Source organism: Hemitrygon akajei, chromosome 8 (genome assembly GCF_048418815.1).
Source record: "Hemitrygon akajei chromosome 8, sHemAka1.3, whole genome shotgun sequence".
Classification (NCBI taxonomy): Eukaryota; Metazoa; Chordata; class Chondrichthyes; order Myliobatiformes; family Dasyatidae; genus Hemitrygon; species Hemitrygon akajei.
In genome coordinates, this window is record NC_133131.1 from 61,948,321 (window position 1) to 62,092,499 (window position 144,179).

General features: G+C 43.1%; 1 protein-coding gene and 1 pseudogene across 7 annotated transcripts; one reads left to right on the forward strand and one right to left on the reverse strand.

Annotated features, from left to right (window-relative positions):
- Positions 1 to 16,799: 16,799 nt before the first annotated feature.
- Positions 16,800 to 109,196, forward strand: LOC140731926 (NACHT, LRR and PYD domains-containing protein 3-like). 7 transcript variants are annotated; one of them, XM_073053910.1, is made up of 14 exons: positions 16,800 to 16,925; positions 29,563 to 29,713; positions 41,064 to 41,157; positions 46,431 to 46,597; positions 84,426 to 84,588; positions 84,683 to 84,748; positions 88,826 to 90,557; positions 93,119 to 93,205; positions 93,394 to 93,564; positions 93,668 to 93,826; positions 105,959 to 106,129; positions 106,898 to 107,068; positions 107,173 to 107,340; positions 107,875 to 109,196. In XM_073053910.1, the coding sequence occupies exons 3-14, from the start codon at positions 41,106 to 41,108 to the stop codon at positions 107,960 to 107,962; spliced, it is 3,195 nt and encodes a 1,064-aa protein (XP_072910011.1). In that variant the 5' UTR covers positions 16,800 to 16,925; positions 29,563 to 29,713; positions 41,064 to 41,105; the 3' UTR covers positions 107,963 to 109,196. The 7 variants fall into 7 exon arrangements, with proteins under 7 accessions (XP_072910011.1, XP_072910014.1, XP_072910016.1 ...); XM_073053913.1 differs by having other exon boundaries at positions 93,668 to 93,799; XM_073053911.1 differs by having other exon boundaries at positions 16,801 to 16,925; positions 29,566 to 29,713.
- On the reverse strand, positions 95,478 to 97,860 carry LOC140731501 (AP-1 complex subunit beta-1-like; annotated as a pseudogene).
- Positions 109,197 to 144,179: the final 34,983 nt, after the last annotated feature.

Consider the following 144,179-nt stretch of genomic DNA (forward strand, 5'->3'; position numbering starts at 1 on the left):
GTAAGTTAATACCAATCATAAAAATAATGCTTGCTAAGCAATTTTCTTCATAAGAAATGAAATTCGTAAAGTGAAACACTTTGTAGTTATAGCAGAGACTGAGACACATGAGAGCAGGTTGAAAAAACAAAGGCAACGAAAGCTGTGGGAGCACGCGCGCTTGCGTTCACAACTGATCTGGCCTGCATGAAGTCGCATTTTGCCCAATCCAGCCCGTGTGACCTAAAATGAGTTTGACACCTGCTTCATGAGGAACGGTCACTTTTACCCCATAATCTCTCATTCTAGTCTCACCCAACACCAGTCGTAAAAGCCTGCTTCCATTTAACCTATCTATACCCCTCACAATGTTGTACGCCTCTATTAAATATTCCCTCATTTTCCTAAACTATTGGGAATAAAGCCCTAACCCTAATCTATACCACCTTTTGCTATAACTCAGTTCTTCAATTCCCCAGATTCACCAGCCTCTGGCTAAAGAACTTCCTCCTCATCTCAGTTCTAAAAGGACGTCCCTCTATGCTGAGGTTATATCCTCTGGTCCTGGACTCCCCACTATAGGAAACATCTTCACCACATCAACTCTGTTGATGCCTTTCAACATCTGTTAGGTTTTAATAACATCATCCCTCATTCTTCGAAATTCCAGCGAGTCCAGGCCCACTCTTCATATAAGCCTTCCAATCCCGGAATCATTTTCCTGAACTTCCTTTGAAACCACTCCGATGTCAGCACAGCTTTTCTCAGTTAAGGGGCCCAAAACTGCTCACAATACTCCAAGTGAGGTCTCAGCAATGCCTTATAAAGCCTCAGCACTGCATCCTTGATTTTATATTCTAGTCCTCTCGAGATGAACGTAAATATTGCATTTGCCTTTCTTGCCACCAACTCAATCTTTAGGAAATGTTGCATGAGGACTGGCAAGTCCCTTTGCACCTCAGATTTTTAAAAAAATTTCTCCCTGTTTAGAAAATAGTCGACTATTTTATTCCTTCTACCAAAGTGCATGATTATACTCTTCACCTAATTTCTCTGTCCTTCTGCAGCCTTCCTGCTTCCTCAACATTATTTGCCCCTCCACCTATCTTTGTATCGTCCTCAAACTTGGCCTCAAAACCATTAATTTGTCATCCAAATTTATGACGTACAACGTAAAGAGAAACAGTGCCAACACTGACCGCTGTGGAACACCACTATTCACTCACAGCCCAACCAGAAAAGGCTCCCTTTATTCCAACTCTTTGTCTCTTGATCACCAGCCAATGCTCTATCCATGCTAGTATCTTTCCTGTAAAGCCATGGGCTCTTCTCTTGCAAAACAACCTCATGTGAGCACCTTGTCAAAAGCCTTTAGACTGAGCAACAGTCATCTATCCGGGTGATACAATATCATGTAAGGGGGCAGAACTCCTGAACGACATAGCAGGCCAGCGCCAGAATATATGAGCAAGAAAATTGCATAACTGAAGGATGTTATTCGAGTGATGACATAATCAAACGGTAAGCTGCAGTTCTTTTATTGGGTAATCTTTATATGAATCATGTTGCAGAATGTATGTGAGTGACATCCCATGTGTACGTGTGGAGCCACTAGGACTGACACAGTACTGGACTGAATCACGAACTATATGTCTGTGATGTCTGTGTTTGAGTGGCAGACTTGTGAGACATGTCCTCTCCATGCGCAAGACAGGATTGCACAGCAAATCATGTGTGCTGTTTGAACAGTGGACAATCAGAGATCGGGAGTGAGAGGAGGTCAGTGCCTGTCCATTAAAAAGCAGCGATTCACGGGAGTTTAAGCATTTGATCAACGCCCAGATCTCAGGAGCTGGAGAAGCAATGGCTCACTCAGGTCGGCGAGATTGCTTGAGAAACAGTGCTTCGCGGAAGTTCCGTCGTTTGAACAGCGGCCAATCAGGGATCGGGATTCATTAGCAAGTACAAATTAAAATAAGGCAGGGACAAGCAAAGCGACCTTTGCTCGAATTGACAGTGCTAGAGGGGGATTTTGAGACGAGCCAGAGAAGGCGAAAAGCTGTAGCTAGAATTTTTAAGGCTATTTATTGTGTCCTTCTTTATAATTGCAGTTAGTGCAGTTGGAATGTCAGACAGGATAGTTAAATGCTCCACTTGAGAGATATGGGAAAGCAAGATCTCCAGTGTCCCTGACGACTTCACCTGTAAAAAGTTTATCCAGCTGCAGTTTCTAACACTCTGCTTTCAGGAGTTGGAGCTGGAACTGGACAAACTTCGGATCATTTGGAAGGCCGAAGGGCTGATAGACAGGACATTTAGAGAGGTAGTCACACAAAAGTGCAGGACACAGGAAACTGGGTGACTGTCAGGAGGGAGAATGGGGTTAAACAGCCAGTGCAGGGTACCCCTATGCCATCCCTCTCAACAACAGGTGTACCATTTTGGATATTTTTGGGGGGTGGGGTTTTGATGTCCCAGCAGAGGAAAGCCACAGCAGTCAGATCTCTAGAACTGACTCTGGCTCTGTGGCTCAGAAGGGCGGGGGCAGGGGGGGAGGGGGGAAAGAGAGGTGAGCTGTAGTGATAGAGATTCGATACTTAGGAAAACAGAAAAGCGATTCTGTGGACGAGAGCGAGATTCCCAGATGGCATGTTGCCTCACAGTCCGGGAAATCTCTGATCGAGTCCTTATCATGCTTAAGGGGGAGCGAGCAGCTATAGGTTGTGGTCTACATGCTGTAGAAATCGTTGGCAGTTAGGAAGAGGGACGAATTTCTGCAAACTGAGTTCAGGGAGTTAGGTGCTAAGTTAAAGAAAAGAACCTCAAGGGTTGTGAGCTTAGCATTGCTACCCATGCCATGTGCCAGTGAGGCCAGACACAGTTCAACACGTGAGCTGGTGCAGGAGGGAGGACTTCAGATTTTTGGAACATTTGGTTCTATTACAGGAAAAATGGGACTTGTACAGAGGCAACAATTTACACGTGAACTAGAGGGGGAGGGGCTAATATCCCAGCATAGAGATCTGCTAGTATTACAAGCGGGGAAGGGGGGGGGGGTAAAGTAAAATTGCAGGGGGGTGGGAGCCAGAGTGCCAGAAAAGAGAATAGAGTAGTTGTGGAGACAAATGTTGTTAAGAGCTCAGATAAAGTCAGGAAGCAAAAGGTTTGAAAATGGTGGGATTAATTATCTCAGATGTGCATATTTCAATGAAAGATCAGATGAGCTCAGGCCATGGATCAAAAGATGGAATCATGCTATTGTAGCCATTACTGAGACTTGGTTGCAGAAGGGGCAGGGCTGGTGGGGCAATATTCCAGGATTCCGTTTTCTTTTAGATGGGATTAAAGGGAGAGGGGTGGAAATACTGGTCAGGAAAAGTGTCACAGCAGTCCTCAGTCAGGACAGACTGGAGAACTGGTCTGGTGAGACGTTATGGGTGGCACTGAGGAATAAGAAAGATACGTCCACGTTAATGGGACTGTATTATAGACCATCCTACAGTTCTTGGGGTTTAGAGAAACAAATTTGTAGAGAATTTGTAGACTGTTGCAAGAAACATAAGTTTGTGATACCAGGCAATTTTAACTCTCCACCTATTGACTGGGATTCCCATACTGTAAAAGCACTAGATGGGATAAAGTTTGCCATACAAGTCCCAACAAGGGAGTGTGCAGTACCTGATCTCCAATTTAAGAATGAGTCAGATCAGGTGACAGAAGTTAGTGTTGGCAGACACTTTGATCTAATTATAGAAAGTGATAGGTCTGGTCCTCTGGCTCAAATTCCAAATTGGAGAAAGTCCAACTTTTGATGGATTTGCAAATGTAGATTGGGACAGGATGTTTTCTGACAAAGGTTTACTTGGCAGACTATGAGGCCTTGACTAAGTGTGAGGCCTTCAAAAGTAGAATTTTGAGAGAACAAAGCTTATATGTGCTTGCCAGAATAAAAGGCAAGTATAAAAGGATTAGGGAACCTCATTTTTCTAGAGATATCGAGGCCCTGGTTAAGAAAAAAAAAGGAAGTACAATACATAGCAGGTACAGGCAAGTAGAAACAAATTAGGTACTTATGGGGTATATGAAATGCAAGAGAACTGTTATGAAATAAATCAGGAGGGCTAAAAGAAGGCATAAATTTGCTCTAGCAGACAAGGTGAAGGAGAATCCTAAGAGCTTGTACAGATATGTTAAGAGCAAAAAGATTGCAAGGGACAAAATTGGCCCTCTGGAAGATCTATGTGTGGATCCAAAAGAGGGGGGAGATCTTGAAATGATTTTTTGCAGCTGTATTTACTTGGGAGATGGACACAAAGTGTATAAAAGTGAGGCAAAGCAGCAGCGAGGTCATGGACCCCGATACAGATCATGAAGGAGATGTCTGCTGTCTTTAGGCATATTAGGATGGACAAAACTCCAGGGCCTGCCGAGGTGTTCCCTCGAACCCTGTGGGAGGCAAGTACAGAAATTGCAGTGGCTCTACCAGAGATATTTACATTATCCTTAGTGACAGCTGAGGTCCCTGAAGATTGGAGGACGGCTAATATTGTCCTTTTTTTAAGAAAGGCACAAAGAATAATCCAGAAAATTATAGTCCAGAAAGCCTGACATAGTAGTGGGAAAGGTATTGGCAGGTATTCTAAGGGACCAGGTTTATGAGTGTTTCGATAGGCAGGTGTACTGCATATGTTAATCAAAATGGCTTCTTTCTTTGTTAAAAGTAAAACTGCTTCTTTGTTATGCTAACTGGTAAGAGAGTGTTGTCTTGCAGAGCATTCTCGAAGCATCTCACAGCCTGTTCAGGTTTAGAATTGCTGATAACAGGGATTGTATTCATTTGTTAACCGATGGGGTTGGAATGTTATTTTTTTCTTGTGGGTCTGGGCGCTGGGATTTCTCTGTCTTTTTGGAGAGTTGGGAAGAAGACGCCGAAGAAGGTGGATGTGTGCCGCACTACTCGGTCGATCACTTCGGATGGTCCCAGGTGTGAGGTCGTGGAGGTCGGAGGAGAGCGAAGAGGGGTTGAAGATGGTTGAGCTCCAAAGATGTGCACTAAATTGACTGAACTCTGGTAAGTTTTGGTGCCTTTTTCTTTATTTTCTTTTCCTTCGTATATACTGAATTGTTAGTAATCACTTAGTTCTAGTAAAATCCTTAAAGTATATTCTATAACTGTATCTGGTGTGAGCTTGATATTGTGTGTGCCACGCTGTGTTAACTTGTTTTGCACAGCATCTGCGTATACGGGAGGGGAGGTTTGTGAGTGGCTGGACTTTCCCCCCTAGACGTATACCAGCCTGTCATGTAAGCGTTACACAGGGATTGATTAGCATGGCTTTTGTGCATGGTAGGTTGTGTCTAACCAATTTTGGCTTTGCAGGAGAATCCAGAGAGTGGTAGTAGATGGTTGCCTCTCTGATTGGAGACCTATGACTAGTGGACAGCTGCAGGGATCAGTGCTGGGTCCATTGTAGTTTGTCTTCTATATCAATGATGCGGATGATAATATAGTTAATTGGTTCAGTAAATTTTCAGATGATACCAAGATTGGGAGTGTAGTTGACAGCAAGGAAAACCATCAAAGCTTGCAGTGGGATCTGGACGCACAGGAAAATAGGCTGAAAATTGGTAGATGGAATTTAATCCAGATGTGTGTGTTGTTGCATATGGAGGGACCAACCAGGATAGGTCCTGGTCACTCACTTACATAGTGAGTGGTAAGGCACTGAGGAATGCAGATTGGCTTTCACAGATCAAGCTACTGAGTGCAGGAGTTGGGTTGGTATATTGAAGTTCTATAAGACATTGATGAAGTCTACTTTGGAGTATCATGCGCAGTTTTGGTCAACTACCTATAGGAAAGATGTAAATAACATTGAAAGAGTCCAGAGAAAATTTACAAGGATGTTGTCAGAACTGGAGTACCTGAGATATAAGAACACGGATAGGTTAGAACTTTATTCTGTCAAACGTAGAAGGTTGAGGGGAGATTTGATACAGGTAAACAAAATTATTAAGGATGTTCGGGCATATTCTGGAACTATAAAATATAGCATATATTAATTTCAACATCACCCAGTATTCAGATTTGAATGTGGATTGCAGATTGAATTTAAAATGCAACTTAGAACAATGGTCTTCTTGGAGCAGCAGACTGGGGTCCATTGCAAACCATGAAACGCCTCATGGACTTCAGATGTCTGCATATGCATGAACATGGCTAAAACACAGTGGTAATTAACATTCAGTCTAGGGTGTCTATAGTTAGTGTGCAGATCTTGGTGTTTGAAAATTATATGTAACTCAAAAGAACCGTTGTCAACCCAAAGTATTGAAATACTGTAAATGATGTCATTTTACCTGCATTGTGCTGCCAACTGATCTTGCCAAGTGTACAAAAATATGGTGTATCTGAGTGTATGGGCCTCTACCAAGAGTGTCTCCAATTATGCCTGCTTTCTGTGCTGAACAAAGACTTCTATATCACCAACTTCAGTGTCTCTCCAGTGACTTTGTACAGTCACAACATTTGAGGGCTCATCTGGAAGGCGTTTGTGACCCATTGTGTGGCCAGCATTCTCAGCAGTCCAAGTGGGTGAGTATATTTTAAGATTAGTACTCATACAGATCTGTTTAGATCAGTGACTATGAAGTATCACAAACAGGACAGAGGGTTGAACTGGAAAGCTGAATTGAAAAGTAGTGTGGTGTGTATGTGTGTGTATGTAAGAGACTTGACATTCTTGTACAATTTGATGAGACAGGAGCACCAGTGTGGGGTGGGTACTGTCACTTAGGGAACTGTATAGCAGCAGGCTTGACTGCGAGTGCATTTCTGTGATTTACGAATGAGTCTATAACCTTGGCATAATTATTTTAAATGTAAAGGAATGTAACAGGCATTATAAATTCAGATGCAGTTAAGTGGCAAATTGCAGATTGCATATTCTGTGGTTTCAAGTATGTACTGTTTAATTTGTATCAATCATTTATATTTTATGCAATGTGGGATTAGTGAGGATATACTTGAGAAGAGGTTATACCCAGACATATCTGAATTGATGGCTCCTATTGAGGTCAGGCAATGTCAGGTTAAAAAACCCTGACAACCTGAGCCAGCCCTTGACCTTGATTAAAGCCATCCATAAGCCCTTCATCCCCAGGGAGAAGCAGCACACTTTGTTAGAGCTGCCCTCACTTAAAGTCGCTTGCTGAATGCAGAATTCTGGCACAGCTCAAGGAAATGATTGAAATTCACCAGAGGCACCTGTTACGAATGAGGAGCAACTCTGATGGGCAGAATCGCCAATGCCCACCCCCCCCCCCCCTTTGAGAATCGCAAGATCGCTATTATTTCGGGTCTGATACCCAGGAAATGAGAGAGATACACAGCATGTCAGTAATGAGAGAGAGACAACGCCAGAATACACAAGGTGGAATGTCTCCTATTGACAAAGAGAGAGATTACTGCTATTGTCTCTTGAAGGAGGAATTGTGTATTGAGTACTGTACTATTCATTGAAACCCCTCAGGGGGCAAACAGAGTGGTCTGGTTGAGGGATTGCATCATCCCAACCTGATTGACACCTGAGACCCCGTGAGTAAGGATAAAAGTAGGAACACCCCTCAGACGCATCAGGAGAGACGCTACGAGACCGGTGGGGGCTTGTGTGTGTGTCCACCCTTGCCTAGGTGACGAGTCCTCCACGGAACGGTCTAGCTAAAGGACGGATACGGATCAAGATCGAAAAAGGAAAGTCGGCAAGTTTTTCTCTCTCTCTCTCTCCAACAATTGCAACACAGTGATCAACGACTGCAGCCTGTATGAACTGAACTGAACTTTATATTTCCATCGGACAATTCATTATCCCCTAGACAACGATAGAGCTTATTTCTTATTGGTTATTATGATACCCGCACTTTTAGGTTTCGTATTGATGACGTATGTTATCGGTATATTTGCATTGATATTATTTTTGTGAATTTTTACTAATAAAAACGGTTAAAAATAGTATCATCAGACTTCAATGGCTACTCCTATCTTTGCTGGTAAGACACCCAGTTACAGGGTTCGTAACACACCCCAAAGGTATACAGTATGTGCTGGTAAAAGCAAAGTGCCCAAGGAATAAATAGGACAGCATGGCCCAGGGAGTACAACGGAGAGATACATCGCTTCTTTAGGGGGGAAATGAGGGGAGGGGAGAGTAACTGGGGACCATAATGTCAGTGGTTCAGAAAGTTGATGAGCTTGCCATGAATTAAGAAAATGTAAATATCAAGCATATGTAGAGCGTTCAGGGTTGGATAATTCAGGGACGGATGACCCTGTCTTCCTGAAAATGCTGAACAAGGCCTGAGTTCAGCCCACCAGGGAGTTTTTTGATTTCGGAACAGTGATTGATCTACTCCACAATATTATCATGGGCCAGGAAGATAGACCAGAGGAGGGGGAAAAGTATTGTAAAGTGGCTGTAGTGGATGTAGCTGCTGTGATGTCACAGAGGATTTGCTTTGTGTACCAACAACCATGGCACCTAGCAAGGAACTGCTGGAATAGATGCGGAAGGGTAAAAGAGATGATTTGTTACAGTTGTGCCTTTCAGGCCATGGTTGGAGGCAGTGTACTAAAAAGAGAGGAAGGTTTGAGAATCACTCACTGTGGTGAACTACATATACCTGTCTGGACACGCCCCCCCTGCTGACTGCTCCTGTGTCTCCTCCCACAGACCCCTGTATAAAGGCGATTGGAGGCACTGCTCCTCCCTCAGTCTCCAGGATGCTGTGTGGTGGTCTCTTGCTGCTGACGGTGCTTTCTTCCAGCTAATAAAAGCCTATCTTGACTCACGTTTCCGAGAGTTATTGATGGTGCATCACGCACCAAAGCAGGCAGAATCCACAGCAGCACCCTCTCTTTCTGATTTGACTGCTGATGAGATTATAGAGCTGGTGAGGTCAGAGGAACAGCTGTCAGTCTCTATTGCCAGTGGTAGTCAGCCATGGATTTTATTAGCCAGGAGGTTTATTAGCGGGCCAGTAAAGTGAAATGTTAGTGGATACTGGGTCGTCAGTATTGATAACTATTCTACCCTTGCCCACAATTCGAGAGGCAATTTACACTACCATTGCAGTAGGTGAAACAATGAGGGCGGAGAGGTCAGCTCCAATACTTGAGAATGAGGGAGTGTAGCTTCCTGTAGATCTCTAGGTGTGCCCAAACAACGAAGGTACTATCCTGGGGACAGACACACTGAATAAGGTTGATGTGACCATAGACTCAGGAAAAGGGGAAATAACATTGGCAAGACAGGGACAACGAACATGTGTGATCCACAAAGCAGCTAACATAGCCCACAGAATGACAGCAGCCCCAAGCAGGGAGGAGAGACAGGCAATGTGTGGGAATCATGTTAGGAGTCCCTAGGGGAGGGGCCAAGCACAGTCAGGAGCTGGTAGAATTAGTGCAGATGCCTGAGGAGGTAGCAGTGATTGAAGTAAAGGCTCACCAGAAAGGGGATAATAAGGAATACAAAGGGAACGAGTGGCCAGACACCGGTGTGATGAGGGCAGCAGAAGAACAAGAACCATTGTAACCATGGTAACACATTGAAGGATCAAGCAAAACAGCAGAATAATATCAACTCATTGCTGATCAGAGAGAGCCAGAGGGAAAGAAGATAGTCCTCTCACAGTCCAGTGATCAAATCATGGTAAGCGAGCTGCCTGAAAAGACCTGCAACAAATGCAAATACAGAAGACATTGATAGCCACCACTGAGTTTTAGCTATAAAAGAATAAAGGGGTGAAGATAAAGAATGTAACTAAACTGCAATTGGCCAGCAGAGAAGGAGGCAAATGATATACAAATGATAAAGCTGCATTTTAAAGATGGTTGATCAAATTTCTGGAACAATCTCTGCATAGAGTCTTGTAGGTGGTCATTGGGACAATAGCGTAGATGTAGATGCATATCGGGAGATGATAGGTAATTGGGGAAGGTGGTTCGAAAGTACGGGGCATTTTTGCTGCCCTGCTTGATTAGATCCTCAGAGTTTGGCCTTTCCTTGATCACATTTATTTTTGTCCAGGAGGGCAAAGAGGAGGGACCATCAAGGCATATTCTGGAGCTGTGGAATGTAGCAAATATTCTGTGCAAATAGATTCTGTGCAATTGATCCAGTCTATCTTCCCAATTTAACCAGCCACTTCTGATTTTCATTATTTCTTTCTTTATGATTATTACCACAGTATTTATGAACCAACAAATTATCCATTTTTTGTCTTTTTCTTATTGACCATTTCTCTCCTCTTGCAAAGAAAGTTTGCTGCACGTCTGCTTTAAAGTCAACTGTCTTGCCACGCTTCAACAGGCAGATAGTTACGTCTCGGGTTAGTTTTAAAACTCACTCATCACCACTGTTATGTTCTCATAACCCCAGAAACTAATTGAAAGAAAAACACAGGAGAGACAGGGATAAATGTGTGTACTTCTTAGTTTGAGCTACACACAAGACATGGTGGCATGGCGACTTATGCCATTCATGTAGTTTTACATATAGCCCATAATGAAGTGTTTAAACTGACAAAGAATGCTTCATCAAACAATATTACTCAAAAATTACTTAAGTATTCAATACACAGCACCACCTGGCTACCTTGTAACTCTATCCAGGTTTCATCCTAGCATCCTAAAGCCGTAAGACCATAAAACCATAAGACACAGGAGCAGAATTATGCCATTCAGCCCATCGAGTCTACTCTGCCATTCCACCATGGCTGATCCTGCATCCCACTCAATCCCATACACCTGCCATACCCTTTGATGACCTGAACAATCAGGAAACTATCAACTTCCACCTTAAGTACACCCACAGACTTGCCTCCACCACAGTCTGTGGCACAGCATTCCACAGATACACTACTCTCTGGCTAAAAAACAAAATTCTTCCTTACCTCTGTTCTAAAAGGTCGTTTCTCAGTTTTGAGGCTGTGCTTTCTAGTTTTGGATATCCCACCATAAGGAACATCCTCTTCATATCAACCCTATCTAATCCTTTCAACATTTGGTAGGTTTCAATGAAATCCTCACTTATTTTAAATTCCAGTAAGTACAGGCCCAAAGCAGCCAAACACTCCTCATATGTTAACCCCCTTCATTCCCAGAATATCGTCGTGAACCTCCTCTGGGACTCTCTCCCATGACAACACTTCCTTTCTGAGATATGGGGCCCAAAACTGTTGACAATGCCCAAAGTGCAGCTCAGCATTATCTCCTTGCTTTTATACTTTATTCCTCTTGAAATAAATGCCAACATTCCATTTGCCTTCTTAACCATAGACTCAACCTGTGAATTAACCTTCTGTGAGTCTAGCACGAGGAGGCCTAGGTCCCTCTGTACATCTGATGTTTGAATTTTCTCCCCATTTAGATAATAGTCTGCACTATTGTTCCTTTCACCAAAATGCATTATCATACATTTCTCAATGCTGTATTCCATCTGCCACTTTTCTGCCCATTTTCCAATTTGTATAAGTCCTGCTGAAACCCTATGTATACATCTTTCTTCCATTTGCTAAGTTAGAAACATAGAAATGCTACAGCACAATACAGGACCTTCAGCCCACAAAGCTGTGCCAAACATGTCCTTATCTTAGAACTTACCAAGGCTTACCCATAACCCTCTATTTTTCTAAGTTCCATGTACCTATCCAGGAGTCTCTTAAAAGGCCCTATTGTTTCTGCCTCTTTGACTGTTGACAGCAGCCCATTCCACGCACTGACCACTCTCTGAGTAAAAAAAAATTATCCCTGATATCTCCTCTGTACCTACTTCCAAACACCTTAAAACTGTGCCCTCTCATACTAGCTATTTCAGCCCTGGGAAAAAGCCTCTGACTATCCACACAATCAATGTGTCTCATCATCTTATACACCTCTATCAGGTCATCTCTCATCATCTGTCGCTCCAAGGAGAAAAGGCCGAGTTCACTCAACCTATTCTCATAAGGCATGCTCCCCGATCCAGGCAACATCTTTGTAAATCTCCTCTGCACCCTTTCTATAGTTTCCACATCCTTCCTGTCGTGAGGCAACCAGAACTGAGCACAGTCTCCAAGTGGGGTCTGATCAGGGTCCTATATAGCTGCAACATAACCTCTCGGCTCCTAAATTCAATCCCACAATTGACGAAGGCCTTCTTAACCACAGAGTCAACCTGCGTAGTAGCTTTGATGGTCCTGTGGATTCTGACCCCAAGATCCCTCTGATCCTCCACACTACCTAGAGTCCTACCATTAATACTATATTCTGCCATCATATTTGACCTACCAAAATGAACCACCTCACACCTATCTGCGTTGAACTCCATCTGCCACTTCTCAGCCCAGTTTTGCATCCTATCGATGTCCCACTGTAACCTCTAACAACCTTCACACTATCTACAACACCCCCAACTTTTGTGTCATCAGCAAATTTACTAACTCATCCCTCCACTTCCTCATCCAGGTCATTTATAAAATTCCTGAACAGTAGGGATCCCAAAACAGATCCTTGAGGCACACCACTGGTCACCGACTCCCAAGCAAAATATGACCCTGACCCGTCTACAACCACTCATTGCTTTCTGTGGGCAAGCCAGTACTGGATCCACAAAGCAATGTCCCCTTGTATCCCATGCCTTCTTACTTTCTCAATAAGCCTTGCATGGGTACCTTATCAAATGCCTTGCTGAAATCCATATACACTACATCTACTGCTTTACCTTCATCAATGTGTTTAGTCACATTCTCAAAAAAACTCAATCAGGCTCATAAGGCATAAGCTGCCATTGACAAAGGCATGCTGACTATTCCCGATCATATCATGCCTTTCCAAATGTTCATAAATCCTGCCTCTCAAGATCTTTTCCATCAACTACTGAAGTAAGACTCACTGGTCTATAATTTCCTGGGCTTTCTCTACTCCCTTTCTTGCATAAAGAAGTAACATCCACAACCCTCCAATCCTCCGGAACCTCTCCCGGAAACATTGATGATGCAAAGATCATTGCCAGAGGCTCAGCAATCTCCTCCCTCGCCTCCCACAGTAGTCTGCATTACATCTCGTCCAGTCCTAGTTACTTATCCAACTTGATGCAATCTAAAAGCTCCAACACATCCTTTTTCTTAATGTCTATATGCTCAAGCTTTTCAGTCTGCTATAAGTCAGCCCTACAATTGCCAAGATCCTTTTCCGTAGTGAATACATAAGCAAAGTATCTGCCCTCTCCTCCGGTTCCATACACACTTTTCTACTGTCACACTTGATTGATCCTATTCTTTCATGTCTTATCTTCTTGCTCTTCACATACTTGTAGAATGCCTTGGGGTTTTCCTTTATCCTGTTTGCCAAGGCCTTCTCATGGCCTCTTCTGGCTCTCCTAATTTCATTCTTAAACTCCTTCCTGCAAGCCTTATAATCTTCTAGATCTCTATCATTACCCAGTTTTTTGAACCTTTCGTAAGCTCTTTTCTTCTGAACTCAATTTACAACAGCCTTTGTACACCACAGTTCCTTTACCCTACCATCCTTTCCCTGTCTCATTGGAACGTACCTACGTAGACTCCACGCAAGTATCCCCTGAACATTTGCCACATTTCTTCCGTACATTTCTCTGAGAACACCTGTTCCCAATTTATGCTTCCTACTTCCTGCCTGATTGCCTCAAATTTCCCCTTACACCAATTAAATGCTTTCCTAACTGTTGTTCCACATATCTTGGTGATTTCACTCTGCCATCCTTTCCTTGCCTCAATGGGACAAACCTATCTAGAACTCCATGCAAGTACTCCCGAAACAATCTCCACATTTCCATTGTGCATTTCCCTCAGGACATCTGTTCCCAATGTACATTGGCAGGTTCCTGCCCAGTAGCATAATTTAACCTCCCCCTCTCAGTTAAACATTTTCTCATACTATCTGCACCTTTGCCTGCCTAAGGGTATGGTAAAGGTTCGGGAGTTGTGGAAGGTAATGGTCTCCAAAACAGTCACCCATGGAGACAACCTGTCAACTCCAGCTCCTTAAGTTTCTCTGCTAACAAGCAACTTGCTGATGGGGTAGACCTGCATCTAGTGTCTCGCAGGATCCTGCAGTCATAAGAACTATGTTTGAAAAGAACAGTAGCACCCTTTGTCAAACTCGTAGAAGCCACTGCAGTCGAAGTTACTGCCATCCGTAATCACTCACTCATTATACGGTCTCCTCCAGTCACAAATAGCTGGATATTCTCCACAGGGATGGGCTGCCATTTAGTGCTGGGGTTAAGGTAGTCCATCATCCCAACTTTGAAAGAGTTCTCCTCCTCTCCGTTACCACATCCCACAGCATCTCCCTCCAGGCAGCTGTCTCCACCTTCCAACATGCCCACCTCACTCCTCAGAGTGGCCTCACCACTGGCACTACCACATCCCCAGTATCAGTCACAAAGCAAAGTCCCACCACTCCTGGATCCATTATACTTCCCAGTGCCAGGTATTTGGGGGGGGGGGCAGGGCAGATCCCCCACTCAGTCTGACCGCCGAGTATGACTGCCATCCCACCATCTTAGAGCTGCAGCCTGTCATGATGCCCCACTTCAGTGCCTTCAGCCTGCTGCGAAGCGAAGGCATGTCCCAGGCCAGTCTAGTGTTCCTCCGCCTAAACTGAAGTCCAAAATGTTAGCTTCACCCAGTTGGCCTCTACACAGGAGGGGTCAACCGATGTTACCACATGGAATAAACCTGTCCTCACTCATGGAAGCTAAAGGAACAACCCTTGGCAATCCACCAACTGGAGAAACTCTCAGGAACTGCTACAGGCCACTGCCAAAGATGAGACTGCCCACTCCCAAAACCTTCTGGCAGTCTCTAAACCTGATCTTTGGAAAGTTCCCAGCAGACTTATTATCAAAGTAGGTATACATTATGCAACATTCATATTTATTAACATAGAAAACCTACAGCACAATACAGGCCCTTCGGCCCACAAAGCTGTGCTGAACATGTCCTTACCTGAGAAATTACCAAGGCCCTCTGTTTTTCTATGCTCCATATACCTATCCAGGAGTCTCTTAAAAAACCCAATCATATCCACCTCCACCACCGTCGCCGACAGCCCGTTCCACGCACTCACTACTCTGAGTAAAAAACTTACCCCTGACATCTCCTCTGTACGTACTTCCCAGCACCTTAAACCTGTGTCCTCTTGTGGCAACCATTTCAGCCCTGGGAAAATCCCTCTGACTATCCACATGATCAATGCCTCTCATCATCTTATACACATCTATCAGGTCACCTCTGTCACTCCAAGGAGAAAAGGCCGAGTTCACTCAACCTATTCTCATAAGGCATGCTCCCCAATCCAGGCAACATCCATGTAAATCTCCTCTGTACCCTTTCTATGGTTTCCTGTAGTGAGGTGACCAGAACTGAGTACAGTACTCCAAGTGGGGTCTGACCAGGGTTCTATATAGTTGCAACATTACCTCTCGGCTCCTAAACTCAATCCTACGATTGATGAAGGCCAATGTACTGTATGCCTTCTTAACCACAGAGTCAACCTGCACAGCAGCTTTGAGTGTCCATTGTCTCCTTACAGGCAGCCACAAAACAAAGAATCTCAAAAGAACCCATAAAAACAAAACCGTCGAACATCCAATCTGCAGAGAGAAAATAAAACAAATTGTACAAACAATAGAAGTAAGCAAACAGCATTCACAGTGAATGTGATTCCACAGCACGGAAGCCTGCAACAGCCAGAGCAGGTCAGACTCTCAGCTCAGCGCAGAGCCAAGTAAACCTCATGGAACAGCGAGCAGAACCTGTCCTCCCCTCCCCTCAGGTCCCAACAAGGTTTTTTTCCAATATATCTGGTCCAGCATTTAAATCGTCCAAACAACGGGTCGCCCCTCACTCTAGGACCTGGACAATGTTGCATCGATATGCACTGGGCCTGCACCCCACCCCATGTTTCAGCCTATATCCGACCTTTCCAAATCAGCCTGACTCTTAGATCAATTAAACCTCGCTCTTGGTTTAGGTGGACACGCCCCAAAACTGCCTCTCCTCAGCTCTGACTTTGCTCTGTTTGTCCTAACTTTGCCTCGCACCGGCATGCATAGACCTTTGACACAGCCTCACCTTTACTAGCCCCTCCATTCTTTGCAGTGATTGTTTACTACAACTTTTACAGAAAAAAATAATTTCAAACACTTTAGAGACTGCGGATGCTGGGAAACATGAGCAAGACATGTACTGAGCATCAGAGAATACTTAAGATACTTAGCAGGTCTGGCACCATCTGTGGAATTCATTGCACAGATGACTGGAGGCCATGTCAGTGGGTGCATTTCGCACAAATTTTGCTTTCAGGGACAATCACCAGACGTTTTTGGAGGAAAAATGTTATTGGAGTGTTTGTATTCATACTCCTAATTCGACGTTTCCAGCCAAAGCCCTTCATCAGGTCTGGAAAGGAAAGGGAAATAGAATGGAATTCTTCCGCAATACCAATGTTACAAGAAAGCCCTTATAGAGCGTGTGCCTCTCTCAGTTTCGCCCCTTCAACAGCTGACAGCTCCTATACTTCCTTCGCTCAGAGAGGCGGAACACCCAATCAATCTGCTCCACTGCCTTGCACTCCGGAGATTGAACGGCGACACGTGACCATATCGGGTGTCAGATGACTGGGTTGTCATGTGACTCTCACCTTATTCAATTCAACACAAGGCGTCCGATTGGTTACCATGAATATCAATCATTATCGTTTAGCCAGTGGCAAGTAGCAGTTGCGGGCGGTGGGTAGGTAATAAATTTCTTTGGAAGCGGAAGGAGGGTGGTTGACGTATTATTTGGGTGTGGGCTCGAGCCCGGGCCTAATGGCTCGGGACTCGGGACTGGAGAGTCGCTCAATGCCCGTCAATCGTGTGGTGAGTGTTGAATTGTAGTCTGTTCGTGGGCTCTGTGGGCATTGATCGAGAATGGTGGCTAGTGGTTTAGGTCAATGACCGCTTGCGTACTTCCTCTGCACCAATACAGCAACATAACAAGTTAGATCCCGATAATTTGTACAATAATGTTGCCATAGTTTGAAATAATATTTGTATTAGTTTACAAAGTTTTGATTTCATTAGGTTGAAAAGTAAATTCTGACCTTGTAAACATGTTCCTCTTAGTGGAAGATGGCTGTACGTTGTCATGGTGAGACCTAAAAATAAGCATTTTAGGAGCCAGATTATCAGCATCTTTTTCAATTTGTAATCTTCATGTACAAGGGAACAAAGTAGTGTGAGGAACGTGTAATTCTGTAGCAAAGGGTATGGTGGTTATTACCTACCACAGTTTAATCTGTGGAATTCATTTCCATTAAAGGCTTAATGACCATAAGACACAGGAGCAGAATTAACCTTTGGCCCATTCAGTCTGCTCCGCCATTCAATCATAGCTGATCCCTTTTATTCCCTCCTCTGCCCAACTCCCCAGCCTTCTACCTGTAATGTTTACCATGGCCAATCAAGAACGTATTAAGCTCTGTCTTAAATACACCCAACGACCTCCCCAGTAGCCTGTGGTCACAAATTCACCACCCTGGTTAAAGAAATTTCTTTGCATCTGTTTTAAATGGAGATCCTGAGATTGTGCCCTCTTGTCCTTGACCACTCTCCAGTACCTGAAACACCCTTTCCACATCTACTCTATCTAGGGCTTTCAACATTCAAAAGGTTTCAATGAGATCTCTCTTCCCTCCCCCACCCCATCCTTCTGAACTCCAGCGAGTTCAGACCCAGAGCCGTCAAACGTTCCTCATATGATAAGCCTGTCATTCCCAGAATCATCCTTGTGGAGGTCCCCTGAATCCTCTTTAATGCCAGCACATCTTTCCTTAGATAAGCAGCCAAAACTCTTAACAATACCTAAGGTGAGGCCTCAACATCACAACCCTGCACTTTTTTGAAGACCTCTTGAAATGATTGCTAAGGTTGCGTATGCCGTCCTCGCCAGTGACTCAACCTGTAAGTTAATCTTTAAGGTTTACTGCACAAGGACTCCCAAGTCCATTTGCATCTCAGATTTTTGGATTTTCTCCCCAGTTAGAAAATAGTCTGCACATTTATTTCTACTACCAAAGTGCATGACCGTGTATTTTCCAACATGGTATTTCATTTGCCAGTTTCTTGCCCATTCTCCTAATCTGTCTAAGTCCTTCTGCAGCCTATGTTTCTACCTGCCCTTCCACCAATCTTCATGTCATTTGTAAACTTATCAACAGAGCCATCTATTCATCATCGAAATCATTTATATCCAACATACAAAGAAGCAGTCCCAACACCGATCCCTGTGGAACACCATTCGTCACTGGCAGCCAACCAAACAAGGATCCTTTTATTCCTACTTGCTGCCTCCTATCAATCATCCAATACTCTTAACGATGCTAGAAACTGTCCTGTAATACCATGGGCTCTTAACTTGGTAAGAAGCCTTGTGTGGCACCTTGTTGAAGGCCTTCTGAAAGTCAAAATATACAACATCCACTGCATACCCTTTATCTATCTTACTTGTAATCTCTCAGAATTCCAACAGGTTCATCAGGAAACCATGCTGACTTTGTCCAATCTTGTCCTGTGTCAACAAGTACTCCATAACCTCAGCCTTAACTATTGACACCAACGTCTTCCCAACCACTGAAGTCCGCCTAACTTCTCAATAATTTCCTTTCTCAGTTTATCTCGTAAATAGGCCTTTAATTGAAAATAACAGAAAAGGGTGTTATTTGATACTTTATATTTATTTTTTAATTGATCAAACAACATCAATACACCTCCTTCAAAACAGTCACCTATATCTTTAATCCCCTTTTGAAACCAGTTATGTAAAAGTTTATTATCCATTGTAAAAGGAATAAGCCTATTTTGAATTAAGGTTCTTCTTGCTAATAAAGATTTCTTTATCTCATCGTCCATATTTACCTTATTCCATAAATCAATCAAATGTCTTAATATAAGAGATTCTTTCTTTTCCCATATCCATTTGGATTCCCATTTATATATAAAATCTTCTGGTATATTTTCTCCTATCTTATCTAGTTCTATTCTAATCCATGCCTGTTTTTCTTCATCAAAAAAAGATGCAATAAATCTAAGTTGATTTGCTTTATAATAGTTCTTAAAATTTGGAAGTTGTAACCCTCCTAATTCAAATTTACATGTCAATTTTTCCAATGATATTCTTGACGCCTTTCCTTTCCAAAGAAACTTCCTCATATGTATTCAATTCTTGAAAAAATTTCTGAGGCAGTTGTATTGGTAAAGTTTGGAATAAATATTGCAATCTAGGAAATATATTCATTTTTACAGCATTAACTCTACCTATTAATGTTATTGGTAACATCATCCATTTATCAAGATCTTTTTTTTTAGTAATGGCAAATAGTTTTGTTTATATAAATTCTTTACATCATTATCGACTCTTATACCTAAATATTTTATCCCATTTATTGGCCATCGAAATTGAGTTACTAATCGACATTGACTATAATCTCCTTTGGTAAGGGGTAAAATTTCACTTTTATCCCAGTTTACTTTATACCCCGATATTTTCCTATATTCTTCCAATCTGAAAGATAGTTTTTGCAGCGATTGCAATGGGTTTGTTAAATAAATCAGAACATCATCAGCAAATAAATTAATCTTATATTCTTCTTGGTTAATTCTAAAGCCCATAATATCTGAATCTGTTCTAATTATTTCAGCTAATGGTTCTATCGCCAATACAAATAGGGCAGGTGATAATGGGCAACCTTGTCTAGTTGACCTTGTTAAGTGGAATGGTGTTGAAATCTGACCATTTGTAACTACTTTAGCTTGAGGATTAATATTTAAGGATTTAATCCATTTTATAAAAGATTTTCCTAACTCATATTTTTCCAATACCTTAAATAAAAAATCCCATTCCAATCTATCAAATGCTTTTTCTGCATCCAAGGCAACTGTCACACTCATTTCCTCTCTTTTTTGTGCTAAATGAATTATGCTAAGTAACCGAGTTATATTGTCCGTTGATTGTCTGTTTTTAATAAAGCCTGTTTGATCCATATGTATTAATTTTGGTAGATATTTAGATATTCTATTAGATAAAATTTTTGCTATTATATAATCTGTATTCAACAAGGAGATAGGCCTATTTGATTTTGGTTTTAAAGGATCTCTATCTTTTTTTGGCAATACAGTTATGATTGCTGTCGAAAAAGATTGTAGGAGTTTGTGCATTCTTTCCACTTGATATATTAATTCCATAAAAGGAGGGATTAATAAATCTTTAAATTTTTTATAAAATTCAGGCAGAAAACCGTCTTCTGGGGATTTATTACTCTGAAGTGATCCTAAAACTTCTTCAACCTCTTTTAATGTAAAGGGCATATCTAATCCTTTCTGTTCTTCCAAATTTAATTTTGGAAGAGTTATTTGTGATAAAAATTTATCTATCTCAGCAATCTTATTTTGTGATTCTGATTGATATAATTCAGTAGAAATTTTTTTTAAAGTTTCATTAATTTCTAAAGGTTTATAAGTAATCTTATTTGCACTCGTTCTAATTGCATTTATTGTTTTCAACTGCCAAGCAAGAATTTTGTGTGATCTTTCACCTAATTCATAATATCTCTGTTTAGTTCTCATAATTACCTTTTCTGTTCGATATGTCTGGAGTGTATTATATTGTAATTTTTTATTAACAAGTTGTCTTCGTTTTTCTTCTGTCATATATCTTTGGGATTCTTTTTCTAATTTTGTAATATCTTTTTCTAATTGGTATATTTCTGCCATATATTCCTTCTTAATTTTAGATGTATAACTTATTATCTGACCTCTCAAGTATGCTTTCATCGCTTCCCATAATACAAATTTATCCTCAACTGAATGTGAATTTGTATCCAAAAAAAATTGAATCTTTTTTCATAAAATCACAAAAGTCTTGACGTTTTAATGAAATTGAATTAAATCTCCATCTATAAATCGATTCCTCCTTATTCATCATTATCATTGTCATTATTCAAGGGGGAATGATCTGACAATATTCTTGCTTTATATTCCACACTTTTCACTCTATCCTGAATATTTTTTGATAATAGGAAAAAATCAATCCTTGAATAAGTTTTGTCTATTTGAATAAAATGAATAATCTCTTTCTCTTGGATTAATTTTTCTCCATATATCAATCAGATTTAAATCTTTCATTAATGATAAAGTTAACTTTATTACTTTTGATTTTGTAACAACTTTAGTTGACCTATCTAAAACTGGGTCTAAACAAAAATTAAAATCTCCACCTATTAATATTTTATCATGTGCATCAGCCAAGTTCAAGAAAACTTCTTGTGTGAATTTTGCATCATTTTCATTTGGCGCATAAATGTTCATAAGAGTCCATAATTCCAAAAAGATCTGGCAATGTATAATCACATATCTCCCTACAGAGTCAATTACTACATTTTGTATTTTAATTGGTAAGGTTTTATTGACCAAAATTGCAACTCCCCTTGATTTTGAATTAAGTGAGGCTGCAATAACACTTCCAACCCAATCTCTCTTTAATTTCTTATGTTCTATCTCTGTTAAATGTGTTTCCTGCAGAAAAGCTATATCTCCTTTCATTTTCTTAATATATGTTAAAATTCTTTTTCTTTTCACAGGTCCATTAAGTCCATTGACATTAAAGCTTAAAAAATTAAGTAAATTAATCATTCATAATACCTTGGGGAATGTTAATGTCAATGTTAATGCAAAACCTAATGAAATAGAAATATTAATTCAAAAAGGAAAAATTAAAAAATTTACATCTTGTATGTATAATTTGATTCAAAAGCAGGCAATTAAACCAGGAATTCATAAATCAAGACAAAAATCGGAATCTGATTTGAATATTAAAATTGATGGAAAAAATTGGTCAAGATACAATAAATGTCTGACTTGGATTAGTACAATATAATTTTTTACATCAATTATATATAACACCACAGAAAATAAATAGATTTAATTCAAATCTATCTGTCCAATGTTTTCGATGTAATCAAGAAATTGGTACTTTTTTACATTCTACTTGGTCTTGTTTTAAAATTCAACCATTTTGGATAAATTTAAGACTTTTATTGGAACAAATTACTGGAGTACAACTCCCACATAGCCCAATATTATTTTTACTAGGTGACATTGAAGGGACAATACCGAAACTTAAATTGAGTAAGTATCAGAAAAAATTTATAAAAATTGCATTGGCAGTAGCCAAAAAAGTTATTGCAGTTACTTGGAAATCAAACTTATATTTAACTATGGATCATTGGAATAATGAAATATATAGCTGCATTCCACTTGAAAAAATTACTTATAATCTAAGAAATGAATATGATATATTTTTGAAAATTTGGCACCCATATCTACAAAGGATTAAATATACAGGTCCTTTGAAGGTAAAATTACAAAGTAATGGGAAAATAAAAATAAAAATTAAAATTAGTTTGAACTCCATGGAGCATGTGGGGATCCTCTGATATTCAGGCAATCTTTCTTTCTTTCTTTCCTTTTTTTTCTTTTTTTTAGATAGGGGTTAAGGGGGGAGGGTTAAGGGGAGGGGGGAGGGTCAATATTAATTTTTTTTACTATTCTATATTCCACTCATTCTATGTAATTCTCTTAAAAATTTAATAAATTAATTTAAAAAATAATTTCCTTTCTGCAGCCTCCCTCCTTTCTTAAAGATGAGAGACATTTGCAATTTTCCAGTTTGTGGGATCATGCCAGAATCCAATGATTTTTGAAAGATCATTACTAAAGCCTTCACAATATCTACCGCTACCTCCTTCAGAACCCTTGGGTGCAGTTCATCTGGTCTGGCTGATTTAAGTACCTTTAAGTCTTTCAACTTTTTGAGCACCTTCTCCCTTGCAATAGTAACTGCACTCACTTCTCTTCCCTCACACCCTTCAACACCTGGCACATTGCTAGTGTCTTCCACAGTGAAGACTGATGCAAAATACCCATTTAATTTGTCTGCCATCTCCTTGTTCTGTTATTATTTCTCCAGATTCATTTCTAGCAGTCCTATATTCAATATCATTTTTATATGAAAAAGCCTTTTCTCTCCATCTTAAGTCTTTGCTAGCTTGCTTTCACATTTCATCTTTTCACTCCTAATGATTCTTTTAGTTGCTTTTTAAAAGCTTCTCAATTGTGTCTTCCTGCTAAATTTTGCTCTGTTTGCCCTCTCTTTTGCTTTGACATTAGCTTTGACTTCCCTCATCAGCCATGGTGGTAATATATTTTACCATTTGACTATCTTTTTCTGCAATACATCTTTCCTGCACTTCCCTCATTTTTCCTAGAAACATTGCTGCTCTGCTGTCATCTGTGCCAGCATCTCCTTCCAAGTTAGTTTAGTCAACTCCTCTCTCATACCACTGTAGTTTTCTTTACTCCACTGAAATTTTACTTTCTCCCTATCAAATTTCAAGTTGAACTCGGTCATATTGTCATTATTGCCTCCTCAGGGTTCATAGAAAAAAACAGAGGTATAGAAAACCTTCAGCACAATACAGGCCCTTCAGCCCACAAAGTAGTGCCGAACATGGCCCTACCTTAGAAATTACTAGGCTTACCTATAGCCCTCTATTTTTCTAAGCTCCATTACCTATCCAAAAGTCACTTAAAAAACCCTACCGTTTCCACCTCCACCATTGTTGCTGGCAGCCCATTCCACGCACTCACCACTCTCTGAATGAAAAGCTTACCCCTGATATCTCCTCTGTACCTACTCCCCAGCACCTCAAACCTGACCAGGTTCATTTCCCAATACCAAATCAAGTGCAGCCTCTCCTCTTGTAGGCTTATCTGCATACTGTGTCAAGAAACTTTCCTGAACACACCTAACAAACTCCACTCCATCTAAACCCATTGCTCTCCGGAGATGCCAATCCTTGATATTAAATTTCCGAATCTCCTCTGGTTCATTACATAACACCCAATCCAGTATAGCTGACCTCCTCGTAGGCTCAACAATAAACAATAAACAAAAAGCCATCTTGTAGGTATTCAATAAACTCACTCTCTTGAGATCCATTACCAACCTGAGGAGCATTTGATGGTTCTGGGCCTTACTCACTGGTGTTTAGAGGAATGATGGGGGGAGGGGTGGGGGATCTTATTGAACCCGATCAAATATTCAAAGGCCCAGATTGAGTGGTGGTGGAAAGGATTTTTCATAACCAGGGGCATCTAGGACCAATGGCACAGTCTCAGGATAGAAGAGTATCTCTTTAGAACAGAAGTGAGGAGAAATTTCTTTACCAAAAGATCATGAATCTGTGGAATTCATTGCCATGGATGGCTGTGGAGGCCATCAGTGGGTGTATTTCAAGTGCGGGTTAGATTCTGATTAGTAAAGGTGTCAAAGGTTACTGGTAAACAACAGGAAAATGGGGTTGAGAGGGAAGGTAAACCAACCACGATTGAATGGTGGAGCAAACTTCATGGCCTAATTCTGCTCCTATGTCTTATGGGCTAATGCAGTTTGAACAGGAGGTGAAATATTATTACTGCTTCTAATTAAATTAAACACATGCTTAACTTGTATTAAGAAAAGGTGTTATCTTGAACACTATACAATTTGGTTATGCCAAAGAACCAGCCTGTTATCCTCACTCTGAGTTAGTACTGGATTTGAAAATAGTTTCTCACAAATTTTGCTTTCAGGGACAATCACTAGTCATTTCTGGAGGAATGAAATGCAGTTGGTGTGTTTGTATTCATACTGTGAATCTAAGTCGCATCTTAATAGACTGTAATTTGTACAGGTTCCTCTGCTCACAGATCATCAGTACAGATGCACCTCAGGGTGGTGAGTTTATTGCCTTGCTCTGCTCTCTGCAGCAATGCCATCTATAATTTACCCACCACGTTGCTGTTGTTAGCCAAATCATGGTTGATGAGTCACTGTACAGGAGAGAGAACTATTGGTTGAGTCGTTTCGCAATAAGAAAATCAACAAATATTTTGTGTTGTGTTTGAGTTGTATGTACTGTGTTGTGCACTGTGGTTGTTTGGCACTGTGCATGAATGTGGCACATGAATGACAATAAACTGGAACAAAGCCGAAGAGTTGTAGTTAACTTTAGAAAAGGGAGGTTTGGAAGTCACGTGGCAGCTGGGTCAGAGGTGGAGATAGTAAGCAGCTTCAATTTCCTGGATAGTAACATCCCTGAAGACCTGTCCTGGGGCCAGTACATTGATGCAAATCTTCTAAGTTCTTAGAAGCATAGAGAGAATTAGTATACTGTGTATTCCAATTAATAGGGCCACATTAAGCGTAAACGCCAATTAAGCATTTGCCCCAAATAGCTGGTTTCCAAGAATCATTAAAAGGTATAAAAATGACAGACTAATATCCTTGCGGGAAGGTTTGCTGGTGCTGCTGTGGTGGTGTGGGGGGGGGGGGGTGAGTTAAACTAGATTTGCAGGGGGAGGGGAACCAGAGTGTTAGAGCAGGTAGTGAGGTAGAGGAGGATACAGGTCAAGAGAGAACTGTAAGTATAGTGCATGGAGTAAAGCCAGATCTAACATATAAAGAGGCTTTGAGGAAAGAGAAGCAGAATAAAGGGTGTAAAGGTAGTAAGGTAGAAGGGCTAAAGTGCATGTATTTCAATGCAAGAAGCATCAGGGACAAAGATGATGACTGAGAGCTTGGATACATACATGGAATTATGATGTGGTAGCCATTACAGAGACTTGGCTGGCACCAGGGCTGGAATGGATTCTCAATATTCCTGGATTTCAGTGTTTTAAGAGGGATAGAGTGAGGGGAAGGGGAGGAGGGTGACATTACCGCTCAGAGATGCTATTACAGCTACAGAAAGGGTGGGTAGTGTAGCAGGATCCTATTTTGAGTCAGTATGGGTGGAAGTCAGGAACAGGAAGGGAGCAGTTACTCTATTGAGAGTATTCTATAGGTCCCCTGGTAGCAGCAGAGATACCAAGGAGCAGATTGGGAGGCAGATTTTGGAAAGGTACAAAAATAACAGTGTTGTTATCATGGGTGAGTTTAACTTCCCTAATATTGATTGGCTTCTGATTAGTTCCAATGGTTTAGACGGGGCAGAGTTTGTCAAGTGCGTCCAGGACGGATTCCTGTCACAGTATGTTACAGGCCGACTAGGGGGAATGCCATACTAGATCTAGTATTAGGTAATGAACCGGGTCAGGTCACAGATCTCAGTGGGTGAGCATCTGGGGTAACAGTGGCCACTGCTCCCTGGCCTTTAACATTAGCATGGAAAAGGATAGAATCAGAGTGGACAGGAAAATTTTTAATTGGGGAAGAGCAAATTATGAGGCTATAAGGCTAGATCTTGTGGGTGTGAATTGGGATGATGTTTTTGCAGGGAAATGTACGATGGACATGCGGTCAATGTTTAGGGATCTCTTGCAAGATGTTAGGGTAAAATTTGTCCCGGTGAGGAAGATAAAGAATAAAGGGTGAGGAACCATGGGTGACAAGTGAGTTGGAAAATCTACTCAGGTGGAAGAAGGCAGCATACGTGAGGTTTAGGAAGCAAGGATCAGATGGGGCTATTGAGGAATATAGGGTAGCAAGAAAGGAGCTTAAGAAGGGGCTGAGGAGAGCAAGAAGGGGGCATGAGAAGGCCTTGGCGAGTAGGGTAAAGGAAAACCCAAGGCATTCTTCAATTATGTGAAGAACAAAATGTTGACAGGAGTGAAGATAAGACTGATTAGAGATAAAGGTGGGAAGATTAGGTGCCTGGAGGCTGTGGAAGTGAGCGAGTTCCTCAATGAATACTTCTCTTCTGTTTTCACCAATGAGAGGGAACTTGATGACGGTGAGGACAATATGAATGAGGTTGATGTTCTGGAGTATGTTGATATTAAGGTAGAGGAGGTGTTGGAGTTGTTAAAATACATTCGGACAGATAAGTCCCCAGGGCCTGATGGAATATTTCCCAGACTGCTCCACGAGGCGAGGGAAGAGATTGCTGAGCCTTTGGCTAGGATCTTTATGTCGTCATTGTCCATGGGAATGGATTGGAGGGAGGCGAATGTTGTCCCCTTGTTCAAAAAAGGTAGTATGGATAGTCCAGGTAATTATAGACCAGTGAGCCTTATGTCCATGCTAGGAATGCTGTTGTAAAAGATTCTTAGAGGTAGGATCTGTGGGCATTTAGAGAATCATGGTCTGATGAGGGACAGTCAGCATGGCTTTGTGAAGGGCAGATCATGTCTAACAAGCCTGATAGAGTTCTTTGAAGTGACCAGCCATATAGATGAGGGTAGTGCAGTGGATGTGATCTACATGGATTTTAGAAAGGCATTTGACAAGGATCCACAAGGTCAACTGATTCAGAAAGACAGAAGGCATGGGATCCAGGGAAGTTTGACCAGGTGGATTCAGAATTGGCTTGCCTGCAGAAAGCAGAGGGTTGTGGTGGAGGGAGTACATTCAGATTGGAGGGTTGTGACTTGTGGTGTCCCACAAGGATTGATTCTGGGACCCCTACTTTTCGTGATTTTTATTAACAACCTGGATGTGGAGGTTGAAGGGTGTGTTGGCAAGTTTGCAGACGACACAAAGGTTGTTGGTGTTGTGGATAGTGTAGAGGATTGTCAAAGATTGCAGGGAGACATTGATAGAATGCAGGAGTGGGCTGAGAAGTGGCAGATGGAGTTCAACCCGGAGAAGGACAAACTCCAAGGCAGAGTACAAAGTAAATGGCAGGATACTTGGTAGTGTGGAGGAGCAGAGGGATCGGGGGGTACTTGTCCACAGATCCCTGAAAGTTGCCTCACAGGTAGATAGGGTGGTTAAGAAAGCTTATGTTAGCTTTCATAAGTCGAGGGATAGAGTTTAAGAGTTGCAAGGTAATGATTCAGCTCTACAAAACTCTGGTTAGGCCACACTTGGAGTACCGTGGCCAGTTCTGGTCACCTCACTATAGGAAAGATGTGGAAGCACTGGAAAGGGTACAAAGGAGATTTACCAGGATGCTGCCTGGTTTAGAGAGTATGCATTATGATCAGAGATTAAGGGAGCTAGGGCTTTACTGTCTGGAGAAAAGCAGGATGAGAGGAGACATGGTTGAGGTATACAAGATATTAAGAGGAATAGACAGAGTGGACAGCCAGCGCCTCTTCCCCAGGGCACCTCTGCTCAGTACAAGAGGACATGGCTTTAAGGTAAGGGAAGGGAAGTTCAAGGGGGATATTAGAGGAAGGTTTTTTACTCAGAGAGTGGTTGGTGCGTGGAATGCACTGCCTGAGTCAGTGGTGGAGGCAGATACACTAGTGAAATTTAAGAGGCTACTAGACAGGTATATGGAGGAATTTAAGGTGGGGGGATATATGGGAGGCAGGGTTTAACATTGTGGGCCGAAGGGGCTGTAATGTGCTGTACTATTCTATGTTCTATGTTTAACCGAGTAACAAATTATGTATTTAACTGAACCTCAGAACAAATTAGAACACTACAGTGCTATAAAACTGAGCATGAGTTCCTTAAGTTTATCGATGGAGGAGTTCATCCATTGGATGCTGCCAGCTCTTTTCTCAAGTAATTTTTGTTCTTTAAGAGTTGACACAAATAAGTGGATGTCCTGATTAACCAGTGACCCAATTATCCAGAATCCTCTGCATTACCCAGCAACTCACTGAATTAACCCTAGCCTAATCATGGAACAATCTACGATAACCAATTAACCTACTAACCCGAATGCCTTTGGACTGTGGCAGGAAACAGGAGCATCCTGAGAAAACCCATATGCACACAAGAAGGAACGTACAAGCTTGCTTACAGGGGATGCTGGAACTGAGCTCTGATGTCCTGAGCTACAATAGCATCGCGGTTACCGCACCCCAAACTGGCAACATGCGTTGACACAAGGGGCTGGAAGCTGGAGCAAGAAAGAATCAAACTGCTGCATTTATTCACCCTTGTTTTTTAAGACTAAACAAGAAAATAAGGACACATACCATCTGTTCCTGAAATGAGATTGTCCTGGACGCATAAAGCAGTGGCTTTTGTTTTTTGAAAGGAAATCTAAACTTAAAACAGAAGTGTGATAATGATGCTGTTCAGTAAAACAATGTAACTTTTTTCCCTTTCCTTTTCTTCCATTCCCTACTCTGGCCTCTTAGCTTCTCCTTAACTCCCTATCATCTCTCCCTTGTGCCGCTCCTCCTTCTCCATTTCCTTTGGTTCACTCTTTCCTCCTATCAGATACCTTCTTCTCCAGCCCTTTCCCACTCACCTGTATTCACCTGTCACCTTTTCGCTTGTCCTCCTTCCCCTGCCCCATCTTTTTATTCTGGATTCTTCCCCCTACCTTTCCAGCTCTAATGAAGGGTGTCACCTGATACAGCGATCGTTTATTCTTCCCCATAGATGCTGCCTGACCTGAGTTCCTCCGGCATTTGTGTTGCTCAAGATTTCTAGCATCTGAGCCTGAATTACCATAAGTTGAATGAAACTTATTACATTTTGCTTTGCTCTGAAGATGATTGTTGTTTCTTGCAGCAGCAACTATTGATGGTTGTGGAGTGACCAAGCAGTCCATAGTGGGCAATCGGCAGAGACTGCTGACTGGAATAAGTGGTGCTGAAGGAAGGGTTGTGTGAGCACTACGTAAGAAGAATCTTACAAAAACAGCTTTTTGAAGGCAAAGAAGGTAGGCCAATTGTATTACACTGATAAGGGAAAAAGAAACACCCTTGAAGTGTTAAGACAGGAAATGCTGAATCAGGCTGGGGGTGTTCATGCATTGCAACACTTTTAAAGCAAAGTAGAACGATTGCCTTATAGTGCTGAGAAAAAGCAATGTTGAGCGTTTAACATGTCATGTCCAACTGCTGTGAGAGATCTGCATGAGCTTGCCCAGAAAAGACAGCAGGTATGCAGTAGTGTCACAAAGTCTGCATTGTCACTGTTAATGAAATTAATAAAGCTACTTTAGTTCTTAATTCTAAGTTCTTATCTGGATTCTTGGACTCCATGTATCCCGTACATTTGCAGCAAAATGCTTTACTCTTAAACTCAGTTCCTCTCACAATGAAGGCCAAGATTCCACTTGTGACACCTGAAAACTACCTTTAGCAGTTCATATTCTGAAGTCACTCTTTCCCAGTCAGTCCTGATGAAGAAGCTGCAGTGCGAAGAAAAACTGTTCTCAAGGATGCTGACATAATGAGCTCTTTCTGTCTTCATTACAGCCATTGTCGTGGTTACTTGAAATGACTTGGAGACACAGACAATTCTTCAAGAAAATTAAGCCTCAAACAAAGGCTGAGGCAATCAATGAACTTGTCACCGAAAGCCCACCGAGCTCCGGTGTACAGCATTCTTTATAGTAATTTCTTATCTCAGTTACATTTCGGTTTCATCGCCATACCCAATCAAGTTTTAATTGCATATCATCTATATATGAATTAATTAATCGCTCTTGCCTAGCCCGCGGTACGTCACCATTGTTTTTCACCCGTTTGCATTGGGGCCTTATTCGTGGCCAAGATTATGTTTCTCAGACAACCTCCCTCACAGTACATTCCTGCTCGCAGCATCCTGTCCGCCACCGTTATCTCGTACTAAACAAAGGCTGAGTGTAATACATGGTGTAATACATCGCAGCTAATACATGGTGTAATACATCGCAGCTAATAGTGTTGCAAAACAAACAGGTGTACTGTAAGTGCCATAATATGCAGCTAAGAGAGTACAAAGTATCTAGTGAAAACAACACATAACAAAATGTGCCTAGTAAAATAATACATATTAATATTCGGTACCTAGCAGTGATTACATAGCTAATACATAGTGATTATAGTTCAGGTATATATAATGATTATATCAGGTATATTTCTCAATACCATCCAGCATTTCTCATTTTTATAACTCAATGAAACAGGTCACGCATTTCAGGTTGGAATAGAGAATAGTATTTATACCCTAATCTATATTTCCTCTATGCCCCACAGTTTTTGCTCCCAGAGCTGGAATAGACAGTGCGACCCTGTTTTCATTTAGCTTATCCTCCCCACAGTCTTTGTTAGCATCTACATAGGCTGCAAGAACTTGATACCTATTCTGGATCAAATCCTCGTCAGTTGTTCTTTGCAACTGCCTTGTTCATGATCATATCACCCTGCTCAAACTGCTAACCACTTTCAAGTAGTTTACGGTTATGGCAGTGTCCTAGCAATGTATCATTAGCGCAGATCAGACTCAACTCAAAGCAGAAGAATCTGAAGCTACTCGTGAAAGTAAAGGGAATAAAATCACCGGTGGTAGTTGTCTATCAGTCACTGAATAATATTATAGTGGCATAGGCAATAAACAGAGAAATATCTGAGGCATGTAAGATTGGAACAGCAGTTAACTTGGAGGACTTTAACTTGCACATAGATTGGGTGAATCAGGTTGGTCGAGGCACTCTTGAGGAGGAATGCATCGGTGATGGCTTTCTTGAACAGCATGTCACTGAACCTACAGGGGAATGTGTTATCTTAGATCTGGTCCTGTGCAATGAGACAGATATAATTAGTGATCTTGTTGCTAGGAATCCTCTTAGAAAGAGTGATCGCAGAATGACTGAGTTTCTCATAGAAATGGAGGGTGCAATAGTTTGATCGAAAACCAGAGTTTTATGCCTAACACGAGGAAATCTGCAGATGCTGGAAATTCAAACAACACACTCAAAATCCTGGTGGAACGCAGCAGGCCGGGCAGCATCTATAGAAAGAAGCACTGTTGACGTTTCAGGCCGAGATCCTTTGTCAGGACTAACTGAAAGGAAAGATAGTAAGAGATTTGAAAGTAGGAGGGGAGGGGGAAATGCGAAATGACCGAAGACAGGAGGGGGTGGGGTGAAGCTAAGAGCTGGAAAGGTGATTGGCAAAAGGGATACAGAGCTGGAGAAGGGAAAAGATCATGGGACGGGAGGCCTAGGGAGAAAGAAAGGGGGAGGGGAGCACCAGAGGGAGATGGAGAACAGGCAGAGTGATGGGCAGAGAGAGAGGAAAAAAGGGGGAGGGGGAAAAAACTAAATATATCAGGGATGGGGTAAGAAGGGGAGAAGGGGCACTAACGGAAGTTAGAGAAGTCAATGTTCATGCCATCAGGTTGGAGGCTACCCAGACTCGATTCACCTGTGAGTCGGCTGGTGTGGTATACAGCCCTTCCAGGTGAGGCGACACTTCACCTGTGAGTCAGCTGGTGTGATATACTGCGTCCGGTGCTCTTGGTGTGGCCTTTTATATATTTGTGAGACCTGACGCAGTCTGGGAGACTGTTTCACTGAACACCTACGCTCTGTCCGCCAGAGAAAGCAGGATCTCCCAGTAGCCACACATTTTAATTCCACCTCCTATTCCCATTCTGATATGTCTATCCATGGCCTCCTCTACTGTCAAGATGAAGCCACACTCAGGTTGGAGGAACAACACCTTATATACCATCTGGGTAGCCTCCAACCTGATGGCATGAACATTGACTTCTCTAACTTCCATTAATGCCCCTCCTCCCCTTCTTACCCCATTCCTGATATATTTGGTTTTCTCCCCTCCCCCTTTTTTCTCTCTCTGCCCATCACTCTGCCTGTTCTCCACCTCCCTCTAGTGCTCCCCTCCCCCTTTCTTTCTCCCTAGGTCTCCCATCCCCCTTTCTTTCTCCCTAGGTCTCCCATCCCATGATCCTCTCCCTTCTCCAGCTCTCTATCCCTTTTGCCAATCACCTTTCCAACTCTTAGCTTCACCCCACCCCCTCAGATCTTCTCCTATCATTTTGCATTTCCCCCTCCCTCTCCTACTTTCAAATCTCTTACTATCATTCCTTTCAGTTAGTTCTGATGAAGTGTCTCGGCCCGAAATGTCGACAGTGCTTCTTCCTATAGATGCTGCCTGGCCTGTTGTGTTCCACCAGCATTTTGTGTATTATGCCTACAATGGGATGAGGGAGGATTTGGCTAGTGTAGAATGGGAACACAGGCTATATGGTGGGACAGTTGAGGAGTAGTGGAAGACTTTCAGAGATGTTTCACAGTGCTCAAAAAAGGACAGTTAAAAGCAAGGACAGTAAGGGTGAGGACAGCCATCCTTGGATAACTAAGGAAATAAAAGAAGGCATCAAACTAAAAGCTTGTGCATATAATGTCACCAACAGAAGTGGGAACCGGAAGATAGGGAAAACTTTAAAAAGCAACAAAGAACCACTAAGCAAGCAAAAAGGATATTATGATTATGGAAATAGATAGATTATGGAAATAAACTAGCACAAAATATAAGAAAGGATAGTAAAAGTTTTTATAGGTTTCCCCCGCTAGCTGAAGGTAGAGCGTTCCTATGAAATGGTTCGTAAGCTGGAATGTCATAAAGTGAAGAAGAAATTACCAATAATTTATATGGGAAAAATTTGTGAGTGTTCCCAGACCCAAAAAAATAACCTACCAAATCATACCAAATAACACACAAAACCTAAAATAACACTAACATATAGTAAAAGCAGGAATGATATGATAAATATATAGCCTATATAAAGTAGAAATACTTTTTTGCAATCATTGCAGCACTGTCAAGTATAGCGAAAATCTGACGTAAGCGCTGTCAGTGGAAGCACTCTCTCCAGTAACCTTTAAGCTATGAAGCTGCCGTTCCCTCAAAAAACAATCAAACCACCCATGACTACCTTTAAATTCCACTTTCACAACACTTTCATCACCATCGTCGAGTGCTTTCTGTTTCAGCTTATTAAAAAGACTGACTGATTTCTCCTTAAGTATAAGATAAAGAAACACCACGCTTTATACACCCATCAATCCACTCAGGCAATAGACTTTCCTTTTTATCCGTTATTGGATGCCGACTAATAGAGACCACTTTGCTACAAGCAGAACCAATAGTAACATCGGCAGCTTTCAAGATTCTTTCTCTCTGCGTGTAAGTAGTGCGAATAGTGGATGCAGGACAATGTCCTTACTTCATTGACCACGATCAAAATGCTTAATTATGTCCAGTTTTACGCTAAGTGTAACACCCTTATGAGCTCTCTTAGACTTTTCCGATACCTTAGAACTCATCTTGCTAACAGATGTACAAAATAAATTGAGATAAAGACAAATGCTCACAGATACGTGTTTAAGCTATGGTGGCTGGAATGCAGTTCTGGAGGAGGAGCTTGGCTGCTTCGGACACGCTGCCTTTTTTCATAAAAGCGAAAACGTTCTTCGGCTAGTGGAAACAGATAACTAATGTTGGTCTTTCGTAACAACGAGCTGTTGTAAAGTGAACGTTCAGAAAACGGGGGCCACCTGTATTATTTAAAGCAGAAAAGGGTGGCTAAAGTGAACATTGGTCACTTGAGGGACAAGAAGGGGGAATTGATATTGGGTAATGAGGAAATGGCAAAGTCTTTGAATAACTCCATCCTCACAATGGAGGACACGCCTAACATGCCAATGAGAGATGTTATGGATGCAATGGGAGGTGAGGACCTCAATACAATAGCTATCACTAAAGAGGTAGTGCTGAGCAAACTTGTGGGCTTGAAGATAAACAAGTCCCCGGTCCTGATAGAATGCACTCCACGGTTCTGAAAGAAATGGCAGCAGTTATAGTAGAGGCTTTGGTGATAATTTACCAAAATTCTCTAGACTCTGGGCAGCTCCCAGCAGAGTGCAAGATGTCGAATGTCACTCCACTGTTTTAAAAAATGGATCTAGGCAAAAAGCATGTAACTATAGGCCAGTTAGTTGAACATCTGTAGTTGGGAAAATACTTCAAGCCATCATTAAAAAAGAAATAGTTAGGCACCTGGAAATAAATGAATCCATCAGGCAGATTCAGTATGGATTCAGTAAAGGCAGAACCTGTTTGACAAACTTGCTGGAGTTCCTTGAGGATATAACAAGCGCAGTAGATAGAGGGGAACATTTGGGTGTTATTTACTTGGATTTCCAGAATGGGTTTGATCAGGTACTGCATAAAAGACTTATCCATAAGATAAAGATGCATAGAGTTTGATTTATTTATTCACTTATGGGATGTGGGCATTGCCAGCTAAGCTAGCATTTATTGCCCATCCCTAGTCCTTGAGATGGTGGTCTTGAGCTGCCTTCTTAACCGATGCAGTCCCTGAGGTATAAGTACACCCACAGTGCCGTTAGGGAGGGAATTCCATGATTTTGATCCAGCGACAATGAAGGAACAAGGAAATGTTTCCAAGTCAGAATGGTTAGTGACTTGGAGGGGGATTTCCAAGTGATGGATGGTGTCAAGCTGCTTGAGTGATGGAGCTGCACTTATCCAGGCGGGTGGTGAGTATTCCATTACACTCCTGACCTGAGCCTTGTCGATGGTGGACAGGCTTTGAGGAGTCAGGAGGTGAGTTACACGCCACAGGATTCCTAGCCTTTGACCTGCTCTGGTAGCTATGGTGTTTATATGGCTAGACCAGTTCAGTTTCCTGTTAATGGTAGCCCTCAGGATATTGATAGTAGAGGATTAAGTGATGGTGATGTCGCTGAATGTCAAGGGATGATAGTTAGAGTTTCTCTTGTTGGAGATGGTCATTGCCTGGCACTTGCGTGGCTCGAATGTTACTTGCCACTTGTCAGCCCGAGCCTGGATATTGTCCAGGTCCTGCTGCATTTGGGTATGAACTGTTTCACTATCTGAGGAGCCATGAATGGTGCAGAACATCATGCAGTCATCTGCGAACATCCCCACTTCTGACCTTATGATAGAAGTAAGGTCATTGATGAAGCAGCTGGAGATGTTTAGTCCTAGGACACTTCCCTGAGGATCTCCTGCAGTGATGTCCTGAGGATGAGATGATTGACCTCCAACCACCGCAAACATCTTCCTTTGTGTCAGGTAAGATTCCAACCAACAGAGGGTTTTCTCTCCTAATTACCATTGACTCCATTAGGGCACCTTGATGCCATACAATGCTGACTTGATGTTGAGAGCTATCACTCTCACCTCACCTCTGGTATTTAGCTCCTTGGCCCATGTTTGGACCAAGGAGGTGATGAGGTCAGGAGCTGAGTGGCCTTGACAGAACCCAAACTGGGCATCCGTAAGCAGGTTATTGCCGAGTAGGTGCTGCATGATAGCACTGTTGATAACCGCTTCCATTACTTAACTGGTAATTGAGAGTAGGCTGATAGGGCAGTAATTGGCTGGGTTGGACTTGAGGGTGATGTATTAGCATGGATAGAGGATTCGTTTTAACTAGTACAAAGCAGAGAGTTGGGATACAATGGGTGTTACTCTGTCAGTGGTGAGTGATGTGCTACAGGTGTCGGTGCTCGGCCTGCAACTATTCACGATATATATTAACGATCCGGAAGAGCAGACCAAGGGGATTGAAGTTTCCTGATGACGTTAAATTGATTGCAAATGCAAATTGTACAGAGGATACAGAAAGTCTGCAGAAAACTATAGTTAGGTTAACTGAGTGGGCAAGGGTCTGGCAAATAGAGTACAATGTTGGTAAATGTGAGGTCATCCACTTTGGAAGGAAAAATGGAAGATTAGATTATTATTTAAATGGTAAAAATTGTAGCATGCTGCTGTGCAGAGGGACTTGGGAGTGCATGTGCTTGAATCACAAAAGGTTAGTTTGCAGGTGCAGCAGGCTATCGAGGGTAAATGGAACGTTGGCTTCATTGCTAGAGGGATTGAATTTAAGAGCAGGGAGGTTATGCTGCAGTGGAGGTTCACCAGGTTGATTCAAGAGATGAGGGAGTTTGACTATGAGGAGAGATTGAGCTGCCTGGGACTGTACTCACTAGAATTCAAAAGAATGAGATGATTTTGTATAGAAGCATACAAAATTATGAAAGGGATAGATAAGATGGAGGTAGGAAAGTCGTTTCCACTGGTAGGTGAGACGAGAACTAGGGGGGATTGCCTCACAATATGGGGGAGTGGATGTAGGATGGAGATGAGGAGGAACTGCTTTTTCCAGAGAGTGATGAATCTGTGTAGTTCTCTGCCCAATGAAGCAGTGGAGGCCACCTCAGTAAATATATTTAAGACAAGGTTAGATAGATTTTTGCATAGTAGGGAAATTGAGGGTTATGGGGAAAAGGCAAATAGGCGGAGATGAGTCCATAGCCAGATCAGCTATGATCTTATTGAATGGTGGAGCAGGCTTGACAGGCCAGATGGCCTACTCCTTCTTCTATTTACTACTTGATGACCAGTGGTGTGTCTCAGGGATTTGTTCTGGGACCACTACTCTTCGTGATTTTTATAAATGACCTGGATGAGGAAGTGGAGGGATGGGTTAGTAAATTTGCTGATGACACAAAGGTTGGGGGATGTTGTGGATAGTGTGGAAGGGCTGTCAGAGGGTTACAGCGGGACATTGATAGGATGTAAAACTGGGCTGAGAAGTGGCAGATGGAGTTCACTGAGATAAGTGTGAGGTGGTTCATTTTGGTAGGTCAAATATGATGGCAGAATATAGTTTTAATTGTAAGACTCTTGGCAGTGTGAAGGATCAGAGGGATCTTGGGGTCCGAGTCCATAGGACACTCAAAGCTGCTGTGTAGGTTGACTCTGTGGTTAAGAAGGCATACGGTGCATTGGCCTTCATCAATCATAAGATGGAGTTAAGAGCCGAGATGTAATATTCCAGCTATGTCTTCAAGATGGCGGCGCAACGCAGCGTGCAGCGGCCACTTTGGAATGAATATCTGTAATCTGTCAAGTAGGGAGCCGTGTACAATCCTGATTTGATGGAGACGGACGTGTGAAGCACGGAGGAATATCTGGTTAAACTTTTGAAATGCCTGTTTCGCTGCTGCTGCTACTGTGCAATCGAAAAATCTCCGGGAGGAAGGCCCCGAATCCTCAGCTTTGCCTGTTGCTTGGCAGCCGATGCCGGGGTCGAAGCGCTCGGCAGAGATGGTGCTCGGTATCGGAGGGCTGGTCGGAGGATCGAAGTTTTCGGACGGACTCGGAGTTGGCTGTCGTCAGGGCTCCCAAAATGCTGCATCGGCAGCGCTGGAGGTTCATGGCAGGAAGAGTTTTTCTTCCTTCTACCGTCTGCGTGAGATGATGGGCTGTTGGGACTTTGAGACTCTCTTTTAAACCGTGCCATGGACTGCTCTTTATCAGATTACGGTATTGCTTTGCACTGTTGAAACTATGTGTTATAATTATGTGGTCTTTGTCAGTTAGTCTTTATCAATTATGGTATTGTCTGCACTGTTGAAACTATATGTTAACTATAACTATATGTAACTATGTGGTTTTGGGTATGTCTTGTAGCTTTAGTTTTGTCTGATGGGTTTGGAGTTCCTTTCCGGGGAACGTGCTAAGACAGTAGCGCGATATTGATACGCAGCAGCCTCTCTGGACTCTGGATTGGGGATTACCAAACGTAATGTGGTTTTTCTTGTGTGGTCTGTTCTGTGCTTTTTTGTGATATCATTCCGGAGAACGTTGTCTCATTTTTAACTGCATTGTATTTGTGGTTATAAATGACAATAAACTAAATCTGAATCTGAATATAGGACCGTGGTCAGATCCCACATAGAGTACAGTGCTCAGTTCTGGTCGCCTCACTACAAGAAGGATGTGGAAACTATAGATAGGGTGCAGAGGAGATTTACAAGAATATTTATTATGTTCTTATGACAGGGTTGCCGTGGATCACGTTGGTCTTCAGTGTCTGACTTTTGGGATACCCACTAATTGCCATCTGCCAGGCTGTGAATTACTTAAGACCATAAGACAGAAGCAGAATTAGGCCAATTAGCCCATCGTCTGCTCCACCATTCCATCATGATTTATTATCCTTCTCAACCCCATTTTCCTGCCCTCTCCTTGTAATCTTTGACTGCTTTACTAATCAAGAATCTAACAAATTCCACTTTGTATACCCAATGATGGTCTCCACAGCTGCCTGAGACAATTAATTCCACACATTCACCACACTCTAGCTAAAGAACTTCCTTCTCATCTCTATTCTAAATGGGTGTCCTTGTCCTCTGGTCCTGGACTCTCCCCTGACATCTCCTCTGTACCTACTTCCAAGCACCTTAAACCTGTGCCCTCTCGTGCTAGCCATTTCAACTCTGGGAAAAAGCCTCTGACTATCCACACGAACAATGCCTCTCATCTTATACACCTCTTATCAGGTCACCTCTCATCCTCTGTCACTGGAGATGAGGCCATGTTCACTCAACCTATTCTCATAAGGCATGCTCCCCAATCCAGGCAACATCCTCGTAAATCTCCACTGCACCCTTTCTATAGTTTCCACATTCTTCCTGTGGTGAGGCGACTAGAACTGAGCACAGTACTCAAAGTGGGGTCTGACCAGTGTCCTATGTAACTGCAACATTACCTCTCGGCTCCTAACCTCAATCCCACATTTGATGAAGGCCAATGTACCGTATACCTTCTTAACTACAGTCAACCTGCACAGCAGCTTTGAGTGTCCCATGGACTCGGACCCCAAAATCCCTCTGATCCTCCACAATGCCAAGAGTCTAACCATTAATACTATATTCTGCCATCATACTTGACCTCCCAGAATGAACCACTTCACATTTATCTGGGTTGAACTCTGCTACTTTATCTGCTACTTTTCAGCCTAGTTTTGCATCCTGTCAATGTCCCACTGTAACCCCTGACAGCTCACCACACTATCCACAACACCTCCAACCTTTGTGTCATCAGCAAATTTACTAACCCAACCCTCCACTTCCTGATCCAGGTCATTTATAAAAAATCTGGAAGAGGAGGGGTCCCAGAACAGATCCCTGAGGCACACCACTGGTCACTGGCCTCCATGCAGAATGAATTGGGGAAATTCAGATGTCCATGAACTAGGGAAAATGACATACACTTGTTGCTAAAAGTGTAATACTCTGCTTTTTTCCTTGCTTCAGAATTCTACTACCGTAGATTCCGGACTACAGAGCGCACCTGATTAAAAGCCGCTGGCTCTAATTTTAGAAATAAAATCAATTTTTTACTTGTAAAGGCCGCACCGGATTTTAGGCCGCACCGGATTTTCGGCCGCAGGTGTCCCACGTTGTAATATGAGATATTTACACAGAAAGATATTACACGTGAGGATTTTTTAACTTTTAATTAAATCCATATGGTAACAAAAACAAATACATATTGCAAATGCTTTTTTTCGAACCGTGCCCGTAACGCGGCTACTTTTTAATATACGTTGCGTATACTTCTTTACTGAACAACATTCCAATATCTCCTAACGACTGGTAAAAAATATATATACTGCAGCCTACCAGGAAAAGTTATTGATCGCCTTTAACTTAAAAGCAGCGTTTTCGCTCCGCCGCTCCCCCCCGCCGTCCCGTTTTATCGCAAACGGCATTTAAAAGCAGCGTTTCGCTCAGATCTAATGCCGCTCCGTCGCTCGCCCCCTCCTTCCCGTTTATCGCAAACTGGTTTCCCACAAGACGCGGCGAAACCGGGTGTGACGTCATAGCATCCCGCGATGTAGTACAGAAAACAAATATAGTTAAAGCTCTTCTAACTTTAACTAGAAAATGAATTACTAAGCGAAAATATTATAAACTAAATAACTGCCATAAAGGCAGCACAATGCTTTTCTTCGAGTGTTTTCCATGTTGATGAGGGTGAGTACAAATGACTGATTTACAATAATTTAATTGTGAAAGTGCGCTTGATTTATCGTACAATTTCATTGGACCTCTGTGAACTACTCATCAATTTTATTGGTCTACTGTTACGAGGCAAAATGTTTTCGGCCGGCATGAAAAAAAATCATGTATTAGCCGCTCCGTTTTAAAGGCCGCAAAGTTCAAAGCTGTTCAAAATGTGGGAAAAAAGTAGCGGCTTAAAATCCGGAATCTACGGTATTTATTTATTTTTGACTTTTGTCTTCTTTTAAAATTGTACTTGCTCTCCAAATGCTATCAACTCTTTTTGCAATTCGGAAGGAAAGTGTACTAATCGTCTTTTTCATCTTAATAACTTTATGTAATTCTCATTCCATTACTTGCTTTACTGCAGAACATTTCAACCTCCTGTCAGACATAGCATTTGTTCATTACCATGGCTGAAGGTTCAAACGAGAATCAAGATCCAGGATCTGTGGTGGATACAGGTATGACAAATTTGTCTTTTCAAATTGTGTGAAGGTTATTTATAAATGAGCCCATTTCATGCCTATTATCTTAATTGCCTTAGTCCTTCTGCAGCCTACCTGTTTCCTCAACACTACCTGCCCCTCCACCAATTTTCATATCATTTGCAAACTTGGCAACAAAGCCATCTATCCCATCATCTAAATCATTGATGTACAGCATAAAATGAAATGGTCCTAACACCAACCCCTGCAGAACACTACTAGTCACTGGCAGTCAACCAGAAAAGGATCCTTTTATTCTCACTTGCTGCCTCCTTCCAATCGGCCAACACTGTAACTATGCCAGTAGTTTTCCTGCAATGTCATGAGCTCTTAGTAAGCAACCTCATGTGTGGCATCTTGTCAAAGGCCTTCTGAAATATACAACATCTACTGCATCGCCTTTATCTATCATACGTAATCACCTCAAAGAATTCCAACAGATTCGTTAGACAAGACTTCCCCTTAAGGAAACTATGCTGACTTTGTCCTTCCTTGTCCCATGTTACCAAGTACTCCCTGATCTTATCCTTAACTATTGACTCCGACACCTTCCTAGCCACTGAGGTCAGGCTAACTGGTCTGTAATTTCCTTTCTGCTGCTTTCTATCTTAATAAGTAGAGTGACATTACAATTTTCCAGTCCTCTGGCACCATTGCTAGAGTCCAATGATTTTTGAAAGCTGATTTCTAATGCCTCCACACTCTCTACTGATACCTCTTTCAGAACTCTAGGTGCAGTTGGTTTGGTAGGGGTGACTTGTGTAACCTTTAGGTCTTTTAGCTTTCTGAGCACCTTCTCCATTGTAATAGTAGCTACACTCACTTCTATTCTTGTTGTCCTCTTTTGCTGTTTGCGTATTTGTTTGTTGTTGGGATGCATCTTTCCTGCACCTTTCTCATTATTCCTCAAAACTTGCTCCATTGCTGCTCGGCTGTAATTCCAGCCAGTAGCTTCTTCCAATTTACTTTGGCTAACTCCTCTCACAAACCTCTGTCATTTCCTTTACTACACTGAAGTACTGCTATGTCAGACTTTCACCCTACCAAATTTCAAGTTGAATTCAGTCATATTGTCATAACTCTCTCCAAGACTTATTTTACCTGAAGTTCCCTAATTACTTCTGGGTCATTACGTAACACCCAATCCAGTATAGCTGATCCCCTTGTAGACTCAATGACAAATGACTCTAAAAAGCCATCTTGTAAGCATTTAACAAATTCTCTTGAGATCTATTTCCTGCCTAATTTTCTCAATCGACCTGCACGTTGAAATCTCACGCGATTATAACGTTGCCCTTTTGACACACCTTTTCTATTTCCTATTGTAAGCTGTGGTCCACATCCCAGCTACTTTTGAGATGCCTGTATATAACCGCCATCTGGGTCCTTTAACCTTTGCAGTATCTTAACTCAACCCACAGGGATTCAACTTCTCATCCTATGTCACATCATTCTACTGATTTGATGCCATTATTTACCAGGAGACCCACACCACCCCCTCTGCGGAGTTATCTATCTCTCATTTAGAATGTGTAACCTTGAACATTCAGCTCCCAACTACAGCCATCCTTCAGCCACGATTCAGTGATGGCCGCAACATCGTACTTGACAATCTGTAATAGTGCAACAAGATCATCCACCTTATTTCTTATACTCCATGCATTGAGATATAACACTTTGAGTTCTGTATTTGCTACCCTTTTCAATCCTGAATACACTGATACCCTGCTGGCTCCAATTTTGTCCTATTATCTGCTTGACAGTCTGACTGCACGCTACCTGTCCTGAGTCCCTTCACTCCAGTTCCCACCCCCATGCCAAATTAGTTTCAACCCTCCCCAATAGCTCTAACAAACCTGCCCGAAGAATATTAGTCCCCTTTGGGTTCAGGTGCAAATTGTCACTTTCAAACATGTCATACCTCCCCCATAAATTCCAATGATCCAAGAACCTGAAGCCTTGTCTCCTGCACCAGCTTCTCAGCCACCCGTTAATCTGCCAAATCTTCCTGTTTCTACACTCACTGGCACGTGGCACAGGTAGCAATCCAGAAATTACTACCCTGAATGTCCTGCTTCTCAGCTTTCTATCGAGCTCTCAGTATTCTCTTTTCAGGACCTGTTTGGTTTTCCAATATGTACCAAGACCTCTGGCTGCTCTCTCTCCTTCTCCAAAATGTGCCATTCAGGTGTCCTGATCATGTCCACAGAATCTCCTGCTTGTTCCCCTGACTATTGAGACCCCTATCACTGGTACTCCCCTCCTCCCTCCTTCCGTTCTGCACCACAGTCTCAGTGTCATTCCCCTGGGAGGTCATCCCCCTCAAGAGTATCCAAAGCGCTATACTTATTATTGAGAATGCCCACCAGTGTTCTGTGCTAATTGCCTCTTCACATTTCCATTTCTGGTGACAGCTACTCCCAGCTACTCGCCCTCTGCAACTTTGCGATGACTACTTCCCTGTAACTCTAATCGATTATCTTCTCACTCTCCCGTACAAGCTGAAGGTCATCCAGCTGTTGCTGCAGATCCATAACGTGGTCTTCAAGAAGCTGCAACTTGATACACTTCACACAGATGTAGTTCTCGGGGATACTTTGGCTCTCCCAGGACTCCAACATTCGGCATGAAGAACACACAACAGCCATTTACTACACTGGGTACAATAAGAGGGCAAAAAAGGAGAACTTTAACAGAGCCAATGCCTCTTTCGAGCTGAAGCCTCTTTTGAGTCCTGACCCTCCTACTCTCACCACTGGCCTACTCACACCAGTGGCCACTTTGCCTGTCCCTTCTGTACTTTTAAACAAGCATCTCCAACCTGCAGAAAACCATGTCGCTGTGCCCTCCTCCTGCCACTGACTGGGCCATCAGAATAAGCGTGAATGCCCATGAAGTTCTCCTTTTAAACAAGCATCACCGACCTGCCAGTCCTGTTGAAGATCCTCAGCCCGAAACATCAGCTGTACTGCTTTTCCATAGATCTGCCTGGCCTGCTGAGTTCCTCCAGTATTTTGTGTGTTAAGGGAACTTAGGTGCAGTGTGGAAGTCAGAGGCAAAGCTGATGAAATTGGACATTCTCAGTATGGGTGCATGAAGCAAAAGCAATGCAGCACAGGGTTGTGGAGAATTTCCAAGGAAGGCTTGGAAAATGAATGTAGCCAGTGAAAATACAGTCATAGCTGGTGCCCACGTGACTGTCCATGGCTACCCCTTGAGTTTGAAGAAAGTGGGAGGACCACTTCTGCCAGACAGAGGAGATTGGTAGCAGACGGGAACTAGTTGGGTCTTTTTTTGAGAAAGAAGTGAACAACATTAAGGCCTTCTTGTTGGGGGAATAAGAGGTTTATGTTCATAGTTGTCAGGGAATGGAATTGAAAGTTGTTCAGGAGATGGTGTTGTTTTTGACTGCAACAATATGTCCATTACATCCAGCATTGCTTGTAGAAACTGTGTCATATAACTAATGTGTCCCGACTTTTGCCAGGAAGGGGTCTGAACATGCTGTTGAGCTGTTTGTGTTATCCACCTTGTTTCCTATATGAGCAATTTCTAGCCCAATGTCCTTTCGTATCATAAAAGTGACATTTTGTTTTAGGAGATTGCCTGTGACAATGATTTCCACAGATTCACCATCCACTGCCTAAAGAAATGCCTATTCATCTCTGTTCTAAAGGGACATCTTTCTGTTCTGAAGCTGTACCTTCTGGTCCTGGACTTCCGCACTATAAGATAGGCATCCACTCTGTCTAGACCTTTCAGTCTCCTTTGTAACTGTAAGCTATACCAGATTTAATTTTCTGCTGTGTTTTTGCCTGTGTCTCTTTCCCATGTCTGCTCATTCTTCTCCCAACAATAAATGAGTAAAACTTTCTTTGACTGTGCTATCTACAACTGTCATAATATTTACAGTACAGAGGCTTCCAGGTACCTCGTGCGGCATGGGTGGAGGAAATATATACAATGCATACTGGGAGTAAAAAGAGTGGAAGTAAAGACCCCGCCAACCCCAGATCCCTCCTCTTGTTACGAACAACTCCTCGATTAGTATTAACTTACTTTTAATAATACTCACATTACAACACTCTCCAAGGAGAATATTCCTCATACCTTCTCTCCAGTCTGGTCGCGCTCACAGAGCATTGACTTGATCTACATCAGTCACTCTTTCCTTTACTGTAGCAATGTTAATTTCGAGTCACATTAACAAGGTCTTGGATAGTAGAATTAGACCACTTAGCAGATTAGGGTCCACTCTGCTATTCAAAAAGTTCACAGTAAATGTATTATCAATATGCTTAAATGTCACCATATTCAACCTTTACATTCATTTTCTAATATCCAGAATAGAATCAGTGAAAGACCATGGCTTATTTATTATCCCTTCCAATCCCATCCCATTTTTCTGTCATCTTTGACACCCTTATTTATCAACAACCTGTCAGCCGCCACTTTAAATACACCTCCACAGCCAATGAATTAATTCCACTGATTCACTGTCCTCTGGCTCAAGAAATTTCTCCTCATCTTGTTCTGAGGCTATGCCCTCTTGTCCTAGACGCCCTAACTGTAATAATAAACATCCTCTGCACATCCACTTTATCGAGGCTTTTCAACAATACTTTTCCCCCTGACCCCCCCCCCCCCCCAGAATTCTTCTGAACTCCAGCGAGTTCAGGCCCAGAGCAGTCAAACATTGACCTGTTATAAGAGATGATACATAAGGGTGAACAGGAATGGATTAGTTGCACAGAACATGGATAGAACATGATTTGCAACATAGGCACTGAGAAAATGCAGAACAGAATCAGGTATGTGACATGAAATTTGTGCATTATGGGTGCTTTTTCAGTGTTTGAAATAACTCGTAGCAGCCTTTGGCCATTTTGGTAAAAGGAAATGCGGCATCCTGGAAAGAATCTTAGTATTTTTATTTATGTCAAGATACAGTTTGGACCAGGCCCTTCTGGCCCGCCAAGCCACACCGCCCAGCAATCCACCTTTTCAACCCGAGCCTAATTACAGGACAATTTACAATAACCAATTGAACTACCAACTGGTATGTCTTTGGACTGTGGGAGGAATCCGCAGCACCCAGAGGAAACCCACGCAGTTATGGGAAGAAAGTACAAACTTTTCGAAGATGGCACCAGAATTGAACTCCAATGCCCTGAGCAGTAATTGTGTTACATTATCCACTATGCTACCATGGGCAATTAATGTTTATTTTGTCTCAACTTTGTTCGCAGCTCTGAGGTGTACGTTCAAGGAAGTCTTGGGAAATTGCGATGACTACAGACTGTTCAGACTGACACAATTCTACCGGAACAGATTAGAACTGGCATTTGAAAAGGAAGTGAAATCAATCAGCTTGGTACTTAAAGAGCAGCAGATTTTCAGTGTAAAAGAACACATGGTGAGTGGCATAAAGATTGAATGAATGTGTTTTGTACCACCTTCACAAAACAACGTACATCTGTTCTGAGAACCACAATGATGCTAAAGAGAAACGGACAAAAATAAACTGAATACGAATTTCAAAGTTTATATTTATTATCAAAGTATGTATGTATCACTATATACTACCATGAAATTCATTTCCTTGCATTCATAGTACAAAATTTGTAGATAAATAAAAATACAATGGAATCAATGAAAAGCTACACAAAGAAAGATGGACAAACAACCAGTCGGCAAAAGAAAATGTGCAAATACAAAAAGAAAAGCTTAAAAAATACTGAGAATATGAATTGTAGAGTCCTTGAAAATGAGTCTATAGGTTATGGAATCAGTTCAGTGTTGAAGTAAGTGAAGTTATCCATATTGTTTCAGGAGCCTGATGTTTGAAGGGTAATAATTGTTCCTGAACCTGGTGATGCTAATGCTCCCGTACCTTCTTGAAATAGGAAATAGTGACCCATTCTCAGCTGCTTTTGTTTCTGCACAGAAGATGGAAATACTTTTAGTTTCTGCTTGTAAGGAGTAATATTTTGGCATGAAGAAGAGGAGATCAAATTTAGAAGGAAGGTTCAAGTAAAATGCCTGTGAAATTGCATAGAATTCACAAATGGAGATGGCAAATGCATAAAAAATGAGAGGTATTTTTTAACTAGAAGTGTGAATAATACGACACAAAAACAAAAAAATCTGTTCATATAGAAATACAAACTAAAATAACAAGGTTAAACCACAAAAAAAAAGTTTGCACATCAATTCAACAGTCCCTTCCTCCCCTCTCATTTGCTAATGCACTTAGCACATTAGGGGCAATTTACTGCGCCCAGCTATTGTTCCAACCGACGTTCCTTTGCGATCTGGAGGAATCATGTTTTACCTTCAGCAAAGGCAGCAATAAATCATTTGTTGAATTTTGCACATTTCCATTAACCCTGTGTGACTGTTGGCTTTTCACTGTTCGTAACCACCAGTAATTTGCAGAAGATTTTGGAAACTGCTGTATATTGGAGTCCTGGGAGAGCCAGAGTCTTCCAGGGAACTACATCTGCGTGGTGCATCAGCTGCAGCTCCTTTCAGACCATGTTAGGGATCTGAAGCAGCAGCTGGGTGATCTGCGGCTTGCTCTGGAGAATGAGGAGATGATCACAGTTACAGGGATGGAGTCACCCCGAAGTTGCAGGAGACAAGTGTGACTGTCAGGAGAAATGGAAATGTGAATAGGCAGTTAACACAGGGGAATACCAAGACTTGATTACTGGTACTGAGCATAAGACATAAGAGCAGAATTAGGCCATTTGGCCCATTGAGTCTGCTGGACCATTCAATCATGACAAATCCTTTTTGCCGCCCTCAGCCCCACTTCCCTGCCTTCTCCCAGTAACCTTTGATGGCTTTGAGGAAAGAGAAACAGAATAAAGGGTGTAAAGGTAGAAGGGCTAAATGCGAGTACATCAATGCAAGAAGCATCAGCAACAAAGGTGATGAACTGAGAGCTTGGATACATACATGGAATTATGATGTTGTGGCCATTACAGAGACTTGGCTGGCACCAGGGCAGGAATGGATTCTCAATATTCCTGGATTTCAGTGCTTTAAATGGGATAGAGAGGGGGGAAAAGCAGAGGACGGGTGGCATTACTGGTCAGGGATACTATTACAGCTACAGAAAGAGTGGCTAATGTACCATGATCCTCTTTTGAGTCAGTATGGGTAGAAGTTAGGAACAGGAAGGGAGCAGTTACTCTATTGGGAGTATTCTATAGGCCCCCTAGTAGCAGCAGAGACACCAAGGAGCAGATTGGGAGGCAGATTTTCGAAAGGTGCAAAAATAACAAGGTTGTTACCATGGGTGACTTTAACTTCCCTAATATTGATTGGCACCTGATTCGTTCCAATGATTTAGACAGGGCAGAGTTTGTCAAGTGCATCCAGGACTGATTCCTGTCACAGTATGTTGACAGGCCAACTGGGGGAATGCCATACTAGATCTAATATTAGGTAACGAACCACATCAGGTCACAGATCTGTCAGTGGATGAGCATCTGGGGGACAGTGACCACTGTTCCCTGGCCTTTAACATTATCATGGAAAAGGATAGAATCAGAGAGGACTGGAAAATTTTTAATTGGGTAAGGGCAAATTATGAGGCTATAAGGCTAGAACTTGCGGGTGTGAATTGGGATGATGTTTTTGCAGGGAAATGTACTATGGACATGTGGTTGATGTTTAGAGATCTCTTGCAGGATGTTAGGGATAAATTTGTCCCGGTGAGGAAGGTAAAGAATGGTAGGGTGAAGGAACCATGGGTGGAGAATCTAATCAGATGGAAGAAGGCTGCATACGTGAGGTTTAGGAAGCAAGGATCAGATGGGGCTATTGAGGAATATAGGGTAGCAAGAAAGGAGCTTAAGAAGGGGCTGAGGAGAGCAAGAAAGGGGCATGAGAAGGCCTTGGCGAGTAGGGTAAAGGAAAACCCCAAGGCATTGTTCAATTATGTGAAGGACAAAAGGTTGACTGGAGTGAAGATAGGACCGATTAGAGATAAAGGTGGGAAAGATGTGCCTGGAGGCTGTGGAAGTGAGCGAGGTCCTCAATGAATACTTCTCTTCGGTACTCGCCAATGAGAGGGAACGATGACGGTGAGGACAATATGAGTGAGGTTGATGTTCTGGAGCATGTTGATATTAAGGAAGAAGAGGTGTTGGAGTTGTCAAAATACATTAGGGGGCCTGACGGAATATTCCCCAGGCTGCTCCATGAGGTGAGGGAAGAGATTGCTGAGCCTCTGGCTAGGATCTTTATGTCCTCATTGTCCACAGGAATGGTACCGGAGGACTGGAGGGAGGCGAATGTTGTCCCTTTGTTCAGAAAAGGTAGTAGGGATAGTCCAGGTAATTATAGACCAGTGAACCTTACGTCTGTGGTGGGAAAGCTGTTGGAAAAGATTCTTAGAGATAGGATCTGTGGACATTTAGAGAATCATGGTCTGATGAGGGACAGTCAGCATGGTTTTGTGAAGGGCAGATTGTGTCTGATAAGCCTGATAGAGTTCTTTGAGGAGGTGACCAGCCATATAGATGAGGGTAGTGCAGTGGATGTGATCTACATGGATTTTAGTAAGGCATTTGACAAGTTACCACATGGTAGGCTTATTCAGAAAGACAGAAGGCATGGATCCAGGGAAGTTTGGCCAGGTTGATTCAGAATTGGCTTGCCTGCAGGAAGCAGAGGGTCGTGGTGGAGGGAGTACATTTGGATTGGATGGTTGTGACTGGTGGTGTCCCACAAGGATCTGTTCTGGGACCTCTACTTTCCGTGATTTTTATTAACGACCTGGATATGGGGGTAGAAGGGTGGGTTGGCAAGTTTGCAGACGACACAAAGGTTGGTGGCGTTGTGGATAGTGTTGAGGATTGTCGAAGATTGCAGGGAGACATTGATAGGATGCAGAAGTGGGCTGAGAAGTGGCAGATGGCGTTCAACCCGGAGAAGTGTGAGGTGGTACACTTTGGAAGGACAAACTCTATGGCAGAGTACACAGTAAATGGCAGGATACTTGGGAGTGTGGAGGAGCAAAGGGATCTGTAGGTACATGTCCACAGATCCCTGAAAGTTGCCTCACAGGTAGATAGGGTAGTTAAGAAAGCTTATGGAGTGTTGGTTTTCATAAGTCGAGGAATAGTTTAAGAGTTACGGGGTAATGACGCAACTTTATAAAACTGGTTAGGCCACATTTGGAGTACTGTGTCCTGTTCTGGTCGCCTCACTATAGGAAGGATGTGGAAGCATTGGAAAGGGTATTTATTTATTTAAAGCATTTACCAGGATTCTGCCTAGTTTAGAGAGTATTAATTATGGTTAGACATTAAGGGAGCTAGGGCTTTACTCTCTGGAGCAAAGGAGGATGAGAGGAGATATGATGGAGGTATACAAGATATTAAGAGGAATAGATAGAGCGGACAGCCAGCGCCTCTTCCCCAGGGCACCACTGCTCAATACAAGAGGACATAGCTTTATGGTAAGGGGTGGGAAGTTCAAGGGGGATATTAGAGGAAGGTTTTTTACTCAGTGGTTGGTGCGTGGAATGCACTGCCTGAGTCACTGGTGGAGGCAGATACACTAGTGAAATTTAAGAGACTACTAGACTACTAAATATCGAGGAATTTAAGGTGGAGGGTTATATGGGAGGCAGGGTTTAAGGGTCGGCACAACGTTGTGGGTCAAATGACCTGTTCTGTGCTGTATTGTTCTTTGTTCTTTTGTTTTTAAAAGCCTGTCAAGCTCTGCCTTAAATACAGCCTGGCCTGGCCTCCACAGCTGCCTGTGGTAATAAATTCCACCACCTCTGACTAAAGTAATTTCTCCACATCCGTTTTAAATGCCCCTCTACCCTGAGGTTGTGGCCTCTTGTCTTAGACTTCTTTTCTTCCCCCCACCCCCCCCCCCACCCCAACCAAGTGGAACATCCTTTCCACATCTACCCTGTCTAGGCCTTTAAACATTCAAAAGGCTTCAATGTGATCATTCTTCCCCGCCCCCCCCCCAAGCACCCAATCCATCCAAATTCCAGCAAGTACAGACCCAGAGCTATCAAACATTCCTCATATGATAACTTTTTCATTCCCGGTAACATACTTGTATACCTCCTCTGGACCCTCTCCAATGCCAACACATCTCTTCTAAGATGAGGGGCCCAATACTGTTCACAATACTCAAGGTCCCTGCTCTTGTATTCTCGACCTCTTGAAATGGATGCTAACATTGCAATCGCCTTACTCACTACCTGCGCTACTGGCAGGTTAACCTTTAGAATATTCTGCACAAGGACTCCCAAGTCCCTTTGCATCTCAGATGTTTGGATTTTCTCCCCATTTACAAAATAGTCTGCATATTTATTTCTTCCACCAATGTGCATAACCATTCATTTTCTAACATTGTATTTCATTTGCCATTTCCTTACCTATTCTCCTAATCTAAGTCCTTCTGGAAGCTCTGTGTTTCCTCAACCCTACCTGTCCTTCCACCTCATCTGCAAACTTGGCAACAAAGCCATCTATTCAATCATCTAAATACAACATAAAAAGAAGCGATCCAAACATCGACGCTTATCGAACAACACTAGTCACTGGCAGCCAACCAGGAAAGGATCCTTTTATTCTCCCTCGCTGCCTTCTTTCAATCAGCTAATGCTCTAACCATGCCAGTAGCTTTCCTGTAATACTGTTGTAAAAAAAAATACTGCAGATAATGATCAAACACGAGGAAATCTGCAGATGCTGGAAATTCAAGCAACACACACAAAATGCTGGTGGAACACAGCAGGCCAGGCAGCATCTATAAGGAGAAGCACTGTCGATGTTTTGGGCCGAGACCCTTCGTCAGGACTAACTGAAAGGAAAGATAGTAAGAGATTTGAAAGTAGTGGGGGGAGGGGGAAATGATAGAAGACCGGAGGGGGTGGGATGAAGCTAAGAGCTGGAAAGGTGATTGGCGAAAGTGATACAGAGCTGGAGAAGGGAAAGGATCATGGGATGGGAGGCCTCGGGAGAAAGAAAGGGGTTGGGGGAGGAAGCACCAGAGGGAGATGGAGAACAGGCAGAGTAATGGGCAGAGAGAGAGAAAAAGAAAACAACTAAATATGTCAGGGATGGGGTAAGAAGGGGAGGCCTTTTATATATTGGAGAGACCCGATGCAGACTGGGGACCGTTTGGCTGAACAGGTACGCTTGGTCCGCCAGAGAAAGCAGGATCTCCCAGTGGCCACACATTTTAATTCCACATCCCGTTCCCATTCTGATATGTCTATCCATGGCCTCCTCTACTGTCAAAATGAATCCAAACTCAGGTTGGAGGAACAACACTTTATATACCGGCTGGGTAGCCTCCAACCCGATGGCATGAACATTGACTTCTCTAACTTCCATTAATGCCCCTCCTCCCATTCTTACCCCATCCCTGACTTATTTAGTTGTTTTATTTTTCTCTGTCTGCCCATCACTCTACCTGTTCTCTATCTCCCTCTGGTGCTCCCCCCCCCCCCCCCGCCTTTCTTTCTCCCAAGGCCTCCTGTCCCATGATCCTTTCCCTTCTCCAGCTCCGTGTCACTTTCACCAATCACCTTTCCAGCTCTTAGCTTCATCCCACCCCCTCCGGTCTTCTCCTATCATTTCGCATTTCCCCCTCCCCCCACTACTTTCAAATCTCTTACTATCTCTCCTTTCAGTTAGTCCTGACGAAGGGTCTCAGCCCGAAACGTCGACAGTGCTTCTCCTTATAGATGCTGCCTGGCCTGCTGTGTTCCACCAGCATTTTGTGTGTGTTGTCTGCAGATAATGATGATTAGTGAGGCACAGAGATCTGTATTTACTGACAAGTATGTTTATTGTTTAAACTAGCAAATACGTGAATTCATACACTAAATACCGTGTGTGCACACGCCCCAAGTATCCCTAACTCTTCTGAATAGTCAAAGAATAGCAAAGATATTACCCGGGCAAAGGAGTTTGCACTGGCCAGGTGTTCCGCGTTATCCCGATTCACTCGCCAAGTGTTTCACACAGAGTTGCTCACACTTGTATATGTGATGGTTATTCTTCGAAGTTACCGCTGCCAGCACAAACGAAGTGTCCACTTTTATATCCATTCCTTATAGACAATAGACAATAGGTGCAGAAGTAGACCATTCGGCCCTTTGAGCCTGCACCGCCATTCTGAGATCATGGCTGATCATCTACTATCAATACCCGGTTCCTGCCTTGTCCCCATATCCCTTGATTCCCCTATCCATAAGATACCTATCTAGTTCCTTCTTGAAAGCATCCAGAGAATTGGCCTCCACTGCCTTCTGAGGCAATGCATTCCACACCCCCACAACTCTCTGGGAGAAGAAGTTTTTCCTTAACTCTGTCCTAAATGACCTACCCATTCTCAAACCATGCCCTCTGGTACTGGACTCTCCCAGCATCTGGAACATATTTCCTGCCTCTATCTTGTCCAATCCCTTAATAATCTTATGTTGCAATCAGATCCCCTCTCAATCTCCTTAATTCCAGCGTGTACAAGCCCAGTCTCTCTAACCTCTCTGCGTAAGACAGTCCGGACATCCCAGGAATTAACCTCGTGAATCTACGCTGCACTTCCTCTACAGCCAGGATGTCCTTCCTTAACCCTGGAGACCAAAACTGTACACAATACTCCACGTGTGGTCTTACCAGGGCCCTGTACAAATGCAAAAGGATTTCCTTGCTCTTGTACTCAATTCCCTTTGTAATAAAGGCCAACATTCCATTAGTCTTCTTCACTGCCTGCTGCACTTGCTCATTCACCTTCAGTGACTGATGAACAAGGACTCCTAGATCTCTTTGTATTACTCCCTTACCTAACTCTACACCATTCAGATAATAATCTGCCTTCCTGTTCTTACTCCCAAAGTGGATAACCTCACACTTATTCACATTAAACGTCATCTGCCAAATATCTGCCCACTCACCCACCCTATCCAAGTTGCCCTGAATTCTCCTAACATCCTCATCACATGTCACACTGCCACCCAGCTTAGTATCATCAGCAAACTTGCTGATGTTATTCTCAATGCCTTCATCTAAATCGTTGATGCAAATCGTAAACGGCTATGGTCCCAATACCGAGCCCTGTGGCACCCCACTAGTCACCACCTGCCATTCCGAGAAACACCCATTCACCGCTACCCTTTGCTTTCTATCTGCCAACTAGTTTTCTATCCATGTCAATATCTTCCCCCCAATGCCATGAGCTCTGATTTTACCCACCAATCTCCTATGTGGGACTTTATCAAATGCCTTCTGAAAATCGAGGTACACTACATCCACTGGATCTCCCTTGTCTAACTTCCTGGTTACATCCTCGAAAAACTCCAATAGATTAGTCAAGCATGATTTGCCCTTGGTAAATCCATGCTGGCTCGGCCCAATGGATATCACTGCTATCTAGATATGCCACTATTTCATCTTTAATAATGGACTCTAGCATCTTCCCCACTACTGATGTTAGGCTGACAGGACGATAGTTCTCTGTTTTCTCCCTCCCTCCTTTCTTAAAAAGTGGGATAGCATTAGCCATTCTCCAATCCTCAGGAACTGATCCTGAATCTAAGGAACATTGGAAAATGATTACCAATGCATCTGCAATTTCCAGAGCCACCTCCTTTAGTACCCTAGGATGCAGACCATCTGGACCTGGGGATTTGTCAGCCTTCAGTCCCATCAGTCTACTCATCACCATTTCCTTCCTAATGTCAATCTGTTTCATTTCCTCTGTTACCCTATGGCCTTGGCCCATCCATACATCTGGGAGATTGCTTGTGACTTCCCTAGTGAAGACAGATCTAAAGTACTTATTAAATTCTTCTGCCATTTCTCTGTTTCCCATAACAATTTCACCCAATTCATTCTTCAAGGGCCCAACATTGTTCTTAACTATCTTCTTTCTCTTCACATACCTAAAAAAGCTTTTGCTATCTTCCTTTATATTCCTAGCTAGCTTGCGTTCGTACCTCATTTTTTTCTCCCCGTATTGCCTTTTTAGTTAAGTTCTGTTGTTCCTTAAAAATTTCCCAATCATCTGTCTTCTCACTCACCTTAGCTCTGTCATACTTTTTTTTTAATGCTATGCAATCTCTGACTTCCTTTGTCAACTACTGTGGCCCCTTTTCCCCCCTTTGAATCCTTCCTTCTCCGGGGGATGAACTGATTTTGCACCTTGTGCATTATTCCCAAGAATACCTGCCATTGCTGTTCCACTGTCTTTTCTGGTAGGATATCCGTCCATTTAACTTTGACCAGCTCCTCCCTCATGGCTCCATAGACTCCTTTGTTCAACTGCAACACTGATACCTCCGATCTGCCCTTATCCTTCTCAAATTGCAGATGAAAACTTATCATATTATGGTCACTACCTCCTAATGGCTCCTTTACTTCAGGATCGCTTATCAAATCCTGTTCATTACACAACACTAAATCCAGAATAGCCTTGTCCCTGGTCGGCTCTCGTACAAGCTGTTCCAAGAATGCATCCCGTAGGCACTCGACAAACTCCCTATCTTGGGGTTGTTACGTAACCTCGTAACCAGGTAACTTACCAGCAAAGATAGCGGGATCAGCTGAGTCGGATGCTACTATTTTCAAACGTTTTATTCAAAAAGGGGCACAAACGTATGGTTAATACAAAACATTCAGATCATATACATCGTCAAAACTCAATCTAAAACACCGGTGTAATAATAATTATTCAAAACACAAGCTCGATCGTCGTCTAGGGGTAATGTAGATTTTATATCGTTCGCTGGATATCTAAAGGTCTTTTAGATCACGGCAGTTTCACTTAGTTGCCGGCGGAAGTGTCGCGTTGGTGCACTTTTGTTAGAAAGACAGAGAGAGGGATTTAAGAGTTTACCCGATCGGGTTGCCAACTTGGAGTAGTTCAGTTTGTCGGAGCCTCGTTGGGGAATGAACGCTCATCGGTGGCCTTCCCCTGTAGCTAGGCCGTCTTCCGTGGTGAAGTCGCCAATCCCAGGCAAGGGAAGGACGCACACGAACCCCACCACCGGCTGTAGCTATTAAAACGCTGTCGCAGGATTTCTAGCGTTTCTCCTTCGTGTGTTTCCTTGGTGCGTCTGAGGGGCCGTCTCTACAGCCCCTCTTTTATCTGGACTGGCAGGGTTGTAGATGTCAATCAGGGTGGGGGGGTTTGAGGCGATCCTTCCCCCATCACCCATCTCACATTGCCCTGAGATTTTGCACGTAGGCCAATTCCTTATCCCACAAAGGTGTCTCCCAAAACAATGGCTATGTCGGAGGCTTTTGTCTTGTTGAGCGGCCAATCCACATTCCAGACCGTAAGGCTCTCTCTCTCTCTGGCGATTCTCCCAAAGGAGGGGGCTGAGGTCATAACAGGGTCCAGCACCAACCTGATTCTCCCAGTTCACCTGCATGTTGAAATCCCTCATAACTACTGTGACATTACCTTTGCCACATGCCAATGTTAACTCCCTATTCAGCTTGCACCCAATATCCATGCTACTGTTCGGGGGCCTGTAGACAACACCCATTAGGGTCTTTTTGCCCTTACTGTTCCTCAGTTCTATCTACACAGACTCTACTTCTCCTGATCCTATGTCCCCCCCCTTGCAAAGGACTGAATCTCATTCCTCACCAACAGGGCCACCCCACCCCCTCTGCCCACATTTCTGTCCCTTCAATAGCACGTATACCCTTGTACATTCATTTCCCAGGTCTGATCTCCCTGCAGCCGTGTCTCCATTATCCCAACAACATCATAGTTACCCATACGCACCTGAGCTTCAAGCTCCTCCGCCTTATTTCTGACACTTCGTGCATTCAGATATAGAATTTTTAGCCCATTTCTCCTCTCTCTGTTTAAATCGCTGCCTATTATGCTTAACCCAGCTCCCCGAACTCCCATCGGGCTATACGCCCCTTGAATTTTTTTGTCCTTCCTAAATTTACTTATTCTTTCGGCACATTTAACTCCATGTTCCGTCAGACCATCCCTCTGTACATGTGTCCTCCTTATCACTTGTTCTGCCTCACCTTTCTCTACTACCCACTTAATATTCTGGAACCGTGTAGTCCCCACCTGTCCTTTATTCTTCATCTCGCTATCCTCTCTCACATTCTGGATCCCTGGCCACTGCAAATTTAGTTTAACCCCCCCCCCCCCCCGAGCAGCACTAGCAAACTTTCCTGCAAGAATGTTAGTACCGCTCCAGTTCAGGTGTAAACCGTCCCGTTGGAACAGATCCTACCTCCCCTGGAAGAAAGCCTACTTATCTAAAAACCTGAAGCCCTCCCTCCTGCACCATCCTGTCAGCCACATATTAATCTGTTTAATCCTTCTGTTCCTTACCTCACTCGCACGTGGCACAGGTAGCAATCCTGAGATTGTTACCCTGGAGGTCCTGCCCTTCAGCTTCGCACCAAACTCCCTGAACTCACTACGCAGGACCCCCTCACTCATCCTACCCACGTTGTTGGTCCCTACATGGACCACAATATCTGGGTTCTTGCCCTCCCTCTCGAGAATAACCTGCACCCGATCTGAGATGTCCCGGACCCCGGCACCAGGGAGGCAACATACCATCTGAGACTCGAGATCTTCCCCACAAAATCTCCTATCTGCCCCCCTGACTGTAGAATCCCCTATCACTACTGCTCTGTTCTCTTCCCTCCTCCCCTTCCTAGTCGAGGGTCCAACCTCAGTGCCAGAGACAGGACCACTGCAGATTGTTCCTGGTAGGTCATCCCCACCAACAGTATCCAAAACGGTATACTTATTTTTGATGGGAATGGCCACAGGGGTGCTCTGCTCTCTCTGTCTGCTCCCCCTGCCTCTCTTGACTGTCACCCATTTGCCTACCTCCTGTCTTTTCGGTGTGACTACCTCCCGATAACTCTTATCTATCTCTGCCTCTGCCTCCCGAATGATCCGTAGTTCATCCAGCTCCTGCTCCAATTCCCTAACTCGGTCTGATAGGAGCTGCAGCTGGATGCACCTTTTGCAGGTGTGGTCATCAGGGACAACTGTGTTGACCCTGACTTCCCACATACTGCATACGGAGCACACCACTGCTCTAACTGTCTCCCCCATTACCTGATCCCAGATTAGTCAGAATAAATGAAAAAAGTACCTACCAACCTTACCTTTTTTACCTCAGCAAGCACGTACTCAGGCTCACTGATTTCCTCTCACCAAAGTCCCCTTGCGCCGAAGCCCGCACCAACAACTCAAATATCGCATTCCAGTGTCATTGTCCACAGGTCATGTGTCTGTCCTTTAACACCTTGTTATTGGCTCTGCTCCAAGCCAGCATCCATTTCAAAGATTCAAGATTCAAAAACTTTATTGTCATTCCAACCATACATCAGCTCTGCAGGGCAGAATGAGACAGCATTTCCCAGGGGCAAGTGCAATCATAACATAACGAAAACAACAATAAATAGTAAACACCAAACAATAAATAGTAAAACACAACAGCCAAATGTCAGTTAAAATCAAGTTATAAGTGTCCAGTGCAAGTTAAAAGTGTCCAAAGCAGAGTCAGGTAGAGCAGCTATTTAGCAGTCTGACTGCCTGTGGGAAGTAGCCTTGTGTTTTTTATTTTGATGCTCCTGTAACTTTTGCCTGATGGCAGAAGAACAAACAGTTCATGGAGAGGGTGTGAGGGGTCTTTAATGATGTACCGTGTCTTCTGGAGGCATCGACTCTGAAAGAGGTCTTGGACTGAAGGTAGGGAGATCTCAATAACCTCCTCTGCTCCCCTAACCACCCTCTGCAAGGCTTTTTGTCAGCAGCACTGCAGCTGGAGTACCAGGTTGTGATGCAAAAGGTCAGCACACTCTCAACCATGCCTCTGTAGAATGTAGTTAAGATGTTAGTGGGGAGTGATGCTTGTATAAGTTTCCTCAGAAAGTGCAATCTCTGCTGGGTCCGTTTCACAATCCCAGTGGTGTTCCTGGACAAGGTGAGATTGTCCGAGATCTGCACCCCAAGGAACTTGATGTTTTCCGGTCTCCACTGTGGAGCCGCTGATGCTGAGGGGTGTGTGCTCAGGCTGAGACCATCTGAAATCGACGATCATCTCCTTGGTTTTGGTGACATTAAGCATCAAGTTGTTGTCACTGCACCAGCTCTCTAGGTGTTTGACCTCCTCCCTGTACAATGTTTCATCGTTTTTGCTGATGAGCCCCACCACTGTGGTATCATCAGCAAATTTAATGATTTGTTGCCCTTTTCCCATCAAGTGCCAGGTGATAATTTATGGCTGTTTGTTCTCAATCAGCAACGAGCTCGAATCACTCCAGGCAGGCACCAATCTCAACATTCACAAACCTGCATGTTGTAGCCAACCAAAGAACATCTCACAAATAACTTCTTATTTGGAAATGATCTCCAGTTCAGCAGATTACCTGAAGAATCATTGTGTCTTTAAAACATTGATCACGCTCAGCATGTCAAACTCACAAAATGGAGAATAGAGTGTCTTCACAAAATGGCAGCCTCCATCCCCAAGCATGGGGCAAGAACAAAGGCAAATCATCTGTCTGCTCCCACTGCCTTTGATTCATTTTAATTCTCTGATTTGCAGATTGTCATTCTTTTTAGCTAACAATACCATGGGCTCTTTCTGTGGTAAGCAGCCTTGTGTGACATCTTGTCAAAGGCCTTCTGTAAGTCCAAATATACAACATCCACTGCATCCCCTTTAACTATCCTACATGTAATCTCATCAAAAAGTTCCTGTAGGTTTGTCAAGTAGGATTTTCCCTGAAGAAACTATGCTGACTTCGTACTAACTTGTCCTGTGTCACTAAGTATTCCATTATCTCATCCTTAACAATTGACTCCAACATCTTTCCAGCCACTGAGGTCAGGCTAACTGGTCTATAATTTATTTTCTGCTGCTTTCCTCTTTTATTAAAGATTGAAATGACATTTGCAATTTTCCAGTCCCCTGACACCATGCCAGAGTCCAGTGGTTTCTGAAAGATCATTACTAATGCCTCCATATTCTAATGCTACCTCTTTCAGAACCCTAGGTGGCCCGGGTGTCTTGTGTAACCTTATATCTTTCAGCTTTTTAAGTAGCTTCTCTTTTGTAATAGTAACTGTACTCATAGAAACAGAAACATAGAAAAACTACAGCACAATACAGGCCCTTTGGCCCACAAGCATAACATGTGCCAAACATGTATGTACTTTAGAAATTACCTAGGGTTACCTATAGCCCTCTATTTTTCTAAGCTCCATGTACCTATCCAGGAGTCTCTTAAAAAGCCCTATTGTATCAGCCTCCACTACAATTGGCAACAGCCCATTCCATGCCCTCACCACTCTCTGTGTTTTTAAAAAAAAAATAGTACCCCTGTCATCTCTATACCTATTTCCAAGCACCTTAAAACTGTGCGCTCTCATGTTAGCCATTTCAGCCCTGGGAAAAAGCCTCTGACTCTCCCTATCCACACGATCAATGCCTCTCATCATCTTATACACCTCTATCAGGTCACTCAACCTATTCTCATAAGGCATGCTCCCTAATCCGGGCAACATCTTTGTAAACCTCCTCTGCATCCTTTCTATGGTGTCCACATCCTTCCTATAGTGGGATGACCAGAACTGAGCACAGTACTCCAAGTGGGGTCTGACCAGGGTCCTATATACTTCTTGGCTCTTAAAACTCAATCCCACAGTTGATGAAGACCAGTGCACTGTATGCCGCCTTAACCACAGAGTCAACCTCACACTTATCTGGGTTGAACTCTATCTGCCACTTCTCAGCCCAGTTTTGCATCCTATTGATGTTCAAAGGTCAAGTTTAATGTCAGAGAAATGTATGCAATATACATCCTGAAATGCAAAACATCCATGAAAACAGAGAAGTGCCCACAATGAAGGAATGACAGTTAAACGTGAGATACCCCAAAGTCCCCCCAGCTGCCCCCTCCTGTGCATAAGTGGCAGCCAGCAACAATCCCCCCCCACCAACAAAAAAAAGCAAACATCGGTACAGTCACCAAGCCCAAGCGTGTGCTAAGCGATAGCAAAGACACAGACCAAAATTACACCATAAGCTTCACATTTCATCAGAATTTGACAACCCACAGATTCTCTCTCCCTGGCAAGGGAGAGTGGGGTGTACCCCATTTTCACAGTGACGGGAGACACAACAATATCCCACTGGTTTACGATCTTAAAAGTCCACTTCATGCTTTTTTCGAGCTCTGTGTCGGAAGATCGCAAAGACCTCTGTGTCTTCGGGCCCACAGAAAAAGAATTTCTGGCCTCCCTGACGACACACGAGTCTCCAGCCATGACACTGTCCCTTGATCCGCCCATCTCCAGAGTCCCGAGATCTTAGGCTTCTGAACACCATTGAGATTCTCAGGCCAAACCCTTGGCATGTCGAATAAGCAGCCAGTCGTGGAATCCGGAGAACAGGTCCCATTTCCGCAAAGAACTGAAGCCTGCATGTAAATCCAGGTCAGGGTCTTCAAGAGAACCCTGAAAGGAAAAAACAGGTGTTAAAGGTAGAAATAGAGCTGTTTCCGAAGATGCGAGCAAAGAAGTCGCCATTGGGCACCATCATTCCTCTTGAGTTCCACCCCACTGTAACCTCTGACAGCCCTCTACACTATCCACAACACCTCCAACCTTGGTGTCATCAGCAAATTTACTAACCCATCCATCCACTTCCTCATCCAGGTCATTTATAAAATTCATGAACAGTAGGGATCCCAAAACAAATCCTCAAGGCACACCACTGGTCACTGACCCCCAAGCAAAATATGACCCTGACCTGTCTACAACCACTCTTTGCCTTCTGTGGGCAAGCCAGTTCTGGATCCACAAAGCAATGTCCCCTTGGATCCCATGCCTTTTTACTTTCTCAATAAGCCTTGCGTGGGTACCTTATCAAATGCCTTGCCGAAATCCATACACACTACATCTACTGCTCTACCTTCATCGTGTTTAGTCACATCCTCAAAAAAAATTCATTCAGGCTCGTGAGGCATGACCTGCCTTTGACAAACCAATGCTGACTGTTCCTAATCATATTATGCCTCTCCAAAATGTCCATAAATCCTGCTTCTCGGGATCTTTTCCATTAGCTTACCAACCATTGAAGTAAGACTCACTAGTCTTTAATTTCCTCGGCCATCTCTACTCCCTTTCTTGAATAACAACCGCAAACCCACAATGCTCTGGAACCTCTTCCATCCCCATTGATGATGCAAAGATCATTGCCAGAGGCTCAGCAATCTCCTGCCTTGCCTCCCACAGTGGCCTGGGGTACATCTTAGCCGGTCCCAGTGACTTATCGAACTTGATGCTTTCCAAAAGCTTGAGCATGGCCTCTTAATGTCTAAATGCTCAGGCTTTTCAATCCACTGTAAGTCATCTCTACAATTTCAGATACATAATTCCCTGAAAGTAGCGTCACAGGTAGACAGGGTTGTAATGAAGGCTTTTGGCATCCTGGCATTCATAAATCAAAGTATTTGAGTATAGGAGTTGGGATGTTGCATAAGACATTGGTGAGGCCAAATTTGGAGTTTTGTGTGCAGTTCTGGTGACCTAAATTTAGGAAGAATATCAGTAACCTGGAAAACATAGGAAACCTACAGCACAATACAGGCCCTTCAGCCCAGAAAGTTGTGCCAAACATATCCCTACCTGAGAAATTGCTACGGTTACCGATAGCCCTCTGTTTTTCTAAGCTCCATGTACCTATCTAAAAGTCTCTTAAAAGACCCTATCTTATCTGCCTCCACTACCGTTGCCGGCAGCCCATTCCATTCCACCACTCTGAGTAAAAAAAACTTGTCCCTAACATCTTCTCTGTTCCTACTCTCCAGCACCTTAAACCTGTGTCCTCTTGTGGCAACCATTTCAGCCCTGGGAAAAAGCCTCTGACTATCCACAAGATCAATGCCTCTCATCATCTTATACACCTCTATCAGGCCACCTCTCATCCTCTTGTCACTCCAAGGAGAAAAGGCTGAGTTCACTCAGCCTATTCTCATAAGGCATGCTCCCCAATCCAGGCAACATCCTTGTAAATCCCCTGTGCACCCTTTCTGTGGCTTCCACATCCTTCCTGTAGTGAGGTGACCAGAACTGAGTACAGTACTCCAAGTGGGGTCTGACCAGGGTCCTATCTAGCTGCAACATTACCTCTCGACTCCTAAATTTGATTCCATGATTGATGAAGACCAATACACCATACGCATTCTTAACCACAGAGTCAAACTGCGCAGCTGTTTTGAGCGTCCTATGAACTCGGACCCCAAGATTCCTCTGATCCTCCACACTGCCAAGAGTCTTACCATTAATACTATATTCTGCCATCATATTTTACCTACCAAAGTGAACCACCTTACACTTACCTGGGTTGAACTCCATATACCACTTCTCAGCCCAGTTTTGCATCTTATCAATGTCCAGCTGTAACCTCTGACAGCCCTCCACACTATCCACAACACTCCCAACCTTTGTGTCATCAGCAAACTTACTAACCCATCCCTCCACTTCCTCATCCAGGTCATTTATAAAAATCACAAAGAGTAAGGGTCCCAGAACAGATCCCTGAGGCAATCCACTGGTGACCGACCTCCATGCAGAATATGACCCATCTACAACCACTCTTTGCCTTCTGTGGGCAAGCCAGTTCTGGATCCACAAAGCAATACACACAAAATGCTGGTGGAACACAGCAGGTCAGGCAGCATCTATAGGGAGAAGCACTGTCGACGTTTCGGGCTGGGACCCTTCGTCAGGACTAACTAAAAGGAGAGATACTAAGAGATTTGAAAGTAGTGGGGGGAGGGGGAAAATGCGAAACGATAGGAGAAGACCGGAGGGGGTGGGATGAAGCTAAGAGCTGGAAAGGTGATTGGCGAAAGTGCTACAGAGCTGGAGAAGGGAAAGCATCATGGGACGGGAGGCCTCAGGAGAAAGAAAGGGGGAGGTGGGGAGCACCAGAGGGAGATGGAGAACAGGCAGAGAGAAAAAAAAACAACTAAATATGTCAGGGATGGGGTAAGAAGGGGAGGAGGGGCATTAACAGAAGTTAGAGAAGTCAATGTTCATGTCATTGGGTTGGATGCTACCCAGCCGGTATATAAGGTGTTGTTTCTCCAACCTGAGTGTGGATTCATCTTGACAGTAGAGGAGGCCATGGATAGACATATCAGAATGGGAATGGGGCGTGGAATTAAAAAGTGCGGCCACTGGGAGATCCTGCTTCCTCTGGAGGACCGAGCGTAGGTGTTCAGCCAAACGGTCTCCCAGTCTGCGTTAGGTCTCACCAATATATAAAAGGCCACACCGGGAGCACCACACTGCGGTGCTCCCGGTGGTGTGGTATACTGCGTCCGGTCTGGTGCTCCAGCACATCTGCTTTCTTAATATCCACATGCTGAAAGTCATCACTACAATCACCAAGATCCTTTTCCATGGTGAATACTGAAGTAAAGTATTCATTAAGTACCTCTATTTCCTCCGGTTCCATTCACACTTTCCCACTGTCACACTTGATAGGTCCTATTCTTTCACGTCCTATCCTCTTGCCCTTCACATTCTTGTAGAATGCCTTGGGATTTTCCTTTATCATGCCCGCCAAGTCCTTAACATGGCCCCTTCTGGCTCTCCTAATTTCCTTCTTAAGCTCCTTCTATTAGCCTTATAATCTTCTAGATCAGTGGTTCCCAACCTTTTCTATGCCCCACACCCCTAGGAAATGTTTGATTAATACTCGCACCCCCTACAAAAGTAATATCACATTTGAAGATGAAGAAGTCTAATTTCTAATTTTTGAACCAATTTTTTGAAAAAATTGAACTTAAATAAGCTTTTAACTCAGTGCATAAAATGCAAATATAAATCGACAATTAGATTCTAATTTATTCTGAAAAAATTGTAAACAGTAAAATCAATCCCAATTGTGAACATAAAATTCAATGACTTCTTTGCTCCTGCTTCCCATTCATGATTTTGTCAAAACGTGGAACTTTATTGCTGACTGAGATCTGCAGGTCTGCTTGTGGATTCAGGCGATTCCTAGATTTTGTTTTGATTGATAAAAGAGAACTGAATCCAGATGGAATGAGGACACAGAGTGCTTTTCCACCAAGTCTTGAGAACATAACCAGTGCTGCACACCAAAACTCTTCCAGAGTCTTGCTTTCAAATTGCATTTCAAGAGCTCGATTTGTCCGCAAATCAATAAGATCTTCCTTCAGCTCTTCATCATCTGACGTTTTCTCTCAAATTGTAGGAATATGGATTCATGATCCATTCTTCTGAAATCTTCAGGTCTCCGGCAGCAAAATATCCATCAAATGATTCTGACAGCGTTTCCAAATGAGCCACAATTTCTTCACGCACAGTAGGAGTTATGGATCCAGCATCATCAACCATCTCTTCCTGTGAAGGAAAATTTGAGAGACTGCCTCTTTCCATCCTTTGACGCCAGAGACGTAACTTTTCTTTGAAGGCATTCAACATTTCACAAGCCTTCAATATGCTTATCCCTTTTCCTTGAGGAGCAACTCACAGGTCATTCATATGAGTGAAAATGTCAGCTAAGTAAGCCAGCAATTTGGACGAATTCCTGTGATTCCATTGCCCCAACTAGATCACATTCATGCTGCTCCAAAAAACTTTGATTTCTTCCCACAGTTCAAAGAAGCAGGTTAAAGCGTGTTCTCGTGACAACCAACGGACTTCTGTGTGGAAAAGCAAAACTGAATGCTCACTTCCCAGATACTCAAAATGATTTGAAGATGCAATGGTTCAAAGCACGCCCCCTGATCTAGTTGATGATCTTCACACAAGTATCAAGGACTTTCTTCAAATTTGGAGGCAATGTTTTTGATGATAAAGCATGCCGATGAAGAAAACAATGGGTAACTTGCAAGTCTGGAATCTCCTTTTTCATCAATGCAGAAAAGCCAGATTTATTTCCAAGCATTGCAGGTGCCCCATCAGTGCACACAGAACCAATGACTTTGATATCTAAATCATGTTTGGCAAAGAAGCCTTTCACCAGCTGCATCACATCCTTTGCAGTCGTGTTTGTTTTCAGATCTTTACAAAACAGGAAATCTTCCTTTACAGCACCATCATTGACATACCTCACTAATGTGATGAGTTGGCTACAACTGGAGTCATCAGTTGACTCATCCAACTGAATAGAGATTTTAAGAGGACTAGCTCTGACATCTGAGATGACTTGGTCCAAAATATCTTCACTCAAATCACTGATTCGGTGGTGAATGACATTATTTGATAGGGGCACCTATTCAAATTTTTTTCTTGCTTCTTTGCCTAGGATAATTGTCGCCATTTCCAGTGCACATGGCTTGATGAGATCTTTCGCAATTGTATGGGGCTTCTTGGATTTGGCCACTTTATATGCCACTTGGTATGAAGCAAGAAGTAGTGGTTTTTCAACAGAAACAAAACCTAATTTTGCAAGAGTTCCTTGTGAATCAAAACGAGCTGTTTTGATTTTCAATGACCCAACATCATGTCCTTCAACATCAGCTCCGCCATGCTTGTTCTTGAAGTGCTCTTGAAGCTTGGATGGCTTCAGATTTGAGTTGGAAAACACAACGCTACAAAGAATGTACTGGGGTTTTTGCAAGCCATCATTTCTTGTTGTGCAAGTGAAACCGAAGCACACATAGTCATCATTCCATTTCCTTCTTTTTGACATTAATGAAGGGTTAAGGGTAAAGTGAAAAATATGAACTAATATGAGAAAAACTATCTGACTAAGTCAGGGATGACCGCTTTACTCAACCAGACACGCCTATAGCAAAGTATCAAGAGAAATACACTTTCGAATATTATATTATGATATTATCTGAGGTTATGCCAAGATAAATCGTCAGGTGGAAATGCTACGGGGACACGACGCGACTTATTAGGCTATTCTCTACTGAATTTACACTCCTATTTCCGATGATTACCAGAGATATGAACTCCCATCACACGATTCAAAGTCCTCGGTGCTAACCATGATACCTCCTCAACTAACACAATCCTAAATTATCAATGATTCAACAAAAAAACCTTTTAAGAGAAGAAAAACATTTGAAATTCAAAACTTCTTTAATGCATTGAGACAAATACGAATGAATGACTTCAGCTGCTTTTTATCAAAATGCGGCTTTTTAAAATTTTATAATTGAATATTTTACCTACTGTCTGCGGGTTTGGTTTTAATGCGAAGTCGTTACTCGGTGGTTGATTCAGGATGTATAAAGATTTTGACATTATGAGATGATTTTTAACTTGAGATGTAACTTTGCAGCTAACACTGATGAGACTCCTCAACTCTGAGGTATAACTTCCCAGGTAACACTGATGAGAATCCGCAATGCTGACTCGGGCAGCGGGAGACTGGAGTGAGTTTATGTCTCTCTCGACTGGGGCAGTGGGAGACTGGAGTGTGCTTGGGACAAACGTTACTACCACTTCTCAAGGCACACTGGCAGCTGGCTGAGTGATGACTCGTGACTCGTCACTCAAGGACACAAGCCACTCTTTGTCGCACCCCCTGAAATTCCATCTCGCACCCCCTGGGGGTGCGGGCACCCCAGGTTGGGAACCCCTGTTCTAGATCTCTAACATTACCTAGCTCTCTGAACCTTTTGGAGGCTTTTCTTCTTGACTAGATTTATTACAGCCTTTGTACACCATGGGTCCTGTACCCTACCATAACTTCCCTGTCTTATTGGAACGTACCTATACAAAACTCCACACAAATATTGCCTGAATATTTGCCACATTTCTTCCGTACTTTTCCCTGAGAACATCTGTTTCCAATTTAAGCCTCCAATTTCCTGCCTGATAGCCTCATAATTCCCCTTACTTCAATTAAATGCCTTTCTAACTTGTCTGTTCCTATCTCTCTCCAATGCTATTGTAATGGAGATAGAATTGTGTTCACTATCTCCAAAATGCTCTCCCACTGACAGATCTGACACCTGACCAGGTTCATCTCCCAATACTTCAAGTACAGCCTCTCCTCTTTTAGGCTTATCTACATATTGTGTTAAGAAATCTTCCCGAACACACTTAAAAAAACTCCACCCTATCTAAACCCCTTGCTCTAGGGAGATCCCAATCAATATTTGGGAAATTAAAATCTCCCATCACGAGAACTCTTATGATTACACCTTTCCAGGATCTGTTTCCCTATCTGCTCCTCGATATCCATGTTACTATTGGGCGACCTCTAAAAACACCCAGTAAAGTTATTGACTCCTTCCGGTTCCTAACCTCACCCACAGAGAATCCATAGGCAATCCCTCCATGACGTCCACCTTTTCTGCAGCTGTGACACTATCTGTGATCAACAGTGCCATGCCCCCACCTCTTCTGCCTCCTTTCTGAAATATCTAAAACCCAGCACTTGAAGTCACCATTCCTGTCCCTAAGCCATCCAAGTCTCTGTAATGGCCACCACATCATATCTCCAAGTACTGATCCGCGCTCTAAGCTTATCCGCTTTCTTCACAACACTCCTTGCATTAAAATTGATACATCTCAAACCTTCGGTCTGAGCACGTCCCTTCTATATCACCTGCCTATCCTCCTCCTCGCACTGTCTACAAGCTTTCTCTATTTGTGAGCCAACAACTTCTTCCCCAGTCTCTTCAGTTCGGTTCCCACCCCTTGACAATTCTAGTTTAAACTCTCCCCAGTAGCCTTAGCAAACCTCCCTGCCAGGATATTGGTCCCCCTGGGATTCAAGTGCAACTCGTCCTTTTTGTACAGGTCACACCTGCCCCAAAAGAGGTCCCAGTGATCCAGAAATCTGAATTCCTGCCCCCTGCTCCAATCCCTCAGCCACGCATTTATCCTCCACCTCATTCTATTCCTATTCTCACTGTCGCGTGGCACAGGCTGTAATCCAGAGATTATTACCTTTGCAGTGCTGCTTCAAAACTTCCTTCGTAACTCCCTGTAGTCTTTTTTTCAGGACCTCTTCCCTTTTCCTACCTATGTCATTGGTACCAATATGTACCACGACCTCTGGCTGTTCGCCCTCCCACTGCAGGATATCTTGGACCCCATCCGAAACATCCCAGACCCTGACACCCGTCACCGAGTTCAGAGAAGATTTACTGGGATATTGCCGGGTCTTCAGGAGTTGAGCTACAGGGAAAGATTGAACAGGTTAGGACTTTATTCCTTGGAGCGTAGAAGAATGAGGGGAGATTTGATAGAGGTTCACAAAATTATGAGGGGTATAGTTAGTGAATGCGAGTAAGCTCTTTCCACTTAGATTAGGAGAGAAATATATGAGAGGGGAAAGTTTGGGGGGAGTTTAGGGGGAACTTCTTCACTCAGACTGGTGGGAGTGTGGAATGAGCTGCCATCTGACGTGGTAAATGCAGGCTCACTCTTAATTTTTAAGAATAAACTGGGTAGATACATGGATGGGAGAGGTCTGGAGGGTTATGGACTGGGTGCAGGTCAATGGGACTAACGGAATGAAGTTTCGGCGCAGACTAGAAGGGCCAAATGGTCTGTTTTCTGTGCTATAGTGTTCTATGCTTCTACAATTGCTAAGATCATTTTCCATAGTGAATACTGAAGTGAAGTATTCATTAAGTACCTCAGCTATCTCCTCGAGTTCCATACACATTTTTCCACTATCACATTTGATTGGGCATACTCTCTTGCGTCTTTTCCTCTTGCACTTCGCGTACTTGTAGAATGCTTTGGGGTTTTCCTTAATCCTGCTCACCAAGGCCTTCTCATGGCCCCTTCTGGCTCTCCTAATTTCTTTCTTAAGCTCCTTCCTGCTAGCCTTATAATCTTCTAGATCTCTATCATTACCTAGTTTTTTGAATCTTTCGTAAGCTCTTTTCTTCTTGAGTAGATTTTCAACAGCCTTTGTACACCACGGTTCCTGTACCCTACCATCCTTTCCCTGTCTCATTGGAATGTACCTATGCAGAACTCCACGCAAGTATCCCCTGAATATTTGCCACTTTTCCCTGAGACCATCTGTTCCCAATTTATGCTTCCAAGTTCCTGCCTGATGGCTTCATATTTCCCCTTACTCCAATTAAGCACTTTCCTTACTTGTTGTCCCTATCCCTCTCCAGTGCTATGGTACAGGAGGTAGAATTGTGATCACTGTCTCCAAAATGCTCTCCTACTGAGAGACCTGACACCTGACCAGGTTCATTTCACAATACCAGATCAAGTACAGCCTCTCCTCTTGTAGGCTTATCTACATATTGTGTCAGGTAACCTTTCTGAACACACCTAACAAACTCAACCCCATCTAAACCCCTTGTTCTAGGGAGATGCCAATCATATTTGGGAAATTAAAATCTCCCACCACGACAACCCTGTTATGATGACACCTTTCCAGAATTTGTCTCCCTATCTGCTCCTCAATGCCCCTGTTACTATTGGGTGGTCTATTTAAAAAAAAACAGTAGAATTATTGACCCCTTCCTGTTCCTAACTTTCACCCACAGAGACTCCGTAGACAATCTCTCCATGACTTCCTCATTTTCTGCAGCTGTGACACTATCTCTGATCAGCAGTGCCACACCCCCACCTCTTTTTCCTCCCTCCCTATCCTTTCTGAAACATCTAAAGCCTGGCACTCTAAGTAACCATTCCCGCCCATGAGCCATCCAAGTCTCTGAAATAGCCACAAGATCATAGCTCCAAGTACTGATCCATGCTCTTAGCTCATCTGCTTTATTCATGATGTTTCTTGCATTAAAATAGACACATCTCAGACCATCAGTCTGAGCGTATCCCTTCACTATCACCTCTATCACCTGCCTATCTTCCTTTTCGCACTGTCTTCAAGCTTTTTCTATTTGTGAGCCAACCGCCGCTTCCTCCTCCTCTTCAGTTCGGTTCCCACCCCTCAGCAATTCTAGGTGGAACTCTCCCCAATAGCCTTAGCAAGCCTCCCTGCCAGGATATTGGTCCCCCTCGGATTCAAGTACAACCCGTCCTTTTTGTACAGGTCACGCCTGTCTCAGAGGTCCCAATAATCCAGAAATCTGATCCCTGCTCCAATCCCTCAGCCACGCATTTATACCCCACCACTCTATTCCTATACTCATGATCATGTGGCACAGGCAGTAATCACGAGATTACTACCTTTGAGGTCCTGCTTCTCAACTTCCTGTAGTCTGTTTTCAGGGCCTCCTCCTTTTTCCTACCATATCGTCAGTACCAATATGTATCATGACCTCTGGCTGTTCACCTTCCCACTTCAGGATATCGTGGACACGATCAGAAACATCCCAGACCCTGGCACCTGGGAGGCAAACCACCATCCGCGTTTCTTTTCTATGTCCATAGAATCGCCTGTCTGACCCCCTAACTATAGAGTCCCCTATCACTGCTGCCATCCTCTTCCTTTCCATACCCTTCTGAGCCACAGGGCCAGACTCTGTGCCAGAGACATGGCCACTGTTGCTTTCCCTAGGTAGGCACCCCCCCCCCCCCCCAACCAAATAGTACTCAAACAGGAGTACTTATTCACTCTCTTCCCTCACACCCTTCAACATCTGGCACACTGCAGTGTTTTCCACAGTGAAAACTGATGGGAAAAATACTCAATAAATACATCAGTCATGTCCTTGTCCCTCATTATTTCTCTAGCGGTCCTGTATCCTCTTTCATCTGTCTTTTATTTGTTACATCCTTGAAAAAGCTTTTACTATCCACTTAGATATTTTTTGCTAGCATGTTTTCATATTTCATCTTTTCCCTCCTAATACTTCTTTTCATTGTTCTCTGTAGGGTTTTAAAAGCTTCCCAATCCTGTCTTCCCACTAATTTTTGCTTTGTTGTATGCCCTCTCTTTTGCTTTTACATTAGCTTTGGTTGTGCTATGGTTGTACTATTTTGCCATTTTGAGTATTTCTTTGTTTTTGGAATACATCTATCCTGCACCTTCCTCATTTTTCCCAGAAACTCATGCATTTGCTGCTCTGCTGACATCCCTGCCAGCAGCTCCTTCCAATTTATTTTGGCCATCTCCTCTCTCATACCACTGTAATTTCCTTTACTCCACTGAAATACTGCTACATCAGACTTTACATTCTCCCTATCAAATTTCAAGTTAATCATATTTGATCACTGGCTCCTCAGGGTTATTTTATCTTAAGCTCCCTAATCACCTGCGGTTCATTAGATAACACCCAATCCAGAATAGTTGATCCCCTCGTAGGCTCAACAACAAACTACTCTAAAAAGTCATCACGTAGGCATTCAATAAACTCACTTCTGATCCATTTCCTTTCTGATTTTCCCAATCAACCTGCATGGTGAAATCTCCCATGATGATCATAACACTGCCCTTTTGATATGCCTTTATTGTTTCCTGTTGTAATCTGTGGCCACATACCAGCTGCTGTTGGGACGCCTGCATATGCTGCCACCTGGGTCCTTTTACTCTTGCAGTACCAGGAGAGATTGAGATTGGGACTGTAATCGCTGGAATTCAGAAGAATGAGAAGAAACATGTAAAATTATGAAAGGGATAGATAAGATAAGAGGCAGGAAAGTCGTTTACACTAATTAGACTAGAACTAGGGGACTTAGCCTCAAGATTCAGGGGTGCAGATTTAGAATGGAGATGAGGAACTGTTTTTCCCAGAGGGTGGTGAGTCTCTGGAATTCTCTGCCCAATGAAACAGTGAAGGCTACCTCAGTAAATATATTTCAAGACAAGGTTGGATAGATTCCTGCATAGTAGGGGAATTAAGGGTTATGGGGAAGGGGCAGGTAGAGGTGAGTCCATGGCCAGATCAGCCGTGATCTTGTTGAATCGCGGAGCAGGCTCGACGGGCCAGATGGCCGGTCTACTCCTGCTCTGATTTCTTATGTTCTTCTGAGCTGAATGTCCAAGATTACACATTGTATTGGAGGGATGGGAAGCCTGTTAACAGTGATCAACCCAATGTAATGAAACAAGTACCACAGTTGATTCTTTTCCACCTTCATTAATAGCAAGCTACGAGAGAGAACCCTCCTTCTGCACTCTCACAGTCAGTCACGGAGGTCTCTCTGTCAAAGCAGAGAGAGAGTTTTTTTTACCATCTTTGTCACGCATGCAGAAAACAATTTCTAGCTAACCCCCACAGTTACATGTCTTGCAACAGTGATAGTCCGAGACAAATAGTCAGTCAGGTAAGTGAACTATTGATACAAAAGGACGATCAGTTTGATAGACACTCCAGCCACTTTAATTAAGAAAGGAATGCCCTCCTGGTTTGTTGGAGCCAGAACTTAATTACAAAGATAAGAACATCCACCAACTTTTATGCTTTAATTAAGAAAGGAATGTCCTGTCTAATCTCCATCAGCAAACGCCTTTTGTCGAATCTTAAAGGTGTGAAAGATCAGAAGACATTATCTCACTCCAAAGAGCAGCTACTCAAACACGCTGCAGCCATTCTCAAACAAGAATACACAGACTCAACCTTAACCATTATTTACAGGAATCTGAGAATTCCCCTTAAGACTTTATCAGGTCGAGTGGGTGGTATGGCTCCTCATCTAAGAAAAGATGTGCTAGCATTGAGAGGGTTCCGAGGGGGTATTCCAGGATGATTTTGGGAGTGAAAGAGTTATACAAAGAACGTTTGATACTTCTGGGTCTGTAAATACTGGCATTTAGAAGGATGAGAGAGGATCTCATTGAAACCTTTTGAATATTGAAAAGCCTAGGCGGGTAGATGTGGCAAGGATGTTTCCCACGGTGGGGGAGTCTAGGACAAGAAGGCACAGCCTCAGGATAGAGGGGCGTCCATTTAGCCAGAAGGTGGTGAATTTGTGGAATTTATTTCCACAAGCAGCTGTGGAGGCCAGGTCATTGGGTGTATTTCAGGTGGAGATTGATAGGTTCTGGATTGGCCACAACATCAGAGATTACGGGGAGAAGGCCGGGGAGTGGGGCTGAGGGTAAAAAGGATCAGCCATGATTGAATGGTGTAGCAGACTTGATGGGCCAAATGGCCTAATTTTGCTCCAGTGTCTTGTGGTCTTATGGTCTAAGATTTCAGGTAAAACAACTAATTTTTGGTTAAGGCAACTTGCTAACTTGGGGATCGAACCACTAACATGAATTTAGAACATCTAACAGTACTGACAGGCCCTTTGGCTCATAATGTTGTAAGCCAATCAATTGACCTACTGTGACATCAATCTAAACACAAAATACTGTGCAGATTCTGGGGTCAAAGCAACACGCTGAAGGAACTCAGGATGTTGGGCAGCATCCATGGAAATGAGCAGTCAATGTTTTGGGCTGAGAACCCTTGTCAGGACTGAAGAGGGCCCTATAAAGAAGGTGGGGGGAGGGTGGGAAGAAGAAGGCTGGTAGGTGCCAGGTGAAAAACCAGGAAGGGGAAAGATCGAGGGGTGGGGCAGGGGAAGCAGGGAGTGGATAGGCAGGAAAGGTGAAGAAGGAATGTAAGGGGAAAGCAGTATTGGTAGTAGGAGGAGGCGGAACCATGAGGGAGGTGATAGGCAGAGTGAAAGTGGAGGAGGTAGAGTGAAAGTGGGATGGGGGAGGGAATTACCGGAAGTTGGAGAATTCAATGTTCATGCCAAAGGGCTGGAGACTACCCAGATGGTACATTATCCTCAGCAACATCCATCACCTTCAACAGGACCCCACCACTAAGCACATCTTTCCCTCTCTATCCCTCTCCGCTTTCCACAGGGATCGTTCCCTCCGCGACTCCCTGGTCCACATGTCCCTCCCCACAGATCTCCCACCTGGCACTTATCCCTGCAAGCGCAAGTGCTACACCCGTCCCTACACCTCCTTCCTTACCACCATTCAAGGCCCCAAACAGTCGTTCCAGGTGAGGCAGCACTTCACTTGTGAGTCTGTTGGGGTCATCTGTTGCATCCGGTGCTCCCGGTGCGGCATCCTCTACATCAGTGAGACCCGACACAGATTGGGGGACCGCTTCGTCGAGCACCTCCGCTCCGTCCGCCACAACAGACAGGATCTCCCAGTTGCTACCCACTTCAGCTCTGCTTCACATTCCTATTTGGATTTGTCCATACATGGCCTCCTGTACTGCCGTGATGAGGCCAAACTCCGGTTGGAGGAGCAATATCTCATATACCGTCTGGGTAGTCTCCAGCCCCTTGGCATGAACATTGAATTCTCCAACTTCAGGTAATTCCTTCTCTCTCTGTTCCCCCATCTCAGTTTCACTGTGCTTCCTCCTTCAGCTGCCTATCACCTCTCTCATGATTCTGCCTGCTACTACTACCCATAGTGCTTTCCCCTTACATTCCTTCTTCACCTTTTCTGCCTATCCCCTCCCAGCTTCCCTTCCCCCTCCCCTTGATCTTACCCTTTACTGGTTTTTCACCTGGCATTTACCAGCCTTCTCCTTCCCACCCTCCCCCCCACCTTCTTTATAGGGCCCCTGTCCCCTCCATCTTCAGTCCTGACGAAGGGTCTCGGCCTGAAACATTGACTGCTCGTTTCCACGGATGCTGCCCGACCTGCTGAGTTACTCACGCATGTTGTGCGTGTGACATCAATCTAACTATTCCTTCCCACATAGCCATCAATTTTGCTCTCATCTGTATACCTGTTGAAGAGTCTTTCAAATATCTGTAACGTATTTGCCTCTACCACCACCCCATCAGGTTGTTCAGACCCTGGGCTGATGGTACAGCCCATCTGAACTTACATGAGAATAGTCCTTTCTGCAGTCAATTGTGGATAGGGTGAGGTTGCAGTGTCTGAACCTCAGGTTAACATTTATATTTGCCTACAAAACGTGGTGAATACAGCCAAGTCTATCACAGAAAAAGAACACCTTTTCCTCAGAGCATATCAATAAGAAGCGCTGCCAAAAAAAAAGAAGCATCCATCATCAACGACCTCCTTCACCCAGACCATGCTCTGTTCTCACTGCTGCCATCAGGAAGCAAGGTACAGGAACCTCAGGTTCCACACCACCAGGTTCAATAGACTTCAATAGGTACATTTAATGTTAGATAAATGTATACAATATACATCCTGAAATTATTCTTCTTGGCAAACATCCACGAAAACCGAGGAGTGCCTGAAAGAATGAATGACAGTTAAAGGTTAGAACCCCAAAGCCCCCCCAGCTCCTCCCTCCATGCATAAGCAGCAGCAAAGTGACGATCCCCCCTCCCCCCACCAGCATCCTCCAAGCGTGCAGCAAAGCATCATAAAGACACAGACTTTCAGCACCCCAAAGACTACTCGTGCACCCAGTAATTTGACATACCATAGGCTCTCTGTCTCCCAAATAAGGGATAAAAGGTGTCCCCCTTTCACAGCGAGAGGGGAGACATAAAACAGCTCTCCGATTTATAGTGTCAAAAGTCTGTTGCATCTCTTTTTCAGAGCTCTGTGCCCAAAGAACCTGGATCTGTGGGCACAGAGCCAGTAGCCAGCTCGCTGATACCAAACTTTGTGTACCCCCACAACAAATCAGGTGGCAGCACCAACCTCGAATCAGCCCACCTCCAGAGCCACAAAAGTCTGGCACCTGGAACGCGTGCTCATGTTTCAGCCCACATCCCTGGCATATTGAAAGGCGGCTGGTCGTGAGGCCCCGAGAGCGGGTCCCATTCCTGCAAAGAACCAAAGTCAGCGTGCATCTTTGGGTCAGGGTCTTCAAAAGAACCCTGAAAGGCAAAAATAGACATTAAGGATAGAAATGGAGCTGTTTCTAAAGATGCAAGCAAAGGAGTTGTTATTAGGCACCATCATCCTAAGCTCCGCCCTCGGGAACCGTTATTACCCTACAACCATCAGGCTCTTCAACTTCACGGGTAGATAGTGAATAACTTCACTCACCTCAACTTTGAACTCATGCCACAAGCTATGGACTCACTTTCAACGTGTCTACAACTCGTTCTTAGTATTATGTGTTTATTTATTATAATGTCATGGAGCACTATAGCACAGTAAAAGTCCTTTTGACCCACCCAGTCTTTGGCAAACTGGTGATAGGCCGAGTCCCATCAATCTTAACCCTAGACCATAGCCTTCATGCTCCTCCCATCCATATACCTTTCCAAACTTCTTTTAAATATTGAAACTGGACAAGTATCCACCAGTTTCCCTAGCAGCTCATTCCACTCTCAGATTTAAGCATTCAGCTTTCACCCTTAACTCACGGCCTCTAGTTCTGGTCTCACCCAAACTCAGTGGAAAAAGCCTGTTTGCATTACCCTATCTATACCCCACCCCCCAAATTTATATACCTCTTTTAAATCTCCCCTCATTCTCGGGGATAAAGGCCCAGTGTATTCAATCTTTCCCTTTAACTCAGCTCTTTAAGTCCTGACAGCATCCTTGTAAATTTTCTCTGAACTCTTTCAATCTTATTGACATCTTTCCTCTAGCTCGGTGAGCATAACTACACATAATGCTGCAAATTAATCCCCACTGATGTCTATACAACTCCAACAGATTATCCCAACTTCTGTACTCAATGCTTTGATGTATGAAGGCCGATGTGCCAAAGCTTTCTTTATGCCCTCTCTCCAACTAACTTTATTAATAAAAATACTTACAAGAATAAACATTGCAATACCTGCTCATTTTCTACATTTATAATCAATGCTTTCAGTACTGTTCTATTACATTCCTGCACATCAGTTGAGCTGCTGCCACTCATCACCATTGGTGGTACAGAAGTGAGCTTTCTTACCCAACCTGGCCCCTCCCTGCCTGGTAGCAGTAAACCTCAATGCGGTCTTCTCCACTGAGCCATCGCAGTGGCTGCAACAAACTTCAGTACATCCCTTGGCACGTACTCCTTCAGCCTGGAGTACGCAGACCAGCAGCATTCCTGTAGGGTCTAGAGATGATTTAAAGTATACAGAGGATGTGCGTGGGTTATCGTGGATCAGGATAAAAAAAAATCGGAAGTTCTCTTACTAAGTAAGTCGGAACAAGTACATCCGGTATTATTTGGCGTCAGTTAGTGAAACGTTTGTCTTAGTATATAGTATATATTTTACTTTTCTATGTGTATAAAACACTTAAGAATGTATGTTTCAGCGCCGGGCCCAGTGACAGACCACTTCCAAGCGCACTCTCCATCTGTGCCCGATTGATGTGGAGGATCGAAAACTCAAAACCCCAAAACCCAATAATTAAACCACTGTGTTGCTTAGTAATAATTGTAGCTTTCATTGGGACAAGGTCTTTCTCACTTTATCCTTTAAAATTATTCCAATTGTTGACCAAGGTAGCCTAACGCTTTTACAATGACCGATGGCGTTTCACCTCTTTCCGATCGCTTTATTATTTCCACTTTATTTTCAGTTGAGATCATGATTATTTTCGTGAACAGAAACACTGCGGATTCAGAGCTCCACCGCTGGGTCCTAATGTCCACTGCACTAAGACAGGTTAAATAAGTTCTGGGGTTCCGCTGGATCCTAAGGTCCACCTCATTGAGACAGGTTGAATAAGGGACTTGAGCATCCGCGTTTTTTGGTATCCGCGAGGGGTCCCGGAACCAATCCCTCGCGGATAAGGAGGGCTGACTGTATTTGAATAGAAGGTGAAGGAAGAATTACGGGGATAAAGCAGATAAATAGACCAGTCCAGGTGGCCGACTCCTCCTACTTCTTACGTTCTCACATTCGTTCAGGGCATCGAGAGCTGGATTGTTATCTTACAATTATACAAGATGTAGGTAACACCACACTTGGATGACTGCAAATAATGGGCTTAAGTTTAAGGAGGGATTGGGTTTTTTCTTGAAGCAATATAAAATTTCAAGAGGCTGAGGTTGAATTGTTAGGGAAGTCTAAAACTACAAGACCATAAGGCATAGCAGAATTCATCCATTTAGCCCATTGAGTCTGCTCTGCCGTATCATCGGCCCTCACAAGAAGGATTTATTATCCTGTCAGCCCCGTTGTCCTGCCTCCTTCCTGTAATCTTTGCTCTTACGAATCAAGAACCAATCAACGTCTACTTTAAATATAGCCAATGAATTTCACATTTACCATCCTCTGGTTAAAGAACATCCACTCTTCTAACAGGACATTCTTATATTCTGACCCTGTGCCACTGGCCCTGTACTTCTTCCGCTGCAGGAAACATTCTCTCCACACTCACTCTATCTAACCTTTCGATATTTGATAGGTTTCAAGAGATCCACCCCCCTCGCACCATTCTTCTAATCTCTAGTGAGTACAGGTCCTGAGCCATCAAAAGTTCCTTTCTTTTTTGTTAATGCTTCCTTCTCTTTTGCTAAATTGAAGGAAATTTTTTAATGGAATTGACCAGCAGCTTTTCCACACAGTTTGGTGGGTATGTGGAACGACCTTGCAGAGGCCAGCACAGTTACAACATTTAAAAAGCATTTGCCTGAGGACATAAGAATTTCAAAGTATGTAATTAATGAGAGCAGCATAAGCTGGCAGCCTAGCAAGAAGGAGTTAGACTGAAGTTCCTTTTATTTTTGTACAGTATTACTGACTGAAATCAGCTTTTGTACAGATTACTGATCTGGTTTTGATTGGATTTACAGTGGTGCAAGCAAGTCTGTGAACCCTGTAGAATTTTCTCTATTTCTGCATAAATATGACCTAAAATGTGATCATCTTCATGCATGTCCTGAAGCTAGATAAAAAGAATCTAATTAAATAAATAACGGAAAACATCATACTTCTTCATTTATGTATTGTGAAAAATGATCCAATATTACATGTATTTGTTGGGAAAAAGTATGTGAGCCTCTGGGGTAATGCCTTCGAGAAAAGCTACTTGGAGTCAGGTGTTCCCATCAATGAAATGAGATTGAAGGTGTGGGCTGTAGATGTGCCCTGCCCTATATTTAAAAAAAAGACACACAAAGTCAGGTGACTGACAGAGCCTGCTCTTCTCAAGAAAGATCTGTTTATGTGTACCATGCCTCGATAAAAACAACTTCCAGAGGATCTTATAAGAAGAATTGCAGAGATGCATGAAGCTGGAAAAGACTACAGAAGCACTTCTAAAGGCCTGAGTGTCATCAGTCCAGAGTAAGAGAAATTGTCTACAAATGGAGGAAACTCAGTTCTGTTGCAAATCTCCCTAGGAGTGGGCATCCTGCAAAGATCACGCCAAAAGCACAATGTATAATGCTGAAGGAGGTGAAAAAGTATCCAAGAGTACAGCAAAAGACCTGCAGAAATCTCTAAAACTTGCTGAAGTCTCTGTTCATATGTCCACTGTAAGAAAAACACTGAACAATAATGGTAGCAATAAAGGAAACCACTGCTCTCCAAAAAAATACTCATTGTTGCACAACTTAAGTTTGCAAAAGACCATTTGGATGTTCTACAATGCTTCAGAGACAACATTTTGTAGACAGATAAGACAAAAGTTGAAATTCTTGGCAGAAATGCACATTGCTATATTTGGAAGAAAAGGGGCACTGCACACCATTAGCAAAACCTCATTCCAACTGTGTAGCATGGTGGAAGGAGCATCATGGTTTGGGACTGCTTTGCTGCCTCAGGGCTTGGACAGCTTGCAGTCATTGAGGGAACAATGAATTCAAAATTGTATCAAGATGTCTTAGGCTACGTCCACACTACACCAGATAAATCCGTAACCAAAACTTTTTATCTTTGTTTTTACCCTCCGTCCACACTAAAAGGGCGTTTTTGTCCCCCGAAACCGGAACTTTTCAGAAACGCTCTCCAAAGTGTGTAATTTTGAAAACGCCGCTTGGGCAGATAAGTGTGGATGGGGTAACCAGAGAAATCTGAAAACACTGTCGGACGGCAGCGCGCAATTTCATTGTTTTCTTGAATGCAACCTAACAATTTCAGAACAAACGGAAACGAGACTGAAGCCAGAACAGTTAGAAATGTACTCACCAAATATTTCGACACATAACTTACTGAATAAATAAGTATACTCACTTTGCCCTGTTTTCTGACCTTGCTTATATGAAGGTGGTTTACCTATTTACGCAAGTACTTCCCTGACAATAGATGTGTAACATCCTACTGTAACGTTGTATGGAAATACAAGATAACACTGATGCAGACATGTTTAATACATTTAACAAGGTGCTTTATTAATGCCACAGAGTTAGTCAGTTTTTCAATGTTTGTCGTCAGCCGGGTCACCCTGTCGGTTGCCTCCGTACGCTCCAGTGTTTTTTTTTTACTTTTAAGTTCTCCTGCGCGAGAGCCAACAGCTGCCTGTCGTTTAAGTTTTTCTAGTCTGTAACTACACAAACGCACACTTTCACAGCGAGATTCGATACCAAACATGTCACTTGTTTTCGGTAGATGTGTCCTGTGCGTACGCAGTAGGAGGAGATTCGCCAAAATCTCCAGTTCAGTGTGGACAGAGATATTTTTTAAAACGCATAGTGTGGACGTAGCCTTATAGGCGAATGTCAGGGTAGCCGTCTGTCACCTGAAGCTCAATAGAAATTGGATAATGCAACAAGACACTGATCCGAAAGGCAACAGTAAATCAACATCAGAATGAGCTAAAAAGAAGAAAGTTTGTGTTTTGGATTGGCTGAGTTAAAGTCCTGACCTTAATCCTATAGAATTGTTGTGGAAGAACCTGAAGCAAGCAGTTCATGCAAGGAAGTCCACCAACAACCCATAGTTGAAGCAGTTTTGTAAGGAGGAATGGCCTAAAATACCTCCAAGCTGACGTGCAGGACTGAACAACTGTTACCAGAAACGTTTGGTTGAAGTTATTGTTGTACAAGGGTGGGTCACACCAGATACTGAAAGCAAAGGTTCAATACTTTTTCCAACAAATGCATGTAATATTGTATCATTTTTCTCATAAATAGTTGAATATGTATAATATTGCTGTTATTTAATTGGGTTCTTTTTATCTGATTTTAGGACTTGTGTGAAGATCCTATGTTTATATGTTTAGGTCATATTTATGCAGAAATTAAGAAAATTCTACAAAGTTCACAAACTTTCTAGCAGCACTGTATTTCCCCCATTGTCATCATAGAAAACATCTCGTAGTACTTGTTTGCTCTGGTTTGATTTTTTCACTTCCCTTACAAGTCTGCTTCTTGCAAAAGTACCTGTAGCCTGTTATGGATATGTGTTACTTGTTGGTATGGACACGTGTTGCTCTATAGACAGGTGAAATTATTGTTAAAAGACTATCCTACCACTCCAACCACACTGTGTTGGTATGGACTCGTGTTACACTATAGATGGGTGGATTTATTGTTAAAAGACTATCCTTCCACTGTGTGGTTGGTCATCTCACTAGTATCCAGTTGTAAGTTTATTTGTTCCTTTCTCAGTATATCCTATCTCCTTTTGTACTCTCTTTAGCTATGCTACATTTTGCTGTTTTCTGTTTATACAATGCCCGCCTTAATAAAGTGGCTACTGAGTGTATGTTCATAGTCTTCTGCTGCTATAGCCCATCCACTTCATGGTTCAACGTGTTGTGTTTTCAGAGCTGTTCTTCTGTACTCACACCACTGTTGTAATGCATGGTTATTTGAGTACTGTCGCCTTCCTGTCAGCGAGAACAAATCTGACTATTCTCCTCTGACCTTTTCATCGACAGAACAGGTTTTCAGTTTTTGCATCATTCTCTGTAAACTTGAGACAGTGTGTGCAAATCCTGAGAAGTCAGCAGTTTCTGAGATGATCTCAAACCACCGTGGGACACCAACAGTTATTCTGCAGTCAACGTCACTTGCATTACATTTCTTCCCCTTTGCGATATTTGTTCTGAACACCAACTGAACCTCTTGACCATACCTGCATGCTTTTATGTCTTGGGTTGCTACCACATGATTGGCTGATTAGATATTTGGCTCAACAAGCAGATATACCTAATAAAGTGACCACTGAGTGTATTGGGGCTACTCATATGATTTTAAAAAGAAAATTTTTCTCCCCTCCTCACTCATCTAAAGTGTTTTCAACATCCCAATTAGGCCTATTTCTAAGACATGGTGATAACCATATAACCATATAACAATTACAGCACGGAAACAGGCCATCTCGGCCCTTCTAGTCCGTGCTGAACGCTTACTCTCACCTAGTCCCACTGACCTGCACTCAGCCCATAACCCTCCATTCCTTTCCTGTCCATACACCTATCCAATTTTATTTTAAATGACAATATTGAACCTGCCTCTATCACTTCTACTGGAAGCTCGTTCCACCCAGCTACCACTCTGTGAGTAAAGAAGTTCGCCCTCGTGTTACCCCTAAACTTTTACCCCCTAACTCTCAACTCATGTCCTCTTGTTTGAATCTCCCCTACTCTCAATGGAAAAAGCCTATCCACGTCAACTCTATCTATCCCCCTCATAATTTTAAATACCTCTATCAAGTCCCCCCTCAACCTTCTACGCTACAAAGAATAAAGACCTAACTTGTTCAACCTTTCTCTGTAACTTAGGTGCTGAAACACAGGTAACATTCTAGTAAATCTTCTCTGTACTCTCACTATTTTGTTGACATCTTTCCTATAATTCGGTGACCAGAACTGTACACAATACTCCAAATTTGGTCTTACCAATGCCTTGTATAATTTTAACATTACATCCCAACTCCTATACTCAATGCTCTGATTTATAAAGGCCAGCATACCAAAAGCTTTCTTCACCACCCTATCCACATAACTATCACTTAATGTTACTAAAAGCCAGAATTGGCTGTAAGCTGATTGGGCTGCCAGTCTTCCTAGAATATTCGGTCTGTTTTTTTTAAAAAAAAAATCTTCCTATTAGATACTTAATGTGAGAGGTTTCTGACATTTACCAGGATCGTTTTAGATGAAGGGCCTGAAGCTTTGTTGAGGATCCCTACCACCACTACCATCAGGATGGAGATATAGAAGCATTAGGGCTGGGACTGGCAGACTGAATAGTAGCCTCTTCCCTCAAACTGTAAGACCAATGAATAAACACAAGAAAATCTGCAGGTGCTGGAAATCCAAAGCCACACACACAATGCTGGACGAATAATGAATACCCTGCCACCACTGGCAGGCAACTGTTTACCAGTTCTGTACCCTACATGCATTTTGAATTATTATGTGCTGTGTGTGATGTGTTTTATGCGTGTGTGCACTGTAGCCTAGAGGATCATTGTTTCATTTGGTTATATATATGAACCTGATTGGGTCACTGAGTCGGTCCATTCCCTGCATTTATCTTTCTGTCTGCTCTGTTAATTTTGATTTTTCACAGCTACTGGTGGAGAACAAGAATCAGACCAACAGTTCCAAACTTCTTCTAACTCTCGTGATGGAGAAAGGCTGTGCTGCACGAAGGGTAATGTGGGAGGCGTTTCTGAAAACAACAATTAGATTACCAAAATTAGAGAAAATTCTGAAAGAAATACAAGAACTTGGTAAGGGAAAATCACATATTAAATTCAAACTTTCCATGTTTTACCACAGTATTACACAAATCATAATTCATAACAATCTAACTAATATAAACAGGTACAAATCCTGATGATTATTTGAAAAACATCCGGGGCTTTGCTGGAGTTCCCAGTGAACTAAAAGGCAAGTGAGAAATTACATTTTAATTTCTAAAATGTAAATATCATTGTATTTTATAGTCCATCCTTAAATACACGAGTGATGTTAGTGTGTAGTTCCCATATTGGTGCAGTCCTGGTAAATCTTTGGAATTCATTACCACAGGCAGCTGTGGAAGCTGGGTATATTTAAAGCGGAGGTTGATAAGATCTTAATTGGTGAGGGTGCCCAAAATTACAGAGGGAAGCCAAGAAAATGGAAAAGAAATCAGCCATGGCAGAGCAGACTCAGTGGGCTGAATGGCCTAATTCTGCTCCTGTTCTGGTGTTCTGGGCTTACTTTTTTGTGGAAATGCTTCAGTGTGAGTTCAGACAAGGGATTTGGAATTACAAACAAGCAGGAGTTTTTGAAAACTGTTGTGAAAGTAACTGAGCAGAACATTCAAGTCTGGAAGGAACAAAAGGAATGTGGTTCAATCATTAGAGGATGGACTGGAAGTGGGTGGTATTGCCGTGCCGAACAGACAGACAGACATACTTTATTGATCCTGAGGGAAATTGGGTTTCATTACAGCCGCACCAAGAATAGTGAAGAAATATAGCAATATAAAACTATAAATAATTAAATAATAATAAGTTAATCATGCCAAGTGGAAATAAGTCCAGGACCGGCCTATTGGCTCAGGGTGTCTGACACTCCGAGGGAGGATTTGTAAAGTTTGATGGCCACAGGTAGGAATGACTTCCTGTGCTGCTCAGTGTTACATCTCGGTGGAATGAGTCGCTGGCTGAATATACTCCTGTGCCTGACCAGTACATTATGGAATAGATGGCATGCAACTTGGACAGCACCACCGTCAGAGGGTCCAGTTCAACCCCCACAACATCACTGACCTTACGAATGAGTTAACACGAGGAAATCTGCAGATGCTAGAAATTCAAACAACAACACACACAAAATGCAGGTGGAACACAGCAGGCCAGGCAGCATCTATAGGGAGAAGCGCTGACGAAGGGTCTCGGCCCGAAACGTCGACAGCGCTTCTACCTATAGATGCTGCCTGGCCTGTTGTGTTCCACCAGCATTTTGTGTGTGTTGTTGTTACGAATGAGTTTGTTGATTCTGTTGGTGTCTGCTACCCTCAGCCTGCTGGCCCAGCACACAACAGCAAACATGTTAGCATTGGCCAGCACAGACTCGTAGAAAATCCTCAGCATCATCCGGCAGACGTTAAAGGAGCTCGGTCTCCTCAGGAAATAGAGATGGCTCTGCCCCTTCTTGTAGACAGCCTCAGTGTTCTTTGACCAGTCCAGTTTATTGTCAATTCGTATCCCCAGGTATTTGTAATCCTCCACCATGTCCACACTGACCCCTTGGATGGAAACAGGGGTCACCGGTGTCTTAGCCCTCCTCAGGTCCACCACCAGCTCCTTAGTCTTTTTCACATTAAGCTGCAGATGATTCTGCTCACACCATGTGACAAAATTTCCCACCGTAGCCCTGTACTCAGCCTCATCTCCCTTGCTGATGCATCCAACTATGGCAGAGTCATCAGAAAACTTATGAAGATGGCAAGACTCTGTGTTGTAGTTGAAGACCGAGGTGTAGATGGTGAAGAGAAAGGGAGACAGGACAGTCCCCTGTGGAGCCCCAGTGCTGCTGACCACTCTGTATGACACACAGTGTTGCAAGCGCACGTACTGTGGTCTGCCAGTCAGGTAATCAGTAATCCATGACACCAGGGAAGCATCCACCTGCATTATTGTCAGCTTCTCACCCAGCAGAGCAGGGTGAATGGTGTTGAATGCTTACTGTCACCTAGTCCCACTGACCCACACTCAACCCATAACCCTCCATTCCTTTCCTGTCCATATACCTATTCAAATTTATTTTAAATGACAATACCGAACCTGCCTCTACCACTTCTACTAGAAGCTCGTTCCACACAGCTACCACTCTCTGAGTAAAGAAGTTCCCCCTCGTGTTACCCCTAAACTTTTGCCCCTAACTCTCAACTCGTGTCCTCTTGTTTGAATCTCCCCTACTCTCAATGGAAAAAGCCTATCAACGTCAACTCTATCTATCCCCCTCATAATTTTAAATACTTCTATCAAGTCCCCCTCAATTTTCTATGCTCCAAAGAATAAAGACCTAACTTGTTCAACCTTTCTCTGTAACTTAGGTGCTGAAACGCAGGTAACATTCTAGTAAATCTCCTCTGTACTCTCTCTATTTTGTTGACATCTTTCCTATAATTTGGTGACCAGAACTGTACACAATACTCCAAATTTGGCCTTACCAATGCCTTGTACAATTTTAACATTACATCCCAACTCCTATACTTAATGCTCTGATTTATAAAGGCAAGCATACCAAAAGCTTTCTTCACCACCCTATCCACATGAGATTCCACCTTCAGGGAACTATGCACCATTATTCCTAGATCACTCTATTCTACTGAAGAACCTACCATTTACCATGTATGTCCTATTTTGAGTATTCCTACCAAAATGTAGCACCTCACACTAATCAGCATTAAGCTCCATCTGCCATCTTTCAGCCCACTCTTCTAACTGGCCTAAATCACTCTGCAAGCTTTGAAAACCTACTTCGTTGTCCACAATACCACCTATCTTAGTATCATCTGCATACTTACTAATCCAATTTACCACCCCATCATCCAGATCATTAATGTATATGACAAACAACGTTGGACCCAGTACAGATCCCTAAGGCACACCACTAGTCTCTGGCATTTCCCATCCAGTCACTGTTGAATCTATTTTACTACTTCAATATTAACACCTAAAGATTGAACCTTCCTAACTAACCTTCCTTGCGGAACCTTGTCAAAAGCCTACAGTACACTAAATACTGATATAACTAAAGCAGTTGTCAATATGGCTCTTGTGGGTAAGCTGTTCATCTCGGGCAGCCACTCTCCCAGTGCTTAGAGTACGCTAGATAACCTACGCAAATGTCCAGAATGATAGAAGGTGCTTGCATTTCAGGCTCCAGAGTAGCCTAGCAGTTAGCACAATGCTATTACAGATCAGAACTTTCTGGAGTTCGAATGCCATTCTATATTGAGTCTGTGTATGTCCTCCCCGTGGAATGTGTCAGGTTTCTCAGGTCCTCCTCTTTCCTCCCACAGTCCATGTACTCTGTTGATTAATTGGTTATTATAAATAGTCTCGTGAGTAGGTTAGGGTTGATCGGATTTGTCGGAGGCTTGCTGGAATGGCATGGCTTAAAGGACTGGAGAGGCCGACACTGTACTGTGTCGCTCAATAAAGAAATAAATGATTTAATTCTGCAAAGGCTAAGCAATCCCAGTTGTTAGCAGAAACTGTTTAACAAAGCATTCTCTACCATACATGAAGAATAATGAAAGATTCATCATAGTAAACAGTTTTACATATCATTAACAAAGTACTGCCTTCAAAGTAACCTCCATGTATTAGAATCAAATGAGGATTTTAGAAGTCGTTTCAATTTTAACACACGCAAAATGCTGGAGGAACTCACCAGGTCAGGCAGAATCTATGGAAATGAATACACAGTTGACATTTTAGGCTGAGATCCTTCATCAGGACTGGAAAAGAAGGGGAAAGATACCAGAATAAAAAGATGGGTAGGGGGAAAGGAGGACAAGCTTTAAGTTTAATTGGTGAAATCAGGTGGCTGGGAAGGTAAAGAGCTAGAGAAGAATGAATCTGATGGCAGGGGAGAGTGGACCATGGGAGAAAGGAAAAGCAGGTGCTGGAAATTGAGAGTAACGCACCCAAAGTACTTGTGGAACTCAATGGGAAGACCACATTTATGGAAAGGAATAAAGAGTCAATATTTTGGGCTGGGTCCTGATGAAATATCTTGGCTTGAAACGTCAACTGTTCATTCCCTTCCATCAATGTTGCTTGACCTGCTGAGTCCCTCCAGCATTTTGTGTATGTTTCAATTGTGTATCATGTTCAAGCATTTATTTTATTAACTGATATTTTCTACATGTTATTGGAGTTGTTAATTGATTTCTTACAACCTGAAAGAACAGTGGATTTCTCAGTTTAAGCTAATATTGTGACCTGCTTTGTTTTAATAAAGATGTTCAGAAGCAACACATGGAAGAACTCCGGAAACAAACAGAACAGCTGAGAATGAACACAATTCATGGCAAAGAGGTGCCTAAAATTTGCCAGCTGGTTGACCGATATGCTGAGCTTACGGTCATTTCATGCATTCGGGATTGGAAACTTGTAGAGCATGAACTGTTGGCAAAAGGTCAGGAGCATGAAGAGTGGAGAGAGAGACAGCTCCATGATAATCTGGATATAATAGGGATGGATAAATTGTTCTGTAGCAGTTATAGCAGGAGTAAATACAATACTGGGAGTTCATCTGCTGTGAGTGGAATTCCAGGAATTGGAAAAACAACAATGGTGCAAAAGATCATTTATGACTGGTCCACTGAGAAAATCTACCCAAAATTCAAATTTGTATTCAGTTTTAAATTTCGGGAGTTGAATGATATTAATTGTAGAATAACACTACGTGAATTGATTTTGAATCAGTATCCCTACCTCAAGAACGTGCTAAGTGAAATTTGGAAAATTCCAGAGCAAATATTATTTCTATTTGACGGCTTGGATGAATACAAGTTCGGAATTGATTTTGCAGACAGTCGGAGAAACACAGATCCCAAGCATGTGTGCAAAGATCCCGAGTGGTGGTGTGAGGTGGCTGACATTGTGTACGCGTTAATACAACGCACACTGCTCCCAGGATGTTCAGTGCTGCTGACCAGTCGTCCCACTGCATTGCACTTACTGCAAAGCGCCAAGATCGATATCTGGGCTGAAATCCTTGGGTTTTCTCATGAAGAACGGAAGGAATATTTCAACAGGTATTTTGAAGATGAGGCAGTGGCAGCAGCCGTTTTCAAACACATACATGAGAACCAGATCCTGTACACAATGAGCTTTAATCCTTCATACTGCTGGATCCTTGGTCAAACCCTAGGCCCTATCTTCATAAAAAGAGGCAATGATCTGCAGAGGATTCCCAAGACCATTACTGAATTGTATTCCTACCATATTTACAACATCCTGAAAAACCACAGTCGCCTCGATGAGCCACGTGATGTATTGCTGAGGATTGGTAAAATGGCCTTTGCAGGAGTCTCTGAGAAGAACATTATGTTTCGGAATGGAGATCTGGTCAAGTACGGTCTGCAACCTTCCCAGTTCCTTTCTGGATTTGTGATTGAACTCTTGGAGAGAGATGATTCTGTTCAGAATGTGGTATACGCATTCACACATCTCACCGTCCAAGAGTTTGTAGGCGCACTAGCACAAATCTTAACTGCAGATCATGGGGACATCAAGAAGCTCTTTGAGGAAGCCCACCAGGAGGAAGATGGGCGATATGAGTTATTTCTCAGATTCGTTGTAGGTCTATCTTCAAAGTCCCATCAGCCCCTGAAAGAGTTTCTGGGACAAGTTCCTCATGAAACAACCTGTGAAGTGATTGATTGGATAAGGATGGAAATCAAAAAGCGGTTTAAAAACACAGAGAGTAGAGCTGGTAAAAAGAATCTCCTGAATATGTTCCACTATCTCTTTGAGCTTCAGAATGCACCATTAGCCAAGACCACAGTGGGCGCAGTGAAAGCACTAAAATTTAGTGGTTTGCAAATGAATCCAATTGACTGTGCTGTCCTGTCTAATGTGATTGGCTTGTGTGATACAATAAACGACCTTGATCTGCAGAACTGCACCATCCAGTGTGATGGACTCCGGTGGCTGAAACCAGGATTGCACAAGTGTGTGGTGTTAAGGTAATCATTGCTTTCTCTGGAACTGCAAGTAAAAATTCTGTTATATCTGCTTACTCCAAATGAAGGGAATCTAAAGGGAGGGAAGGAGAATATGGTATGGAACAGAAAGATTGTTAAGTGGTTCTAGTGTGCTTAAAATTAATCCTTGTGGTGGGATATATAATTTTAATGAACAATTGATTTAGTTGCAATAAATGTTTTCCAGTGGTGTATATTGACAACATCCCCTTTCACTGCTACCTGCACCAAAACAAGATACTAACTGCAGTAGTCAGTTTTAACAGCATTCCAGCTTGTCTCAAGGGGTGGGAGCAAGGCCAATGCATAGTCAGTGTGAAGAGGAGAGCAAAATATAAATGCCAAACTTCCAATAACAAGGGGAAAACTCTTTGAACTCTACATCTATAAACTGAGCTTGTCCCACCGGGATAACTTGCCACAAACTTGTTACCAGGCTTCACTTTTTGAATTTGTTGAATTCACCCAGCTTGCATCCTGTCATCAGAAACCTTGAACTCCAGGACAGTATTCTCCTGGGCTGCAGTGTACCATTGGTACCTCCAATGGGCAGCTAACCCATAAAGATCAGTGAGCTGCTTTTGAGCACACAGTTTCAGAGATTTCCCAAACCCTGATGGAGCGGTGTAATAGAAATAACATAAAAAACTTTGCACTCCCACAGACCACAGTTTGGGGCATTGAAAGCTTGTGGAGAGACAGAAAGAACTCTTGTTAAACTTGCTTTGGGATCTTCAGCAAGACCATAAGATTTCGGAGTAGAGGTTCTTTAAGGTTGTTATAGCTGGCAGTGGTTATAGGGGCTAACTCCCACTATCTCCTAAATGTGCTTCAAATAGCCTCTGACAACTAAGTCCAGCAATGGCCTTCACGTGTGGCTTAGCTCCTAAGCCTGGCAGAACCGTTTCTACTGACAGGAAAGTGGTGCCTTAAAACCAGTTGCTTCGGGCAGGTGGGGCTCGTCAGCCATGGTTGGCAGTTCCTCTAGGAGAAGGAGAACTCTGATTTCAAACCTCCACTGCCTTGCAGCTATACACACTCATGAGGAAGGCTTCAGGAGTAAACCCCGAGGGGAAATATCCAGAGCAGGAGCCCTTAAGGCAGCCCAACATTGAGTTCAATGCAGACTGGCAATTCTTGCGACACTGCTGGTACCAAACTGTATCAGTCTCTGCTGTTCCTTTGTGTTCATCAGATGCGTGGAGCTTGCTACATGGGCAACGGCTTGCTCTCCATATTGTACTGCCTAGACTTGAGTACCTGGACAGCTAAGATGCAATATCCATGGTCAGCTCTGATTGATGGAGGCTTCAGTCTCAGATAGGAGCAGATTTAGGCCATTTGGCCCATCAAGTCTGCTCTGCTGATCCAATTTTTCTCAGTCCCAGTCTCCTGCCTTCTCCCCATATCCTTTTATGCCCCAACCAACCATCTGCCTTCAATTTACATAAAGACTTGGCCTCCACAGCTGCCTGTGGCAAAACGCTTCACTTATTCATCACCTTCTGCCTAAAGAAATTCCTCCACATCTCCGATATGAAAGGACACCTCACTATTCTGAGGCTATGTCCTTTGGTCTTAGACTCTCCCACCGTAGAAAACGTCTTCTTCACATGTACTCTATCAAGGTCTTTTACCATTTAATATGTTTCAGTGTCATCCCTCTTTCTTCTGAAAGTAGCACCTTTGCACAATTTGCCAACTCATACTTTGCTTTGAAATTTGATACATGTAAAATGTTTACAGTGTGATCTGCAGGATATCTGATTTAGCAGCTGACTTGAAGCACCAATGATACATTACAACCCAGTAGTTTCTTGGTCTGTAATCAAAGAAGCTTTGTGATGAGAGGAGAGAAAACTTTAAAGCTGGGTGAGGAGATGTTGAAAGGGTTGGAAAGGAATTTCTTCAGGTCTTGTTGTGCTATCATGTAATTCATGTAAATTTCCCCCATCTCCTCCAGGAAATCCAAGTAGGTTTCAATGACATTATTAGTCATTGAGCTGAAGGAAGATAAATCCAGTCATCTGGGAATGAGATGAAGTTGAGGGACTTGTAGAAAGTTCATATAGCACGTTCAGTAAGCAGCTACTCTGAATCCTAAATATTTATTTATTTGGAAATACAGTGTGGAAAAGGTTCTTTGGCCTAATGAGCCGCCTCTGCCCAACAACCCACCTATTTAACCTTACTCTAATGACTGGACCATTTAAAATGACCTATTATCTACTAATCAGTGCATCTTTGGACTGTGGGAAGAAACTGGAGCATCCAAAAGAAACTCATGTTGTCACATGGAGAATGTAGAAACTCATTGTAGACGGTGCTGGAATTGACTCCCACTCTGCAACGCACCAAGCTATAATAGCGTCACACTAACTACTATGCTACTGTGGCACCCAATATCTAGGAAGTCAGATAGAATGACAAAAGAAAAAGACATAAATACCCTGGCATGTTTGCTGTAACCTATATCATGCAACAGGGGAAACTGTAACAGATCTAGGATTTCATTCAGTTTCTTTTTCAATGTCTTTGTTTAGATTATGGAACAATAAACTAGGAGATTCAGGAGTAAAATTACTGTCTGGTGTACTAAAGGATCGTCAATGTAAAATAAAGGAACTGCAGTAAGTAACAGTTTGAGGAATGTTCTTACAATCATTGGAGATGTTGGTATTGTGAACTATGGTTCAATATTTGTATTGTGATTAAGTACTAATAGTCAATGACATGGTTATTAGAAAACTCATGGAATTTATGTGGAATCCTTTGCCTTTTCTCATCGGCCTTTTTATCTCTGTGACTGACTCTTCAGACTAGGTGCTAATGATCTCACAGCTTCTTGTATTGAGGACCTTGCCTCTGCTCTCAGTGAAAATCGGTCACTGTTGGTGCTGGAACTGAGTAACAACAAACTGGGAAATTCCGGGATGAAACATCTGTCTGTGGCTTTGAAGAATCCTGGCTGTAAAATACAGAAACTGAGGTATGTGCCAGATGCTGTGAAATTCTGTTGATATGAACTGTATATTTGATTACTGCACATTGTCTTCCTTGTCCCCTTCACCTGTCTCCTTCCTGATTCTCAGCCTGAAAGCCAATGGTCTCACCGATGCTTGTGTTGAGGATCTTTCCTCGGCTCTCAGTATAAATCAGTCACTGACAACTCTGTCTCTGGGGAGTAATAAATTGGGTGACACAGGAGTGCAACAACTGCCCAGGTATCTGCGAAATGTCAAGAAATTGGAGTGAGTACCAGATCCTGCCGTCGTACATTCAGTGGCCACTTTATTAGGTACACCTGCTTGCTAACTCAGATATCTAATCTGACAATCATGTGGCGGCAATTCAGTGCATAAAAGCATGCAGGTCAAGAAGTTCAGTTGTTGTTCAGACCAAATATCAGAGAAAGGAAGATTTAAAATTAAGATTTAAGGTTTATTTAGGATTTGTTTTTTTTCACATCCATCTCACAACATGAGGGAGTAAAAATCTTTGTTGCATCTCTATCGCAATGTTCAAGCAATATGAGGGCAAGTGAGGGAGTATATTGCCCAAACACTAAAATTGTATACGTAATTGTTTTGTATACATGTATGTACAGTCAAGTACGTGACTGGAACAGTGTGCGGTCAGGCAGACGACCGGGTTGGTGTGTGGTCAGGTAGACGACCGGGTCGGTGTGAGGTCAGGCAGACGACCGGGTCGCTGTGAGGTCAGGTAGACGATCGGATCGCTGTGCGGTCAGGTAGAGGACCGGGCTGGTGTGCGGTCAGGTAGAGGACCGGGTCAGTGTGAGGTCAGGTAGAGGACCGGGTCAGTGTGAGGTCAGGCAGACGACCGGGTCGCTGTGAGGTCAGGCAGACGACCGGGTCGGTGTAAGATCAGGCAGACGACCGGGTCGCTGTGAGGTCAGGTAGACGATCGGATCGCTGTGCGGTCAGGTAGAGGACCGGGCTGGTGTGCGGTCAGGTAGAGGACCAGGCTGGTGTGCGGTCAGGTACATGGTCGGGTCGGTGTGCGGTCAGGTACAGGACCGGGTCAGCGTGCGGTCAGGCAGGAGACTGGGTCGGCGTGTGGTCAGGCAGGCGACCGGGTCGGTGTGTAAACTTAAATTGACTGGACCAAATAACTACACCACACACTCGTCTTTACTTTAACCTTTTACCAGTTTATTTGTTCGAACTCAGCCAGCGAGAAGATTGGGAGCCGATCATCAGGAAGACAGCATCGTTCTCTCTCCCCCCAGCGGCTCGCAACGAGCTTTCTGTCTAACACTGGGAAGCGTGACAATTTATAGAATAGGTGAAACAAAGAATCACTTAGTTGAACAGATATTTCAGCCAAGTCGGTTAGAGCAAAACTTAATTACTGAGATTAAAGAGTCTACTAAATCAAGGTTTTAATTACAGATAGATTTTTTTCCTTATCAGTGTGTCTTCTCTAAACAAACGAGGGAACCTAGATCAGTGATGTGAAAACATAAGGCATGATGTATGCAGCTTGTGTGAATACAGACCACAGATCATTCCCAAAGGTACAGCTGTGAGTCGTTAATCTAAACAAACTGAAGGCAGTTTTTTTCAGTCAACGACAGTCTCTGCAACTTTTCACAGAACAAAGCATACACAAGCTGGCACTTAATTTTAACCCGCTATTTACCAGAACAGAGATTCATTTCTTATGCCCCCCCAATTCCCTTAAAATTTAATCATTCCCTCTTTTTTATCATTACATGATAACTTTACAGAACAGATTGTTGCTTCTATAACATGATACAAAACATGGCCAAAGACACTATAGGATACAGGCAATAATCAAAATTAATCCAATCAGACTTCCGAAATGCAAAATGCCACCATCAACCAATACATTTTCCTTTAGTCCAAGGGAGTCCTCCTACTCAGTTCCTTCAATAACATGTTTGCAGTCTGCTCGATGTATCCTCCGAGATTGCCCCTCTACTAATGCACTGGGTGGCTTATGGTACACAGGGGCCAGTGTTCCAATATGGCAGATTAATTCATCAAAGTGCGTTGCCTCAATAAGATCAGTTTCTTCTGAAATCGGAGGGTTTTCTGCCAATACAACTTCTTTTGCTGCCACTGGATCTATAGAAAGTAGATGCCAGTATATAACCACGGTCTTTCAAGTCAGGGCTGTCAGGATCTTGTGTTGCCAAGCTTAGAACTTGCTGCACCAGTTCTTGTGTCTCAGTCAGTGTTTTTTTAGAATAGCTTCACAATAGCAAACAAAAGTTGTAGTTGAACCTGTGTGCTCTCATCATGGAATCCTTCCAGGAGCCACTCTAATAGCTCATCAGCATTGTCAGTTCTTTCTGCATACTCTTCAACTATCCATATCATTGCTGCTCTTGCTTCTGGTTCATCCAGTGAGTCCAGATTTTCACAAAGTATTGCAATAACCCTTTAATACTTGTTTGGTGTTTACAGAAATAATGTCCTTTTTTACTGCAATAGCTTCTTAGACGACGTAGTTTACTTTTGTCTGAATGAGGTCAAGTAGCGTACTCTCACAGCGTTCTGCTGATTGCTCAACTTTAATTGCACATCGTCGAATTGCACACACAGTTTTTCATACAAAGTCAGCATCTCCTTCAGTGGCATACTCCTTCAATTCTGCCAAAACCTGTACAATGTTAGCTTGAGAAGCCAATCGAATCATAATGTCCAGTTTTTCGAGTTTCACATATATTGGATCATTGTATTTTACAAAGAAAACCTTTGTTTAATGCTTAAGAATCTCAGACCTTTTCTGTATAATGAGGTTGATACTCTGGAGGGCAACATATTGGAGTTCTGGTTCTGCAGACAATAACGTTACCAGTGGGAGAGCCAGTTCCTTCAACAAAGTGCCAAGTCCTTTGAAAGCATTTCCATGAATTTCATCAGAACCTTTGCAGCCGACAGCTGAGTTGGCGTGAGATAAACATGGCGTCACATGCTCACAGATGCTTTGAGCTTCTCGTTCATCCGTTGGGCTATACTTGGCCTAACAATCAAGGATAAATATCTGGCCCCATTCAGTACATTCATTTAAGGCTGTTAAAGCTTGTTGAATATCTGAAAATTGAGGTCTAATAAGTTGCTGTTTGGATGAGATTCTGCAATCTCCAACAGAGCAGCCACAGCATTTGCGACAACCATTGGATTAGAGTCAGACATCAGATCCTTTAGAGTGTCCAGAAATTCCTGATCTTCCACCAGCTGTGCATTGATGTCATGTAGCGTGGCTACACAGACAGCAGCAGCTTTTCGTACACAAGGATCTTCATCCTTTAGAGATTTTCGCAGGGGCTCACACAAATACTCAGTAATTTTATCCACATGGATGCAGCCTATTATTCTCACGCCCAGCGCTCTGATAAGTGGATTGGGATTTTTACAGTCCTTAAGAATAGTGTTGACAGCCGTAATTGCCATATCTGGTTGGCTCTTTGCATAGTTCATTAGATAGAGGTACACCAGCTTCTTCAACTCCAAATTGTCTGTCTGCATACAGTTTAGGACATCAGGAAAGAGGGCACTGATATCTTTGCTAACGGTCATTGACGCAATCACTTTCTTCACTGCTTCTTTCTTTTTCTGCTTGTCACTGTTGAGTTCAAAGATTTTTCCTTCCTTGGTTGTTGTGAAGTATTTAGAATCAGTCTTGGTGGGTGTGGTCCTCTCCACTGAGGTCCAAGTTTCCCTCCATCCCAGTTGATGATCAGGACAATATCTCCAGGCTCAATCATGGGGTAGTCACCTTTAGGCTGGGTTTCGTCCTCTTGATAGGCCTGTTGTACCTGTGAATGCAAGCTTTTGAGAGTTTTAGTTAATCTGCATTAGTTTTTTGCCATCTCCTCCCCCAAGGTACGCATATCCAGTTGGGCAGGTAAGCTCTCAGGGAGGAGCAGCACACAAGGTCAAGTCTGTTGGTGATATCAATATCAAGGTATCAATTCTGCTGGTGATAGCCCTGTTTTACTTGATGGCGTGATTCTCATATAGAACAGAGCTAAGGGTAAAGCTTTCAACCAGGTCAATCCAGTTTCTTGTGTAAGTTTGGCCAACTTCTCTTTCAAAGTACCATTGGCTTGTTCCATTATGCCGGCTGCTTTCGGATGATCGGTACAGTGGAACTGTTGTTTTATTACAAGTTCTTTACAGACTTCCTCATTTATTTTGGCAACAAAATGTGACCCATTGTCCGAGCTCATCATTTCTGGAAGTCCATAGCGAGAAATTAGTCCTTTTAGCAATATTTTCACAACAGTCATAGTGGTATTAGTTGTAGGAACAGCTTCAATCCATTTGCTAAATACAACTACTCTCACTAAGCAATACATATAACAATGTACTCTAGGTAATTCTATAAAATCAAGTTGTAAACAAGAAAAAGGTCCACCAGGCAAGGGGGTAATTCCGGAACCACAAGGCATCCCCTTTCCAGCATTCGTTTTTTACAACTGCTTTCTGGAAATCAGGGTGCCACCAAGATTGTAATAATGTATTAACCATTCTCTCTTTGCCAAGCTATGTACAGTTAGGTACATAATCTATCAAAGTAAGTAAAAACACAGAGGGAGCACAGACCTGTCCCACAGGGGTCACCCATAAATTGGTCTGAGGTTCAAGATGGCAACCCATTTTGGACCATAGTCTGCGCTGTCCTTCAGGGGCGTCCCCCTGGAAGTTACGTATTTCCCCCATATCTGGCATACCTGTCCTTAGATTTTGTCTAATAAGAGCTTGCTGGGTTCCGGAGCTGGACTAAAAATGTGGGATTCAAGGCTATCTGTCTGTCTAGCTGATGCATCATCTATAGCATTGCTCTTAGATATCTCATCAGGTTCCCCAGTATGGGCCACACATTTAATAATAATCAAAACTCTAGGTAGCTGTAGAAAAGTGAATAAGTTGTTTTACAAAGATAGTGTTAGTAATGGGATGGCCAGAGGAAGTTAGGAATCCCCAAAGTTCCTAGTCAGTGCCTAACAGGAGTCTGTGTAAAGGTTCGCACTTTAGTCTGCTAGGATGCAGGCATAAGTCAGAGCAAGCAGCTCAGCTTTCTGGGTGGAGACAGTTGTTTAAAATAAAGGCCTGCTCAGTTACTTCACTGTCCATCACTATCGCACAGCCAGAACATTGCTTCCCTGCTGGATCCACAAAAGAGCTTCCGTCCTCATAAAATGTCGCCTCGGACTTGAGGAGGTACTGCAGAAGGGATGGGAGAGTCTGTCCTTCTTTCACGGTGATCCGGACAGGGGGCAGTTGGTGCGGCCGACTTCATGGCCTGAAATTGCCCAGAGATGGGGTACAACGTCTTGGGTTCAGTCAATATTAAAAGAGTGTCTTACCAGATGTCCCGTTTTCACCATATAACAATTACAGCACGGAAACAGGCCATCTCGGCCCTTCTAGTCCGTGCCGAATGCTTACTCTCACCTAGTCCCACTGACCCGCACTCAGCCCATAACCCTCCATTCCTTTCCTATCCATATACCTATCCAATTGTACTTTAAATGACAATACCGAACCTGCCTTCTACTGGAAGCCTGTTCCACACAGCTACCACTCTCTGAGTAAAGAAGTTCCCCCTCGTGTTACCCTTAAACTTTTGCCCCCTAACTCTCAACTCATGTCCTCTTGTTTGAATCTCCCCTACTCTCAATGGAAAAAGCCTATCAATGTCAACTCTGATCTATCCCCATAATTTTAAATACCTCTATCAAGTCCCCCCTCAACCGTATACGCTGCAAAGAATAAAGACCTAATTTGCTCAACCTTTCTCTATAACTTAGGTGCTGAAACCCAGGTAACATTCTAGTAAATCTTCTCTGTACTCTCTCTATTTTGTTGACATCTTTCCTATAATTTGGTGACCAGAACTGTACACAATACTCCAAATTTGGCCTTACCAATGCCTTGTACAATTTTAACATTACATCCCAACTCCTATACTCAATGCTCTGATTTATAAAGGCCAGCATACCAAAAGCTTTCTTCACCACCCTATCCACATGAGATTCCACCTTCAGGGAACTATGCACCATTATTCCTAGATCACTCTGTTCTACTGCATTCTTCAATGCTCTACCATTTACCATGTATGTCCTATTTGGAGTATTCCTACCAAAGTGTACCTCACACTTATTAGCATTAAACTCCATCTGCCATCTTTCAGCCCACTCTTCTAACTGGCCTAAATCTCTCTGCAAGCTTTGAAAGCCTACTTCATTATCCACAACGCCACCCACCTAGTATCATCTGCATACTTACTAATCCAATTTACCACCCCATCATCCAGATCATTAATGTATATGGTAAACAACATTGGACCCAGTACAGATCACTGAGGCACACCACTAGTCACCGGCCTGCAACCTAACAGTTACCCAGCACTATTCTCTGGCGTCTCCCATCCAGCCACTGTTGAATCCATTTTACTACTACAATATTAATACCTAACAATTGAACCTTCCTAAGTAACCTTCCATGTGGAACCTTGTCAAAGGCCTTACTGAAGTCCATATAGACAACATCCACTGCTTTACCCTCGTCAACTTTCCTAGTAACCTCTTCAAAGAATTCAATAAGATTTGTCAAACATGTCCTTCCATGCACAAATCCATGTTGACTGTTCCTAATCAGACCCTGTCTATCCAGATAATTATATATACCATCTCTAAGAATACTTTCCATTAATTTTCCCACCACTGATGTCAAACTGACGGGCCTATAATTGCTAGGTTTACTCTTAAAACCCTTTTAAAACAATGGAACCACATGAGCAATCCGCCAAACCTCCGGCACCATCCCCATTTCTAATGACATTTGAAATATTTCTGTCAGAGCCCCTGCTATTTGTACACTAACCTCCCTCAAGGTCCTAGGGACCCTTCGGATTTATTTTCACCTTACTTGCCAAAGCAACCTCGTATCTTCTTTTAGCTTTTCTAATTTCTTTCTTAAGATTCTTCTTACATTCTTTATATTCCTCGAGCATCTCATTTACTCCATGCTGCCTATATTTATTGTAGATATCTCTTTTTCATAATCAAGTTTACAATATCCCTGGAAAACCATGGCTCTCTCAAACTTTTAACCTTTCCTTTCAACCTACCAGGAACATTAAGACTCTGTACCCTCAAATTTTCACCATTAAATGACCTCCAGTATACTGAACTCCTTCCAGTATCGGAGTTGGCCTGTGGCCAAGTCTTGCCAGTTCCCCTCGGTGCTGGAGGTTTGTTTCGTCAGGTTGTAGGCAAGGAACCCTAGACTCTTTGGCTTGAACCCAGGGCAAACCCTAACGGTGGTATGGGGAACCAACAGTCCTGTCTGTCGCCAAAGGAAACTGGGAACTTCATCCAGTAATGCACTGCCCTCTTTTCCTGGGAACTTCTGTCCCTCGAAGGGTGCATAATATTGGCTTTTCTCAGTTGAGATCATAGTGCAGAGTGACATGAGAGTCTCCCTCTAGCAGAAAGGATTCAAATGAAATGGAGTCCAGATTTAGTGCCCACCACTGGGGGGTCGGTTACTGGGGAAGCTGTCGGTTGTTCACTAGTCCCAGGGTGATTAGTGCATAGAATCTCAACTTGCAACAGACAGAGCAAGTCTCACTCTGCCAGATTACACCCTAGACTGGTGGTAGCTGTAAATTAAACCTCACCCTGGAATTCCACCTGCAGTGGCTGGTTAAGTGAATATGTGCGTTCTGTGCTTTGGTTCCCATTTCTGATTCCCAGATATAGCCGGCTCGCATCCTTCTTTCCACTGAACATATTCACCTTGATATTAGTTCCCTTCGGGGTTGATCGGGATTCAAAAGCAAGGTCCCAGAAATATGTCAAAGTTTGTCGCATTTGATTTTGGTCATTGTCAGGCCAATCCGTATTATTTGCCTTAATCGTGTTGGCTAACTTAGTTGGTAAGCATTGGAGCAGTAAGGCATTAAACTGGGGGGACGGATTCCCATTATTAAAGGCTTGGTCTCCTGAAAAAGTGGCATAGCTGGCCACAAATCGCTCCTGATGATCTGGTACCGATTTCCCAGGCTTAGGTTTGCATTCAAGTACTTTAGTGATGTTTACAGGTTGCTGGAGAACCCTCTCCAAGGCTTGAATAATCTGGTCCGTCTGTTCATTCTTATTATAGTTTTCCCGCCTGTTACTCCTGATAGGTTTGGTATCTTAACTCTGCCTTCCATTTCTGCCCCTCATCAGCTGAGAGAATCATGCAGCAGAGACCAAATAAACCTTGCAGGGTCGCATTAAACATTTGTACATTATACATTATACTGTGGACATACTGAGGAAACTGCTGTTTTTTTCTTTTCTATCTGGGGCCTGATTCATGATCATTATCGTTTCTTGAGGCTTCCAGGGTGTATGGTTTTATTGGATACTTGCCCCACTGTCTCGGAATAATCCTTGGTATTCCCTTCCTGGGTCTCAGGGTATAGGGAGCCTCCCCTTCCCTTCGCTGCTGTTTTACCCAAGTGGCCACCGTATCTAAGTACTGAGAGGATGGGGGTTCAGGAGCATTGGGTACACTAGGCCCCTGGTAAGGTGGGGGTTACGGTGGGTGCCTAATCCTCATCGCGGTCACTATCCTCAAATAGGGTCGCTATGCCAGACGTGGGTTTGGGATCCCGTATTTGCCCTAGATCTCACGCGCAGCACTGCCAATCTAAACTTTCCTGTCTGTCCATATCAGCCTTTGCCTGTTTTCTTTGTTTCTTTCATTCTCTTTTTCTTCTATCTACCCATTCGCACTCGGCTTTTAATGTTTCCCAACTCTTGGGATTTCCTTCTGACGTACAAACGTTGTACATACCTCAACACCCCTTTATCACATGCTTTGTTCCTCCAACTGGCCAGTTAAGTATTATTTCATTTGGTATCAGCTTTACCTTTCCATTCTTTAATCAATAATTTCCACTTTTTACTGCAAATTAAATTTATTGCTTGTTCACAAGAGGTTGTATCGCAATTTCCCCCGGTGGCCCCACACCGTTCCCCAGCTTCTTTGTTAGTGCTGCACTTAACATCCAGATAGACTGCAGGGGAGGCCCTTTTCCCTCTGTTTGGCTAAACGTCTGTCCCGTCCCATGCTGGTCAACCGTCGGTTGCCCATTTAGTTACTTCGATTTACCAGGCCACTGCCTGTCACTGGCCCACCGAGTCAGTTAGAATAGACCAGGTCGGTTACCCCCTTATCTAATTACCAGGTTGCTGCCCCCTCCTAATAGACCTGGCCTTTTCTTTGCCATTGTCAAATTAGTTAAGTTGACTCAATTGTACAGCTTAATCAACCAGGCCAAAGACATGTTGTCCAGTTCTTCAGCACCTGCAGACTTTAATGCTCAAAAACAACTGCTTACCAGATGGTTAGTTGGATCCCGCCAAGGTGCAGGTTCCTCAAGGGCAAGGGGCAGAATGCCTGACCGGACACAAGGAGTGGCCAGAAGTAAAACATCTCAGGGCGCCCTACCACTCAGTTGTGTTCAATTCAAACTCTTGGTTGCTTACTCAGCCCAGGGAAATGTTCCCTATGTGGGATCTGAGTCATGTCATCAAATGTAAACTTAAATTTGCCGGACCAAATAACCACACCACACACTAGACTTTACTTTAACCTTTTACCAGTTTATTTGTTCGAACTCAGCCGGCGAGAAGACTCGGAGCCGATCATCAGGAAGGCAGAGCATCTCTCCCTCTCTCTCCCCGGCGGCTTGCAACAAGCCCCGGGGGAGGGGCCTAGTTGAGGGTCAGAAGGGCAGAGGTGAGGGAGCCCATACTTACATACTTAGCCAGCGATCTGAAATGTGGTCTAAGTGAATTTTGGTTGTGGATTGAGTGTTGGTGCCGAACAGTGTGGTTTGGGTATTCAGAAACTGCTGGTCTCCTGGGATTTTCACACACAAGTCTCTCGAGTTCACAGAGAATGCTGCAGGAAATGGAAATATGTGGTGAGTGGCAGTTCTGTGCGCAGAAACACCTTGTTAACGACGAACACACACAAAATGCTGGTGGAATGCAGCAGGCCAGGCAGCATCTATCGGAAGAAGCACTGTCCACATTTCGGGCTGAGACCCTTTGTCAGGACTAACTGAAAGAAAAGATAGTAAGAGATTTGAAAGTAGGAGGGGGAGGGGGAAAGACAGGAGGGGTTGGGGTGAAGCTAAGAGCTGGAAAGTTGATTGGCAAAAGGGACACAGAGCTGGAGAAGGGAAAGGATCATGGGATGGGAGGCCTAGGGAGAAAGAAAAGGGGAGGGGAGCACCAGAGGGAGATGGAGAACAGGTAAAGAGTGGTGGGCAGAGAGAGAAAGTAAAGGAGGGGGGGGAAATAAATAAATCGGATGGGGTAAGAAAGGGAGGAGGGGCATTAACGGAAGTTAGAGAAGTCAGTGTTGATGCCATCAGGTTGGAGGCTACCCAGACGGAATATAAGGTGGTGTTCTTCTAACCTGAGTGTGGCTTCATCTTGATGATAGAGGAAGCCATGGATAGACATATCAGAATGGGAATGGGATGTGGAATTAAAATGGGTAGCCATTGGGAGATCCTGCTTTCTCTGGTGGACAGAGCATAGGTGTTCAGTGGAACGGTTTCTCAGACTGCATTAGGTCTCACCAATATATAAAAGGCCGCATCGGGAGCACTGGACGCAGTATACCACACCAGCCAACTCACAGTTGAAGTGTTGCCTCACTTGGAAGGACTGTCTGGGGCCCTGAATGGTGGTGAGGGAGCACTTGTTCTGCTTACAAGGATAACACCCTGTCTCTTGCAAAAATGCCATCCCCTTCTCGCAATTCCTCCGTCTCCACCGCATCTGCTCTCAGGGTGAGACTTTTCATTCCAGGATGAAGGAGATGTCTTCCTTTTGTTAAACAAAGGGGCTTCCCTTCCTCCACCATCAACTCTGCTCTCAAACACATCTCTCCCATTTCCTGCACATCTGCCCTCACCCCATCCGCCCGCCACCCCACTTGGGATAGGGTTCCCCTTGTCCTCACCTACCACCCCACCAGCCTCCAGGTCCAACGTATAATTCTCCGTAACTTTCGCCACCTCCAACGGGATCCCACTACCAAGGACATCCTTCCCTCTCCCCCTTTCTGCTTTCCGCAAGGATCACTCCCTACGCAACTCCCTTGTCCATTCATCCCCCCATCCCTTCCCACCGATCTCCCTCCTGGCACTTATCCTTGTAAGTGGAACAAGTGCTACACCTTCCCTTACAGTTCTCCCTCACCACCATTCAGGGCCCCGGACAGTCCTTCCAGGTGAGACGACACTTCACCTGGAGTTGGCCGGTGTGGTATACTGCGTCCAGTGCTCCCGGTGTGGCCTTTTATACATTGGTGAGACCCAACGCAGACTGGGAGACCAGTTCGCTGAACACCTGCACTCTGTCCGCCAGAGAAAGCAGGATCTCCCACATTTTAATTCCACGTCCCATTTCCATTCTGATATGTCTATCCATGGCATCCTCTACTGTCAAGATGAAGCCACACTCAGGTTTGTGGAACAACACCTTGTATTCCGTCTGGGTAGCTTGCAACCTGATGGCATGAACATTGACTTCTCTAACTTCCGTTAATGCCTTCTTACCCCATCCCTGACTTATTTATTTCCCCCCCTTTTCTTTCTCTCTCTGCCCATCCCTCTTTGCCTGTTCTCCATCTCCTCCTGGTGCTCCCCTCCCCCTTTCTTTCTCCCTAGGCCTCCCATCCCATGATCCTTTCCCTTCTCCGGCTCTGTATCTCTTTTGCCAATCTCTTAGCTTCACCCCACCCCCTCCTGTCTTCTATCATTTTGGATTTCCCCCTCCCCCTCCTACTTTCAAATCTCTTACTATCTTTCAGTTAGTCCTGACAAAGGGTCTCAGCCCGAAATGTGGACAGTGCTTCTTCCTATAGATGCTGCCTGGCCTGCTGTGTTCCACCAGCATTTTGTGTGCGTTGCTTGAATTTCCAGCATCTGCAGATTTCCTCATGTTTTCATTGTTAATGAGAGAGGTCAGAGGAGAATGGCTAGACCAGTTCAAGCTGACAGGATGGTGACAGTAACATTAGTAACCACACATGACTACAGTGGTTTGCAAAAGATCATCTCTGGGCACACAACACATTGGATCTTGAAGAATGTGGGCTACAGCAGCAGAAGATCCCAATGAGTTTCACTCCTGTACCAAATAAAATGGCCACTGAGTATGTCTTTTTGTAATTTGTTGTTTCTCCAGCACCAAAGATCTGTTATTAACTCTGTACTCTCTACATCCTCCTGCCACTCTGTCTCCGTAAACTTCTCTGTACTCTTACTTTCTGGCTTCTCCTTCCCTTGCAACCCCTGATGGTCAGGCTGGACGATAACAATCTCTCAGCTTGCTGCACAGAGGATCTTGCTTCCACTCTCAGTACGTACCAGTCACTAAGAGCGCTGAATCTGAGCAACAATAATTTGGGAGATTCTGGAATGAAAAGACTGTCTGGCGCGCTGACAAAAGTGGACCAAAATCTAGAGGAACTGCGGTAAGTACTAGTCTCTGAAATGATCTCACTGATTGCAGGACATGGATCAGTGTTAACGCTAGTTCAGGTTTATTGTTATTCAACTCTACATGTATACCACGCAACAAAGCAATGTTCTTCCGGGCCATGGTGCACAACATAGTCCATAGAATTCTCATACAAAACATAAAGTAATATTACCACAAGTCATAAGGGGCATTTACAACATGAAGGCACATACTGTGATTCAGGAATTGCTTCTTCTCTGCCATCCAATTTCTAAACTGACATTGAACCCATGAACACTACCTCACTACTTTTTTTTATTTCTGTTATTTTCCACTACTTATTTTAACTTAACTATTTAATAGGCATAGTTATATTAATTTTTTTCTCTATATTTTTTATCATGTACTGCTGCCATAAAGTTAACAGATTTTACAATATGTGCCGGTGATATTAAATCTGATTCTGATGAGACCTAGGTGGTGGCCGGGAGTTCCATAGTCTCACAGCTTGGGGAAGAAGCTGTTTGGCTTCCTAGCAGTCCACGTCTTAATGCTACGGTACTTCCTGCCTGATGGTAGGGGGTCAAAGCGATTGTTGGATGGATGGGAAGGTTCATTGACCATGCTAAGGGCCTTGTGAACATAGCACTCCTGATAAATATCTCTGGATAGTTTCTAATACTAATTTCATGGTAATTATTACTAATTCTTTTTCATAACCTCTGTGCATCTGCACTAACAACTCTTTATTTTAGCTTCCTTTTATATCTCTCATCCCCAGACTTTGGGCTGTTGGGCTCACTGTGTCTTGTGCCCCTGATATCGCTTCCATGATCAGGAAAAGCTGCTCACTGACTGTCCTGGACCTCGGCGGTAATGGACTGGGAGACAAGGGCATGGAATTGTTGTGCGAGGGGCTGAGGAACTGGAATTCCAAAATAGAAAAGCTGCAGTAAGTCACGAGTCACAATTGTACTAACCAAGTGTCCGACAATGAGAAATAGTGATGGTGTAAATGAATGCTGGGTAATGCCTCATTTCCTTTCTGATTCACAGGTTCTGGAAGAATAATCTCACTGATTTATGCACAAAACATCTTGTCTCTGCTCTCATTGCAGTCCAATCACTGCACACATTGATCCTTAAGTCCAACTCATTTACTGATGAGTCTATTAAGCTATTCCGCACCCTCATACAGAAGTGTGAAAACCTGAAGATGATAGAGTGAGTACCCAGTTCAAGTTTGTCATGCTAACTGAAACCATATTCCGCTGCCAAGATGCAATATGCAGTATACAGTTGCACACAGCACGTACAGTGACAAAATAATGTTAGCACAGCTCCTTGAGTGGCATGACCTAACAATTGATTGTGCCTGAGATGTTATCCTGGAGTTATTTTTATGCAAGAGCAACCAGTCAGCAGTTCCTCATCTCCTCCTGGGTCAGCCACAGGTGAGGGCAGATCAGCCTGTTTCACACTAGATATCCACAGACAAAGGAGATCTACCGGTAGCTTGCTTTCCAGGGACTGAACACTGGAGAGCAGCACCAGAGATCGAGCTGGCCAGCAGGGACCAGCTTCCAACCCAGCACGAATTCCAGTGCTCCTGCTGAGTATTTAAGTTGATATTTAATATAACAAAATATCAGTAGGATCATTCATTTTAAAAGATGAAATATCTCATAATCTTTGCAATATTAAACATTTTGTTGTGATTGTCATCGGTGTAATCAGCTAAATTTTCTCTTGTTTCAGTCTGGATGAAAACAATTTTAGTTCATGGGGCCAGGAACAGCTGCTGTCACTGCGAGGATGGAGACCCAGAATGAGGGTCATTGTGTGAACAATTCAATTAGGTACATCAGAGGTGCTTCTGTGAGCTTTATCTCACCCTATATACTGTTCTGAACTTTTTGGGGTTCTTGAGGATGGTGCAGTGAGTCAGTTGCCCGTCATTTATGGGTTAATATATGAGAAGTGTTTGGCTCTGAGCTGTACTCTCTGAAGTTCAGAAGAATGAGGAGGAGCTCATTGAAACCTATTGAATATAGGTGGATGTGGAGAAGATGTTTTTATAATGAGTGAGTCAAGGACCCTCAGACACAACATCAGAATCGAGGCGTCCATTGGGAAAGCATGAGGAGGAATTTCTTTTACCAGATAGTGGGGCATCTGGAATTCTTTGCCTCAGAAGGCAGTGGACGCCAAGTCATTGCATATATTTAAGGTGGAGGTTGGTAAGTTCTTGATTAGTCAGGGCATCCAAGATTAAGGGGAGAAGGTGGGAGAATGGGGTTGAGAGGGATAATAAAATAACCATGAGGAAACAGCGAAAGGGACTCAATGGACAGAATGGCATAATTCTGCTGCCATGTCTTATGATCTTAACAAAACCTAAGTATAGAGTAAATCAGGGTAAATTTATTTGTGTAACTTTGTGATTAAACGGTTTCTTCATGTACTAGTGGATTTGTATCATATTTCCTTTCCCCATTTTTAAGCACTGACTGTTCCCAAGCCATCCTATGATTAGCAATTCAGTTTTAAAATGATTCATCTTACTGAGAAGTGCAGCTGGATGTGGGCACCAAGTGGTCCACTCTCGTAACTAGATTAGAGCTGAAAGTATACGCAATGCACAGGACCAATGACAGCCTTTAACTGTCTACAGAATTAAGCAGATTGAGAGTTTCAGCTATAGTGTTATACTTTCAGAAAATTAGCAAGTTGTACATAATGATCTGTAACTAAGATGAGCATGAATTCTGCTGGATTGGGCTGCAGAATTGTTATTTTTCATGTAGTTTAACTTTCATGCTTGTTGGCATTTTTATATAATCAGCAATATACATGTGATAGTTCAGTGTCTTTCTGTAATTTGGCTATTTAATTGGTTACCTGTAATCTGCTGGAATTCCAATCAAATTTACTGTTATCAGTGGTCTAGTATAAGAAGGCCAGACCACCTTTGTTCACTCTGTTTTCCTGGTACTCTTTCCCTCTTTGTCTCTTGCCACACTGCTCCCATCATTTTCTTTGCTCCTGTAACACCAAATAAAATCATTGTAAGCAGTGCACTTAATGCCTCATTCTTAACTTCCAAAGAGTGTTTGAATTGAAGAATCATCAGGATCTAACAAAGCTGAAAGCAGATCATCCCGTGTAATTCTGAGATTATCAGCCAGTATGTACAGTAAATGGCACAGTGTTGGGATGAGATTTCAATTGTAACATTTGAGTAGTGGAGATATTCTAAGCCTAATCAATGTTGTAGAGGAAACAATAGAGAACACTCGTAACTAGTAAATAGGATTGTGCTGATGTGGTAACAGGGCAACACAGACAACAGCAAGGATATAGAAAGAACTTCAGCAATGACACCCAAGTTTCAGAAACTTCACTGGTTCTAGTATGCACCCATTGTTAATAATAGAAATTTAGATTTGCTTTTAGACCTGTGGATAATCATTTTATTCTGTGATCAGGAACTTGTCTGCTACTTAATTATGTATTTATGTAGCCACCATTCTTTATCAAAATGTACAGTACTGAGCAAAAGTCTTGTGCACATGTAAAAAATTCTGTATAGTGAAGGTGCTTTCAAAACTAATTGAAAAGTTTCTAAATATCAGTAAATGCTATAAAGAACAGTAAGCAGTAAAAAAAAAAACTCAGTAAAATCAAAATTTGCTGCGACCACCATTTGCCTTTAAAACTTGGGTACACTGTTGATTACAAGTGAATCAGCTGGTAGGTTGTTCCAGGCATCTTGGAGAACTTACCACAGTTCTTCTGCAGACTTTGGCTGTCTTGCTTGCTTATATCTCTCCAGGTAATTCCAGACAGCCTCGATGACATTGACATCAGGGCTTTGGAGGCTATACCATCTGTTGAAGAACTCTTTGTTCTTTTCACTGAAGGTAGTTCTTTATAAACTATTGTGTGTTTTGGGTCATTGTCCTGGTGCAGAATAAAGTTGGGACCAATCAGACATCTCCATAATGGTTGAAAATCTGCTTGTACTTCTCAGCATTGAGGATTTCATTAATTTTGACCAGATCACCAACTCTTTTGGCAGAAATGCAGCCCCAAACCTGCATTTTGGGGTTCAATACCCAGGTCCTGTGTTTCTGTGTGTAGGTGAGTCTCTGGGCATTGTTTTCACTTCAGAGGCATGGCTTTTTGGCAGCAACTCTTCCATAAAGACCGTTTCTGACAAGACTTCTCTGGACTGTAGAGTGGTGTACTTGGTTTCCAGTGGTTTCTGTGAATTCAGAGCTGATTGCAGTGTGGAACCTCCCAATTTAGAAGGGATGTCAGTGTGCTGCATCTCTCATCTGCTGCACTCAGTTTCCGTGGCCAACCACTGTGTTTCTGGTCCTCAGTGTTGCCTGTTTATTTGTGCTTCTTCAGAAGAGTGTGGACAGCACATTTTGAAACTCCTGTCTGCTGCAAAATTTCTGCTTGGGAGAAACCTTGCTGATGCAGGATGGCCACCTTGTGACTTGTTGCTATGCTCTCTCCTGCCATGGTGTAAGAATTGAGGATTTGAAAGATAAACGGCCACATATTCCACACCCTCACCTTCCAGTTTAGTTGTCCTACGCCCAATTTGATTCCTTCCACGCATGTCTCTGTTAGTGAATCAGTTTAGGATCACTAGCATCCTGTTTATTATCTTTGTTTAATCATACCTTTAAAGTCATCAAGCTTTTATCTGAAAAGTGGTCTATTACTTATTATGTTACTCTAATGAAATACAAAAACTTCTCTGGCATTTTATTTTTTTGGAAAATGAACGCTTGGAAATCAAAAATGTATTCCTTTCCACTGACAAACTAATGCAGAAGACAAAAAAAAATCCTCTAAAACAAATGTATATAAGAACTCCAGGGTGCCAAAGACTTCGGAGCTTGAACAGCGGCCAATTGGAGCTCAAGACATTTTAGCAAAGTCAAATAAAAACAAGGTGCGACAAGCACAGTGGCCATTGTTGGAGTGGTGTAGTATTAGAGTCAGGAGACTCTTTGCTTTGACTCAACAGGTTTCAGCAACATAAGTATCTGCTAAACTTTTTCTTGCTCATTCCTTATCTGTAAGTGTACAGATAGGGCACTAATGTAACGCTCACGCAATCGGCTGGGGTATGTCTAGGGGAAATTCCGTCCACCCACCAAACCGCGCCTCCCATATATGTGGATGCTGTGAAATGCACACTAGCAATATCTCACACACACAATATCAAACTGCACACCAGGTACGTTTACAGAATACAGTTTATATATCTTACTAGAACTAAGTGATTAATAGCGATACAATATATATGAAAGAAAAGAAAGGAAAGAAAAGGCGCCAAAACTTATCAGGGTTCAGTCAATTAGTTCAGTGCACATCATTGGAGCTCAACCATCGAAGTCTTGGGTCCACTATTCGATCTTCTCCGACCTCCACAACCCGCGCACCTGGCACCACCCACAGCGATCGACCAGAGCGCCTCCAGTGCCGTCCACCTTCCTCACGATCCCCTCTCCAACTCCCAAAAGTCTGCGAAACCCCAGCTCACAGACCCACAAGAAAGAATAACATCTATCCCAATTGGTTAACAAATGAATATAATTCTCATTATCAGTAACTATAACCCAAACAAGCTTTGAGAGCAAGAGAAAGCTCTCTCTCTGCAGTTACATAACAAAGAAGCATTCTTACTTTTAACAAAACAAAGAAGTCATTTTGATTAACATACGCAGTAACATATGAAACCCTCTACACTAAGAATGGCTTCAAGCTGTATTTTGTACTTTGTGTGAGATGTGGGGTTTCTCTGAGACATCCAGTCTCCCGGATAACCACATCTGCACCAGGTGCTCATAAGGGAAAGTGAGGAGATGATAGGCATGAGCTAAAAGGAGGTAGTCACCCCAAGGTTACAGGAAGCAGGTGAATAGGTGACTATGGGGAGAGGGAAGGGAAATCAGCAGCTGGTACAGAGTACTCCTGTGGCCATTCCCTTTAATAACGTATACCGTTCGGGGGGTGAGCAGTGACTGGGTCTCTGGCACTGATTCTAGTGCTGTGACTCAGAAGGGAAGAGGACAGAGGAGGAATACAGTGATGATAGGAGATTCTATGGTTAAAAGAGTAGATGAGAGTGTCTGTGGACATGATGGAGAGATCCAGGTGGTATGTTCCCTCGCAGGTGTCAGGGTCAGGACCGTCTCAGATCATGTCTGCAGCATTCTAAAGAAGGAGGATAAGCAGCCAGGCGGCTTGGTACATGTTGGGACCAATGACTTAGGAAGGGAAAGAGAGGTCCAAAGACAGAATTCAGAGAGCTAGGTAGAAAGCTGAAAAGCAGGACCTCCAAAGTAACAACCTCCAGATTGCTGCCTGTGCCACTCGCCAGTGAGGGTAAGAATACGGTGATTTGGCAGATTAATACATAGCTGAGGAACTGGTGCAGTGGGCAGGGTATCAGATTTATGGATCATTGGGATCTCTTCTGTGGAGGGCATGACCTGCAGAGAAATGATGGGTTAAACCCGAACACACACAGGATCAAAATTCTTGCAGGCAGGTTTGCTAGAGCTGTTGGGGAGAGTTTAAGCTAATTTGGCAGAGGGAACCGGAATGAACGGGATGTTGGTGTGCAAGCAGAGGTAGTGAAAATGAGACTGTCAGGAAGGACAGGCAGATGACAGGGCAAAATTGCTGTCAGTGGGATGGGTCGCAGTATAAAAAGGGGACAAGTACAGGACTGAAGGTGTTACATTTGAATGAATGCAGAATGCAAAATAAGGTAGATAATCTTGCAACGCAGTTAGAGATTTGCAGGTGTGACTACAGGTATCACAGAATCATGTCTGAAAGATGATATTAATTGGGAATTTAATATCCAAGGATGCACAATCTATTAAAAGGGCATGTAGGTAGGCAGAGGAGGAGGAGTGGCTCTGCTGGTTAAAAAAAAATGCCCAATCTTTAGTGTTACGTAACCCCGTAACCAGGTAACTTACCAGCAAAGATAGATGGATCAGCTGAGTCGGATGCTACTATTTTCAAACGTTTTATTCAAAAAGGGCACAAACGTATGGTTAATACAAAACATTCAGATCATATATATCGTCAAAACTCAATCTAAAACACCGGTGTAATAATAATCAATCAGAAATAAGCTCTATAGTTGTCTAGGGGTAATACTGAGTCCAATTGAAATATAAAGAGTCACTCAGAAGTTTGCAGGCTTTTCCCTTTTGGGAACCGCTGGGGTTTTCACGTTGTAGAGAGAAAGAGATGATTTAGAAAAGATGAACACTTGCCCGTTGTCATTGCAGAGCAAATCCTTGGAATCCGGGGAGCAGACTTCCCCGTTGTTAATTAAAAGCAGTCTTTCGTTGGTTCTAGCCACAGATTCAAAATTCGGAATCTAACGTACGTGGCTTCCTTCAAAATGGCTTCCCGCTCCCACGGGAATCGGTATCGTGCTTCCTTGGTGTCTCCTGGGTGCGTCTGAGGGTTCACCCCCCCCCCCCCCCCCCTCAGACCCTCCTTTATACTTCTTCACGGGATCGCAGGTGTCAATCAAGTTGCAGGTAATGCGATCTCTCTCTCAACCAGCCCACTTTGCCCGAGGGCTTTTCACGTGGTCTCCATGAGACAATAGTCAAGGTCACCTTTATTCTGCTTCTTGGGAGAACGTGTTCTCTCTCTCTCTCTCTCTCTCTCTCTCCCATTTTCCTGTGTCTATTCAGCACGTCTCTTCCTCTTTTGGGTCAGCTGACCCCCCCCCCTTGACTAGGGTTCTTGAGATTCTCACAAAGGAGGGGGCCGACGGCATAACATTAGAAAGAGGTCGCATTAGATAAGAAGGTGTAGAATCCTTGTGGGTGAATTTTAAAAACTGCAAGGATAAGAAGATCCTAATGAGAATTAAATATAGACCATAGAAAAGTAGTCAGGATGTGGTCTACAAATTACAGCAGCAGACAGAAAAAGCATGACAAAAAGGCAATGTTCCATAATTCATGGGGAGATTTGAATATGTAGACAGATAGAAAAAAATCATTTGATGCTAGATATCAGGAGAGAATATGTAGAATGCCTCCATGATGTGTTTTTTTGTAGCAGCTTGTGGTTAAGCACACAAGGGAGTCAGCATTTCTGGATTGGGTGTTGTGTAATCAACCGGACATGATTGAACAATTTAAGGTAATGGTAGCAGTGATCATAATATGATAGAATTTTTCCTGCAATGTGGGAGCAGACAGACAGACATACTTTACTGATCCCGAGGGAAATTGAGTTTCGTTACAGCCGCACCAACCAAGAATAGTGAAGAAATATAGCAATATACACCCATAAATAATTAAATAATAATAAGTTAATCATGCCAAGTGGAAATAAGTCCAGGACCAGCCTATTGGCACAGGGTGTCTGACACGCCGAGGGAGGAGTTGTACAGTTTGATGGCCACAGGTAGGAATGACTTCCTATGACGCTCTGTGTTACATCTCGGTGGAATGAGTCTCTGGCTGAATGTACTCCTGTGCCTATGGAGTGGATGGGAGTCATTGTCCAAGATGGCATGCAACTTGGACAGCATCCTCTTTTCAGACACCACCGTCAGAGAGTCCAGTTCCACCCCCACAACATCACTGGCCTTACGAATAAGTTTGTTGATTCTGTTGGTGTCTGCTACCCTCAGCCTGCTGCCCCAGCACACAACAACAAACATGATAGCACTGGCCACCACAGCCTCGTAGAACATCCTCAGCATCGCCCGGCAGATGTTAAAGGACCTCAGTCTCCTCAGGAATTAGAGACGGCTCTGAACCTTCTTGTAGACAGCCTCAGTGTTCTTTGACCAGTCCAGTTTATTGTCCATTCGTATCCCCAGGTATTTGTAATCCTCCACCATGACCAGACTGACCCCTTGGATGGAAACAGGGGTCAACGGTGCCTTAGCCCTCCTCAGGTCCACAACCAGCTCCTTAGTCTTTTTCACATTAAGCTGCAGATAATTCTGCTCGCACCATGTGACAAAGTTTCCCACCGTCGCCCTGTACTCAGCCTCATCTCCCTTGCTGATGCATCCAAATATGGCAGAATCATCAGAAAACTTATGAAGATGGCAAGACTCTGTGTTGTAGCTGAAATCCGAGGCGTAGATAGTGAAGAGAAAGGGAGACAGGTCTGTCCCCTGTGGAGCCCCAGTGCTGCTGACCACTCTGTCTGACACACAGTGTCGCAAGCGCACGTCTGCTAGTCAGGTAATCAATAATCCATGATACCAGGGAAGCATCCACGTGCATCACTGTCAGCTTCTCACCCAGCAGAGTAGGTTGGATGGTATTGAACGCACCGGAGAAGTCAAAAAACATGACCCTCACACTGCTCGCCGGCTTGTCCAGGTGGGCGTAGACACGGTTCAGCAGGTAGACAATGGCATCCTCAACTCCTAGTCGGGGCTGATAGGCGAACTGGAGGGGGTCTAAGTGTAGCCTAACCATAGGCCGGAGCTGTTCTAGAATAAGTCTCTCCAGGGTCTTCATGATGTGGGAGGTCAATGTCACTCGTCTGCAGAAGCTGAAGTCAGATGCATCAGTATTTCTGTGGAGTAAAAGGAATTACAGAGGTACGAGAGAGGAGCTGGCTAAAATTGATTAGAAGGAGTCACTAGCAACGATGATGAGAGAGCTCCACTGCTGGCTGGAGCTTCTGAGTGCAATTCAGAAGATGTAGGATAGATACCTCCCAAAAAAGAAGTATTCTAAAGGCAGAATGATGCAACCATGGCTGACAAGAGAAGTCAAAGCCAATATAAAAAGCAAAAGAGGTCGTATAATAGAACAAAACTAGTGAGAAGTTAGAGGATTGAGAATTTTTGAAAACCAACAGAAGGCAAGAAAAAATCATAAAGAGGGAAGCGATGATATATGAAGGTAAGCTAGCCATTACTATCAAAAATTGTATGAAAAGTCTCCAGATATATAATGAGAAGTGAGGTGAGAATAGAAATTGGACTGCTGGAACATGGTGCTTGAGAGATAGAAATGGGACAAGGAAATGCGGACAAATAAGTATTTTGCTTTAGCCTTCACTGTGTAAAATTGGTGGCATCCTGGAAGTTCGAGAGTGTCAAAGGGCAGAGTGAGTACAGTTGCTATTAGTAGGGAGATGGTGCTCGAGAAACTGAAAGGTCTCAAGGTCAATAAGTCACCTGGACCTCATAGACTGAGGTTCCAAAAGGTAGTTGAAGAGATTATGGAGGCATTAATAATTATCTTTCAAATGGTTCTAGAGGACTAACATGGTTAACTTGCAAATGTCACTCCACTCTTCAAGAAGGGAGGGAGGTAGAAAAAAGGAAATTTTAGGCCAGTTTGCCTGTCCTCAGCGGTTGGGAAAATGTTGGAGTCGATTGTTAAGGATGCAGTTTAGGCGTATTTGGAAGGTAGGAAGGAATGTCGACGTCATCCCTTACGCCTTTCATGTAGAACGAAAGACTGTGTGGCGCACCACTCCTCACAAAGACATTTTGCAGTATTTTTCTTTATTTTACAAGATCGAGTTGAGCTCAACACTCAACATGGCACGGATGGAAAGCATACTCAGGAATGGCCCGACTGGATTCAAACCCGGGGACCTCCGTTCCAGAGTTTGGCTCTGATGTCACTGCGCCACCAGCCAAATACTTGGAGGCACATGACAAATTAGGTCAATATCAGCATGGTTTACTTAAGGGAAATTCTTACTTGGCAAAACTGTTGGAATTGCCTGAAGAAATAACAAGCAGGATAGACAAAGGAGAATTGGTGAATGTTGTATACTTGAATTTTTAAAAGGCCTTTGACAAGGTGTACACATGAGGCTGCTAAACAAGAGCCTAGGGTATTACAAGAGCCTAGGAAAGATACTTGGAGCATTGGCTGTCTGGCAGTAGGCAAAGAGTGGGAGGGATCGTTTTTGGATTGGCTGCCAGTGACTGGTGATGTTCAGCAGGGGTCTGTGTTGGGATCGCTTCTTTTTACATTGTGTGTCAATAATTTGAATGGTGAAATTGATTGCTCTGTGGCCACGTTTGTAGACATTATGAAGATAGGTGGATTGGTAGATAGTTTTGAGGAAGCAAGGAGGCTGCAGAAGGACTTTAACAGATTAGGAGAATGGGCAAAGACGTGGCAGATGGAATACAGTGTCGTGAAGTGTATGGTCATGAACTTTGGTAAAAGGAATAAAAGCATAAACTGTTTTCTAAACGGGAAGAAAATTTAAAAATTCGATGTGCAAATGGATTTGGGAGTCCTTGTGCAGTGTTCCCAAAAGGTTAATTTTCAGGTTGAATCAGTGTTAGCATTCATTTCGAGAGGACTAGAATACAAAAGCAAGGATGTAATAGTGAGGCTATATAAGGCACTGGTAAGGCCTCACTTGGAGTATTGTGAACAATACTGGGCCCCTTATTTAAGAAAGGATGTACTGACGTTGGAGAGGGTTCAGAAGAGGTTCACAAGAATGATTCCAGGTATGAAAGGAGCATTTGAGAATTCTAGGCCTGTAATCGCCAGAATTTAAAAGAATGACGGGGAATCTCATTGAATACTGAAAGATGAGAAAATCTGCAGATGCTGGAAAGCGAAGCAACACACACAAAATGCTGGAGGCATCTATGGAAAAGAATACTCTCCCGTAGATACTGCCTGGCCTGCTAAATATTGAAAAAGCTAGATAAAATATACGTGGAGAGGATGCTTCCTATAGTGAATGAGTCTCAAACCAGAGGGCACAACGTCAATATTGAGGAACAGCCATTTAGAAGAGAGAAGGGGAATTTCTTTTTCCAGAGGATGCAGAATCTGCTGAATTTATTGCCACTGCCGGCAGTGGAGGCCAGGTGACAGGGTGCATTTAAGGTAGAGATTGATAGGTTCTTGATTAGTCAGGGTGTGAAAGGTTATGAGGACAAGGCAGGGGAATGGGGTTGAGAGGAAAATGGATCACACATGAAATGGCAGAGCAGACTTGATGGGCCAAACGGCTTAATTCTGTTCCTATGTTTTAAGGTTATTTGCCAGTGTTGTAGTTTTACCAGTAATCAACAAACTCAGAATGTAAACTCTGTAGCAGATCCATGTTCAGGTGGATCAGTGTTGGCTGGTCTCTTGGGATGCACCCATTTTTAATAAATCACCTTTTATTTCCAACACCAGCACCGAGTGTTCTTCCAGTTTGTTCCCACAGGCAATAATTGGTGCCATTGTTCCCTCTCTACCCCATCTGCTTTCCACAGGGATCGTTCCCTCCTCGACTCCCTCGTCCACACACCTGTCCCCACGGATCTCCCACCTGGCACTTATCCCTGCAAGTGTAAGTGCTACACATGTCCCTGCACCTCCTCTCTTACCACCATTCAGGGCACCAAACAGTCCTTCCAGGTGAGGCAACATTTCACTTGTGTGTCTGTTGGGGTAATCTATTGCATCCAGTGCTCCCAGTGCGGCCTCCTCTACATCAGCGAGTCCTGACGCAGATGGGGGACCGCTTTGTCGAGCACCTCTGCTCCATCCGCCACAACAGACAGGATTTCCCAATTGTCATCCACTTCAACTCTGCTTCACATTCCCATTCGGATATGGCCTCCTGTACTGCCATGATGAGGCCAAACTCAGGTTGGAGGAGCAACACCTCATATACCCGTCTGGGTAGTCTCCAGCCCCTTGGCCTGAACATTGAATTCTCCAACTTCTGGTAATTCCCTCCTTCTCCTTTCCCCCATACCAGTCTCCTCCTCCAGCTGCCTATCACCTCTCTCATGATTCTGCCTTCTACTACTACCCATAGTGCTTTCCCCTTACATTCATTCTTCACCTTTCCTGCCTATCCGCTCCCTGCTTCCCCTCCCCCCCAACCCTCGACCTTTCCCCTTCCTGGTTTTTCACCTGGCACCTATCAGCCTTTTCCTTCCCACTCTTCCCCCACCTTCTTTATAGGGGCCCTGTTCTCTCCATCTTCAGTCCTGACGAAACGTTGACTGCTGGTTTCCACGGATGCTGCCCGACCTGCTGAGTTCCTCCAGCATGTTGTGGGTGTTATTTGGTGCCATTGTAGCGTTTCCACATCCTCTCTGTGAATGTGTGGGTTCCCTTTGCGCTCTCGCAATTCTTCCCCATCCAAAGGGATTTTGGTTGCTCCAAATTATCTATTGTGCACTTAAGTGGCAGAGAAAAACGTCTCTGAGCTTGTAATCGCTTGAGTTTTAAAGCATGGGGGGTGGTGAAACATCTAGATGGAGGATATGAAGAGGATGTTCCAAATAATAGGAGAGTCGAGGACCTGCGGGCACAGCCTCAGAATAAAAGGATGCCCCTTTAGTACAGAGATTAGGAGGAATTTCTTTACTCAAAGCGTAATGAATCTGTGGAATTGATTGCCACAGACGACTGTGGAGGCCAAGTCATTGGGTATGTTTAAAGCAGAGTTTGATTGTTTCTTAATTGGTAAGTGTTACGTATCCCGTAACTGGATCACTTACCAGCAAAGATAGAGAGGTCCGCTGAAGTCTGATGGTACCCTTTTCAAACGTTTTTATTTATAAAGGGGCACAAAAGTAAGGTTAATACAAACATTCAGATAACATACGTCGTCAATACTCAATCTAAAGCGCAGGTATAGTAATAATCAATAAGAAATAAGCTCTATCGTTGTCCAGGGGTTAAACGATTGTCCGATGCTTCAGCCTTTTGGGAACCGCTGGGTTTCCCGTGTTGGAGAGAGAGAGAGAGATTGGTGAGAAAAGGAACACTTGCCCCGGTCCTTACGAAGCAAAGCTGTGGAATCAGGGGAGCAGGCTTTCCTGTTGTTAGTTAAAGCGATTTTCCGTGAGTCCAGCCACAGACTCCCGATTCGGAATCTAACGCACGTGGCGTCCTTCAAAATGGCTTCCCGCTACGACGGGATCTCTATCGTGTCTCCTTGGTGCGTCTAAAGGGGTCGTCCCCCCCCCCCAGACCCTCCTTTATACTTCCTCACGGGATCGCAGGTGTCAATCTCTCTCTCAACCAGCCCACTTTGCCCGAGGGCTTTACACGTGGTCTTCATGAGACAATAGTCAAGGTCGCCTTATTCTGCATCCCGGTGGAACGCGGTATTCAGCACGTCTCTCTCTCTCTTGGGTCATTGACACCCCCCCCCCCCTTCACTAGGGCTCTTGCGATTCTCACAAAGGAGGGGGCTGGTATCATAAGATAAGGATGTCGAAGGTTATGGTAAGAAGGTAGGTGAATAGGGTTGAGAGGGATATTAAGACAAGCATAACAGAGTGGTGGACTGCATTCGATGGGCCTAATTCAGCTGGCCTAATTTGATCTAAGAGGAGTTGGTGATCACGTGGGGAATTGTGGCAAGATTAAAGGAAAGTGAGAAAGAATGGCTTGTTTGCATTGCAGGAAACTTCTTTGGAGCAGGTAAACCACATAGTTGTCTCTTGTATTGGAAAGTGATCATCCAAAGAAGCAGAGTTCAAATAGCATTGATATTTCAAACTCCATTTCCAAGAAGGTTGTCGCAGTGCCTTTTATCAAACCATGTATCAATTAATTGATTTGCCTCCCACTTTTGAAAGACAGGAATTCTGGCCTCGATGCTTGTTTAAAGGAAGACATTCACTGATGGAAAAAAATCTATCCCTGAAGAGAAATTACCTGTAAACAGATTTAAGCAATCACCTTCAGAAGGATGTGCACTGAGTAGCCACTTTCTTGGGTCTCTCAGATACCTAATAAAGTGGTCATTGAGTGTACATTCCTGATCTAATGCTGTAGCCCATCCACTTCAAGAGTCAACATGTTCTGCATTCACTGATGCTCTTCTGCACACACAGTTCCACTTGGGAATGAGCCCAGAGAGCTAATTCAGACAACAGATTATTAGATAACAATACAGCGTTGAAATGATGCAAAGGAAAGGAAATAGATTATAATGTGTTTGTACTGATACGTATTTGCAGGTTTTCTAGAACTAGAGTAATGCCACAGGGTAAGAAATGATGAGTTAAAGAGTACAATATTCACTGCTAGGAGTATCTATTAACATCCAAAAAAGAACAACCACCCTTATCAGAATAAATGGAGGAGGCATTTTCCAGGCCAACTCTGAGCCCACTGTGGTTTTGTCCAGCTTTTTTACTGAATCAGACGAGAATTGTGCATCAACTCAGAAACTACAAAACGAATTATACCTTGACACAACTTATATACACAGAGGATTTGAAATTATACACTTCTTCATTAGTAATGCATAATTATTTTTGAAGGATAAATACATGAACTTTGGAAAACATAGGTGCAGAACATTAAACACAAAGAAAAGTGCAATAGAGCTAATTGAACACAAAACAGAGCAGCAGGGTAAATAACAACTAAAAATACTAAACATATAAGTATCAGGAAAACGGATATGTAAGCAGAAAAGATCATAGCGTGATAAAGGGAAAACTTCCGACAGAATTTACTTCAAGGCTTAAACAATCTGGTAAACAGAGCTCAACAGTAAAAATATAACAAAGGTAATAAGCACTTCCCCTAAGCCCATATTAAATTATTCTTTTTGCATAATATCTGAAAAATTTACAAAGAAAAATAAGGACATGTACATGAACTGAAATGACAATTTTTAGAAACCACTATGTACACTCGAAAACACTTCGAATAACATGACATAGAACAGGAGGAAGAGGAACACCATGCATATAAAGCTTACAAATAAAACTTCCAAGGATAAGTTTTCATCAATGAGAATGGATTCATCAGTACATGCGAGGACGTGCAATTCTGTAAATAAATAAAACAACAATCAAATTAAATGGAAGTACAACCCAGACATATGAAGAAATTATCACCATAAACGATAAAGTTAACCAGTGGAAGAACACGATCTTCCCTGATAGACATCGCCAAGATCTGAGCAAACTAGAGGAGTTCGTGTGGCAATGCAGGTCCAGGTGGTGAACACAAGTTATCAAAATACATAACATAAAATCATCAGATTCAGCACAATAAATGCAGAAAGTGCCAAGTGAAACCAGGAACAATCCAACTCATTGGAGCATCCTTCAGCAGTTTAACTCAATCAGATTACTTACACAAACACAATCAAGTGGCAAACATTATTCACCAAAACCTTGCTATAAAATAAAAACGCATAAAATAAACCATACCTTATTATATATATCAGCCAGATACAGCTTCAGATTTAGAGTTCCACAACTTGTTATAGATAGGACAATCCACAATAACCATCTAGATAAAATAATACAGGATAAACAAGCAAGAATTACTTACTTAATAGGTATCTCCATTCTAAACACACATAGCTTACAGAAATCAATAAGTGAAAAACACCCGAATCTACACTGCAGTATTAAACAATTAGGCCCACGCTGCAATATGTATGTAATTCTCCAGAAAACCACAATGCTAAACAGCATTGGAATAGTCCAAAAGTTGGTCGTAATTGAGAAATGAGCATTCTTGGCTATGCCTGTACCTCAGCTTTTACCAACTCTCTAATCAATTCAGGTTCATTGCCCAACATGCAATCCAGAACTGCTGGGCTCAATCTCGAGCTGTGTTAAAAAGCCATCTCGTAGGCGCTCTAAAAATTCCTCTCCTGGAATCCAACAGCAGCCTGATTTTCCCAATCTACCTGCATATTGACATCCCCCATGTCTATTGTGACTTTGCCCTTTGCCATGCATTTTCTATCTCCCATTGTCATTTGTAGACCCATCCTTACTACTGTTTGGGGGTCTGTATACAACTCCCATCAGTCTTTTTACCCTTGCAGTTCCTTAGCTCTGTCCACAATGATTCAACACCTTCTGACCCTATGTCACCTCTTTCTAGAGATTTGATTTCATTTTTTACCAACAGATTTATGTAAATCTCCAGAAAGCCACAATACTAAACACCAGAAGAGTGAGAGTAGGAATGGAATGAGGTGGAGGATAAATGCGTGGCTGAGGGATTGGAGCAGGGGGCAGGGATTCAAGTTTCTGGGTCATTGGGACCTGTTTTGGGGCAGGTGTGACCTGTACAAAAAGGACAGGTTACACTTGAATCCTAGGGGGACCAATATCCTGGTGGGGAGGTTTAATAAAGCTGTTAGGGAAGGTTTAAACTAATTTGGCAGGGGGATGGGAACTGAAATGATGGAGCGGAGGAGAGGGAAAACAGAAATAGATCTAAGGTAGGGAGCAGTAAGAATGTCAGGAAGGACAGGCAGGTGATGGAGCAAATTTGCAGTCGTTGGGATGAGTTGCAGTGCAATAAAGTTGCAGTGCAATCAATGCAAAAAGTACCAAATACTGGACTTAAGGTGTTATACTTAAATGCACACAGCATAAGGAATAATGTGGATGATCTTGTTGTACAGTTGCAGATTGGCAGGTATGATATTGTGGCCATCATTGAGACGTGGCTAAAGGATGCATGTCTCTGGGAGCTGAACGTCCAAGGATACACGGTGTATTGGAAGGATAGGCAGTTAGGTGGACGGGGTGGCACGGCTTTAATGGTAAGAAATGATATTAAATCATTAGAAAGAGTTGACATAGGATCAGAAGGTACAGAAACTTTATGGGTTGAGCTAAGAAATCACAGGGGTAAAAGGACCGTGACGGCAGTTATCTACAGGCCTCCAAACAGCTGCAGTGATGTGGACTACAAATTACAACAGGAAATAGAAAAAGCTTGCCAGAAGGGTAGTGTTATGATAATTGTAAGGGATTTTAACATGACAGTGAATTGGGAATATCAGGTCGGCACTGGATCTCAAGAGAAAGAATTTGTAGAATGTCTACGAGATGGCTTTTTAGAACAGCTTGTTGTTGAGCCCACTAGGGGATCGGCTGTACTGGATTAGGTATTGTGTAATGAACCAGAGGTGATTAGAGAGATGGAAGTGAAGGAACCCTTAGGAGGTAGTGATCACAACATAATTAAGTTCACTGTGAAATTTGAGAAAGAGAAGCCGAAATCCGATGTGTCGGTATTTCAGTGGAGTAAAGGAAATTACAGTGGCATGAGAGAGGAACTGGCCAAGGTTGACTGGAAAGAGAAACTAGCGGGAAGGACAGTAGAGCAGCAGTGGCTGGAGTTTATGCGTGAAGTGACAGACAGTGCCTCGAGCCCTTCGTCTATAACGTTCCCAGAACCTATCGCAAGCAGTGGGGAGGAAGATCTCGGTTATCTCCTCGGCGGTTTTTACAACCACTGTAGGATCCTACAATCCAATGTCATGCAGAAAACTTGCCACGTAGCCTGACAAGACACATTCAATGGTGCTCCTGCAGGAAGTTGTTAAAATGGAGACAAGGAGACTTTCACGCTTCAGAAGGTGCAGCTGTGCTGTGCCTGTTTGAATACTGAGGCGATATTGTGTGTCCCGGTTATATTGTCAGTTATGTGCACACACAAGTACTTTCTGATCTTCACTCTCTCCAAGGCATTGATGAGCAATGAATAGTGGCCGAGGCGCGTCTTCTTGAAGTCCACAATTATCTCGTTTGTCTTACCTCGTTTGACATTCATGTTGTGTTCCCACACAATTCGACACACCTCTCTAGCTCTTCTCTGTATGGCGAGTCATCATTCTTCCTGATGAGGCCAAACACTGTAGTATCATTAACGAACTTGATGATACAGTTTGACATTGATCTGGCAGCGCAGTCGTGAGTTAATAGCGAGAAAGGCAGCAGGTTGAGCACACTCTCCTGGGGGAGAGAGTGGGCACCTGTCCTCAGTGTGATGGAGTCCGAGATGCTGCTGCTACTGACTGGGGTCTTTGCGTCAATAAGACCAACATCCAGGTGCAGAGAGGGGTTTTGAGACCCAGCGAGTACAGTTTGCCCATCAGCCTCTGATGGATACTCACTAGGATGGGTTGAAGTATGTAAATAAACTAAATGGTGCGGGGGTGGGGGAGGGGTAGGTTCAACAGCTTGGAAAAACGAGGATAAAGTAAAAGGGAGAGGTATAGAAAGTTTCCAGAATAAATAAAGAGACAAAACATTTCCAACAGGATAAAAAATTAACTTCCAGCAACATAGGGGCAAAATTGAGGGTGATGACGATTGAACTGAGGATGTTATATTTTAATGCACACAGCCTACGGATTAAGACGGGTGATTTTGTATAGCAGATAGATTGGTAGGTATGAATTCATACGTATCACTGAATATCTGCTGAAAAGATCGTAGTTGGGAGCTTCATTTGGAGAAGGAAGTCGGAGAATCAGAACGGGAGTGCGGCGGGAACCATTTTGATTTTTTCTTCTTCTCATCGGAGTTAAGAGAGCCGGGACTGCACAGGTGTGTGACATCGGGCAGCTAAGCGGGGAAGATTTAAAAAGGACACAGCCTTACACAGCGGGCAGCGGAATGAGCTGGGAACAGAGTGAAGGCTTAAGGGCTTGGGCTCAATGGGCTTAGGCGGAAGCAGGCGAGGCAAGTTAGGTTTAGTTGTCAGTTTTTCCTGTTATTTGAGGAAAGGGGTAAGTATGAGTGTGAGGGCAGCTTGCTGTTCTCAATGTCGGATGTGGGAGGTCCTGGAGCTCCTAGCCTCCCGGACGTCCACATTTGCATCAGGTGCGCTGAGCTGCAGCTCCTAAGGAACCATATTGGGGAACTGGAGCTGAAGCTCGATGACCGTCTGGTCAGGGAGAGTGAGGTGTTGATAGAGAGGAGTTACAGGCAGGTGGTCACACCGGGGCAGCGGGAGGCAACGGGTCACGGTTAGGAGGGGAAGGGGAAGAGTCAGGTACTAGAGAATACCCCAGTGGCTGTACCCCTTGACAATAAGTACTCCTGTTGGAGTACTGTTGGGGTGGGGGACAGCCTACCGGGGAGAAGCAACAGTGGCCGTGCCTCCGGCACAGAGTCCGGCCCTGTAGCTCAGAAGAGTAGGGAAAGGAAGAGGAAGGCAGTAATAATAGGGGACTCGATAGTAAAGGGGTCAGATAGGCGATTCTGTGGACACAATATGGAGACCCAGATGGAAGTGTGCCTCCCTGGTGCCAGGGTCCGGCATTTTTCTGATCTCGTCCAAGATATTCTGAAGTGGGAGGGTGAGGAGCCAGAGGTCGTGGTACATATAGGTACCAATGACATAGGTAAGAAAAGGGAAGAGGTCCTGAAAGGATAATATAGGGAAATAGGAAGGCAGTTGAGAACAAGGACTGCAAAGGTAGTAATCTCAAGATTACTGCTTGTGCCACGCGACAGTGAGAGTAGGAATGGAATGAGGTGGAGGATAAATACGTGGCTGAGGGATTAGAACAGGGGGCAGCGATTCAAGTTTCTGGATCATTGGGACCTCTTTTGGGGCAGGTGTGACCTGTAAAAAAAGGATGGGTTACACTTGAATCCTAGGGGGACCAGTATCCTGGCGGAGAGATTTGCCATAGCTACTGAGGAGACTTTAAACGAGAATGGTTGGGGGGGGGGGAATAAATTTGAAGAGACTAGGGGAGAGGAGGTTAGTTCACAAATAGAGAAAGCTAGGAGGCAGTGTGTGAGGGAGGATAAGCAGGTGATAGAGAAGGGGAGCGCTCAGACCGAAGATGTGGGGGAGAAGGAAGAAAAAGATAATAAAGTTGTTTGCACCGTTAGGGATAAGCAGAGAGGAAGAGGTGGAGAGTTTCTTAAATGCATTTATGTTCATGCTAGGAGCATTGTAAGAAAGGTGGATGAGCTTGGAGCATGGACTGATACCTGGAAATATGATGTTGTAGCTATTAGTGAAACATGGTTGCAGGAGGGGTGTGATTGGCTACTAAATATTCCTGGACTTCGTTGGGGCAAGAGGGGAAGGTGTTGCATTGCTTGTCCGAGAAAATATTACAGCGGTGCTTTGGCAGGACAGAATAAAGGGCTCATCTAGGGAGGCTATTTGGGTGGAATTGAGGAAAGGGAAAGGTGTAGTAACACTTCTAGGGGTGTATTATAGACCACCTAATGGGGAGCGAGAATTGGAGGAGCAAATTTGTAAGGAGATAGCAGATATTTGTAGTAAGCACAAGGTTGTGATTGTGGGAGATTTTAATTTTCCACGCATAGACTGGGAAGCCCATTCTGTAAAAGGGCAGGATGGTTTGGAGTTTGTAAAATGTGTGCAGGATAGTTTTTAGCAGCAATACATAGAGGTACCAACTCGAGAAGGGGCAGTGCTGGATCTCCTGTTAGGGAATGAGATAGGTCAGGTGACGGAGGCATGACTTGGGGAGTACTTCGGGTCCAGTGATCACAATACCACTAGTTTCAATATAATTATGGAGAAGGACAGGACTGGACCCAGGGTTGAGATTTTTGATTGGAGAAAGGCTAAAGTTGAGGAGAAGCGAAAGGATTTAGAAGGAGTGGATTGGGACAATTTGTTTTATGGGAAGGATGTAATAGAGAAATGAAGGTCATTTAAAGGTGAAATTTTGAGGGTACAGAATCTTTATGTTCCTATTAGGTTGAAAGGAAAGGTTAAAGGTTTGAGAGAGCCATGGTTTTCAAGGGATATTGGAAACTTGGTTCGGAAAAAGAGAGAGGTCTACAATAAATATAGGCAGCATGGAGTAAATGAGGTGCTCGAGGAATATAAAGAATGTAAGAAGAATCCTAAGAAAGAAATTAGAAAAGCTAAAAGAAGATACGAGGTTACTTTGGCAAGTAAGGTGAAAATAAATCCGAAGGGTTTCTACAGTTATATTAATAGCCAAAGGATAGTGAGGGATAAAATTGGTCCCTTAGAGAATCAGAGTGGACGGCTATGTGTGGAGTCGAACGAGATGGGGGAGATTTTGAACAATTTCTTTTCTTCGGTATTCACTAAGGAGAAGGATATTGAATTGTGTAAGGTAAGGGAAACAAGTAGGGAAGATATGGAAACTATGACGATTAAAGAGAATGAAGTACTGGCGCTTTTAAGGAATATAAAAGTGGATAAATCTCCGGTCCTGACAGGATATTCCCTAGGTCCTTGAGGGAGGTTAGTGCAGAAATAGTAGGGGCTCTGACAGAAATATTTCAAATGTCATTAGAAACGGTGATGGTGCCGGAGGATTGGCATATTGCTCATGTGGTTCCATTGTTTAAAAAGGGTTCTAAAATAAACCTAGCAACTATAGGCCTGTCTGTTTGACGTCAGTGGTGAGTAAATTAATGGAGAGTATTCTTAGAGATGGTATATATAATTATCTGGATAGACAGGGTCTGATTAGGAACAGTCAACATGGATTTGTGCGTCGAAGGTCATGTTTGACAAATCTTATTGAATTTTTTGAAGAGGTTACGAGGAAAGTTGACGAGGGTAAAGCAGTGGATGTTGTCTATATGAACTTCAGTAAGGCCTTTGACAAGGTTGTGCACGGAAGGTTAGTTAGGAAGGTTCAATCGTTAGGTATTAATATTGAAGTAGTAAGATGGATTCAACAGTGGCTAGATGGGAGATGCTAGAGAGTAGTGGTGGATAACTGTTTGTCAGGTTGAAGGCCGGTGACTAGTGGTGTGCCTCAGTGATCTGTACTGGGTCCAATGTTGTTTGTCATGTACATTAATGATCTGGATGATGGGGTGGTAAATTGGGTTAGTAAGTAGCAGATGATACTAAGGTAGGTGGCGTTGTGGACAATGAAGTAGGTTTTCAAAGTTTGCAGAGTGATTTAGGCCAGTTAGAGGAGTGGGCTGAACGATGGCAGATAGAGTTTAATGCTGATAAGTGTGAAGCCAGTTAGAAGAGTGGGCTGAAAGATGGCAGATGGAGTTTAATGCTGATAAGCGTGAGGTGCTACATTTTGGTAGGAATACTCAAAATAGGACATACATCGTAAATGGTAGGGCATTAAAAAATGCAGGAGAACAGAGTGATCTAGGAATAATGCTGCATAGTTCCCTGAAGGTGGAATCTCATGTGGATACAGCGGTGAAGAAAGCTTTGATATTTTGGCCTTTATAAATCAGAACACTGAGTATAGGAGTTGGGATGTAATGTTAAAATTGTACAAGGCATTGGTAAGGCCGAATTTGGAGTATTGTGTACAGTTCTGGTCACCGAATTATAAGAAAAATGTCAAGAAAATAGAGAGAGTACAGAGAAGATTTACTAGAATGTTACCTGGGTTTCAACAACTAAGTTACAGGGAAAGGTTGAGCAAGTTAGGTCTTTATTCTTTGGAGCGTAGAAGATTGAGGGGGGACTTGATAGAGGTATTTAAAATTATGAAGGGGATAGATAGAATTGATGTAGATAGGCTTTTTCCATTGAGAGTCGGGGAGATTCAAACAAGAGGACATGAGTTGAGAGTTAGGGGGCAAAAGTTTAAGGGTAACACGAAGGGGAATGTCTTTACTCAGAGAGTGGTAGCTGTGTGGAACGAGCTTTCAGTAGAAGTAATAGAGTCAGGTTCGGTATTGTCATTTAAAGTAAAATTGGATAGGGATATGGACAGGAAAGGAATGGAGGGTTATGGGTTAAGTGCAGGTCGGTGGGACTAGGTGAGAGTAAGCGTTCGGTACGGACTAGAAGGGCCGAGATAGCCTGTTTCTGTGCTGTAATTGTTATATGGTTATATGGTTACAGAGAATCAAAGGGACTTATAGAAGCATGGCCAAAGTTGATTGGAGGGGGAAATTATCGGGGATGACGAAAGATGGCAATGGCTGGAGTTTCTGGGAGCAATTCGGAAGACGCAGGAAAGATTCATCCCAAAGAATGAGAAATATTCAAAAGGGAGGGTAAGGCAGCATTCGGACAACGCAAATCAAATGCATCATAAAAGCAAAAAGAGAGAGTAAATAGCATAGCAAATATCAGTGGGATGTCAGAGGTTTGGGAATAGTTTAAAAACAAATAGAAGGCAACAATTAACATGTCATCAGGTGGAAAAAGATGCAATATGAAAGTAAGCTAGCCAATAATATAAAATATGATACTTGATCTTTTTTCATATGTATGAAAAGTATAGCAGAGACGAGAGTGGATATCGAACCGTTGGAAAATTACTCTGGAGTGGTTATACTTGTAGCCAAAGAAATAGTGAAAGAACTTAATAGGTATTTTGCGTCAGTTTTCACTATGGAGGATACAAGCAGTCTTCCAGAAATTCGAGAGTGTCAAGCGGAAGATGGGAGTGTACACAGTATCATTAAGGAGAAGGCGCCCAGGGAGATGAAAGGTCTGAAGGTACCTCAGTCACCTAGTCCACATGGAGTGCACCTAAGAGCTTTGAATGAGGTCATTGAGGAGATTGTGGAAGCATACGTATGCTCTTTCAAGAATCAATAGATTCTGGAATGGTTGCGGAGGAATTGATAATTGCAAAAGCACACCACAAGTAAATATCACTTTAAGAATAGAAGTAAGCAAAAGGCTGGTAACTATAAGTCAGTTAGCCTAACTTCAGTGGTTGAGAAGATGTTTCAGCCTATTATTAAAGATGGGGTTTCAGGTATTTGGAAACACATGATAAAATAGGCTGAGGGCAGCATGGTTTCTTTAAGAGGAAATCTTGCCTGCCAAATCTTTTAGAATTCTTTGAGGAAATAGCAGGCAGGGTAAACAAAGGAGAGTCAATAGATCGCCATTTCGGATTTTAGAAGGCCATTGACAAAGTGCTGATATAAGGCTGTTAACAAGTTAAAAGCCCGTGGTATTCGCGGAAAGGCACATGCCCTCCAAAACAGGCAGGCAGCATCCTGGTAAACCTATTCTGCACCCTCTCCAAAGCTTCAACATCCTTCCTATAGTGGGGCGTCAAAACTGTGATGATCGTACGAAAACGCCTCTCTGAACATGCCCCAGTCCCAGTCCTTGTTTTCGAAACTGTCCTGCGGCTCTGAAAAGGCACCTTCTGCCCAGTAAACTGGTTTAGCTTGTTTAATCGCTTGTCTGTAGATAGTGATTACCAAAAGGGTATGTGGTCTGAGTACCCTAGGTGAAGCTGGGAAGGGGAGCAGTCTGGTAAACTCCACAAAGGATCATATAAATTAGACTAATTTACTCCCTTCTGGTTGTGATGTGACGCTCTGAGAGAACTTCGGATGGACCCTTTTTAAGTTGGCATGACTGACGCCAGCAGCAACAATGAAGGCAACATCGGACTGAATGGCTTCGAGGCCGCTTCTACATCTCTTACCCAGCACGAGCAGAGGAGGGGTAATAAATCACAACGGCAATGAACTCTCTTGGTAAGTCGAAAAGCATGCACTTCGCCATTTAAAAATATATCTGCGGTGAGCAGTGGAAGGCTACCAATTCACACACCAGTTTTTATTAACAGAGACACAAAGATTTTCTCCAAGGGTCTTACAGAAGATCGCAGAATTTCTGTCGGCCCTAAAGGAGATCAGGTCTTCTAGATGGAGGCCGACTCTGGATTGGTGTCTCTGAGCCAAGTTGCTGTCAGGGCGAGTGTGCAGAATCCCTCATAGAAACATAGACAGCCTACAGCACAGTATAGGCCCTTCAGCCCACAAAGTTGTGCCGAACATGTTCTTAACTTAGAACTAATTGGGCTTTACCCATAGCCCTCTGTTTTCCTAAGCTCCATGTACCTATCCAGGAGTCTTTTGAAAGACCCTATCGTTTCCGCCTCCACCACCGCCGACGGCAGCCCGTTCCACGCACTCACCACTCTCTGCGTAAAAAACGTACCCCCGACATCCACTGACGTACCTACTTCCAAGCACCTTAAAAATTGTGCCCTCTCGTGCTAGCCATTTCAGCCCTAGGAAAAGCCTCTGACTATTCACACGATCAATGCCTCTCATCATCTTATCTACTTCTATTAGGTCACCTCTCATCCTCTGTCGCTCCAAGGAGGAAAGGCCGAGTTCACTCAATTTATTCTCAACCCAGTTCAAATGCCGACGCAGATAATCCATTTGAGATTTTCTACAGATCGGACAGAATCGTCGGGAGCGCATGTCTGTAGGGATCCGCTTTATCTTCTGCTCGACCGCCGCGCTACTGAGTCCTCACACACCGTTTCCCTAAGTAGCTAGAGTAGGTCGAGGCGCGTAGCGAGGACCCCGCACCACATGCTAGGCCGTAACTGCTCAGCTAGCTAGTGAGGAAGGCTTGCAGAATTTAGTGTCCTTTATGGTCAGCAATGTTATACGTTCATTGAAAGAACGAACAGGACAAAAAAAAATCACCTTTGACTGAGGCCGGATTGACGGTTGCGAACGTTCGCGTCGCCATTTTGTAACGCCTTATCTACGCGCCACAACGGTGGTAAGCAAAATATCATCTCTCAACGCACAACACATTGAATCTAAAAGTAAGTGGGCTATATCGGCAAAAAACACAGTGGCCATTTTATTATGTACAGGAAGCAACAGAGTGGACACTGAGAGTTTAATGCAGCCGCTGTATGAAGTCCATAAATATTAACATATTCACTGCTAAGAGGGCAACAGGAGTAGAGTAATTTGTAAATGACTTTGCAAAATAGACCTCTGCGACGTTGCACAAGAACGTACCGGTAGCAAACATGCAACTGGAGCAGTAGATTTTAAAAAAAATCAATTAGAATGTTCTCTTTCGTTTCAAGAGAATTTCTGTACCTTTGGAAATAAAAAGGATTTTCTTGGGAATTACAGCTTGAGTGCTCTATACACCTTTGGTCCTGGTGCCTAAACAACGTTTCTCAGAGATCATGCAGAAAAACACAGAAATACGTGCATCATATGGATGCCATACAATATTTTAAAGAGAATATTTAAAGTTACAAGCTGATCTGGAGTGTATTCTGTACGCGTACAAGCTGATCTGGGAGTATATACGGTGTTTAGTTAACTGTATAATCGTATCGCTGTTACTGATGCTGCCATCAGTAATGTGAACTGAGTGGTAGAGGGTGTTCAGAAGCCTCACCGCTGGATAAGAACAAGGCCGGAAGGGCAGGGAACCAGCTTATTCCGTTACCCAGCCTATCAGGCTTTGTTCTTAAACCATGGAGCCTTCTGCCTAACGGGAGGAGGTCAGAAAGATTGTGCGACACATACAAGGGGCCGTTGACAACACTGATACTCTCCGAATGCAGCGCTACGACAGCATTTCTTGGATAGAGAGGAGAGAGACTCCGGAATTCTTACAGAATTCTTAGAAAGCTAGTCAAAATGTACGATGGAGGGGCTTTTACATAGATTAGGAAGCTTGGAATGAATTGCCAAGTTCTCATCATGAGGGTCACTTCAATTGAAACTGGAATGAGGAGAAAACGGGAGAAATTTCTACATTCTACCACAACAAAATCCGCAAAATTATTTGCCAGAAAAGTTGCTAGGGTTAATTCACTAAATATATTTTAGAAACAGAAGACAACAGTGGCTGCAACGAGATGGGTGTAATGTTGCGAGATAGAGGAACAGTCATGGTCATGTTAAATGGCAGGGTTGGCTCGAATGCCAGTCGCTTTCCCATGTTCCAACTATGTTCGGGTGTTTCTACTTTCTCAAGAGAGTGTACACACAAGTGCTGCTAGGCGGCCCAACTCAGTAGTCCGAAGAGCATGCTCTGCACTGCGTCACAAAATAAATTAATACAAATAAACTTTTCAAACTATAGGTTCCAATGTTAGGTGAATACTTAACAGTTTCAAATACAATTACGTAACGAGCACCATAGGATGAAGAAATGATCGAAATGTTTATAATCAACGCGAGCCTTGAATGTAAAGGAAACGAAACTTTAATTACTGAATTCATATTTTTATTCTTCAGTGAATATTGCAATTATGTTTGCGTAATTTCGATTTCACTCAGAACCACATATTTTCGATCACAGCAAGGATGTAATGGGTTGTCGTAATCTGTTTTCCCAAAGTCTAAAATTAGACACAACAACATGCTGCAACGCCTTGTGTATATAGTGCAGGGAACAAATTAACTGTTCCAAACTTGCGTCAGGGAGGAGCTCTGAACAAAATCATTGGTTTCACCATCAAGGATTTAATCTTTTCAGACCAATAATGCTCAACATATTCAACCGGATTAAGAAAATATATTACTTGATGCTTGCCATTATTGGTGTTCCTGGTAAGTGGGTGTGATATTTCAGATTATTTCAAATTTTGTTTTTATATAATGTTTTATTTTGTGTGTGAGAGAAAAATGCGTATTACAGGAAGACAAAATCATGAATTACAAAAATTAACTTTGGATTCTTAACTTTGGATTCTTATATGCTTTTGCTCAAAATAAATTTTAATTTGAATGTAATAGTTTCCATTAATCTAGTATCAGCTTACTGCCGGTTGTGAAATAAGCGCATCCTTTCATCAAACAGCGTTACTCTGTTTCTGACAGCGTATATCACCGGAGTTTACTTGTCAGATCACATGCAGTTAAAGATTTTGATCAGTTAATAAAGAAAATTTTGTGCGCTTGACACTCGTGCATAAATAACATGGGCAGTGAGTTAAATTTAAATTACTAAAGCTCACCGAGGTTCAAAAAAGAGCAGTAAATGCTAATGGAAATAAATTCTATTATTTTCCTTCGATCGCTTTTTTTCCGACCTGAGAACAAAAGAAAAGAGAACGACTAACCTTTTAATTATTATTTTAAAAAGTAAGTAAGAGATGGTGTGAAATATAAGTATCGTGATCTCAAAAAATGGAGTTCCAGTGAAACTAATTGTGGATGTTCTGAACACTCTTGTGTAAAAGACAGTAAACAGCAAGAGGTGTAAGTATGACGGGTGGCTGAAGTAAAATCGACGACAGAAATCTGATAGGTAAGAGGAATACAAACAGATACTGAAAATCTGACATGCATTCCATAACGATATATTGTATGGAGTGATAAGAGTGGAACTGTCACTCCTCCACTCCCATCGATCCAGCAAGGTTGCCTCTCCCTGTGTTCGCTGCTTCCATCCGCCTTAACTGGATTCGTACACTCCCGAACGTCTTCTAATTGCCAGCGCAGTGGATATTCATTGACATGAGCAGGAGATCTCGTCCTTGTTAATCTTGCTTTCTAAACACCAAGTTCTTCATATGTAAATAGCAAGCAATAATCAGCATTGAAGTTAAATAAAGTATCGTCTATACAACAGCTTTGCAGACGCTCTGTCTGTAGATGCAGATGCTAGGTCACTATACCTGCTTGATGACTGCTGCACAGTTGCAGTATAAGACAAAGTGTTGCTTAATTTGGGCTGTTTCAAACAGACGATCTAACTTTTAAGTTGCTTAGTTCGAGGAGGTTTAGCATATCAATAACTGATGTGTTCATAGTTAAAAGGTTTATGTGTTCAGAGAAGTTAGTTTTACAGCATTAATTGTCAACTGTGAACATTAATTGAGATCTCTGTCTCCAAAAAATGGCCTTAGGCCGTTTGTGTTAAAAGGATTTCTGAGGAAATATCATACACATGTTACTGAAGTGGTGAAAAATGGCTTAAATGTGGAAAGCAGTCCAGGCTTATTGAGAATGGGGTAAGGAACATAAAGAAGCTCTAGAGGCATCATGGGGTGAACCAGAATCCATTACTCCAGCTTCGGTTTCTGTCACGGACAACATGATTGTCTGCACCTTTCTATGATTTTTTTTTAGTTTAGAGGGATTGTACCTGGGTTTTGGATATACGTTAACCTTTGTGCCTTATTTTAAGGTTTATATTTAAGAAGTGCATCATGTTTAGGAAATGCTTTTGGGTTTGGAAATGGTTGGTGCTTTACAAATGGTTTGTGATTTGGAAATATTCAGGAAGTACTCCTGTAAAATACTGTAAGTAAAATACTCCTGTATTTTAAATGTATTTTAAGAGTGATGTTTGTATTTAAACCTCTATCACTAAAAATAAACGAATTTGTGTTTTTAACTATTTGTTCACTGGAAATATCGTCTCTTTGTAGGGAGGGAGAATCCACCTCTCCAGTAGTGCGCATTGGCACCTGAAGGTGCCGTGGAGAATGAACAGGGCATTCTATAAAAATGGGGTACTTACAGTATAATCTCCCTTTGTTGATATTTCTTGCAGCTGTTTTTATCCGATGGGGCCCAAGTTCTTCATTTAAATTTAGAACGGCGCTGTCAGCAAAGCCAATCCAATCACAGTATCATGCCTCATTTTCAGTTACTCTCCCTACCTTCTCCCACTCTCTCTTTTTATCCTGACAATCCCTACCTAATTATTCCCTCTTTCTACTTACTCGTATTGCGATCAGACGTGAGATTGCTTTGGAAGATAAGAGTCCATGTTACCACAGGAAAGATATTATTATGGACAGGGCATTGGCTGGTTGGCAGGGAGCAAAAAGTGAGAATTAGGGAAACCTTTTCTGATTTGTGGCTGGTGACTAGTGGTGTTCTGTTAGTGTCGTTATCAGGACTGCATCTTATTAAGCTGTATGTCAATGGTTTAGATGAAGGAATTAGTGGTTTTGTAGCCAGATTTGCAAACGATACGAAGATAGGCGGAGGAACAGGAAGTGTTGCCGAAGCACGGAAGATGCAGAAGGACTTAGGTGTACTAGGAGAATGGGCAAAGAAGAGGCAGATGGAATACAGTGCCGGGAAGTATATGGTCATACGCACTGGTAGAGGGAATAAAAGTGCAGACTATTTTTAAACGGAGAAAAAGTTCAAAAATCTGAGGTGCAAAAGGATTTGGGACTCCTCATTAAGGTTAACTTGCACTGGTGAGGAAGGATGGCTCTGGACATGTAACAGCTAGAATTTAGAAAAAATGGGTGGCCGCTCTCATTGCAATAGAAGTTTGAAAGGCCTAGATAGAGTGGATGTGGGGAAGATGTTTCCTGTAGTGGGAGAGTCTAGGACAGAGGGTAAATCCACATAATGGGGGGACAACTATTTAGAACAGAGGTGATGGGGTATTTCTTGAGCCAAAAGGTGATGAAGCTGTGGATTTCATTCCTAGAGGCGCTGTGGAAGCCAAGATATTGAGTGTATTTAAAGAGGAGGTTGATAGATTCCTGATAAATCACAATCTGAAAGAATACAGGGAGAAGGTGGGAGAATGGGGTTCAGAGGGAAATGGATCAGCCAGGATCAAATGACTCATAGGCCGAATGCCCTAATTCTGTCCCAATGTCTTATGGTTTTATGGTCTCATGGCTCGAATATATGAATATCTTCGAATTTCTTCTCGTGTCATGAAATACTGTGAATGACAAGAAAGACGATAAGGTGCCCTTCCCCTACTTTTTGTCCGGCTTCATTAGAACAACGAGGGAGGTTAGATTCTTGCTCAGATTACCCAAATAAAAGTTGATGATGAATCAGCACACAGGAGAGAGATTGAAAATTTGTCAGATGGTGCCACAAAACCAATGCCTCGCTCAATGACACGAAAGCCAAGTAGCTGGTTATGGAAAGGAGGACGAAACCACGTGCTACTCCTCATCAGGGGATCACAGGTTGAGGGTTCAACAATGTTAAATTCTTCGGCATTATCATTTCCGAGGATAGGTCTTGGGTCCAGTGCGTTTGTGCCGTTATGAAGAAAGCATGCCCCCGCCTCTCGTTTCGTACAAGTTTGCGAAGATTCGGCATTTCTAAATCTGTCAAACTTCTATAGATGCGCGGTGGCGGCTACACTGACTGGTTGTATCTCAGTCTGGTGTGGAAACACTAGAGCCTTGGGATGGAAAAGCCTCCAAAGCGAAGTAGATGCAGCCCAGTCCTTCACGGGTAAAGTCCTCCCCACATTGAGCACATCTACAAGGAGCACTGTCGCAGGAAAATACAATGCTTCATTACGTACTACCACTATCCCGGCCATGCTCCCTTCGGGCTGCTGCCATTCGGAAGGGGACACAGGAACCTTAGGTCCCGCAACACCAGGTTCAGGAACAGTTATTACCAGTTAGGCTCTTGAACCAGAGTGGATAATTTCACTCACCACCATACTGAACTAATTCCAAAATGTATAGATTTACTGTCAAGGAATCTGCAACTCATGTTCCCGATGTTTATTATTTATTATCAGCTCAAGCTGGTAAAACCTGAGGTACGGGCATAGCCAAGCACACTCACTTCTCAATTGCTAGGACCTTTCGGACTATTCTAGTAGGGCTTAGAATTGTGGAACTGAAGATTTACATATTTATTACTGTGCAGCCCTAATTGTTTAATGCTATTGTGTAGTGCCTTAGAGATGATACCCGTTGTAGATATAACGATCGGGACAATGTGTACCTTGTTCAAGTTCCAAAGTCTTTCAATTTTGGTATTCTTAACTTTTGGATTTCTGTGTTATGCATGTTTGGAATGGCTATACCACTATTAGTATTATTATTTTAATATTTTTTCATTCTCTGTTTGCACAGTTTGCTGTCTTTTACGCATTGCCTGTCCATCTTGCATGCGGTTTTCATAGATCCAATTGCGTTTGTTTGTAATAACTGTGAATGCTCCCAAATAGATGAACCTCGAGATCGCATAGGGTAACAGATACAGTGCTTATAAAAAGTATTCACCCCCTTGGAAGTTTTCGTGTTTTATTGCTTTACAACACTGAATCACGGTGGATTTAATTTTTTTTCATTTTGACACATCAACAGAAAAGACTTTTCCGTGACAAAGTGAAAACAAATCTCTAAATTGGTCAAAATTTATTACAGTTATTAAACACAAAATAATTGACTGAATAATTATTCACCCATTTCAAGTCAGTATTTAGGAGATGTAACTTTGGCAGGAATTACAGCCTCGAGTCTGACTGGATAGGTCTCTGTCAGCTTTGCATATTCTTCATTACAAAATTGCTCAAATTCTGGAGATCGTGAATGAATAGCCCTTTTCAAGTCTAGTCACAAATTCTCAAATGTATTGAGATCTTGACTCTGACTTGGCCACTCCAGGACATTAACTTTATTACATTTAGCCATTCCTATGTAGCTTGGCTTTATGCTTGGGGTCATTGTCCTGCTGGAAAATAAATCTTCTCCCAAGTCGCAGTTCTCTTGCAGACTGCATTAGGTTTTCCTCCAGGATTTCCCAGTATTTTAATGCATTCATTTCATGCTCTACCTTCACAAGCCTTCCAGGGCCTGCTGCAGTGAAGCATCCCCACGGTATGATGCAGCCACCGCCATGCTTCACAGTAGGGATGGTGTATTTTTGATTATGTGCAGTGTGATTCGTGATTCTTGTAGTTGTGAATGCTTGTTGTAAGACCATAAGACATAGGAACAGAATTAGACCTTTCAGCCCATCGTGTCTTCTCCGCCATTCTATCATGGCTAATTCCGGGTCCCGCTCAAGCCCATGACCCTGTCTTTTTGCCATATCTTTTGATGTCCTGAACAATCAGGGAACAATCAACTTCTCCCTTAAATTTACCGATGGATTTGACCTCCACAGTAGACTGTGGCAGAGCATTCGGTGATGACATATAGTTTGTGAATTCAAATGTATACCAAGAAGAAATCTACAAATTACGTTTTGAATTATCGTCAATTTGTTTAAGTCATCCCAAGCAGCTGAGATTTCCACTGCATGAATTAACCTTTATTGTGAAAACACCAATTTGCCGAACTCTTTCTTCAGTTCAAGAGCAAACTAGAAATGGTTGGCAAGGAGTACACATTATAGATAGGTCTAACATTTTATAGACTCTTTATATTTTATATTTTAATTAGACCAATGTACTCGGACTAGTAAGTGGGTTAAAGAAACAGTTAGTGAGAAGCTCCTATAGAGTATCAAAGATATTTCTCTCGATAGTTTTCAGATTCAACGACGTCCGTTTGGAATTGGAACTGAGGTGAGTGGTCAAAGATGAGAGCCAGGATCAGCGGGTCAACTATTAGGTTACAGAGATTAGTTATCGGTACACCACTCCCCCACCTCCCCACACACACACACTGAAATACCATTGCGAGATATAAGAACAGGAAGGTGTAAAAGCGGAAAATAGTACATGTAAATAAGTAATTGGAAGATCAATTTCAGTTGAAATGGGTGTGAAATTGACCCAAGAAGGTTGGAAGTAAACATAAACTGAATGATCAGTCGCACATCAAGTAACGGCTTATGAAGAAGTAATTCTGGTATAGTTGAGCTACATTCCCAAGTAACAGCAAACGAATTCAAGTCTCCCTCCGTGAACAGAGATAAACAAAGTTAAAATATGCAACTCCGGAGATATAGGGATGCTAAAAGTAGAGAGAACCAGGCTTAGAGTTAGAGGAGAATTGATAACAAGTGTATGGGACATTGGAAAATAATGTTGAATTTCCCCATGGGGATGAATAAAGTATCTATCTATCTATCTATCTATCTAATACAGTTGAGAGAAACAACGAGAGAGTATGAGATGTGATTGACTAAAACACAAAGAAGTATGCTCATATCGAAATATAGATAGCAAATTTCGAGCACATCAAGGCGTCGGAGCTGTCTCAGACATTAGGCATACATTTCATATAAATTTTGAGGCAATTGTTAAAATAGTAAACAGAAATGCTTACTTCGGGAGAAGAGTTGAGCTCCAAGACAAATGTGAAAACAGAGCCTATTGACATACGAATTGTCTGAAAAAATCTAAAATGCGGTATTATTACAAAACCACGCTGAATGAAAAAATGCCTTAAAGTATGTTACCGGGACTCGATGCAGATATTATTACCATTGAGTTCCGGCGGAAGGCTGAGAAGCCTCAAACGACTTTCTCTTGTTCAAAAGGAGAGTGAGGATAAGCCAGCACCGCGGGTCAGTCATGTTAAGCTTCGTTGTGGGGAGTTTTTTCAGGGCTGAATTTATAATCATCATGAAGAAAATTTCTAAAAGGGACCCCACTCTGAGGCTTAGCATGAGTTGGCTTATTCTTTCCGAATGAAGGCTAGCCGACACGGTGCAGTCTTGTTTTGGGCAAACCATGTTTAATTATAGAATGCTTTAGTGAGGAAACAATTCACTTAATGAGAGTAATGTAGGCGGTATGGAATACAGACGTTCTCAGGAAGTGCTGCATGAGGTACCACATAAGCAGTTTCAGTGAAAAGATGAACAACTTGATGAAGCAAATTGCATTGTTAACAACTATAGGAGGTTTTCTTATGCAGGGGTATGGAGAATGTGTTGAATAACTGTGTCCAAACCAGGTAAAAGTAAATAAAAAGTATATAATCTAGTAAGCTATGAGTTTATTTTAGGGTCACTGCATCTGTTAATTTCAATTATTGATGTGGATTTGCATATGACACAAATTTTAGTTTTGTGAACAGCATTTTGGATAATGACATGTTGACACCTGTTATAAATTGAACTGAATTGGCTTTATTTCTTACATCCTTCACATGCATGAAGAGTAAAAATCTTTACGTTATGTCTCCATCTAAATGTGCAATGTGCAATCATAGTAATTATAATTATATATAATAAATAGAACAGTCAATGTAATATAGAGTAATTTGGAAGTCAGCTTGAGTTCATCATTCTGATGGCCTGGTGGAAGAAGCTGTCCCAGAGCCTGTTCATCCTGGCTTTAATGCCGCGGTACCGTTTTCCGGATGGCAGCAGCTGGTAAAATGAGCAGGCATAACAGACAAAGTTTGGTGGGGAGAAATGTGAAGGAATCTGGAGCATGAGAACAAACTAGAAGCAACGTGTCTTGGAAACGTGTGTGCACAAATTCCACGAACATGTCAGGACAGTTTCAAACATTAACGAGTAAGGAATATACAATTTGGGCTTTAAAAGCGAGAAGTATAGATTAGAAAAAAAAGGTTGGGAAGAAATGTTGAGTTACTAACCGTGAAACATTCCCTTGATAATGCAGCCTTTGCTGTACAAAGTCAAATACTGGACTGCTAATGTCATCATATTTTACCTTCTCTTTCTGTAGTAAATTTAGTGGCGATTGTGATCCTGTCCCGTGGGAAATGTGGACTTTCGTCATGCACCACTCGCTACCTGGTGGCTATGGCAGCCGCTGATCTACTGACCATAATCACTGAGGTCTTTCTTTGGAGGATCAGTTATTATTACTTTCCAGGAAGTTTCATGGAGATCACCCCGGTGTGCAGCATTATCCTCGTATTGAGTCGCGCCAGCACCAACTCTTCGGTTTGGTTCACCGTCGCCTTCACCTTTGACCGATGTGTTGCCATCTGCTGGCAGAAACTTAAAATGAAATACTGTACAGAGAGAACAGCAGCTGTGGTGCTGGGAACGGTGGGAATTCTGCTCTTTCTGAAAAACATTCCATGGTACTTCACACTACAGTCTTGGGCAATAATCGACAACTTACCGTGGGGCTGTTACAATAAGCCAAGCTATTATTCCGAACCAGCCTGGGTGGGATTCGACTGGTTTGACACGATATTAACGCCATTGCTCCCGTTTGCTTTGATCTTGCTATTGAACGCCCTGACTGTCAGACACATTTTAGTGGCCAGCCGGGTCCGCAAAGGGCTAAGGGGTCAGAGTAATGGGGAGAATCACAATGACCCGGAGATGGAGAGCAGAAGGAAGTCCATAATTTTACTCTTCGCCCTATCGGGTAGTTTTATACTATTGTGGCTAGTATATGTCCTTTATTTCATATATTACACAATTACGGGGAAAGATCGCAGTGAATATAACGATTCAGAATACATATTCCGTCAAGCTGGAACTTTGCTCCTGAACCTAAATTGTTGTACAAACACATTCGTATATGGGGTGACTCAATCCAAATTCAGAGAAGAGCTGAAGAATGCGATAAAATACCCGATTATTTCGACTGTTCGGTTAGTTAATAAACAGCACCATTAAAGTTCTGGCAACACGCACAAAATGCTGGTGGAACGCAGTAGTCCAGGCAGCATCTATAGGAAGAAGTACAGTCGACGTTTCGGGCCAGGCGTGAATTGTTGGAATATGCGCGGCGTGTTTCGTGCAAGGTGAAACACTGTAATCATACAATAAACGGAGAATGGTAATCCTTGGCCGAGCAAAAATGCACTGGGGGCAGGAAGTAGCTCAAATTGATAGAGCGACGCAAAGTAAAAAAAAACAATCAAGAAGCAAATTGATCACCAAACACTTTCAACCCGTTAAATGTCTGAACTCTGTTCACGCAGTTAAAGCAATTCAAATCTACTGATAACTGAATGTTACGTTAATCCTTCATGATAAACCCCTATAACTCTAAAACAATGTGGCAACAGACATATTATGGCATTATTTGTAGCTGTCAAGGTCAACAATATACACTGAGTGGCCACTTTATTAGGTACGCCTGTGCTACAGCTTGTTAATACAAATATCTAATCAGCCAATCTCGTGGCAGCAAGTCCCTGGGAAAAAAAAGCAAATACGCCTGGTCAAGAGATTCAGTTGTTGCTCAGACCAAACAGCAGAAAGGGGAAGAAACGTTACCTAAGTGACTTTGACGTGTGGAATAATTTTTGGTGACAGACGATGTGGTGTGGGAATAACAGAAACCGCTGATCTCCTGTGATTTTCACACACGTCAGTCTCTAAAGTTCACAGAGAATGCTGCGATAAAAAGAGATAATAACAGTTCTGTGAGCGCAAATGCCTTGTTAGTAGCAGAGGTCAGAGGAGAATGGCAGGACTGGTTGAAATAACCACGCGTTATCACAGTGGTGTGCAGAAGAGGATCTCTGAACTCACATCACGTCACACCTTGAAGTGCATGGCCTACAGTAGCAGTGGACCATGAACATGCACTCAGTGGCCTCTTATACAGGAGGTGCCCAATTAAGTGGACACGATGTGTAAATCGCTTCTACAAGAAGAGCTAAAATTAAATTGATAGGCTCGGTGTCCTGGGTAATCGGCTGAAAAATGCAGGTATTGAATATCAGATTCTACGGATAAATGAATTTACATAGGCACTTGATTGTTGGCGACGCCGTGGTGCATCACAGGACCTGATTCCGTGACGTACGACACTGTCAATCAAATTACACAACGAAATCCAGGGCGTAATGAACTAGAGTCGTAGGGGATGGGAACCAGAGTTCCAGAACAGTTAGAGGAAGATGTTGGGAAGACTTCAGATAAAGCTAGGAATCTAAAGGTGCGACCAGCGTCC

Excerpts from the sequence above, each read along its gene's own strand:
- LOC140731926 (XM_073053910.1), top strand. The coding sequence starts at position 41,106 with ATGGCTGAAGGTTCAAACGAGAATCAAGATCCAGGATCTGTGGTGGAT. Across the intron at positions 84,749-88,825 it reads AGTTCCCAGTGAACTAAAAG|ATGTTCAGAAGCAACACATG; the intron begins GCAAGTGAGAAA and ends GTTTTAATAAAG. Across the intron at positions 106,130-106,897 it reads CAAAATCTAGAGGAACTGCG|ACTTTGGGCTGTTGGGCTCA; the intron begins GTAAGTACTAGT and ends TCTCATCCCCAG.